The sequence below is a fragment of the Vanessa atalanta genome, chromosome 4, assembly GCF_905147765.1.
Source record: "Vanessa atalanta chromosome 4, ilVanAtal1.2, whole genome shotgun sequence".
Lineage (NCBI taxonomy): Eukaryota > Metazoa > Arthropoda > Insecta > Lepidoptera > Nymphalidae > Vanessa > Vanessa atalanta.
The window spans coordinates 8284347-8428525 of record NC_061874.1 but is presented as its reverse complement, the minus strand read 5'-3'; the positions used below and the strand labels follow the sequence as shown (position 1 = coordinate 8428525).

Below are 144179 nucleotides of genomic sequence, written 5' to 3'. Positions count from 1 at the left end.
AGTCAATGTTCTGTTTTTTTGGTGTTAATATTTTTACATTAATTGACAGCTATTTTGTATACTATAAAATTAATAGATATTATAGTCTTCTGTCATATTTGTATCATAAATACCAAAAAATATTGTTCAGACATTTGTTGTTTCGCTCATTAATTATTATTAGTGTTTTTTTAAGCCTTTCGAATTATTTAATGACGGGATAAATCAAGGAGCCCCCCTGAAAGTTATTCCAATAACAAGGCAAAGTTTGCAAATACGAATAGCATCCTATTTTTTATGAGGATGGTAAGTAAATCATACTATAAAACAGGGATGTTATGGAGCTTCGAAATCGTAACCGTAGCTATCGGATATCCGAAATAAAAATGTATCCGAAACCATAACTAACTATAAATAATTATATTTTTGCATTGTATATATACTTAAAAATTGTGGCATGTATTTTTTAAGCTATTTGTTTTTTTCAGGTATTACCTACACTTTATACCAAATAATAACCTACAATTAAAGTCAAAGGTCTTTTACCTTGTATTTTTTTAACTCTTCGACAATTTCTAAATAATCTAATATTCGTAATAAATTATCCGAATAAATCGAATAATCCGAAATAATTTCGTACCTGAAACCGTTAAAATATTATTCACTGATGTGAATATATATCCTCGCTATAAACTATTTATCATACTTTTTTTTTTATTTTTTAAATATTAAATAAATAATTACTGCAAATAAAAAATATATATTAATATTTCTAAAGCGTACGATACCGTAATTAACTGAAAACTTTTATAAATGATTTTGGAACCTAAGCAGAAACGTATTGAAGAAGACTTTTATTTTGTTCTATCCTCAAATCTAAGTAACAAAATAAATACTACGATATCTTTTATCATTGATACATTTTAATGTCAAGGACAAAGCATTTAAATTAATCACTTTTGATACGTAACGGTAATATTAAAAGTGCCATAAACCGCTAATGTTTATTCGTAAACACATTTTTCACGTCAAAAGTATCAACAACTGTTGTTAATTTTACCTAATGCCATACAACCTTAACGGGACTGTCATAATGGGTCCGATATGAGGATGATGGATATCCCTCGTACATATAAGTATAGGTATATTAATCGTATGTCAATGGGCTACCTTCTGTTGTAAAACGACATGAATTTTTGGGGTAATTTCAAAAGTATTTAATAAAATTATTGAAGTAACAACGTATAAATACTTCCTTTCTTTTTGAGACGAAGGATTTGGAGATTATTTCCCCATGCTGCTCCGTTGTGGGTCGGTGGATACACTCATAGCAAATTTTAATATGACATAGGCAACTTTCCTCACGATATTTCCCCACACCGTCATGTCCAAGATGAATTATAAATAGTAATTTAGCACATACAAGAAAGGTGGTGTTTGCGTGGGCTTAAGCCCGCAATTATCAGTTAAGATTCAAGTATCTTAACAAATGCAAAGTCTTGCCTTTTTAAATTGAAAAATAAAATAAATCAAATGAAAAAGATTTAAAAAAACTCAACAGTTGTAAACAAAATTATTAAAATGGAAACGATTGTTGGCGCTACGAGTATCAAAGCGATCAATCATGTGTATAATAGGCACGTCGCCTTACACACGTTCTTAAATAATTTGTCAAAACTCGCCCCCAGCCCAAACTGCGAACGTTTTCAACTACTTACCATTTTTCTTGGCACTTGTGCTGTATTTTTTATGAAAGAACGTCTTATGTAACACTTACTATATCAAACTGTTAAAGGTATTAGTGAATCGTACACGACATTGATCGATGTTTAGCTAACAATGAATAACCTTGAAAACATTAGATATTGATTGTATCTCAGACTAAAAGTTTCGTCTTTTTTTAACTCGTTTACTCTGAATAAAAATAAAGCAAAGTGCTTTAATTCTAATAACATGTAATATGAATCTTCATCAGTTTACTATCCTCAATATTTTTTTATCCTCAAGAATTTGAACAATAGTGACCAAAATGTAAATATAAATATAGATAAAAAAGGTTATTTGTGAAATTATTGTTTTTATTTGTAGTTGTGAAAGTAGTTTTATATATTCATTTTTTTTAAATGGTTGAGAATTAAAGAGTATTAGTAGCTTAGGCGTTTGCTTAATTTTAATATAATTGTTACGGAGATAGCAGTAAAACGAATATTATAAAAAAGTGATAAAATTTTTTATTAGGTTTACTGACAATCACACTCAAATATAAAGACATACTAGTTAATTTAAGTGATTATTTATAAGTAAATACAAACCGGACATAATACTAAATATGTATACGACTAATAATACATTAAATATTTATAGCATTTTTACATATTATTAAATTAATGGCAAAAAAATTAATATATATATGCACTATATCTTTATTCATTGTTGACACTAAAAATCCTTTTTTTTTTAAATATTCGTCCGGATCACACAATAATTGAGCCGTGAAATTGAAAATGGTTCCTATGACCAAAAATTTATTCCGTCCACGTTCTCAGCATATCGTCACTACAAGGGTGCTCTTGTTTCGTATGCCATTCCAAAGATTTTATTGCATCACACGTTCCTAAACTGATGAAAAAGTAAAGTTGAGTGGTTTGACATATGTCAAATATTGTTTTTTATTATTATTAATAAGAACACTAACAGTGATTTATCACAAAATGTAACAATATTGAAAATTGTACAAAAAAAATATTGAAAATTCGTAATGTTATATTTATTAGTTGTATTAGGAGAATAGCTGTGAAGTTGTCATAGAATATATATATTTTTTTTATTATAAATCGCCATAATTCAACACAGACAAACAGTCAGACGTGGTGGGGGTACTTAATTTCACAATACTTAATGTATCACTATTAACTAAGCTAATTCTGTTACGAATTATATTATACGTAGTCTAAGTCGTATCAGTTTATCTTAGTTGCTAGTTGACGCTCGGAGGGGCGGGCGGAGGCGCTCAAGCTGTTTACCCTGTAAGTATTGCGAAAAGATCGAACTTAATCCCTACGGGTTCGAGCGCGCTGGATGTGATAGATACTGAAAATTGCATAAAATCCATCAACACAACCACTTTGTGTTCCGTACTCGCTACATAATAAGCACCTTTTGCTTTTCTTACGTTAATATTTTACCGGAGATCGAGACATTTTTATATTACGTATCTTACTACTTGTCATAATCATCGACGAAACTTGCCATTCAAAATATTTATTTCTTAAAGCAGATCGTAATAAAAATATTTTAATATGGCATGAAGAAAAACATATTTTCCCGATGGCATTGCGGTTAACGAGATTCCGAAGCTGAGCATTTATAGAGGAGTCGGGTCATATTGCTCGTACCGTTATCAAAATTGATTTCATGCTATAACTTCAAATCAGTCATGTTGTATACATAAATAACAATATTAAAGTATTTATTTTATATATTTTAGTAAACTCTATTGGTTTATGAACTAGAATTGATTGATTTATTTAACGTAATATTACTGTTTGATAGCCCAATAAAAAAGATAAAAAAAACTTTAATTAATGGTAATGGGCTAATACCTTCTTTATTCTGAGGCTTCAGGAAGGTTTGGGACTTATTTCATCACGCTGCTCCACGATGGTAAGTATCCTTACAATGTTTACCTTCATCGCCTAATATATTTACTTCACGTACAAGTCTACAAATGTATTATAAGAAGATTAGTTATCATGAAAAGAATTACAATCTAGAAGGCTTAGAAAGTCCAGCTCATATTTTAAACGCCTATTGTGTATAAAACTAAAAGTCATTTCCACCATATAAACGTGAAATAAATTAGGTGACACGTATTCATCTCGGAAATATAAATTTGTGTTAATATAATTTACTAATTGATAGACAAAGAAATCTGAACTGATGGGTTTAAAAGATTTAAATAGAGTTTCTTTATCATCTAGGATGTAGGTAAAACATAATCTTTATATTTACAAGTAACCTCATCGCTAAGCAGCAGGTTACGCTCTCGATAATTGCCGTCCCATCGGATTATTAGAGTGAGGGAATAGAGAAGACACCTATTTTTGCACACTATAATATAAACTACGAATTTAGCTGGTATCCACTGGGACTAAACGCTGCGATCAAATATAATACAATATAATATAATATAATATAATATAATATAATATAATATAATATAATATAATATAATATAATATAATATAATATAATATAATATAATATAATATAATATAATATAATATAATATAATATAATATAATATAATATAATATAATATAATATAATATAATATAATATAATATAATATAATATAATATAATATAATATAATATAATATAATATAATATAATATAATATAATATAATATAATATAATATAATATAATATAAATATATTGTCGGTCCAACCCTATATTGAAATACAACATATCATGCAACTACATATTACAAATATGTTGGTGGCAACAAAATTGGTTAGATGCTGATACACTTACTAAGGCAACACGCAGCAAACATGCAGCCTAACATTTCAATCATTTGGGAATTTGTCAATATTTTAAAGAAACTATCAGATTAAATTTTTTTACTCTTTTTTATTTTTTTATTTTTATGTTCAAAGATCTACAAAACAAAATGAGAATCAAAAAATATATACATATTTTTTTATTCATATTTGATTACATTTCCTATGATGTAGACACGATACGATATTAGTTTAATATTAAGTACCAATTAGCGTCTAGTCTATGACAACAGCAGAGAGCAAGCATACAATTTATTTGTTTTTTTTTTGTTTAAGTTGTGTTATTATTTTAATCTATTGAATTTTTTTAAACATAATAATGAGGTATATGGAAAGGTCGGTATATATATCATAATTAGAACGAATACTATTGTAAGAAAAACACATACGGTATAAAGGCGTGTGGCTAAGAACATTTGTTGTAGAGGTAGGAAGACAAAAGGTCTTACAGTTGGGCAGGCGACTGTTTGAACGTGGGATGGAAAATTGTATACATTGCAAGATATCGGACGAGTCAGTAAGCCTATGAATTAACTTGTAAAGGAAGATAATAATATCGTTAATTTTTCTTCTAGTATAAAGTAAGCGTGCACTGTAAAAATTGAGCCTCCGTGTGTACGATTTCATTTCGTGACATTTATTATCAGTGTAAGAAAGATGATATCAAAATCTCTTTTGAACTCGTTCAAGTCTATTAATATATTTGTATAACCTGATAGCAAGCGCTCCGCACTACACTACAATATTCCAGATATTTCGAACTAAGGTATTAAATAAAAGAATACCAACACTCGGCAGCTTAAATATTTTTAACTGTCCAGTTATAAAACCAGATAGTTTAGATGCTTTTTTATTATATGATCATTATGTAGCCTATAATTTAATGAACTATCAAGTATAACGCAAGATCACGTACACTCGGATACGAATGGCTTTTTTTTTCAAATATTACTTGTGACTAGAAACTTAACTAAACACATCATATTGATTTATATTGTTATAATAACTGAAACGGACAGTTTTACATATACTAACAGCATTTCACCATTAAATCGCAATACCGAAACTCTGTCATCGTTAGAGAAAATACAACGGCAAAATCATTATTTGTAAAAAATCTGCACTATACATATGAGTGAATTTAAATATTCATTTGAATATTTACGTATGTATACGATACGTTTTGGTTATTTAATTAATTCCAATTTTAAGAAAAATACGTAACATATAATACATTTAGTTTTTATGTGATTCATTTAAAGGGTTTATTCATTTTTTCTTTTTCGTTTCGTTCGTTGTGATAAAGTATGCATTAAATTCAATAAACTTACGTTGCATAATGCTCTTTTTGGTTTCAAAATTTAAAAGGGTATAAAGTTTTTACAAGTTTGTAGCAACGGTGCTCCACTGGAGCGTGATAGGATGAAAGTTTACAGGACTGCAGATTTTGTAACACGCTAACCATTTTATTTGAACAAATAATAAGTTAATAACTTAGTTACGCTATATCTCAACGGTAGAGAGCGATTTGTACTAATCCATCTGGAAGGATACTTTGTATAACTGTGTTCGAAAAGTGAGTGAGCCAGTACAAAAATACGTTACACATTGATTCACAATAAAACTCTAAACTTTATTTACGTGATTATAAAATACAGTTACATTTTCGATAACGTTTAAAATAGCATCCTTGACGGATATAATTCGATAACTATACGGAGCGTTAATTGTACTCGATGAGCGATTCTTCATACAGACAGTTGCATTAGCTCCAGTTTGTGGTCAACAAAGAGCGCCATTATAACTACTAAAACAACAGCAACAGCAAAGTTAGACAAAGCCACATTGTGAATTTAACTCCACTTATTAAATGTTACTTGTGGGAATTTGAATTTCATTTGGGTAACTTGTAATTCATATATGATATTATTAACAAATTTCACTATGCACGTTCGTAGTATGCACTGGGCTACTTTTGAAGGCGCACAATTAAGTTATGAATGATCGATATCCCGAACTTCATATGTTGAGGTGCCTTTATTATGAGCTTTGACGTTTACGGTGATGGATAGCCGTATGAAACTGGGATTCAATTATTTACACTTTTTCAGTCAGCTATATGCGTCAGCAGAGCCCGAGGTCAAACTAAAATATATTACAGATAAGGAAGATAGTAATATATTCGACGTGGATATAAAATTCGTTTTTAGTTTTAAATTAATGTATTGATATCTATTTAATTTAAATTCGTGTTTTCATAAAGATTATTCAAAAACAATATGACCTAATATTTGCTGTATTTAATTTTAAATGTATAAATGAATTTGCAAAAATCTCATAATATCTATATGTTGTTAAAGCGCGTCGTTCGTTCAATTGGTCCGCGATTTATAGCCATCATACAAGCCGTCTCCTAACGTAAGATTCATATCACACAATCCCTTTAATATGAATACTTAATGAAACAAAAATTGCAAATGTCGCACGGTTTCTCAACCATTCTCATGAATACTAAAGACGCAATTCGTAGATCGTTCCCATTTACGGAATCGAGTCGTTCTTTCCTGGTAACGCTTATGATACTGATATGTCATGCGACTATGAAACCTCATTACTACACGTACACGATTTAGTCCATACGACGCCTACAAATCATGAAATATGATTTAAAAGAATGATACATGTCGTCAGAAAACAATTGGGCAGACGTGACCCGGGCGATAACGTCGCGGAGGCGATCGCTACACGTCGCAGCCGCCCAATGCATACTAAGTAATAACGCCAGTTTCAATTTCACCCCCTTCACCCAGTACATATTTCATATGAAGTACCTTTCCAGGGAATCATATTATGTTGCATACTAAGATGTCACTGTCAAAAATTTTGTTATTGATAAAATTTACATTTTGTATAGAAAGTAATTTTTTTATTACGGTATGTATAGGTAATGCTATGAATTGAATAAATACAAGTTTATGCAAAGCACAGCTACGATGCACGTACCGGTGTAGTCTGTTTGAAGGTGACTTCTTATAAATAAGAAATTACCCCTTTCCTTAGTTCAAATGTTGAGTAGTAGAAGCACGCTGACTCGTCTAACCAAGACTGACGTTAAGGAAACTACGCAAAAATAAAATAAAAGTTAAAAATAAAGTTTGAACATACATTTTCATATACATTAAATAAAATTAAACTAATAAACATAAATCGAACTATTCAATTAAAGTGGCTTCAAACCATGACGTTGTTGGTACTTAGTATTCAAACGTATGCAAATTACAGACGTGCTATGCAATAAATGCCGACACACGGATCACAATTCGACAATTGGCATTTACGTCGCAATCGCATCGTCTATACACATTAATATCATTGTAAATTATTTTATCAATTTTATTGAAAATACCTCATTAGCTATATTAGAGAATATTTAACTAAACGATAACACAAACGAAATAGAACATAGCTTTCAATTATACGAAACATTATATGTTACATAAGCAAACGTATTACAGGGTGTTTGCGAATATTGAAATCGAATATCGAAACATTCCCATATCTTTCCGTACTAATTATATCGAATACATGAATATCAATCAAAACAATAGAATCGTAACAAGCAGGTAAGTGTCCGGACTAAATTGCCAAACGGCGTACGTACACAATGGAAGGGATAACCGTAATGGTGTATTTGGGTAAAACAGTGGAAATTGTTTGAGCGTGTTCGGCTGCGATAGAGCGGATCTTGCAAATCGGGTGCAGGAAGACCGTCCGGCGCGCTCTGACGGGTCTTAAGCCGCCTGTTATGTGGGCCGGGACCGTCATGTTACTACTGCACTGCATATAGGTTCTTTGTACAATGTACGCTATTTCGTCACATTCGAATAGCTTAGTTTAACTAAACTTAATGTTGGCAATTTAAATTAACAATTTCTATACTATTGATGAACTCGGATCATGTTATATACATAATATAACGTATTTTATCTAATACGTTTTGTTTAAAAAAATACTTCCTTAATAAAATATTTAAATGATTGCATACCAAACAATATACACATACAACAAAGTTATTTAAACATAAAAACAAAATTTACAATAACAACACAAATTAATCGCGTTATTTATAAATGATAGAAAATACTCATCAAATAATATAAGAACTATGAATTAAATTGAAACTCTGAAAGGCAGTCTTAGAAACAGCGGTATAATCAGCTTTGCGTCGATTAATATCATCATGCCCGCCGGGCGCAGTCCGTCTCCTGCTCGATATTGCCAGGACAAAGAACTAAATTATTTCCTTCATTTCTTTAACATCTCTTTGTTTTAAATACAACCCTGTCTCCGTCCTCTTACAAATAATAGTAAGACATTATTGTTAAACGTCTGGGATTGGATACTTTAGTAATTAATAAAAGCCCTAATTACGTTCAAAACGTACATTTAAAACAAAAGTTATTTAAAGAGTGAATTAAATATCATTATTTAGAGTAACATATTTTTATACGAGTTTGCTGGATTCACAGTTCACGCTGTCCGTACATCACTTGGTGAGAGCAACAAAAGGCTTATCGATGTGTCACTACCTAAGGCAAGCTATAAACTGGAATTTACCATGGGAATAACTGTTGGAAATAGTCGAACGCGTTCAAAGAGTGCTAGTCAACATTGGTACTGTGCCAAACTGTGCATGCTGGGGTAATGTAATTGTTTGTTGCGACGTCTAATGCACTGGTAACGACGGGGCATCGCGACAACAGCCAAGCAATATTCACAAAAATATCACGTTTTTCTTAATATCCACGAGCTAGATAGTTTACCTCTTAGTGAGAAAATTACTTCAGTATAAAAGTAAGCTGTGATTTTTTTTTTAATTCCATTGAAACGTTTGTATCACGAAAGCCGGGACAAATTCAGTTTTTATTTTGGCCGTAACAATGCTTCTATAAGAGCAAACAATTGGATGGGAATCGCAAACACAGCGGAGGACCCACCTTATCCATAACTCATAAAAATGAACGAGCGAGCCGAACGGCGACTAGCAGAACAAACACGCAGGACAAACAAGTCCTACATATAAATTGTGCCGCGACATCATATTGCACCGCGTCGCCCGCGCCCTCTGTTACACAATATTCCTACTATCAAAGCCACGCTAAATCTAATTCTAATACAAACGTCACAATCATAATTCTTTTGCAAAGTCATTGCTATATAAATATGTAATTACAGATTTATTTTGTATCTTAATGTAAATAATTTAAACTATTATATTATTTACGGCCTATGTAATAATAATGTTTCGAAATATAAAATAATAAATTTTCATCGTTATCAATATTTATCATGAGCTTCTGAGAGTTTGTATTACGCCTCTTTGAAAGATTGACAGTCTCGACTCTCGAGTAAAGACTGACGTGGTATTTCATTAGGGTTCATTGTAGTTAGTAAAAACTTAATAAAGTTTTACTAAAGAATTTCTAATTACAAAATTTACCTCTTCACGACATAGCAATATTTCAGGCCCGTGAAGGTATTTCCAATAAAGGACTTTGCCAAGTCATAATTCTTCAAAGTAACGTGTAATAAGATGTAGATATTACAACATTCTTAAAAGATTTAATAACTAGATTTATTTTAGAACTAAAATATTTTATTAATATCATTTAACTTATTTACATTGGCCGTGAGATCATATTTCAAATCTATTTCATTTCTTCACTTAATGTACGAATAAAATATGATAACATAAGAAATGATAGAACATTAGTTTTAAGGATTTCTACTTTTTGGCGTGTGTAAAAATTTACAACATTGTACGTTTAAAGTTAGTCCTAACTCAAACAAAGAGAATTAGTGCTGGAAATAGCGCATAAATTTTCTCCGCGAACGAGTAAAGAACATTAAGAAACAAAGATTACAGTTCGTATATAAGTTTAAACAATAAAATCTATTATATAAAGAAAATTTATGTGACCAGAAAAAAATTGCGACCGCTAACGTTCAAGTACTCAATTAAATACAAAAAATTCTTTAAAATAATATTCATATGATCGATGCTCAAAAAGAGAATTAAGTTCTTAATTCTATAGATAACCATAACGCATACACATACACTTTCTTATCAACTCTCAAAAATCTACCAGCGGTTCCGAGAGAAAATCCTCGGACCAACCGGCGCAAGAAGCTCGTCAAGAATTACATTATTGTTCGACAATTTAGTAATCGCAAATTTTATAATAGCTAATAGGTTAGTAATATAGGTAATTTGTTCAAAAATCTTCGAAACACTAATCTTATTTATTTATTTATATAACAATTTGCAATCGTGTTGTTAAAGCACACAGATTGTCCCAAAAAGAACTACTAATTTTGGTACATTTTTAAGAACTCCTATGATTTTTTACGAACTAAAATTATACTATTATCAAATGCTTATTAGAAGGAAACAATCAATAATATTATTTATTGTAATTGTCATTTAATAATTGTCTTAGGATTTGTTTCCAATGTATACATATATTATTTTATAACAAGTTTCTAGTCGTTCACGTGCCAATGAAAACACAGTTTTTGTTCTATACAACTTACATGTATTTTATTTTATTTTTGCATTGTTAATAATTAATTTAAAAAATCAGCGCAGTATTATTTTATATTGGTTTGAGTTACCGACACTCCACATTGGATTATAAAAGTGCGGGCTTTATAGACAATATATTTTCTTATACTATTGATCCCTTGAGCTATATGGACATTAACCAACAATAATGACTAAACAATGAGTACATAAAACAACGCTCGCTATTTAATTTTCTCGAGATGAAATGTAGTATTAAGTCATTACGAAGGTCAGTCTGGTTCAATATTTACTGTGAACTACAAAACAATTCTACATTTGCTCTGAGCTTGGATTGTGAAGCTCTATTTTAATGTAAATACAAGTATCTATTTTTCTTCAAGTATCTTATCACTAATAGAGGAAATATGTTGCGCTGGAACTCACATAGAAGAGTAATTTTCCAGTTGTTTCGTACAGTTCAATAAGACCATCGAGGTAAGAGGATCAAAGCGACCGTAATAGTTTACCACATACGAGTACGAACACCACGGATTCCTTTTTGTTCTATCAAGTGAACTAATCAATTAATGTTTCATTTACGTTAGTATTTTATATTTATTTAATTCTATATTTATGGACAGTCTCAATCAAAGATTAAACACAATATGTTGGGGTTTCTTAGCGCAGAGCTTTAATGTAGGAAAGAATCCCATATAACATAGGCCAGTTCCTCTTCAAGGGGGACCGGGGACCTTCTAAGGGTTACGAAAGCAAAAAAATGGATAACTTGTAAGCCTGCGGATCTCGAGATCACCGGTTCGAATCATCGGGGTCGAAACTAAGACCATGCAAGTGCATTCTGTGTTTGTGCATACACTTATATGGCATATGGTAACTTCTGCGAGGTTGGCTAGTCTTTGAATCTGGAGGTTATATATTAATTTACCTTATTTCCCTTACACACTGCCCATGGTTATATTGACCTCATCTCATAATAATGAAACTACGGGAACGACGACAAAACATGAAGATAGGAATGAATACAAGTAATGAAATACGTGCGCCAATGCGTCTTACCTGTCATGAATTTGAGAGAGAAATTAAAATATATGTAATTTAAAACTAATTTGCCTTTAATTTCGGGGGAGCTTTTATTAAGAAACAACTACTAAATGTTGTTAGCATATTTATTACTATCACTTTATGTGCATGATTTGAACAATTTTGTTCCATTTTATTTTTAGAATCAATGATTCTCTCATTTGTTTTATTATTTATATTTTTTTTATGTAATAAAAAAAAACAAACGATTAACGAACCTAAAAAATCTCTAAGAACAAAATTATATGTAAAGCTATGACTTCCAATATTTACATAATTCGATTGCGTATAAACGATCTAGTCAGAAAGTTCGTATGCAATCGCGTCACGAAAAGAGACGTTTTGAAAGTGGTCACGTAAAATTTTACGTTTGAGCTCGGCATCGCACCGACAGCTCTTCGAACGTAATCCAATCAGAGGCAATGGCGCTGGACACGGTGTCAATTTAGCATCGCGACGATATCACGCATTTATTGTAAATAAAAAACTACTTCCAAATAAAACCAAGGCATTACCATGTTTTTAGGTTACTTTTGCTCCAATTAATTTCCCATATTTGTTTTATATATTTATTTGAATTATGTAATTCTGTGCATATTTACAGCAGAGAATCCACTTAATGTTTTATATCTAAAGTTTGAAGATTGTTTTTTTATTGATAACTTATAATTTTTTTTAAATTGTAGAAAATGACATAACATATTCAAATACACAGTAACTTTACAGATGTTTCGCTTTTAATATATTAATACTATTTCTTCTTTATACGCTTTTTTTTCACTTGAATGATATTCGTATGATTTCAATGGTCGCTTATATTGACATTTCATTTATATAACACCCCACGAGCATTCGTTTAGAATGCACGTGAGGTATTATTGACTTAATTTTAATGCAGTTTAAGGAACTGGGCAGCAATCATGCATGCATGTTTTCGAAAACGCTTATTTCTATTTCTGTAAATAGTAATAGCAGGGTAAGTAACAATTACGGTAGTTTTAAATGCGATTTATAAGAACAGGTCAAGTCAAACACGTAGACTGCAAATAAAACAAGACGCGCTTTTAATACTTATTATTTACGATCCCTAATAGCTGGGCGGTGAAACTACCTGAAGAAGTTCGAGCTGCCGCCTGTTATGGACTCGCCTAGAATATTTAACGCTTGTTGGCCAATAACTTTACTTGCCACATACCCCCTTTGGACTTATAAACAGATAATCACTCTTCCAATGTAATTAACAATACAAATTAACATAAACAAATTGTTGCGCTGCGTTGTCAGTTATTGTTTTTTCTAAAATTTATATTTACTTATAGGAGTCTTTTACTGCTGTAATAAGCAAACCATATATCACAGAATTCAAGAAAGCTTTAAAATCAATATAATATTTGCATTTTGCAATATCTTGTTGAAAACAAAATTATATGGCAAAAAATACAAACAAATGATCCGGTTAGAAAGGAAAGCAGTTAAGCGATTTGTGGCGTATTAATAAAACGATTAAACGAAGTTATCCGTGGTAATCTGAGAGCGACGCGGCGCGGCAGATGGCCACAATTCCCAAACTTTGATGACGAACGGCTGCATCTCTCCAACGGGAATCAAGCAACGATTAGGACTTTTGTTTCCAACTACTTGCACTCAGAAAATACATTTCTTTAAATACTTTTTTATCCTTGGATATCATTGTTTATTAACGCTAAAGCTTTGTTAGAACCTTTACTACAAAACGGAAACTAAATCTCTATCTAAATCATACAAGCATTCTGTTTTTCGTGACAAGACTAATGATAGGCATACGTCTACTGAACTTTGATGTCAATCGGTGTCCGTCGTTTGATGACTCGTCAAAATTACTTCCTATGTTGTTAAGTGCAGGAAATTGTGACTCCTCCATCGACACACCTATTAAACGGTAACTGCCTTCGCGTTTCAGCACGCCTCTTTATGTACGTCGATAACCAAATCATACAGATACTGTAAAATGTATATTTCAAACTTCTTTCAACATCAGCTTATGAAATGTATGTATAAAAATGTCCTATAGATGGATAAATCTACGTTAAAGCGGCAAACGGTGCTTGAGGCAATATCTCGGCAACAGCAGCTGTGAAGTAATGGCGCCGACACTTTACGCGATGCGATTACGACCACCTAAACATTCATTACAAGTAATGTCCGTCATTTATCTGTCCTAATCACTGAGTAATACCAGCATTAAAAAATGCAATCACAAACAAACTTAATTAATATTTAATATCTGACGTAATTGCGCGTATAAACTGTTAGACGAAATATTTGTGTGGAGTTCGGTATTATAGATTTGGCTATGTTAAATGTTTTACGATTTAATCAACCCCAAGCAATCAAGCAAGACAAATAGTTAGCTCATCTGCATCTATACGAGTCGGATCTACCGCTAACAACGAATCGATATTTCACCTTTACGTTCCTGAGAGGTATACAGCATACCTATTTATATATATATATACATATATTTTTGAATACTTATATAAAATTTGGTTCTCCTTGAATTTTTTAGAGAGTCGTTTATATTTCTCGAATTAAAACGATATTTATAACGTCACTCGGCTACAGGGAAAAAAATTAAACACTGGTGTTTTATAATATTTTATATAAGGTATAAAATACTCAAATGGAAATGTTTAAAGGTATTAACTTAAAGTAAATAATAATATAAAAATAAAAAAAAATAGTGACGACGTATATAGCATATGTGCCACATGCACACCGTGAGTAGAGATGGGAGGTGAAATGACAACGTAAGCACACCATGCCGTTTGCCGTCACGTCATTCGAGTCGGTCATACCCCCGGCGTGCCACTACATCACATCAAAAAGTGTAGTATCACATAAAAAGTCTTTATAAAAAACTTTAAATTTAGAAATTTCAAATTTTGCACAAACAACTAGGATATTTACCAAACAGTTAATATGTAGTACATTTAAAATAACTCGAGTTTTTAAGAACACACATTATTATTTACCAAAAAGTCAACAGAGTATGAAATAAAATCATTTCCTGCCATACGAATTTCGAAATATATTAATTTATACTTCACAATTTAAAATGTTACAAGTACACCACATTATAAAATGGCATAGTAATTATAAGTACAATAAAAGTACAACTTAGATGACGACATAAGCCAGTGGGTTATTAAAAAAATATGCTTTTATTCAATCTCCGTACTAAAACGAATACATTTTTTATACTTTTGAGTACAAAATGTGCACCGGTTGGATAAAAGTGGAAAAATTCAATTGCAAGAATTAAACCACACATTCTAATTAAGTTGAATTAAACTTGTAAAATTTATAATTAAGCCATGAATGGGGCAGTATTGACATAATAATTTTAATTAGAGTTACGGCTACCCTCTAAACCTCATAAAAGGTAATCGTTTAAGAGTAGGGCTATATAGGCGAGTGCTCAATCGTACTAATGGTAGGAACCACAAGCGCAGTCTCCGAGGAAATACTAACTAAATATGTAATGGTTATCGACTCTATACTCGACCCAATTTAACACTGACCAAATAATCCTAGTGAACGTACCTAACTAACAGCAGGTGGAATTTATTATAAATGCTTTATATAGATAGCTTATTTCAATATTAAATTAAAACTACTCCGCAGCAACAAATAAAAAAATCTAAAATAAAATATTATGAGAATTAAAATATAAATCTTATAAGCCGAGATGGCCCAGTGGTTAGAACGCGTGCATCTTAACCGATGATTTCGGGTTCAAACCCAGGCAGGCACCACTGAAATTTCATGTGCTTAATTTGTGTTTATAATTCATCTCGTGCTCGGCGGTGAAGGAAAACATCGTGAGGAAACCTGCATGTGTCTAATTTCAACGAAATTCAGCCACATGTGTATTCCGCCAACCCGCATTGGAGCAGCGTGGTGGAATATGCTCCAAACCTTCTCCTCAAAGGGAAAGGAGGCCTTTATCCCAGCAGTGGGACATTTACGGGCTGCTTATGTATGTATGTTATCTGTATTAGATTTAGTGTATCATTTTATCGATATCATTTGATATAATACGATTTCCCTTTTAATTTATAATGAAGCGCAAAGAATACGTTTCTTTTCGGTCCATTTTATTATAACTCGCCAACTCTTAATTTCAAAAGACTTTCCAGAAAGTGCGAGTGCAGTAAAACAACTTTTGAGCCTTATTTTCTCGTTCCGAAATTGCAGTGGTTTAAGCGAGATTTCATTTGTATGGAAGCCGGTATAATCTGGAATAATACCGCAGTAGCGGCGCAGGCCTTCAAAGACGCCACTCGTCCGCGCCGCAGTTGCCGCCTGTAATGAGTTTTTTTTTAAATGCGCAACACATTCACACACCATGTCGAGTTCCACTGGATTTAACATAGTGCAATTTAAAAATACCATGCCGTACCACAAACTTTGCCCACTCGATTTTTGCTTAATGATTATTATAAAATTAATGAAGATGCTAAAGTAAAAAAGTAATCTGCTTTTATGTTCGAGAAATATATTATTGAAGGAGTTTTCCAAGCCAGTGTAGGGAATGAAATCCAGTTGAAGCCGACTTGATTACTGCGACCCGTGCGCTACTCGTCGGTTCACAATTGGAAGGATTATGAGGAATTTAAAGTGCGATGACGATTTGAATACGAACATAAGGAGCGTTTTATTTTTTTAAATTAAACGAAATTGCCATAACATAAAACGTATTCAACATAATTTGCGATTTCTTTACAAATTTAACAACAATGTATATCTATTTGATGATACGCCTAACAGCGAAGACATTGTACCTCACATCATACAAATTATATTTTATTACTAAAATTCAAGAGGGGTTAATGAGCAAAATTCTGCGATGTGGTTTCTATTGAAAAACATTCCTTTGTTTGAAAAAAATATAGTACGGCGATATTTTTTGTACATAACGAAACGATGTCATATTATAAGAAGGCAAAGAGCGCGGAGCAGTTGTAAGGGCGGCGCGCAGTGACTGCGAGTCGGCGAGAACGGAAGGAAAGCGCTGCTAATTACTCGCAGCCCGAAGCAAAGCCTGCCTGCATCCTGCGCGGTAGGACAAGCCACTGCTGCTTTAAGGAAACTGCTATATGTGTGGTACGTATAATCTTAGTTTTAGATCTCTTCACGCTTCCCTGACATATCGTTGACACTGATATAGGAAGTTCATACGTAATTATTACATATGTACGTGCGAATTAAATTATATATATTTACAATAGGTACTATTTTTTTTATTTTACAGATATCTATATGTGTCCACATTTTCCTCAAATTTGAATAGAAACTATTGGAATGAAATTATAAAAAAAATATATTTTTTAATCTAAGCCAAGGTAAGAATGCTTAAACATATTATACTTCAAATTTTATATAAATTTGAGTTTTAAGGTTTTTGTCTGCTTTAAGTAAAATAAAATAGTTTTTTGATATTTTCATAAATATGTAAGTAAAAGTTATAATTTATTTTGCTTATTATTTATAATAACTAGAGTTCGCTCATTGGCAGGAATACATTGCTAACAGAAATATAAGATATATTGATTCTAAACATAGGGAAAGTTAGGCTCTCAAGGACAATATCTGGTCAGTATACGAGTACAATACATTGTCATTGGCAAAAGAATGAATAAATCTTTTATTTTAAATACTTCTGAAATGTGTGTGTGCGTGGGTCGAACCCATGTTAGTGTGAGTAATGTTTTATTAACAGTGCCAAATGTGATACTCCTTCGTCCGTTTGTAATTTTAGTAAAGATACAATATTTTGACTTCCGTTTTAATAAATAGATAACTAGCAGACCCGGCTTTATACGATATTATATAATATAATTCATATATTGTATGATAATGTTTAGCTAAAAGCGTTCTCTGAAACACGCTGAATATAATGGTACAAATGGTACAAAGTTTGATGCATTTAAAAAAATAAATTATATATGGACCCTTATCGGTCTACTAATATGTGTCTATGCTAATTTTATAAATATGAAAGCTCTGTCTGTATTTTTCTGACCTCATCATGGTTAAAGTATTTAACAGATCGTAATGAAATCTAACAACGGCAACCCGTGACCTGAATAAAGACGTATAAATTACGAGGTAAAAAATGACTTACCACCGCACTTACAATCTTTTTTCCGATTCAGACTTTTCTAAATAGTACACTTAGGATTCAAGAAACACCTACGACAGAATAATTTATATACATTAAAAACAAATCAGTAAATGTCGCCTAACGCAGTCTATGTTGCCTCAAATTTAAAAAATGTCTAAAATTTCTAAGACAAGTTGATCTTACAATAATTTATATAAAAATAGAATCTTATTACAATTTAAACCAATAAAATTAAAGTACCTGTATTCAAAATATCAATTTGTCTTATGTTCGCACGACTTCTCTCGACGATTACCACTGACGACTGACGTAGGAAACCTTATACACTGGTGGACGCGAGTTCAATTCCTTCTCGAAAATATACATGCATGACTCTCCCCTTACAACGTCACTTCGAAGTTGATCTTAGATCATAGGGTCCATTTTTTAAAGCAAATCGCGAATATAAACATTACTCATTTGTGTGAACGTGCCAAGACAAAGAAGATTAAGATCACTTCACAAATAAATGTTAAATCCATGTGTTATTTAGTAATTAGAAAGATTCCACACAGTACAAAACTTTGTAATGCACAAAGAACTCACAAAAGGGCGAAGAGCGAGACGCTCGCCCTACTACCAAGCGCCGCCGCCGCGAGGATAGCCATTCATAATATTGTAATAACGGCTCCCAGCAGCAGTTATTCCGTGCTTAAACGTTTTACTGCGGTCATTATCTACCCGCTGAAAGGATATGCAGGCGATAAATTGTAGAGCCTTACCTACATACATACAACAGCACTTATCTTGAAATCTAACCGCGCCACGCCGTCTTTATAGCGGAAATAATTTATTAATGTAATTGATATTTAAATGCAAATACTTACAATTATATTCAATGTGCCTTTATGGTATGAATGATAAATGTAACGTTCGTGAGTTAGGGAGTTTTTATTTATACATATGTATCTTAAATATCTGTATCGGTTTATCTAGCTGATATCTGAATGTGAACATAAAGGGAACGCGCCTTTCCTTTAGCAATAAAGAGACCATTTAATCGAAGCTTATCTGCCCGGAAGCATTCATTAGATGATTGCGCCATTACTACTGGACTCTTTTCTACCAACTCCACCCAGTTCGGAAAAATATAATTGAATGAAGATATAGAAATCGTTTCAAGTACATATCTTATAATAAAATAATCCTTTCCAACGTTAGATGTATTTTTACTTATGATCTAAATTATAAAATTATTTACTTATATGCTAGTGTTCCAGTGATTGAACAAATTTGAGCATCAAATATTATATAAGAACTAAGAAAACTGTACATGAATTTTCATATTTCGAACAATTTTTTTTTTTCATTTTTGCAATTTTTTTTTATTGGCCTCATTGAATCTTCTATGGTTACTAAAAAAATCGGTTGACAAATACAAGATAAAAAGGTACTGTTTTACAGTACTTATATAAATAGATATTTTATAGAATTATTATATTAACTAAAGATTTCACTATAATAGTGAAGTAAATTATTTATTGGATTATATTGAATTACTTCCATTATGACCCTCAAAGCAAACGCAAAAAAGAAGGCGCCCCTGATACCCATTCAGTAGTCCTAAATCAACACGCCGAAGTAGCATGTCTCTATAAATGTTTCTGTAAATAATCTCCTGCGAAGATAAATACAATTATTTGGTTAAAATTATTCTTTTGTCGAACTAACGCCACCGAAAAGCTTAGATACGAAATGATTATAGTTATATCGAGTTAATTAAAATAACAAGTAAATATTACTGTACTAATAAACGCTATTTTTAATTAAAAAATAACATTAAAAACTACTAACTCCTGTATCCTTAAATAATTATAGACACAGACCAAACACTTGCATATATATTTAAAGTTAAATAATCTCTAGATCGTGTCAAAATGAAAATATACAATACACAAATAGCCTTAAGAGTTATTTTGAATCGTCATTTTCTTAAGTGAAATGTAAAGTTACCAAAGACACTAAGTAGCCACTTTTTTAAATTATAAATGAATATTAATTGTTTATAATTATATTTATATAATTCATGAATATCTTGTATACTTACTCTATTGCATCAAAATAAACTTTAATTGAGTAGCGTTATTTATTAATTCTTTTTTTAACAGCAATACTAAAAGTATTTGCAAGATTTAATTAAAGAATCTAATGCCTTGCCAAAGGATGGATGTATTTAAGATAACTTTGCGGAGGGAAACTTGGTATTACAAGTTTATCTTTTACTTCTGGTGTTTAACAATGTTTTTCGGAGTTTGCTATCAATAAAATGTTGTATTTATAAATAAAAATTTTAAAAATTACTCAAAATTGCAACTCTACCAAATATTTTTGTATGATGAAATAAAAGTATGGTTTATTGAAATGAATTGAAATAAAAACTTTTATTACAAGTCTATTAAAGTTGGCAATGCCATTGTAGAATGTAGACTTTTATTTTTTATATCAAGGTATTCTTTTTATATATTTTATATGTGTATTATTATCATTTTCGGAAATTTTGTTTTTCTCAGCCTTTAAGCTGGTGTAAACTACATTCACGGATATAAATCAAGTGAATGCAGTATGTGGTGTGTGTTATTTATGTATGTAATATTTATGTGTAGTAATTATGTTGTGTCAGTCTCTTCTAATTGCATGAACTTTCTTACTATTCTACATGTGTTCAAGATAGCAGCCTTCTGTATTGGGATATAAAGGGACTCATTTAGATCTAATAATTTTAGACTATGGAGGAGATGGTTTGGGACGACACCAGTTATGGAGATAACTATAGGGATGATGTACACTTTTTCTTGTTTCCAGATTCTTGTAACTTCTTCCTTGAGCTCATTATATTTATTTATTTTTTCAGCGATAGTTTTCTGTAGATTGTGCGTATTGGGTACTGCTATGTCTATAAGGTAAGTGACTTTATTTATTTTGTCTTGTAGAGTTATATCTGGTCTGTTATAGTGAATGGTCTTATCGGTAAGAATGCCTCGATCGTAATACATTTTGTGTGTGGCATTTTCTAAGATTGTTTGTGGTGCGTATTTGTAATATGGCGTTTTTGTGTTTTGTACAAGTTTGTGTTTGAGTGCTAGTTTTTGATGAACGATATTGCTTACTTGGTTATGTCTATGAGTGTAGTCTGTCTGTGTAAGGGTTATGCACGCTCCTGTTATGTGTTGTATAGTCTCTGGTTGGATATGACATTTACGGCATTTATCATTTGTGATAGAGGGATCTTTGATAATATATTTTCTGTAGTTTTTCGTGTTAATGATTTGGTCTTGGATTGCTATAATGAAACCTTCGGTTTCTGGGAAAAGGTTTCCTATTTTGAGCCATTTGTTTGATGCTATTGTATTAATGTGGGGCTGTTCTAAGTCATGTGGGTGGCGTCCGTGTAGTACCTTCTTTTTCAAGTTTTCTAGTTTTTGCTTTTGAGGATCATCAATACAGTCATTCATATGATATCCTTGCTCATTTAAATTTAATGGGGTGTAGTTAATGTCATTTACAACTATTGCTTTATGTATATCACTAGTGCGAGATTTTAAATGAAAGAATGTTTTTAGTGTATTAATTTGTTTTTGCCAGAGATTATAAATATCTATCAATCCCCTTCTTCCATTTTGTCTTTTGAGTGTTAGGCGCTCTATTGCAGATTTAGGGTGGAGATTATTGTGTTTTGTTAGAATTGTGCGTGTATTTCGTTCTATTTGTTCTATGTCAGTTTTAGTCCATTTTATAATTTCAAATGAGTATGTCAGTATAGGTATAGCATATGTATTAATGGCTTTTATAAGATTTTTCCCAGAGAGTTGAGTTTTACATATAACGTTTATTCGTCTTTTATATTCTATTGTAAGTGTATGTTTGATTGATGTATGATCGAGTCCTTTAAGTTGATTATAGCCTAAGTATTTATATAAATCTGTGGGTTCCATAGCTGTTATTGTATCAGAAGAAGTTATTGCGTAGTTACCCGGTTTTATTTTGCCTTTTATTATATGTATTGTTTTGCACTTATCTAATCCAAATTGCATGTTGATATCGGTGCTAAACTCTTTTGTTACTTCTATTAGTTTTTTCATGTCTTTATCGCTCTTTGCATATAATTTTATGTCTTCCATATAAATCAGATGTGATATAATGGTTTCCTCTATACTTTTAAGAGGATATCCTACTCGACAACGGTGTAATAGATGCGATAAGGGGTTAAGGGCGAGGCAGAACCATAGGGGACTCAAGGAATCACCTTGATAGATCCCTTTCTTAATCTGTATATGTCGTGTAACGATAGTATTTTGGCCATAGTTAAGGTGTGTGTTGTTTTCCAGTATGACATTATTTTACGCAAGAAGTCTTTTTTTTTTGGGTTTATCTTATATATTTCTAATATTTGAATTAACCAAGAGTGTGGAATACTATCAAAAGCTTTCTGATAATCTATATAAGTGCAATGGAGATTTCTATTTTTTGTGGCAGCATGTTTGTGAATTGTGGAATCAATAACTAATTATTCCTTGCATCCCATATGGGCCCGCCTGCACCCCTTTTGTTCTTCTGCTATTATATTGTGTTGTTCTATGTGTGTGTTAATTTTGTTTGTAATGGCTGATGTTAAGATTTTGTATATTGTAGGTAGGCATGTGATTGGTCTGTATTGGGAAGGTTGTGGTGAGTGTTTGGTTTTTGGTAGCATGTAAGTTATTCCTATTGTCATGAATTCGGGTATTTTCTGTTGTCCTAATACGACATGTGTTAGATTTTTCGCTATGCATTTATGTAATGATGTTAATTTTTTATACCAGAAGTTGTGTATCTTGTCAATGCCTGGTGATTTCCAGTTGTGTAATTTTGCTGTTATGTTTTTTATATCTGTTTCGGTTACCTCTACAAATTCCATTTCTTTTATTATACTAAATTCTATTTTTTCGTCATTTATCCATAATGCTTTTGAATTATGGCTTACCTGTTCTTCCCATATACCAGACCAAAATACTTCTAGATCTTGTTTAGTAGGTACGTCTGTGTTCCTGTCAGTTACTGTGTTAGTGGGAGTATGTGGTTTTTGTAAATTTCTATAGAAGAGTTTTTCATTCGTTGTAAAGATGGCGTTATCATTTCTTCGCTGTTGTGCTTTTTTGTATCTTCGGAGTCTATTAACTTTAAGAGCGAGTTTTTGTTTTAACGTGTCCAAATATTCTTCTGGCTTTCTATTATTTTTGTCATGTTTAGTGTGTATAATACAATTTTGGAATATTTCTTCTACTCTTTTTACTACTTTATTTGATCTATTATTATTGCAAATATACTGAGTTAGTCTACCGCAGTCCGCTCTGAGTTTTTCGATATCTTTTTCGAGTCTTTGTTGCCACGGTGGTTTATTAGTTTGCTTAGTTTTTGTGCGTTGCATATTTTCTATTTGTTTAGGATTTACTTCTTCTGTTATTACTAATGCTGTACAGTATATGAGGGTATGTACGTCTATTAGCTGTGTATCTTCTGAAATAAATATATTTAATATGTTTTGGTTAAATATTTGAATTAAATTGTAGAGTTGTGGGCTATATTTTATTTTAGGAAGTCGAGGACGTATTAGTGGATCCGTTCCTGAGTATTGCAATAAAGTTGTACTAAATTTATCATATATTTCTTGTATGTACGTTTCAGTAATCGGATTTTGTGCGTTTAAAGTATTAACTTCGTTTTCTAATATTATTGAGCCGAGATGGCCCAGTGGTTAGAACGCGTGCATCTTAACCGATGATTTCGGGTTCAAACCCAGGCAGGCACCACTGAAATTTCATGTGCTTAATTTGTGTTTATAATTCATCTCGTGCTCGGCGGTGAAGAAAAACATCGTGAGGAAACCTGCATGTGTCTAATTTCAACGAAATTCTGCCACATGTGTATTCCGCCAACCCGCATTGGAGCAGCGTGGTGGAATATGCTCCAAACCTTCTCCTCAAAGGGAGAGGAGGCCTTTATCCCAGCAGTGGGACATTTACGGGCTGCTAATGCTTTCTAATATTATCGTTACAGATTCAGTTTGTGTTGACATATCTGATGTGTGTGTGTTTTGTGTGTTTGGTATTGTAAAAGATTCTGTTTGAGAGTGAAATTCTGAATGAGACGGATTTCGGGGTAATGGTGTAGTAACGTCGTGTTGTTGTAGCTGTATACGTGCTTCTTCTTTTAATCGGTTCAATTCGTCTTCGGTTAGTAGTTTGTTTTTTACTATAGTTCTTCTCTGATCGGAAATTCGCTGTTCTGTAACCGTAATCCCTGGGTATTCTTGTGTAAAAAGTTCATGCATCTTCTGTCTATATGTGGTCATGTCAGTCTCTAAATTGGTAATATAGTAATATGTTCGCATGATAAATGAGTTTACCTCTTTGCTCCATCTCATGCGAACTCTCGGTTTTCCAGCCTTGGTGGACGCGGGCAAAAAGGCATTCGCCTCCCGCGCAACATTCAAAGCTGGTAAGTGTGGTTCTGTATTTAAGCTAATAGTGGAAGGTGATGACTGGACGGAGGGTGTGTATGATGAAGTGTTAGGACAATTATAAGGCTCTATTGGGCTACTTGTTCTGTCTGTCAGTCTGTTAATTTCATCATCGGTAGCGGCTGTAGCATTAACGCCGTGAGCCCGCCTGTTCAACTCACGACGACCGGCTGTAGTGTGGAATTTATCGGGAGAAGCCCGCCTGCTCAACTCCTCACCGCTGACGGTCCGCATGCTGTCACACCCAGCGCCAGCTCCAGGTGTGCCCCGGCGATCGCCCCCGGGTAGCGGCCCTATACGTTTCTTCTTACTACGCGTCTCCATACTAAATGGGTTACCATTGCCACGTTTGCCACGCCAGTAATTTAATTATCGTGTGTCCGCCCCCCACGTGATTAGATGGTCAATCAGGACGTGTGGTTGGGTTTCGGGGGGCTTATTATCATTATTATTATTATTGTCTATTATCATACTATAGTGCCTCTATCAATTACCGTGTAAATTGACATAATAGCAAGATATTTCACAATATACCATATTTTTTTAAACCAATTTTTTACAATTCTATTGATTAACGCTACCAATAACCTTTACGAAATGATTATCAAGTTAATTAAAATAACAAATAAATATCACTGTACTAATAAAGGCTATTTTTAATTTATAAGTAACATTCAAAACTACTAAATCCTTAAATATCCTTAAATAATAATTATTAACAAAGTTTAAAATTATAAACACTTACTAATATAATAAATTTCAAGTTCAATAAACTCTAGAACGTTTCAAAATGAAAATATGCAATACTCAAATAATACTTCATAATTAATAATTCTAAATAATACAATATACGCATAATAAAATAATATAATATATGCAAAATAATTGATGTATCGAAAATATAAGGTGAATTCAAAAGCTGGTGCCGAGCCGGCACGAGGCGCGAGTCGCGGCCGCCGGCAGGTGGCTTAAATTACCGCATTTGTTACACGTTTACACGAAACTGTATCAATATTTCATGTGGATTTACACGAGTTATCGCACCGTGCATTTTGCTGTCCTAAAAATACTCAACTATAATTACTACTGACTTTAGTCTCAAAAGAGACAAGTAAACAATTATTTAACTATAATTTATCCATTGGATTATATCATGACAACATATATTATATTCTTCTTTATGTTTCAAAAAACATAATCAATTTAATAGGTATCGAACAATCTCTACATCTAATATGATAACGATCGGTTCACTTTCGTAGTTGCTATAAGGTAGCAAGCACGAGGTACATTCGGATATAAATTATTAGTATCTTCTATAAAGGGCAGTGCAGGGTAAACTTTTCCGGGAAAAAAGTAATCTATGCTCAATTTCAGACAATAATCTATTTCTGTGCCAAATTTCATTCACATCCATTCAGACGCTCTGGCGTAATCGAGTATCAAACATCCATCTATCCAAACTTTCACATTTATTATATTATTAAGATAAGTCTAATTACACTTTGGATCTTCTATTATATTGAATGTGAAATGAATTCGAGAGGTAATTTTTAAAAGTTATGTGAGTAGTTTGAAGCCGTTCTATGTATACTCCATTAGTAATATAAAGTGTTATTACAATGAGACTGCAGCGTTGAATCCTCACAATGACAACTCACTCAAACGTAAACGCGAACTATTTCCATAAGAAAGGCATTGCAAAAGTTTTTCAATTTTAAAGTGACGCAGGTATGATGGGAAACTTTGGCTCAGAACGCGCCATTTCTGCCGGTTTGTTCACTTTTACTTTAAAATATAATTACTTATTATAAAAACACATCTATTAAACTATGTCATTTAAGTTTTCATTACCCTCCAAATGCTTAAAAAATTAACAAATGAGTGAAAGTTTAATTGTTAATATAATAATACTTTAATGATTATGGTTTTATATAATTTAATTTTTTTGCATAAATTATAAAACAAAGTATTATTTCAGATTTTATTTTAAAATATCAATCGCCTATTTAGAAAAAAGTAATCTCTATGGTGAGGGAAAAAAATCTTAAATTGATAGATTTAGTGGCAGATCTAGGGGCACGGACGACATTATGCAGTATCACGCAGGGATCAGGGGGATTGTTTCCTAAAACAGGATCGAGTGGCAACAGTGCCTGAATTAAACGAGAATCACATCCGAGCACTTGCTCGTAATCACGTCAAATCGTGTCGCTTAGAACCGACACTGTTTTATTTCCGTCAAGCGAATCAACATCGATGCTATGAATTTAAATTGTCACTAAAATATTATTCACATTTAATGTTTCTAATTTAATATATTTACTTTTGTTAAGCTTATAAAACCTTCCTTTCCGATTATAGAAAATAAATTTTAATAATAAAGGCGACGACGATATAAAAAAAAACTAGCTACATTTAGTATCCGACTTGATTTGGCACAAGTATTGTTAAATTTTTTCATCCAAAACTTTTATACTATGAATATATGAATATTGAAAGCTATTGCATTTGTTAAAGTACTGAGATAAGACAAAAAAATCCCAATAATTTTGTGTAATAAAATAATTGATTTTATTTCGATCAATTTTCAAAGCTACTGATCAAAATGTAACTAAACTTTGATACTTTGTGTAAAACAATTTGATATGCGAAAAATATTTAAAATGTATACAGTAAATCGAGCTTAAAGTTGCTGTTCGTGTATTTCATTCATCATAACTATACTGGTGCAGACTTATCAGCTGTGTATTTCGCAAACAAGTTTTGTAGGTATTTTGAAGGTTTTGGCCAACTTTCTTCTGAACTGACGATTTTCTTTCCAACAACGCAACACATAATAAAAGTAAAACAAAATATTAGCCCGTAAATATACTATTTCGGGACAAGAGCCCTCTCTCCTAAGGAATAGGTTTGCAGCTTATTCCACCACTGTACTCTAATGTGGTTGCGAAACACGTATGTCAAAATGCAAATCCTTAAATGCAGGCTTCCTCACAACATTTTCCTTTACAAACACAACAAACACACAAAAAGTATCTCCTATCACGTTTTTGCTTGCTTTTGAACTCATGTTCGGTCCTATGTTAAAATCAACGTATCGCATTGTCGTGCCATCTCGAGTATGACATAATAAGTTGGCATATTATTTGACAAAATAAGATTTATATCTTAACTTTTATATTGCATTTATATTGCCTTAGTATATTTCAAAGTTTTTTCTTAATAAAGAAGCCGGTTGAAAATGGTTGAATATATTAAAAATTACTGGTTTTTATAAACGGAAATTTACTAGTAAAAGTATTGAAACGCAAGATTAGGCTAGTTTCGCCACACTCATCGCCACAATCATAACCTTAGGCTCATATCGTCAAGTTCAGAAAATAAATAGTAAGTATCTAAAAAGTGCCTGCACGCTATGTCCCGGGGGCAGCAGTTACCACTTCAATAAAAACTTGGATGGATACATTTCGTGACATCCAATAAGTCCTCATTGCCCTTTAGTCCCAGAATAAAACTGTATTTTCCCTTAACTATATTATAAGTAATGTAAAATGAACGTTATGTATAAAAAAGGATTTTCGTATATCTGTCTGGAATTTTATAGACTTTGAGACTGTTTAACATTTTTCCACAGATAATTTTATACTATTTGCTCATCTTTAACGCACCACTACATGGCACTGCTAATATATATCATGTATTCTTTTTAAACTGTCCATTATTTTAATCCGAATACTTTAATAAATTAAACTTTAAGAGGCGTATACATTTATGACATAAGGAATTACTAATTTACATATCATGCAATATATTCTAGACCTATAGAGATGATTATTTAATATTATAGTATTTAACATTATAAGTAAATTAGCAACAGTTTTTTATTATTTTTATTTGTCTAGTATTTACTACAAATTATAAAACAAAGTCTCTTCCGCAACGTATGTTTCTTTATCTGAGTGCCATAAACTCAAAAACTACCAAAAGGATTTTATTAAAGGACGGAGTTATTCATGAGGAAGTTTTAAGCGCACAATTAATTGGGGGTTTATTTCAGTTTAAATTATTTCAGGGTAAATTGTCTGAAATATCACTACGCTGAAGAAAAATCATGGTGACTGGAAGCATAAACCTTGTGTCAAAACCTATACTATAACCGTTTGAAGTACTATAACCGGAAGGCTACCTTTCCTATGGCTAGTATCCTATACAAAATAAAACTCAAAATAGCAACAAATTCAAGTACATACACATATATCGATGACGTTACTGTGTCCGCGTGTGCCCTTTAAAAGATTAATATCCTTCGGAAAATATTTGCAATAAATCGCATTCAGTTCATTAATATTAAAAGAAAAAAGTTGTCAACATATAACAAATTGATATATGCAAAACACTCTGTTGTAACGTGCAAGCCTGGAATAACCGCATTATTCATTCATAAAGACGACGCAAGAGCGATCCTGTGTTGCGGTAATATTAGTTTGTTTGTGCTGTCTGTCAACCGACAAATAATAAATAATATAAAACTAGTTCCACATTTAATCAAGTTTACCATATCTTACTGGGTACGGTTTACAAAAAAAATACAATATTAATAAAAACATTTATTTAAACTTTTCTGGAAGGTTTTTAGTTTAATATTTGAAAGACTGTATTAATTCTTTAACAAATTCAGTGTATAAAATAAGTGTACCTTAACATTTTTAATTGTAATTGCTTGATTATACTTTTAAAATGTGCTCTAAGCAAATTCCACATGCAAAAGTAGGCTATGGCGTAAAATATATGTTTTTTAGTTTCGTATACGATTTCATTTTTATTGTAAAGTTGTGAGGAAATGCTAAACTTTTTAAGCGGCTCTAGACGAAATTTTGCAACCGTACCCTCAGTTTACCTCTTATTTAAGGCGGGACGACAAGGCAGGTCAACAATGACAGTGATATGATATATGATTTACAAACAGACTCCGGAACGTTTTGTTTTCACTTCCACTTCAGCTATTTAATTTTATGAATCGTACGACCCTAATTAAACACCATAATTCACTTAACTTTATATTTAACATATCTTTATTTATATCATCATACACATAGTTAACAATTAAGCCATTAGTTAAGGATTGTAATAACGAAAGTGATCATTCATAATGAGTTGCGACTTCATCACTGGAGCGTATATTATTAACTAAATTACGGAAAGGTGCCAGATAATGATAACGTTAACTGGAATTCATAATAAAGTGGGGCTCAGCTGTATCTGGAGCACATCCGAGTTATGTCCCGCGTGAGACAGGCGTTTATTAAAAATGCAGAACTTCAAAACGAGGCAGATTCGGCATCGGCGTCTCTCGCGCACGCTGCTTTCAGTCCAGTCATAAACTTAGAACCGCGTGGTCCGTTGGACCGTACGCCACTATTAAATTATCATGTTCAATCGTTGTGTTTTGAATCAGGTGTTGTGTCATGAAATATTGATTTACGACAGTGTTTAAATAGACGATTTGACTGTTATCACAGAACACTCCCATAAACAAATCGAAACAGAAAATAACTTTGAAACTATCAGCTTCGAAATCCCTTTTTATAGATGGCAATGAAGTTATAATTAACTCTAATTCATCCCGCTTTTCGAATGCAATTCAATGAAAATGGGACACAGCCAATTTACCTACTTTCATTTGCACTGTTAACGTGGCATAGTCACTTATTTTTAAACATCGGCGTGAGATCGATCGATATACCCAAATTCGTAAAACAAAAACAGGAATATAAGCAAACGGCAGGAATGCAGCGAGTATCGGTATTTTATTTACGTGAAAAGCACAGCGATATCCGTTGTGGTTCTATTTTCGCACTTTATCGTTTATTACGGAGGCCAGAAGCGTGGCGCTGAGGGCGCCGCGCGCGAGAGTCGCCCGAGCCACTTTACCGCCTGATATTATATTCTAGAGCACGCCCGCCTTGCCTCGCTTCGCGCCAGATATTTTGAGTGTTGCTTCTAGCACCTATGAATTTATCTAGTCTCAGTCACATCACTCGCCCGGTGCAGCCGCCTGCATCGTTAACAAAGGCCTATCGCTGTCAATACTCGGCTTACAAAGCTTAAAGCTAGCTCATCTTATTAAGTCAGAATCCATTCGATATATATTTTTTGTTTGTTTTTTGTTGCAAATAGTTCTCAATTATGTTTAAATAGCAGTTTTTGAAATACCAAAACTAAAATATATGATACGTTTATGTATATATTTATTTTAATAAATGTGTGAATATTTGTGGAAGAGCAATTGAATTTAAATACCTATATATGAAATTATTGGTTCACGATATCAACGTCTATCATCTATGGTTATATTCACTTTTAAGCGCCGGCCATTGTATTGAGGTGAAAAGCTTTAACAACAAAGGCGACAGACCCCGCAGCAACTACCATATAGGTAACGTGCCTAGTTACATATCTGAATTAAATATACGTGAACATAAAAGGATTTGTACATCATCCTTAGATTCGAGCTATAAAATGTTTTATTACATTTCACTATTTATTTCAAAACATAAATTACATGCGTAATCACATACCTTCATAATATGTGAAATATCTAGTTTTAATATGGTTACATTAATAAATCAATAACAGTTAAATAATTTTATGTTAATAATTAATAATTTTATTTTTAACATGCCTGGGATGCATAAATACTGGCAACATGAATCCCAAAACTAAACTAAAATATAAATTTATTTCTTCTTAAAACAGCTGTCAACTGAAATAACAGCCTGAAAATAGCATCAGAGAGCAGACCGATTCAAAAGTGCATTTCGTGGTTTGAATAGATTGAACACTATCCGTACCTACTACAATGTCCAATCATGTAAAATAAATGTTGTTATTGACTACCAAAAAGTCGCCGTTAAAATATAACATATGAAATACTGGTTTAATGTCGCGAATCCGTACGGACAGAGTTAAGATTTGATTCTGTTTTATTTTAAATATATATGTAAATATCAATATTATAACGTAGTTTGGATCGATACAACAGAGCTATACTGCAAGCCTGAGTATTTTTACACCGCTCTAGACGACTATTCAGGAATCATATATGTATGTCCGTGAGTTTTGTTATTCTACTTGTGCCTGAACCGATTAGGATGTATTTTTATAATCCTACTCGGAATGGCTTCAATTAATTATTTAGTGGAGTCGTGTTTTTCATTTGAGATGATTAAGATAAAAGTTGTTTATTTCACTTTATTTGTAAACTGAAGTTGAATATAACTCAATAGAAGACTCGCATCCTAAAAGCATCCTAATAAAACGTATCGTAAATTATGACCTTATAGAAACGGCTCGTCATTCCTAAGAAACGAATGGTTTAGTAACCGTGTATTCGTATACTTTTAAATCTTTTCATATATTTTTTTAATATACAAATTATGCAAAAAAACTACACAAAAATGTATGGATTTTTTGTTAACAGAATACGTTTAATATCTTTTATAACCTTTTCTTTGAATATGAACAAGTTTACCGTGTTTAATTTAAGCATAAATTTATTTTTTAAAGATAGAATGACGCCGACGTGCACTTTTCTAGTGGCCTTCTTAAGAACTACAATTCATTCATGGATCAATTTGTATGTATTTCTTTATCAGCGACAAAGAAGTAAGCTTGCAAACATATACACACGGAAACCGAATGTGTTTTATACTATTGACAGACGAAAAAATTTTTAATTGTTATAGTTTTAGTTACATATTTTATTTATAGATTGTAAGTGAATAGATGAAAGAAAAAACTTACGTCAATAATATAAAAACAGTTTTAAATACAAAAATTAACTATAAAGTATTTAAATAGAAAAGCGGTTTCTCTTAAAAACTTAACGCTAGTTTGGTTTTATAATTTTATTAAGAAAGTATTTCTGTAAAAAAAGTATAAACAATTTTAATTGTTAATTAATAAAAAAATCTTTTAGTAACGAGAAAATATTAAAAAATAATAATAATAATTTTCACACATTTTTAATTACCATATATTACATAACTTAATACAAATTGATCGGCTATGCATTCCATCCATAATAAGTCATGTGTTATACGAAAAATTAACACACACAAGCATTTATATGCTTAAATCAAAATTACGTCACAAATCCGACTATAACCCTAGTTATAGATAACCGATTAAGATGTAAATTACGTACAGTCGTCACTAAACTCCGAGCTCTGTTGGCCGAATTCCAGTTAATTAAAAATAATGCTCTTTTCAGCTTATTTCGGAACACGCATGTGATATTTATGTATCAGTGATAGCATATTGAATAATGAAATAAAAGGGATCTAAAAGGGCTCTAGTCCTAATGAGTCCACCAACTGTATATTATAATGATTGGAAAGTATTTGTTAACAATCAATAACTCATAAGGAATTAGTAACTAACGAGCACATAATACTATTTCTACGAAAAGTCTCGCAGTGCCATGCTCTGTAAGGTCATAGACTATTTTTAAAGATTTATTTATATTTGACTGAAATAAAGGAATGTATTTATTAAATAATTTTATTGACGTTATTGACTTTCTTAATTCATTGATTACAAAAAAAGTTTGCGCTGTATCTTCTGGTATACGTTTTATATTAGTATTTTTTTTTGTCAGTTCGACGAAACAAAAAACTCGTCTTCTTAATTTTTCGTCTATTAATATAGATTAAGGAAACACATTACCACATCACAACAGTTCCCCAATACAAATAAAACAAATAAATATTTGCAGGGTAGGTACATATAGAAAACATATTTATTAATAATAGTTAAAAGAAGAATTATGTTATATGTTTGTTTAAAACTTTAAATAATTCATTTAAATTTTTGGGAAAATAAAATGTAATAGAGAAAACACTTAAAAATATTTTTATATGACAATAATAAAAACGATAAAGACAAGTTACATTTATTAATAATTTTAAATTAAAATTATAAACATATAATCTTCCTTTTATGAAATATGATCTAAATATATAATATCATAGAGGCTTCTAATTGTACCTACTTAGAATATTTTCATTTTGAAAAAATGTAAAAACGGTTTATATTTTCGAGTCCATTACCGGATTATGTGTATGATTCACAAGCGTCCATTAAATACTTTTTAATAAATAAATCCATTTGAAAACTACCTATATTATTTATATCACAGCAATAATTTCTGTTTCTAATCTAATTAGCTATTTAACGTCCATTGATTCTACTTCATGTTTATTAAAGTAATTAGCCGGTATAAGAAGGCTGATTGTTTGTGTGAGTAAATAGATAACTAAACATTGTTTTTAAATTAATGAATTTCTCACATAACATTTTTATTCATCGTCTATGTTTTATATTTTTAAAATATTTAATACCTTACCTTTTTCCTTTTTCGTAACCGCAGTTAAATACAACACTATTAGAAACCAAGCAACGTGCTTTAAACGCGAGCTAAAGAAAATTTTCCTCACAGCTACAATATTATTAACGCTACTCAGACCGTTTAAGAAGCGTTTTTCGAAAGGCCTGTGTTACAGGTATTCATTAGTCGCTGTTCGCTTGCTGCGGTGCTCATTAGTAGTGCACTGCACTGCGTTTTGTACAATTGTTTTATTCTTCGGTGTCATCTAGCTTGTTGGAGATGTATTCATTAAAAAAAACACTCAGTTTAAATATTGATTATATTTTACTTGATTAAGTATTTTTAGTACAAATATTTAAAAATAAATCTATTAAACATTTCTCTGACGAAATCTATTCAATCTCTTGAGTCTATTTAATTTACTTTAATTGGTTTCATATAAAATATATTAGTGATAGGTAAATTACATTTAAAAAAAAAAAAAACTCAAATTCATTATAAATACATACAAATCGCCATTACGCGCTCACGTTTTCCGACACCGGCCTCGAGCTATCGGTTTTACATAAGTTGCAATGTACGCTACTAATCTAGAAAAAGTCGTATATTTTCGATTAATGGCTTTGCATTGTTGTAAATATCATTTTTATTAAAGCTTTTTTGAAAACATTTATTCATTCAAAATTTTTCAGTAAAATTGTGCATAATGCTTTCCCTTTTTGCTACCATTAAACAATAATGGATACAAAACATATTATCAAAACATAAAACTGTGTGTGTACCAAAATAAGAAAGGAATAAATACAACAAATTATATTAGCCATATTTACAGGTTCATAGAGAAATAAGGAAGGCATCATATTAAATTTTAAATGGAAGAAAGTGAAGGCATACGAGGATGGGGATGTACCCCTACTGGTGATCCGCCACCAGCAGCTGTAGTATCAAACGTATCAAACCCACCAGTTGGTTGCTTGCCAAGATGGGTCACTAGTGGCTGGAGACGAAATACCTTATACGGAATCATTATATTTCTATTGATACTCGTGTTTTTAAATATAGCGTTAACGCTGTGGATTATAAGTTCCTTAAAATTGACCGCGGTAAGTTTAATTCGAGTTATAAAAGCTGTAGTATGTGTGAAACGTAGCTGCCTATAATTGTCTTTCTTCTGAGCTAAGACCTCGATCCATTAGGAAATAAATTTAGAAGCTTTTTCAACACTTCCATCTCTTAGGTGGATTCAAGTGTCAGAATTTCAGTCGAATCATAAAGGTTTCCTTTAAATCTACTAATCTAATCTTCACCAACTAAAATGAGATGAATTTTAGAAACAAATTTTAAAAACAAAACGTGAAAATTTAAAATGCTTGCTCGGAAAGTAATTTGCAATATACATTTACACTTACGAGTTATTTCTATTAGATTTTAAAAACAGAATTGCTAGCTCCTCTAAACAAATGTAAGAAATATTTATTTAATTCTTACAACATGTGTTTTTATAATATTCAAAAATGATCTGCTATTTCTTATTTTTTTACTGTATGTTGTTACAGAGAGGTATAGGTCCAATAACTATAGTGAAGGATGGCATCCGTCTAGATGGACAAGCGTGGGTGGTTGACAATCTCATCGCTTCGACTATATCGTCCCAACCCGCTCAGCCTATCTCTCTAAACTCACACCGCAACTTCACCATTCTGGTCTCTGAGCCCGACCATGTGGAACACTCCAAACTAATCATAAGTTAGGATTTATATTTAGCAGTAACATATAAGTATAATAATTTAGATTAAAAATATACTACAGTTTACACAAATTATAATTTTAAAATAATTAATTCCTTTATTATTCGAAGTCAAACGTACTTTTTCATTTATTTATATGAATCTCCGAAAAATATTTATATGAGTAAAATAAGAACGTAAAAACATTGAATAAATTCATACATTCCTCTGTAGTTCTGTTGCACGTAAATATAATTTGTACACATGTTTACAGAGAGAGATGGCGTAGAATGCAGCGGGAAAGTGTTCGACGTTCGTGACGGCAAGGGTGGTGACGTGTTCTTCGCATCTCGGGAGGAGGTCCGCGTATCCGCTGAAACTCTGTTAGTTGATGGCACAGGCGGTTTAGCCGTGCGGAGTGCTGTCCAAACGCCACTTGTGAGAGCGCCGCCTGGCTCGGATTTACAGTAAGTGTTTCTGAATAAATCTGTCTACGATACTGTACAATTATAATATATATGTATATGAAATATCTACTCATGCTGTGATCGGGAAAAAAAGAAATATTGAGTGGATTTCAAAATATGTTTAAAGAGCACGGATAATTAAAGACTAATTTGGCAACTGCAAGTTTTCCGTTCCTATATTATAGAATATATTTAAGAAATCGCGAGATATAATTTTTAAATAATAAGTACACAGAAAGTCAAAAACCATATATAAATATCCATGAATAGAAGAATAAAAATAAATCCTTTTTTATTTATAAAAGTAATATATACAAAGCTATATATTGTATACAATTTCCTTATTCATACTAGTAAAAAATATTTTATATTTTTAGATTAGAATCTTTAACTAGACGACTAGACATGAGGGCCCCGCAGTCAATATATCTCGAAAGTAGAGCAGGTAGCATTGATATAACATCCCATAGCAACATTAAACTGGATTCAGTCGTGGGAGCTGTAAGTAAATATACTAATAACTTATATAATTCGGCTAGTTAAAATTGTACTGTTAACGGTTACTTGAATTGGTATCCACTGTCAATTATACTCCGATAATATTCATAAACATGCATTTGCTATACAAAATATTTTAAATTCATACTCGGCCTTATTTATTAAACTATAATATTTTTAATAAACCTTTTTTTTGTGCCTGAGGACAAATGTCTGATGTTGTCAATTGTACAAAAATAGTATAATATTGGAACTAATATTAAATTTTTCAATGTAAGTTCTGCTTACAGATTAAAATCGATGCACCAAATATAATAATAAACAATTTAAAGGAAGCGAAAACAACTGAGACTTCACAGAAAAACTCAATTGAAAAGAAAGTTTACCAGCTCTGCGCTTGCGCATCTGGGAAATTATTTCTGGCAGCATCTGATGCTATATGTGCAGTGCAAGATAACGACACCGAGTTATGCCGATGAATATGATGCAATTTATTTAAAAATGGAAAACTGTATATAGGAACGTTATAAATAAAACATTTTTCTATAAAAAGAGGCGATTCTTCAACGAAATAAAGTTCTTTAAAATGTTTATAGAAAACAGCTGAGCGCTGTCAAAGCGCATGGATGTTACTGTCTAATTTCCATCACCGAATGATGGCCACACGATTTGTACTTGATAGCATACCTCACAAATTATTTATAAGGAATGATAGAAAAGGCACATGACGAAGAAAATTGAAAATATAACTTTATAAATTCTTAAGATAAGTAAATAATTAAATATTTTTTATTAGACAAAAATACACAATTCATTTTATTAATAAGATATTATGGACCTAATGGAAAAATATATAGTACTCGTATTTTGATGATTCGCACAAAGCACGAATAATGTATTTATTAGATTACAATGTATGTCCCGTTACTATATTTAACGAATCGTTTATATCTATATTTAACCAGCCAGTGTAACTACAAGCACATAGGAATTACCATCTCAATTCCCTAGATCAATGATGCAAGGAACGAAAGGAGGGATTTACATTAAGAACACTATTATAATATGTATTTAAAAAACAAAAAAACAAAATGTGTCTAATAAAAGTATAATAACTAAACAGTTAAAATTGGTAAGCATTTTCCATAGTCCACGTAATCGAACCAAACAACGACAGTCCCATCTACAGTGAAGTTATAATTATTATTTTAAATAACAATAGACAATAAGTTCTTGTTTTTGCAATTGAAAATAATTTGTAGGCACTTTTTATTCATATTTTCTTGTTCATCGTCGCTGGCACATCCCATGCGTAATCAATCTTAGCGGTTAGTCGCGTAACGTCAGCGAGCGGCTGCGCGACCGCTACTTGCCTCTACCCCAGTAATTACTATCTACAACCACCCTAATTGCAACCACAACGGGCTTTTTTAAACCATTTCCAACGAGGAAAAACATTAGGATTCATTCCTGAGGTTTTAATTGTTAATGATATATTAAATAGAAACACTCTACCTTCTAAATATGTAATTCATATATAAAGGATAAATACATATTTAAATCTATCGCATGGTTAACTTTCTTTATATTTGACTAAACTAAAAATATATTATTCAAAATAATAAAACATTTTACTTATATAATATGTCTATATATTGAGTATTTTGTTGAGATATTTTATTATGTCAGTCGATTCCCTTAACAGGGATTAGGTAATGAAAAGGTCCACAATAACATATAACTAGGTGCATAGTATGTTTATTGTATAAAAAAAGTTATAGTAACGATTATTATCTTTAATTTTAAGAAAACAACAAATAATATCTTAAATTCATCATATAGTATAAATCCCTATTAACATAAATAAATGACATTAATAGCACTTTATGTTAAAAGAAAACCGTTATTAATTTAAAATTTGGACCAGTACTATCAGTAAAACTTCAAGATATTTGTATAAATGCATGAGCAAAAAGGACGTGGAGCGTGCGGTAAAATGTATTTGTACAGTACGGGTGGAGATATCGCTTGGCGCGATACTGATTGTATTAAGATTTGTCTATATCTTGAGACATATAAAAGGTGGTCGTTACGGGACGCCCTGCAGGTGTGAAACATCGAAATAGTTGCTTATTTAAATAATTAAAGAAAACTAATCAATAAAATAAATCAGAGTTTTGTAAATAAAATAAATATTTTTTTCTTAATATCAACGCAATTGTAGGGAGTAGAAAGCGATACCGGAGAGGGGTCATGATATCATGAGAGAACGTCGTGCCGGTTGCCGTCACGGGTTAAGAGTCTGTTTGAGCCCCAAAGCGCGCCAATAAAAGTTTTACAACAAAAATCTTAATCATTGATTGGTCTTACCTCGCGTAAACACATTACAGGAGTATATATATATATAAATGTTTTAAATAATCAAAATTTTAAACAAACATTCTTCAGGAAAGCTCCTATACTTAAATCTGTATGTAAATCAATAATTTTTAAAAACAAAATTATATAAAGGAGGATGGCAAGCTCCGATATAGTTTCAGACCTACATACGTTAATACAATTTCTGATATTTATACTACTTAGCCAGAATAACAAATAAGTTTATCAAAGTCAATCAAATATCATACGGAAAAACTTATCCTTGGTAATTGTTAAAAGTGAGGTTAGGCTTCCATTTTATTGTTTTAATTTATCTTTAGGATATCTATACTCGTATATTACAAACAGCTAGTTAATTCTACGCGATTTCCACTTTGTTATCAACAACAGAAATATTAAACATTTATAACACGTCAAAGGCACTCTAGCTACAAAGAATGAATTTGACTCGTACTTGTGCGAATTTTTTAACAGTAAACCCGTCTTTAAAAGTATACGACATAAGGAAAACATACAATAAGTATTTTATTTGTTTGCGTTGCTCTTCCCCTTACATGAAGAAAAACTGTGAGCATTTATTTCAGCACACTTTTTTAGTAACGACTCCATAAACAAAGACAATCAAATCACAAATATTTGAACGATTTGATTCGTGTTTATCGAATAATTTTATTTCCTTTATATATAAGTTAAGCTAAATAACATTCTAAAAGACAGAGATAATATTTAATGAATTTAGAGACATTTTACGCTGAAGCTATTAGACATTTTTGCTAACTTTGTTATATTGTAGGATTTTACACGACTGAATGTCACTCATTTCAAATAAGTATAATATTTTAACCTTAATTAAAAAGTATGTCCGAAAATATGTATGTACTAATCAAATCGGTCGTGCTATTCAGTTGCACACTTCAGTAACAACTTGTGAAACCCAACTTACAGTACGCTTTTTTAAGGCGTGTATTCTTTAAACGTTACAATTATTATTAAAGTAAATATCGTATATGACGTACTGACAATTCACGTTCGTGTTCGTTGAGTTTCGGATTTGGTCTTACAGAATCACTCTCCATAAAATGTTTGTCACCTTTATTAGTACGTTCATTTAACTTTACAAGACCATCAGATAAATAATATGACGAGTTTCAATGTGTCAAACAATCTCAGGAAACTGAGCCCACAAATTGTCCAGTAGCCTTAAGTTCAACGACTTGTCCACATTATGTAGATGAAGGCGCAGGTGCTCGTTATGTGGCCCGTCGACGCACCTTGCAAAAACTTCGCCGAACCAAACGACCCTCACTATTTCAGATGATACTCCATCTGTTGTTTGCTTTTTTAGGAATCAATTTAAAATATATTCTATATCTTCCATAAAATCCTTTAACAATATTATTTTATTGCTGTTTACATTTTTTATAAACATATTCGTTTGCTCCAACAACACCTACTACCAGCAAGCATGAGATATGAGATACACAAATTAAATACGAGAGAACTTGTCCGGGTTTGAAACCGCAATATTCGGTGAAAACTCACGTGTTCTCACTACAAAGTCATCTCGGGAGCACTGCACATACGACTTCGAAAATTATTGTATTAATAACTAGTTTCACATAATATATTAAAACTAACAACTGAACTACTAAATTATAATTAAAAACAGTGAAATGTTAGCCTAGCATCAGTAATGTATGAAATTGTAAATACCTGCTTGACAAATGGAAACATTTCGGGGTACACGGATGACAAATATGTCTATTAGAGCCACCTGACTACAATACTCTTCTATAAGTAGAATAATCAGTGCAATGTTATAACAATGATTTGTTATAATTGTATTTACTGAATATATAATCGCGCTAATAATCAATAAGCAAATTTACGTCGGTTTATCGTTTGTATTTCATACAAAGTGAATTGATCATAAAAACTTAACCTTTTAATCTGTTGTTAATAACATTCAATATAAATAGGTGTAATATTACTTTTTTCTTGTAATAGATTTCTTTTTTCATTATTATATCACATGATGTTTACATAAAGGCTTTTAAATTTTTAAAAGTCTTTATGTAAACATTATTATTATATATCATTTGATATCTTTCATGACGGATCGTTTTGGTAACTTAATTTCGTCAGATACAGAAAAATATCGTCCTATCGTCTTTATCTTAAAAAATTGTTGGTACGTAATGAGAGCGTGCAAAATATAATTTTAATTTCGCTCCTACACCTTTTTTTCTCACCTGGCAGCGCTTAATCACAATCACGGCTGAGCGTGATAATCCCGCGGCTCGAGCTATGAATGAAGAGGAAACGACACACGTATTACTTTTTCTTGTTATTTCCTTTATGAAGGTTTTTCACACGTTTCTTGAACATTACAATATATTGTTGAATAGAGACGTCCTCATTAGTGTTACAATAAGAGAAATTACTTTGCATAAAGATTTCGTTGGCAAAATACATCGTTTAATTATTTTTTCTTAGTTGATTAGATTTATTCCGGCGGATATGCAAATACCAATCTTCTTCAAATTTTCGATTACGTTCTATAGGACTTTAAATAAATAATAATCGTATCATTACTTCAAATTGCATCTGTTCGACACTAATATCATTCATATAAAAGATAGTTGTGTTAATTGTTATACTTGCTTAAAATTAAATCCGAAAACAATTTCCATCAAAGGAAACTTTCGGCTTTAGCTTCAAAAAGTGTCTATCATTCTTTAGAAAGTTTTTCATTTTTCATTACATAAAATACGACCATGACACAGGTGACTTAATTGACAAAGATAAATGAAACATCTATTGAACTGAATTATTACGAAGTTAGTGATCTGTTTACTTGGGTATGATGTATAATACAATAAAATAAACTTTACTTTCTATATTTTATAGGAAAATTTAACAAAGGAAAATTGGCTTGGGAGTGTGTGAATAGTTTAAAAACAAAATCTATTAAGAAAATGAAATAAAAATCTTCACATGCCATGTACTTATAGAAATAATTATTATCCAACGTGGATTACGATCAGTCTCGTATAAAATTATTTCAATCAAGGAACCACGTCAATTCATTGAGGATTATTATTAAATAATAATACGTGTTATCAAAAAGCACCTATTGAAGTACAATCGGTAATGCGGAATGTTTCGCCTGCAACACTCACGTACTGTAATAACATTTACACAGGGGAAATTCGAACGTCGAACTATTTGCGCATTTGCCCCAAAATGGAATTTCTTTGTGATCTATACAAACGATAAATATTCGATGAACGAAGTGACAAAGACGAAAAAGTAGATATTTAACGTGATCATTAAATATTAAACCTTGTTTGTACATTTTATATTGCTTTTTGAATATACAGCTACCATTGTTCAGTTAATCCATCGCGATATATATTATTATCAATCTATATTGCATTCGGGCTTAATAGCGATCATATTTATTTTTTATATTTAGTCGTACGCAGTGAAAACGTACGATCGCGGTTATAAAATTTAAAATATTTTATTAATTACTAGTCCCAAATAGTTTGCTTCATAAAAAGTCTACATTAATTATACCTACAACCAAAAGTAGCCGAGCAGTACTAATAAATGTAACCAATATTATGTATAAAATGTATGTGACTACAGGGCAGACTAAAAATATGTAATATATATATATTTTACTTTTATGCATTTGTTTAAAAAACAAAGCAATAATAAATATAAATAATAAATATTGGACAACATCACATACATTACTCTGATCCCAATGTAAGTACCTAAAGCACTTGTGTTATGGAAAATCAGAAGTAACGACGGTACCATAAACACCCAGATCCAAGACAACATGGAAAACTAATTAACTTTTTCTACATAAACTCGGCCGGGAATCCAACCCGGGACCTCAGAGTGGCGTACCCATGAAAACCGGTGTACACACTACTCGACCACAGAGGTCATCAAATTACATAATAATCTGTCGATATACAACTTTTATTTTGTAATGCTAAAACAAGTTTAAACTGTTTTAATATCTATTATTATAATGTATACATGCGAATACTGCGATGAAAACGTAGGCCCAGCTCGTATAATGTTTTATCGTAACGGCTAAAACTCTTGTTAGAATTTTGTCACGGTCGTGTTACTTTGAACACTTATTGAAACTGTTCTTAAGTGTTGTCCTTTTATGTAGGTACTCCATAAATGTTTGATAGGGCCATCTCGGGAAATCTCTGTCTCCATTCGCAGAGGGTCTGCAGTCAAATAAAATGAGAATCTCAAATATTATTCCCCGACATTTTCCCTGTTCCTTCAATGCGAACTTTTATTTTTATGCCCTTACGTATTCTTATCAGAAGAGGAACACACTTGGAAAGATTCACCGACATACTGATACTACTTAATCCTTTAGCTGGAAATCGTTCTGACATTAACGACTTCAACCGAAATAAAACTTACACATAAGTAATAATTATACTGAATACTTATAATATAATTTTATTTAATGTTTAATTTTAAATAAATATTTTAGAAATATAACCCTAATTTACACTTAATTAAATCGGAGTTACATCAGTGTCTTCTGAGTGATTTTTGATCCATTTATCAAAGTCCCTTTAAAGTGTAAGAGTTATCGTAAACACTTTCATATAAAGTGTGAACTGGCAATACTAATAAATAATTAGACATCACAAAATCATCCGTACATTTGTGTGCTCCGAATTATTTATTTAAACAACATAATACACACGCAATTAATCCGAGTATGTGTATTAACGCAACTCGTGTGTTTGTCGTATCAACTACGCCATGGAGTCGACGTGCAGCACAAATTTATTTTACGTCTGAGTTCTCCTCTTTAGATAAACGGTAATTCAGAACTATATTAAAACGAAATAGTAATAACTTTAACAATAAAATAAAACTATTATTATAGCAATGGTGAAATCGATACTTCGGTTAACCGATTTTATTATTGTGCTGAATGTTACACGCGGTCTGCGGTTTATGCTCTTCAAATATTTCAGCAGCGTCACCTATGGGTAGATACCTCATATTAGTATTCCGTACCACAATAACCGAAGTTGAATCACAAAAGATTTCCGGAGCGCGACTTGCACAAGGGATGAAAGCCAACATTGTGTAATCAGAAGGGTCGCAATCTCACCCACCCCCGCCACAGTGTCGAACACGGCTTCATCAACAAGGGCCCCTTCTAGTCACTGTGACATTCATTCTTCAAAGCTTATTTTATTTCTGATTCCTGCTCCGGTGACCTTCATTACACTCGTAAAGCATACGTTCAACGAGCAACATTTTTTAAATTAAACTTTTTATTTTTTCGAATACAATTACTATAGGTATTAGTGCAGTGCAGTATTGGCTTATGAAAATTATTTTATTTAGGAATAGTAATACGTTAAAAAAAAGTCTTCTAATTAAAATCTCTAAACCTCTCGTACTGTTTGTAAAAATATAGATTATTTAAAATAATGTCACTAAACTCTTGAAGAACAGATTATCTTATATCATACGTGAAGTTTATAGAGTGAGTCATTACAGATTTATTTTCAGTATCTTACCGACTAGCTACGTCATTCCAACCAAATGAGGGTGCGAATCTCTACGGTCTCAAGACCTGAATTCGGTATATATGCAGATACGTGTATTTAGGAATGTTTCTTTTGTCTCACATATTTCAAACAAATACCGCTTTCAAAGTTATTAGTATGTTATTATAGATGTAATAGCAAGCTTAGATAATACATATGTGTGGACTAAATGTAGCGACTGAATAAAACCAGTTTCACTCAACTGATTAGCGCACTATTTGCTGATAACAATACAATCTAATATTTATTTATATCAATACATTATTACTACAGAATAAAATAGTAGGTTATTTTTTTTCTTATTAGTGCTGTATTATACTATTTCAGATGTATTGGTATCTGAAGACTCAGCACACTATCACTGTCGACATATGTATATACACCACCGCACTTCTCAACAGCAATAGTTTCACGTTTGAATTTCTTGAACAAACGTTATTACTCCTCCAATGGATGTACGTTTCACTGAAACAATTCACAATAGCGAGAACTCCAAAGTCAAAGGAAAGATTGGCACATTTCGATTTACCACTTTGAATGCAGCAAACCTGTTGAAAAAATATATTTCGTTACAAAATTGTTTTAATGTTACATCATTTTAATGAATTAAAACTACATTCTATTATTTTTAAAGTATAATTTAATGTAAAAAAATATATTTGATATGCAATTTCCTCCGTGGTCGAGGAGTGTTGTTTACACCGGTTTTCATGGGTACGCTACTCCGAGGTCCCGGGTTCGATTCCCGGCCTAGTCGATGTAGAAAAAGTTCATTAGTTTTCTACGTTGTCTTGGTTCTGGGTGTTTGTGGAACCGTCGTTACTTCTGATTTCCATAACACAAGTGCTTTAGCTACTTACATTGGGATCAGAGTAATGTATGTGATGTTGTCCAATATTTATTTATTTATTTATTTATTTATTTATATGTCATGTCTTGATCCGGAACATATATCACAGTTAAAAATAATCAAAGTAGATTATCTCTTTTTATGGCAATTTACTCCCACTCATAATATAAACAAACTTATCACACTAACAGTATTTAAAACATTCTACGAATACTTGAAACGAAGAACAAGACATTCGTAGATACATAATGTCGAAATATCGAGCTCCAACAAATAAAAATAAAAAACATGGTAAATATCCCGTTTTAAATACTGTTAGTAATAAAAATAAGCATGTTAATTTAAAATCTTAAACTTATTACACGGCGAAACAAAGAAGAAAAAAACAAAATTATGATAATAATAATTAAAGTAATAATTTATGCCCAGAAATATGTATATATTCAGAATAATAGACAACATAAAAAAATAAAAAATCCTCCAACTCCGGCTAAGATCTGCAGATGTAAGTAAATAAGAATATTATCACACGGCATCGGTGGTAGATTTTTGACTATCAATAAGCAAGTGTAAACACTTCTATTGAATAAAAATTTTTGACTTTGACTTTGACATCGCCCGCGTGATATTTTTATTTTCATATTCCATCCACTCATCCACTGACACATCCATTTCGCAATTTTTTCGGCTTGGTAAGCAATCAATCATTAAAAAAGCACGCAATATTAATTTAATTAGAAGTGAAGTATTAACTTAAATGAACACACGTAATGACTTGTTATTTATTTTATTAATTTATCAATATTCAATTTAAAATTAATTTACAGATAAGAAAATTATAGTTAGGATTTAATTTGCCATTATATCATAACATAAATGTTATATATAATATTTCAAGTAAAACTAATCGACAAATAAAGTATTTCTCGTTACATTAATCACTGAATTGATATCAGAAACCATTTTTTTAAATGTTTTATATTTTTTTTAGTACTTAATTTTAAAATGTCAATTTATATATATACATATGCAATTAGGTTAAAGTTTAAACAAAATACATAAGAAAATCCGCAGTTTATTATTTTTTTTCTTATTATATTTTAATCGTTGTCGTTTTTAAGTAGTCTAGAGGTTATCTATTTTATGCAAGGTGTACTATCTAACCTTCAGTTTTATTTTCAAACTTTTCTTTCTGAATGTATTATTTTTATTAATATTAGAACATTTACTTACAACAAAAATTCCTATTGTCATTCTTATAACATCTACTCTTCAATCTACTTCAAAATTCACTCTTAAGTCAACCTGAGCCCTAATTCTACTTATAAATTGACATCTTATCACAATTGAATCCAAAATGTCGCTGTTCAGTCGCGGTTCGGCCAAAGTTGGTTCGGAATTTAATCCAGATCGTATTGTAACTTATATAAAGTATAATTAGGCTGATTTATTGGGTGTAAGGCTCTGTGCAAGTAGGTATGAGTAGGTACCATCAGCTTTCGGCGGCGGTTTTTCCGAACCGATACGACTTGGGAACTTTCAAGAAAAGAGCGTACTCATTCCTTCAAGGCCGGCAACGCAGCTGCAAGGCCGGCAATGCATTTGCAGATGTCCATGGGCGGTGGTAATCACTTTCCATCAGGTGAGACTCCTGCTCGTTTGCCCCATAACATAAAAAAGGCACAAGGGACATAACATCTTAGTTCACAAGTTTGGTGGCACATTGGTGATGTAAGGAATGGTTAATATTTCTTACAGTGCCATTGTCTGTGGGTGATGGTGACCACTTACCATCATTTGCTCGACCACCAAACGATACCAATTTTTTTTTTTTTGAGAATTGTCGAAGGTGTATCGGATTAGAATTTGGAACGTATAATTACCCTTATAAATTAATAGAATTTGTCCCCTACTCATTACGTATTATAAACGCATTATCTTAAGATATCAACATAATACGCATTTACGTAGTGTTGAGATAAGAGTGTTAATCTGACATAAAGCCTTGCAGTTTTGTAATTAAATTCTCTGTTGCATATTCCAACTTGTTATTCATTTTTGAACTACATATCCATAATACAAAACTAACACCTGCATCAAAAAAAAAACATGGAAACAATACAGAATCACTTTTGAAGCAAAAGTTAGGAAACAGTAATTCCTCTGATAAAGAAGTTAACTTTATATTTATAGTTACATTTATTTTTTATTTTAAAGTTATATTTTTGTGTAGTTACTGTAATAAAATCGTCTCACGTCACTTTGAATCACCTTAAGTACAATAAGGGTGATTAAAAGTACGTTTGTCACGATTGCGAATACCTTATTACTAGCCGAAAAGTAAGTTGTAACAAAAAAATAAGTTATACTTATTTACTGTTATTTGTGAATAAAAATTAATTGCGGTCTAGAATTTGGAAGCTACGATGTGTTTGAGGTCCTGCGCCAAAAATACTAGTAGTTGTAGTAATTATATGCAGCTTTATTATTTGCTATAATACGAGATCTGTTAACAGTATAGGCGCAAGTTTAATAGGGCTATATCCATTTAAATGATCATAATGATCATGAAAATGATTTATAGTCTGAAGCCAAACTAAAGGTACAGAGTATCACTTTTTTAGGCAACATAGTTTATGGAAGTAACTACTACTACTACTACTATTTACTATAAATTATATTCTAAAATAAAAGTAACTATAAAATATTATTTAAAAGACAATAGTTATATTTAAAATCATTTTAATCAAAGGAATAAAATACGCTTAAATGTTCAATAAATTTTCTTAAATAGCGTTATTTCTTATGGGAAAAGTTTATTAATGGGAAGTTAAATTAAACATATTCGATTTTATTTAAAAAAAAATAATAGGTGACGAAACAAACATATACATATTAAGATATAAATTATAAAAGCATTATTTAAAAGGGTAAACTAGCGTAATGAGTACCCGTTCATACTGTATTCAGCCGCGGGCAGTAATTAGAATTTCAAAATTCTGCGACTGACTCGCGTCGGTAGACAAATCTTTCTCAATTTAGCTTATAATAACAACAATTTAAATGTCTGATCCCATAAAATACTTTTATTAACTTCACAGGTACTGAAACATATTTCAGATCCTAATGAAAAATATCTATGTGTGTATATACTTTACACTAATACACGGTTTAGTTGATATAAACTATAAAGTTATAATAAAACAACAGTCATCAGTGTCATTATTAAAAAAGTCATATGTTGTTAATAAATATATAATATACATAGATCTATAGATCTTAACCAATGAAAAATTTTTAAGTATACAACTTAATTAACCTTATTTAATATGACATTTAAGTCGTTATTAGTTTGACCAAATTACAACTTTTTTGAACTATTTTCATTCTTAAATACTTTTCTTATAGTAATATTGTCTTTAGTTTAATATTAATTATTTTTTTAAACAATAAATTTGGTGTTTGTGTATTGAATATGAATTGGGCTTCCAGGCGCCTTCCTCAAATGAGACTTTTTTTAAACAACACAATAGACTAGTCTCCTAGATTTTCATTCTTATGGCTTTTTTATTAAAAATAAATTAAAAACACATAAAGTAAAAAATTATCATTAAAATTAGCTTCAGCTGACGGCTAAATAATTATAAATAAAAGTTGTTTTTATTTTGTATCAACAATCGAAAGGCTGTCAACACACAGCCCATATAATTGGCATTGTAAGAAATATTAAATATACCTTAAACCGTGCTGCCACCGATGGGAGTTATGTTACGTCCCTAATGCCCAAAATGTAACTGGCTGAGGCTGACTCACCTTTCAAACTGGAACAAAAAAGAGCATCTAGTCATGCGGATTTAAGTATTGAGAGATATATCAATGTTATGTCAAATCTTACAAAGTTCTGATGAGACAAAATTGTAATTTTTGGTGCGTGATCGCGCACTCAAAATTACAATTTTGTAGCTAATGCGAAAAAAAGGCATCATTACATTGTGTTGACACCGACAAATGCCCTTTTACATATTCTCACAGAGATCCCGAAGATTGAGCCATGAAATTGAAAACGATCCCTTTGAAGAAATTTATTCCAGGCACGAACTGCTCCCACTCCAATGACGAGAAGATTTGCTCGTTTATTTTTATGAAATTATTGAAGACAGATTCCATTTTCATTGAGACGCGACATTAAAAATTTACCTTAAAAACATAGCAGATGTAGTTGACGTCGATTAAACATTCTACTTCTATACCTAAACCTACTACAGAACACTGTATTATCTAGTTATTCTTATATATTTACGAGCCAGTTACAAAATCATAAAGTAATTAGTATTATTTTATTATAACAACAGGATTTATACATAACATAGAATCGTTGTAAAATTAAAGTTATAAAATTAATTAATTTTAAACAAATGGAACTTGTATCATTTCGACTCGTCCGTAACTCTCTCATAGAAATATATGCTTTAAATTGTATGAAAAATATTAATTATATTATATCTTGTTATCTAAATCCAATAATTTTATTTTATCATAAAATTGAACAACTATTATTTACTTACTCCTTGGTAATATGTGTAAGAAATGAATAGCTATTGTAAATGCAAAAGATCGCATATACCAATTAGTCTTATTTTTTATGTATAATCCGAATTTTAATTTTTATTTTAAGATCAGTATAGATCCAAAATAGTCTCATTTCAATTTCAAATGTGTCCGACATTAATAAGTTTTGTATACATCATTTTTATCATTTTTATATTTAGTCCTTTGAAATCCACATTTATACACACCTTCCTTCCTACATAATACCTTCCTTTATAATTAAAAACATAAAACAGCAAAATAAAAAATAATAATCATATATGCTTATTGTACGCAGCTTAAAGATAGATATATGAATGCATGAATAACCACATAAATTAAATTATACTAAAAAATAATTACAATTACCTACGTTTCACGAAATGATTAGGTATTCAATCTGCTATAATATAAATAACTTAAATGCGATTTATAATATAATATAACTTATAATACGCATATATAAGTTTGTGAAATGATTTATTCTAATATTTACAATGTAATCCAGACCCTGATTACAAATAAATCGACACGACACTGTCAAATTCAGCGAGTAACTACGATTTATTTTATTATGTACTTATTATTATTTTATTATATAAATTCACTTTATTTTTAATTCACACGAGAAAAATTGACCGGAAATTAACCACTGCGACAGAAAAATCAAAAGGAATGCTAACTCGTTATTTAAACCTCTCAACTAGCATTTAAGTTGAAATGAGAATAAAATTATGAATCTGAATTAAATGGAAGTAGAAGTTTTCGAGGGGTTACCGTTTTCATAACTCAATTGAAATTTCTACCGTATATTACGATATTTTACTTATTCAGTATTATTGTTTCTATTCCTTCCAGAAATAACAATTTCAATAATTAAAAATAATATTTTTTGTTTCGAATTGCACCAGCTATTATCCCCTAAACAGATTTTTGTTTAAAATAACAGCGACATAAGTCCATCCTTTATTTTACGACATGCAATACAAGTTTTGTACTTTTTCACCCTAGCGTGCCAACCACACGTCCTCTATTACACGAAACTCGCGCTTTCCATTATCTCTCTGACCAGATTTGTTTTAAAATTTTTCGCTTTATTCGTTTTTTTTTATTTTGAACATTGAATTCGGCTATATTTTTTTTATAGAGTACAATAAAAAGGTTTTCTCGTTTTCACATTTCTGAAATTAAACGTATATCATTAATATATATGTTATCATATCCCTCATTCATTTAATATCATAACAGATGCGTAATGACCTCATCGTATAAAGAAGCACAAAAATATCGCGAACGCAATTCGTCATGTCATTATGCAAGGAAAGGGCGAACTTTATGACTATAATAACGCGAGATGTCTGACTCGGTGTGCTTCATGAATGGTGAAACGTTCTTTATTGTACCATGTTTTATGTGAACGATTAACCTTTTAATGCTAGCCGGCCGTGCAAAATGAAAACCCTATTGAAAATAAATTTGTTGTCCGGAAATACATACGATTTTTATTTAAGACTAAATTTTATTACTACATAAAGAACTATCATTTTAAAATTATTCGTTTTTATTGTGAAATATCAAATTTAGGATGCTATATTATATTTTACAATAATAAATTATGTTAACATAAGTAAACATAAATGACCAGTCCAGACGCTTTTCTTTGAAAGTCGGTGAGCGCTATGATTTCCGTAACTATATGCTTTTTATCAAATATTATATTGTTATTTGAAACAGATCACGTCACCGTTGATAATGAAATATATAAAGACTTGAGAAAACTGATTAAAAACTCAGCAAAAATATAGTGTAGGACGAATTTGGTGTGATTAATTAAACTTTACATAGCTGAGAAAATTGTTTACGAAACCAAAGCAGAATTAAAAAGTAATAATATATTCAATGATTCTATATTATTTCATTGATAAGGTTTATTTTGTATTATTGCATTACATTAAATTAAAAAAATATGATTTAATTACAAACAAATTATATATATGATTTAATAACAAAAACCGAATCCTATATTAAAATGACGACGTTTACGATACTTTTTGATTGAGGTTGTACAATTTCAAATCTGTACCAAATTGGTACACTATCTGATCAATGTATATTGTTTTTTTTATGGTATCCTAATGAAAAATTACCCTATTCAACGAAGAGAAAGAAGTTAATTTGTTTTTCATGAATAAAGACCGCCTGATCATGATACTCTTGTCAAATCATGCGCTTAATGAAGAGTTGTTTCCTGGGACTACGTTCTTCAATTTGCCAAGTACCTACAGTCTACACCTTTATTCCTTATATAATACCCATTCTTTAGAAAACAATATTTTCCTGATTTATATCAGAAAAAATATAAAAGTACAAATGAAGGAAAAAACGTGACTCGAAGAGAACATAAAATGGGTTTTCATCAAAGTGTGGTCGCGATTGCTATCATTGTGTTAGGACACAATGATAGCAATCGCGACCACACTCACATCTGACGTGATTCTAAAATTCTATAGAAACATTTCAAATTAAGATCTCTTTTAAAATATAGATGTAAAAGATACTGTTTGAAAATGCTTTAATTTAAAAAAAGACCTTTCATAAAGTATTTGACCTGTATTTTGATGCATATATAATAATATGGCGTGCCTTGTGAGGAGAAAATTTCATTAACGCTGCACATGTTCAATTATCGAATAGTAGATGGTATTGGATGGAGTTAACTGATATCGCGCTTCACTCTATTGATTGATAAATAGAGTCAGATAACTGGACACCATGATTTTAGCTGACATATTTAAATGCATGATACTGTACATGGAAGTATACACTTACAGATACAAGACACAAAAGAACGACGTTTAGTATCATTGAAGGAAAATGTTCACATTTAATAAATCATCATTTTTCATTCATTCATTTTCACTAAAAACATAAAAACCGTCTATAACTGTTGTTATACAAATCAAATATATCTATACATCAATATAGAGGACGTTCATGTACATTTACAATAAAAACTTTAACAAGAATATTTAAATAAATATTATAACTTTGAAATAGCGTATTCACTTATTTACAAATTTGATTTAATGTCAAAGTATAATCGAAATACTATCGGTGAATATGTCGCGTAAAATAAAGTTTGTTTGTATAGTTATAGTTATATATATGTATGGGATCGGGATCATTCCTTTTTTAGAGATGGCGTGAACCATGCTTTTAATCTATACCATTCCATCTAAAATAAATAATATCATTCAATAAAATGATGAGCAGCCATTACATAAGCCATACTAAAATAAACATTTATTTTTTAAGAAGAGCAATTTGTAATTCAGTTATTTAAGAAACTATACAGTTCTTACACGTTCAAGAGTTTAAATGTGTGGATGAAATTATACTACCTCATCATTTATCTCATTGCGGCAGCCGCTAAAGCAGATATATGTTGCTAAACCCGATTATCCTCCTGAAGTTTCCCTTGTGTTCAAAGTGAATGTATTGGAGCGGAATGTTCCACGTCAGGGGTAAAAGCAAGTATTCATGTTTAATTTCGCCCGCGTATGAGGGCCCGAAAAAATCTTTTACCTGGACCCGAATTCCAAAGAAAGAAATGTTACCTTATGCTTGGATCGATTCTTTATAAATAAATATAATCCAGCTATAATGTCAAAAAAAAAGATAAATGTTATCGATGTCACAAGTCTTTAATACATGTATTATTGTTAATTAATTTAATTATACTTTTCACATGAGTATTATTGATATAAGTAATATTTATTAAAAATAAACAAAATCGATAATGTTTATTTTACTTTTATTTATTAGAAAGTAAACGGTAAACATTAAACACATTTATAGACAATTAAAAATAAAATTATTATTATGAGTAAACAGCTGGTATTTCATCATGACTCGCTTTCCTCAGCTGCCGTTGCGATCTTACTCACTGCAAGTGTTTGCCAACTCTTCATATCTTGTGGGACTTCATCTTAAAGAAACCAACATAATCACATGAAATAGTAATTTACCCACTAAATCTAAACCTAAGGCCAGCAGGTTTCGAATGGGTTTTTAAAATATACATTTGAGTTTATTTACAATTCGTCTTGTAATCAGTTGAATATGAGCATATTTAAAGCTGTTGCATTTTTTTAAAACTTAGTTCTAGTGCTTATTAACTGATGAGTGATGACTTTAAAGGTCAATGTGTGATCAAAGTGTTTAGGGAACAATGTGTGTAATATACTCGTAATAGAACAATAAAATTGGCATAGAATTGACGATACCTAATTTTACATGGTGTCATTGCCTATGGTTGGATGTTACCAAAGCCCAATGGCACGTCTATTTTCCTCTTATTAATAGATATGTTCATACTTGAATGTCCTTACAATGCACAACGTCCAGGAAATAGTCGAGCTCGCGTTTATAAGCAACTTTGTAACGCGAGGGGAATGAATAGTAGATCGGATTGAGGTTGACGCCTGTTTGTTCCTTATATAACTCAATCGAATGAATCGGTCTCTCGTTTTCAACCTTGATCATACCTGAATGTAAAAAGTGAAGACAGATCTGAATATATATTTAAAAAAAAAACCATAAATACATTTTAAACGCTGCTATGTAGGTAATAAATACCTTTGTTTCCGAAAACTAACAACGTCTGGTCATATCCGAACGCACTGTAACGACTATTGTCACCGATAGGCACGATATGGCCCCAGAGGAAAATGTTAGCAGAAAAGCAATTGTATCAAAGTCATCGACAGTCTTCACTTCAGGAACAAGAGCAGTTGCCTGAACTCGAATTAGCAGCTCACCAAGCACCCAGCAGGACATATCAAAGTCATGTCAACAGTCGTGGAAGACGCCTCCTGTAAAATATAAGAAGCAGAATTGAGTATTTTATTAAATGTATACATCTCATTGAATTATTTAAGATTATTAAAACAATTACCTGAAGTCTTCAAGTAATCAATCGTAGTCAAATACAAACATCTTGCCGTTACCTTAATAATTTCATAACCCGAGTGAGACCATAACCAAGTTTTTATGTGCAGCTATCGTCCCATAAGAACTGGAACAAAAATATGTTTAAGGAATATAAGTGTTTACTATTTACGATATCCGAGAAGATAATATCTTTAGCAAGCCCTGTAAGCGGGTTCACTTGAGTTTTATTTAGATTACACGCCTGCTACATACAGTTGTATGTAGTTATGCAGTTGTTGTATGTATTCGTTGAAATTATTGTGCAATTGCTCTTATTTAGGCTTCTGGCTTAGTTATTCGGCATCTTATAAGCTAAACGAAAAGTTTCCTGCCATAGCAGGAAACTTATTAATTAATGAACTTATAAATTAATTTAAAAATATTAATTATTCTTCTTTATTTCTTGCATTACATATAATGCAAGAAATAAAGATCGAAAATTGATTTTTAGAGTATTATATTATATATGTGTCTGACTAAAGCGAAGCGGTGCGGTGTCATGAGACGTACTCGTCATATTATATACTAAAAGCAAAATATTCGGTTTTTCAACAAGAGATAAACTCGTAATTTATAGTATTCATCTCGCCTTCGCTTTTATTCCATAAATTTCCTTTATTTTAATGAACAAATTAGAAATCCTTTTACCTGTTTCAAATTTGTTCTTGCATTGTACATGCAATTTTGAAATACAAATTATTTTAATCTTTAAATTACAATTTTGACTAAAACATTTATTTTACTACATACCCGAAATATTTTAATAATAAGTACGTATTATATTATAAATAAATAAAATTACGGATTTATTCGATTTAAAAAAAAAAAAAATTTGAAAAGTAAGAATTATAAATAATTCACAAAACTGTTTATCCATCAATTACAATATTTTCTATAGATACATACACTGTACATAGGTCGTACGTATTAACTTATTGAAAGAAGTGCTAAATTATCTTAATCCAACAGGTGCGTGACAAAGTTCGAAATAAAAACTAATATCGGAAGAGCTTAGAGTTTGTTTCCTGCTTATAAGCTTAAACGTTGCAATGTGACATATACTGGATACATTTGTCGATAGAAACCACTTACTCTCGTAAATAATAATACGGAAACATTTGCAGCATCAGCTGGGCATTTAAATGAATTAACCAATTCCTAATTGATATCCATAAATCAAATCAAACTTAGTTTAGTTCCTAAAAATGTATCCGAAGACCTTTCAGACTGCGTTGTTCGTCTAATGTCTATTTTATAATACTATCGATCCTGAAGTTCTGGATTTAAGCCATGATTCGGTTAAAAAAAAAGTTATTGATTTTTTCTGTTGAGATATCCGCTAGCAGCTCGATGTTTGGAAATTAGCAGTATATATATTTCCTTTAGTATACTATAGTGAATATGTTTCCGCATATACATGTGCAATATAGTATGTCCTACTGCAGTTGTCTTTTCTCAATTTAGAACAGCCTCTAATGCGGCTCGGTCAGGTGGACACTATGTGAAGGTTGTTTGAATAATGGATTTAGCGGCGTTAAATTTGTATTATAACATGGAATTATTAATTATTATTTACCTAACTATAGGCTCTAACAGAAGCAAAACAACGCTTATCCCATCTCGAAGGAGTTATGTTATATCCTGCAATTTTTTTTTAATTATTATAATTATTTAGTCATATACTAAAATAAGTTGCATATTTTATTATCATGAAATCGATAGGCGGAAGATTAAATAGGCCAACTTTTGGTGAGTGGTCACCATTGCCTATAAGCATTGGTGGCCGTAAAAAATATTACACATTCCTTACAACACCAACGTACCACCAACCTTTGGAACAAATATATTATATCCCTAGTTACACTGGCTCATTTACTCTTCAAACCGGAATACAACAATACTGAGAATTGTTGTTTGGCGGTAGAATATGAGATGCGTGGGCATTACCTAACCACACAGGCTTGCACAAAACCCTACCACCATGTAAATAAAAAAATAATTACGACAAATGTAAGTTTTTACGATAGATTAGCTTTTAAATATAAATTAAATACGGACTAAATAGCACGCTATCAGAATAGGATCCGACTTTTTAAAAAAGAGACAACTACTGTCCGTCTGTGGTAGCATCGATGACTCGCAGGATTTTGTTACTGTAGGATTACTTGTTATTTGCTATTGCCTCACTTTAGAGATTTATAGTTGTACAATAATTTTCGTGGTGAATATTAATTAAAATAACCGCTTTTAACTAAATGCATAAGTATACACGGTACATTCCCCATAATAAAACGATTTTGACGGGACTTTCACTGGCAGATAAGGAGTAGGTAACCTAGGCTACAACAATTACTTTTTTGTTAAATTCAATCGCGCACGAAGTCGCGGGCACAGCTATTTATGTATAAAGGAATTTTAACTATAAATGACCCGAACAAACACAATGACAGACAAAAATAATATTCTTCATTGATTTTCGGCTTTGGTAAATTGCAAATAGGAACCATAGGCAGGCATTGGAAGTTATTTTGAAATTACTCACAGACACTTAAAATTCATTTACTTGTAAGTACCAATTATTAAATACACTTATCTACGATTTATGTGTTTATCTCAGATAATATTGTTTATTTTACTTATTGAAGTAAATAGGGATAAATATTGTAATCATAATCGTTATATTATTAATTTTCAATTGAATAAAACGTTAAATATGACAACTTTCTTTTTTCAACAAACTTTTTTCACTTTTTGGTTTTAGTTAGGTGTGGCGATTTGCAATTTTTCTTATTTACTAAACATCAGTAGATCGTCGCTGGAGTTACAGCTCGTCGTCCTTACATGGAGACTATTGTGTGCAAGTCATAAAAGTCTGTGTTAGTAGTAAACAGCTGTTATGTTAATTTAAACAATTAAATTACACTTATTACTGCACTACCCATATGAGTATTATTGTTATATATGATATTTATTAAAAGTAAACACAATTGATAATGTTTATTTTTATTTTATTAGAAAGCAAACGGTACACATTAAACACATTTATAGACAATGAAATTTATGATTATGCGTAAACAGCTGGTATTTTATCATCACTCCAGTCAATTTCGACAGTCTTTCCGGTGCGAGCACTTTCCTCGGCCGCCGTTGCGATCTTACTCACTGCAAGAGTCTGCCAACTGGTCACATCTTGTGGAACTCCATCTGGAAAACAAAATAAATGTTATAATAAATATGACACACATTAATCATAATAAGGCTAAGCTTAAATAAGCAACAATTTGCGCTATAAAATAAACGAGTCCTTGCAATTATGAAAAAGTATGTGTGCAAATAAATTTTAATTGAAAGGTTAATTTCCCATAGTTTCATTGTCCCGTGCTGAAGGTTAACAAGGGCCAATTGCACATCTACCGTTGTCTTATAGATAAATATGTTCATGTTTAATGTAGGATTTTCTTACATTGCACAACATCCAGGAAATGCTCGAGCTCGCGTTTATAAGCAACTTTGTAACGCGAGGGGAATGAATAGTAGATCGGATTGAGGTTGACGCCTGTTTGTTCCTTATATAACTCAATCGAATGAATCGGTCTCTCGTTTTCAACCTTGATCATACCTGAATGTAAAAAGTGAAGATAGATCTAAATATATAACAAAAAACCCTAATTTCCATTAATACATCGTGAACAATGTTAAGTAATAAGTACCCTTGTTTCCGAAAACTTCCAACCTCTGGTCATATCCGTATGCACTGTAACGACTATTGTCACCGATAGCTATGGCACCAGAGGGAAATGTTAGTAGAAAACCAATAGTATCAAAGTCATTAATAGCCTTCACTTCAGGGATAAGAGCTGTGGCAGTTGCTTGCACACGAATTGGCAGCTCACCAAGCACCCAGCAGGACATATCAAAGTCATGTACTAAACAGTCGTGGAAGACGCCTCCTGCAAAATATAAGAAGCAGAAATTAGTGCTTTATTAAATTTATATATCTCATTGAATTATTTAAGATCATTACAAAAATTACCTGAAGTCTTTAAGTAATCAATCGTAGGCAATGGCGAATCTCTAGCCGTTACCTTAAGAATTTGAACATGCCCTATTTCTCCTTGTCTAACCCTGTCTTTCAGTGACCTGTAAGCTGGATCGAAGCGACGGTTGAATGCGGCAAACAAAACACGGCCCTTGGCTTTAGCCGCTTCATAACACTTCTTAGTGTCTTCGATTCCCTCCGCGATAGGTTTTTCGCAAAAAACATCTTTATTGTTGGCAATGGAATTGACCACAATTTCGTGATGTGTATAGGTTGGAGATCCGATAAAAATCACGTTCACACTAAAAAGCAATAATATATAATACAAAATCTTCCCAGAAAATATTTTATGTTCTATAAACTTGTATTAAATTAAAAGCCCTTACGATTTATCCTTGTAAACAATATCCTTATCTTTCGAAGTTAAGAATTTAACGTCGTCGCTTAATTTCCAGTAAGCTTTAAGATTATCAAACTTTTCCTTGCGATCATCGACTACATATTTCATGACGACACGAGGATTATGTATTATGCTACTTAAATGAATTGATCCAGCACGACCTAAACCAAAAATAGCTCCAACAACTGGTTTAGCTCTAAGTTTGTCGCTTGCAGCCACGTTATTGAGATATCTAAAAAGATAAATAAGAAACAATTATTAAAATTGTAATTATATATCATTTTCATTAAATAATTTTATAGAATAGAATTTTATAAGATTTTAAAATAACATGGTTATTTTTATTACTATCAGTATTTAAAACGGGATATTTACCATGTTTTTTATGACGAATGTCTTGTTCACGAGACTCAATTATATTATTTATATTTATATTATATTAATTAGACTCAATTTATCGAATATATTTATGAATGATGAAGAAAAGAAACTTTGTCGAAATGAAATGTATATTTTTTAGGTGTTCTTTGTATATCTTCACTAGAAAATACTAACAAATTTTATTTAAATTTATATCTTGTAAATAGCAATAATTCTTACTCGGTATGCAAGTAATCAACTTCAGGGTAGGTATCCTTCAGCTTGTAAGGCGATGGACCAGCAAACTTCTTGGTTGCCATTACTATTATTATTATTTTTATTGTATACTAAAATAAGAAATACTTATTTAAATTTCGATCCGAATTAAATTTTATGTAATAAAAATCGTTACTCATAAAACGAGAAAACGAGTCTGAGCACGATCTTCAATGAAATGAAACTGATTCCATCAATCATCTTATATAGTCCTTAGAACCACCATGCTATTATTTTATTTACTAATAAAACGATATTTGTTATCTTATCCGATACATATAACAAAACTAAAAAGATTCCATGTCTGTAAATTAAAATATTTACAAATAATATTCGACAAGTATTAAATTTAAGGAACACGTTAAGCTACTTTTTAAAATTTGTCCGTCTGTCAGTCATCTTTTGGTTGGTCTGTCTGCAAATGTTTCGACGGTCATCCTATATATTTTACTTTACACCAGGGAAGTTACGAAGCACCGTAACCGTAATCGAAAATATTTTTAGTTTTTTTTATAGAATTTTGGTTTACATACTTAGTATTTAATTTTATTTTAAAGCTATTAGGTTTTGTTGTGATTATATGTACTTAATACTAAATAATAGCCTACAAATAAAATCAAATTAATATCTTGTAATTTTTTCTTTTACAATACCTAAGGAATGTTATATACGTAACCGAAATTATCCGAAACAATCGGACAAATAATATCGTATCCGTAACCGTATCTGACACCAAAACATTATTCACATATCCAGATCCATAATGACATGTCCATAACGTCCTGATCCTGATCTACACCGAATTTGTTAAAACATTTTCCTATTATATGATGGTAATCAACGCATAAATGTCCCACTGCTGAACAAAGACCTCCTCTCTATGGCTTTCGAGCTTAGCCTACAAAGCTGATCCAATATGGATTCGATACAGGATATTCATGTGGTAAAATGCAGTTACTTTAGGATCCTGTCCATCTGAAATACCCATTCGCAGCTTTCGCGTTCACGGTCCAATTTAGATTTATTTAACTTGTTTTTTTATATTTGGGTAGTTATTTTGTTGGTTAAGCTATAAATATAATTGATATTTTATACAATAATAAATATTTGATGCTTATTATGATTTACGATTATGGATTATGGATTTCACGTATGTTTAACAAGCTGTGCACCACGAATGCACTCGCGTTAAATTTATATTATACATAGGTATATATTTTTTCTCTAACGAAAGTGAAAATATTACTAAAGATAAAATAGAAATTATTAACCTAATTGAAGCGGTGATGAATCTTGAAATTTTTTACATAATACATACAAAATACCATAAATAAAAGATGTAATATATAGATAGGTTTCATATTATTTTTATCTCTATGAGCTGAACATTATGAGAAATAAATTAGCCCTATATCTTGGATCATGAATTTTCTTGGTTCATGAAAATGTACCCGAAGATCTATACCTAGAACTTTTTTGTTGGTCAAGTGATTAATTCATAAACCTACAAATCCCAAGATCCTGGGTCCAAAAGGTTGCTAGAGTTCATGGTCTTGATACAATACTGTAATATTCTTTCAGAAACCGGAACCATTTTTACCTCAAATGGGACTACATTTAATGAATCAGTTGGCCCTGTTAAAAAAGGTGGAGCCAACAATACAGGATTATATATGACACGTTTGTTATGAAATGTTTCCAGTTCCAGTCTATTCCAAGTTGTCATGAAACATATAATTTTTTTTTAAATCAGGTAGAAATAACATCATGTGTGTATGTTTGTGTGTGTATACATGATTTGTATCGGAGGTATATATGAACTATTGTTCCGGTTAATACTTATATACCTTCCTAAAATTTGGTTTACGTAATTATACAAATGCAAGTTATGTTAGATTATTATAGAACTGCGTTTATAATATTACTGTTTATGTTATTTTCATAATCTTATCACAATGATTTAATAAGTAAATTACTGTACTAAACTAATCTAAGATTTATGTGTTTATCTCAGGTAATATTGCTATAAGCAAGCCTCTGGACCAACAAGGTAGTCATATAAACAATTCCATATTTTTATTAATATGTGATGTGTACTATATTAACGAAATCTTTTGTTTTGTTATAATGAAAATGTACACCGGTACAAATTTTATTTATTAATTAAAAAATAAATTATATTTGATTTATCCCATTTGGGATAAGAAGGACAAAGCAGAAAGTCCATTTACCATATTACTCATGAATAAATAAGCGTCTTAAAAACTTCTAATTCAGAATTTAGGTACATATATTTCCATATTAGTTATATATATGTGATTTATATGATATAAATACTTAAAATAAAATTAGTCTATAAATAGTATAAAATAAAGTCAATCGCTCTGTCTGTATTTCCGCTTCCTTCTTCTAAACCGATTACCGTATTTTTATAAGGTTTTAACAAAAAGAAAGAAAATAAACGGTATAAATATATATAATTTACTTAGTGGTAGAGCCTTTTGCAACCCAGGAATACTTAGTATTATTGTGTTCTGGAACAAGGGACAGGTACAGGACAACTAAGGGCACAAGGACCTAACTTTGGGAACGATGAAGTTCCCAATGTTAAGTCAAGGAAGGTACGGAAGGTTAAGGAACGTTTAATTTTTCTAACAACGCTAATGTCTATGAGTGGTGGTGACCACTTTCATCGAGTGGTCCATTTGCCGGTTCTATTAAATAAAATAAATAATACATAAACTAAATAGAAAATAGCTGAACTATAACATTTTTATCAATAAAATTGTTGTTGTTCTCACGCTTACATGGCTAACGCTGCTTAAATTTTAAAATATACATTACAGCAACAGATATAATATCATGTAATAAAAAATTTAAGGTCTTAATAAAGGCTATAGAAAAGTAATTATCTTTTATTCTCTTATAATTGATCTCATGTTCGGCGGTAAAAGAGAACATTCTGAAGAAACCTGTATATGGTGGATGAGGATCTACCACGTGTGTCCATCAATACGGATTGAAGCAGCGTGGGGGAATATAAATTAATAAAATTCATTTAATAATAACCTAAAAACATACTTGTGACATTCAGGAACAAACCATAAATGTTTCACTACTTGAAAAAAACATACTGGATCACCTCATTCAAAAATTATCCATCACATGCAGATTTTCCCAGTTCAATCTCACTATTTGATCAAATTATGAGACCATCAACGTGAAAATCGTATTAAATAATATTTGATGTGATGACCCCATCTCCACGTTCTCACTCACCTGCCATAGTTACTTAAATAGCTCGCGCTTAGCCATGCATAAAGGGCGGTATTTAACTTGTAAATTTTTATTGATTGCGACTCGCTCTCTCAATACGAGACATGGTCATAAAATTAGGGAATGTTTAGCCTGAACCAACATGGAGAAAAAATAATTTTGAACCATAATTTCTTCAAATAAGTGGCCAGAAAAAGTGATGGTAAAGTCATCAAACACCACTTGGACTTGAGTAGAAAATGACACGGGAAGCAGTTTGAATCGGTTTTAAAATAAGGGTTCAGATAAATGATATTGATTCACTAATAAATTCTTGTTTTAGATACAAATTTATTGGATTTTGGAGCGGTGAAGGAAAACATCGTAAGTTAACGTGCCGAATTTCCCTGAAATTGCCACATTTGTAGTCTATTCCGCATTGAAGCAGTGGAGTGAAATAAACTTCAAACCTTCTCCTCAAGAGGATATGAGAACACAAGAGATGTTAAGGGTTTGAGGGAACATATACAGGGACTAGTTATGTCTTCATTCACTATGATATGACTTCACTTGAGCAACACTGTTTCCTTTTAAATTCCTTAAAAATTTAAAAAAAGGTCTAGAAAAGCTTTAAAAAAAGAAGATGCTATTATGATGCTTATATAGCATTTCACCGTATGCTCCAAAGAATTAAAGCTATTGTTTGCTTTTTTCCTAAATGGTCTATCACAAGGTTTTTTATTTACATTGGAGTATATACATAAAATACTAGTAACACAATACTAAGGGAGTCTTCTATCGTATAATAATTATAAATAAAAAATACAACATATGAACATATTAGCCTCTTCGATCCATCGATGGATGAAATTTTAATAATTCCAAATATTTCCACATACCAATATTAAATTCTTTTTAAATCGTAATTCCTTCTGTGAAGACATCAAAGATGGATCTTTGTTTATGGTAAATGAACCTGGACAGTGTGACCTGGTGGTGTGCTCTGCCTATAACGGCAGGGTTTGGTCCACGAGGTTAGACGAAACCTCTCCCTGTGAGCAATCGTGTCGAGGCTCCGCAGGAATTAGTTCCTCTGAAAGACCATAATGGCAGAATGAGACGGCAGAGCGAGAACGGAAAAGGGCTGCAGACTCATGAGATGGAACTATTATAGATGTATGTATATTATAGATTTTCGTCCCTGAGATGGATATATCTATATTAAATTTCATAATAAAGTGACAACCATATTCGGTGCTTGAAAATTTGATTTTACAATGTTAAATTTTATTCTTATATTCATTTAATTTTAAAATTACAAGTTCAGTATTTACTTCTACATTATAAGATTATTATGAATAAATTAATATATTAAAGTAGTTATTAATAATATTAACAAAAAACTCGACTTAGTATTTTTTAAATAAACATACTTAGTATTTTTTAAATAAAATTAATATAAATGCAACAAAAATGCCACTAGAATATAGCCAGTGCACATTGCTCCAGGTTTGAGTAGAAATTAATATAACACGGAGATATAAACTCCGAAACGGTCACTTACACGATTGTTCGACAAAAATTTCGCCGAGTTGTGCGAAAAATCGATCAAAGCAGAAAGTGGCAACAATGGGAATCACTAAAATAAATCATTGTTACATTTGTCAAATGTCATTCCTGAATATTTTGAGCCGGGAAAAACTTCAGAAGAAAGAAACAGGACGATTCAATCGTCAATGTGTTTACTTTATATGATTATCCGTTTCAAATATTACAACTGAATTAAATATTTTTTAAAAGTAGTGCTTGTTTGTACCTTTCACTATTTGGGCGCATAAATACAGGTTAGCATATGAAATACTTGTTTTCCAACTGTTAGCATTTCAACACCTTACGTGTACATTAAAAGTATGTTCATGCTATTTTTCAATTATAAGCTGACACTAATGGATAATATTTTTGCAGGTAATAAATATCAAAATGGCAAACCAATGGGGACAAAAGGCAGAGGAGTTGGAAATTTCCAACAAAGTTGCAGGACTTGGATTAGCAAAAAAGGGATCCAATCAAACTTCAGATACTCCTGAAGATTCTCCGGACGCAGCAAATCCTGCTGAAACTTCATTATTGATGAAGATAATTCGTCAAGGTTTAGTTGAATCCAAATTAGATATTGAAATACAAAGGAAAGATCCTAATTCTCCTCTTTATTCTGTTAAAACTTTCGAAGCTCTACATTTAAAACCGAATTTACTGAAAGGTGTTTATGCCATGGGTTTTAATGCTCCGTCAAAAATTCAAGAAACGGCTTTGCCTACACTATTAGCAGATCCTCCACAGAATATGATTGCACAATCACAGTCAGGGACTGGTAAAACTGCTGCATTTGTCTTAGCTATGTTAAGCAGAGTAGATTCTTCTAAAAATTATCCACAAGTCTTATGTCTCAGTCCTACTTATGAACTCGCTATACAAACTGGAGAAGTAGCAGCCAAGATGGCAAAATTTTGTCCTGAAATAAAATTAAAGTACGCTGTAAGAGGTGAAGAAGTTCCTAAGGGAACTAAAATTACTGACCATATACTTATTGGAACCCCAGGTAAGATGTTAGATTGGGGTGTTAAGTTTGGAATGTTTGATTTGAACAAAATCAGAGTATTTGTGTTAGATGAAGCAGATGTTATGATTGATCGTCAAGGGCATCAAGACCAATGTATCCGTATTCATAAATGCCTTCCTCCCACATGTCAAATGATGTTCTTCTCAGCTACATATGATAGTGCTGTTATGGTATTTGCTGAAATAATAGTACCGAATCCAATTATAATCAGATTATTGAGGGAAGAAGAATCTTTAGATAATATAAAACAATATTATGTTAAATGTAAAAGTTCAGAAGAGAAATACAGAGCTATTTGTAATATTTATGGTGTGATAACAATTGGTCAAGCAATTATTTTTTGTCACACAAGAAAAACAGCTAGTTGGCTTTCAGAAAAAATGTCGAAAGATGGTCATTCAGTAGCTGTATTATCTGGAGAGTTAACAGTTGAACAAAGAATAGCAGTACTTGACCGTTTCAGAGGAGGCCTAGAGAAAGTTTTAATAACAACCAATGTACTTTCACGTGGGATAGACGTTGAACAAGTTACACTCGTAGTGAACTTTGATATGCCAATGGACATGAACAAAAAAGCAGATTGTGAAACATACTTGCACAGAATTGGCCGCACTGGAAGATTTGGCAAAGCTGGTATAGCTATAAATCTTATTGATTCACCACAGACTATGGATATATGCCTTGATATTGAAGCACACTTTGGCAAAAAGATTCAGCTATTAGATATTGAAGATGCAGAAGAAATTGAAAAAATTGGTGCATAATCATTATTAGTAATTGAGCTATCTAAATAGCTAAATCTTAAGTTTGCTTTATTTGTGTAATCTTTCCTTGCACATTGCTTTATATCAAAATTATTTTTAAGGTTTATAATAAAACACATTGTTATTACAAGTTTTTATTTCACTACACTTATACCACATTCCAGTATATATTTTAATAAATAATTATATCAAATATCCACATTTTATTATTTACCTTGCAGCTTGGGCTGCAGGTTCTGGATTTGCTGCTCCAGATATCATGACAAAAATGGCAATAGGTACAATATACATCCACTGAAAAGAAAACATAATTCTTATTATGGTTGTGCAACAACTCAAAATTTGTTACATCCCATAAATACAAATTATAGCCAAATACACTTAACACAAACTACAAAAGAGTAGATAATCTTAATTAAATGATCAATCTAAGCTTGCTCATTTAGACAGATTTCTAATAATTTTTGACATAGTGTGCTGATGATTTCTCAAAATAAAGTTAGAAACTTCATATAAATATTTTTGTGACTGTTATATATAGTAAGCTACTTACATATTTGGCTAGGAATGATCTATTATCTTTTAAGTCACCCTTTTCTCTTGCCTCTTTTTCACGCTCTAACTTCTGAATATATGACGCTGTATCAGGTCTGTGGAAAAAGTTTAGTTTTATAAGATACATCTCAATAGATATAAATAGCTATGATGAAATGGTTATTTCTTACAAAGGAGCTGGATCTACATGACGAATATAAAATGTTGAATTGAGCTTGTATTCTGAGCTTTTATATTCTATATTCTTTGGTTGTGAAGTGTTTGCTACTTGAAGACTTAGTGCAATAACTTCACCATTTGGTAATACCCAAGCTCTTATTATATCAGACAATCCGCTTTCTAGAAATCTTTTTGCTCTAACAAATGAGATAATCTCCACATCTTTACTTTCAGCAGTAGAAACTAATGTTCGCAAAGCATAGATCCCATCGACTTTTGCTATCTCCTGAAATTTATTAACAGGAATGTTAGTAGTTGTAATAAGTATAATTAACATTCACACATATTTTTCAATGACTACTTAATAGATGCAAATAAGAAAAGATATACCTTTAGCTCATTTATATGTCCATCATTAAAATTAATTTGATCAATTACTGGTATGCCAGTTCTTATACTTTTTAAAGAGATGGAACCACGTGCGCAGTATTCTTCATATTTACAATTCAATGTATGTTCTATTTTAATATTTAACCAACCATCATAGTCCAGACAAATCTAAAACACCAATAAAGAAAATTAGATTAATAGTTTTAGATCATAACACATATTGAGATAGAAACCTTTTAAATAGAAATAACTGTTTCATTTAATATTTTGTTAAGTTTTATAATAAAATATTAACTATTACTGTACCGCGTTTTGTAACACATATATCGAGAAAAAAAAAATTGTAAACATCTTCATCCTTAAAGTATATTCTTTTCTTTCTTTTCTACCCTATTAGAGATAAGATTTTTTTTCCAAATTTTCATTAATTATTAGGTATATTTAATTAATTTAAATTGGTACTAAAGTGTTTAATAAATAATCCAGTACATAAAATAATCAGTCTAATCACATTTCACATTACAGGGGAAGTGTTGCCAGCACTTGACAGTTGACGTTTTTCCCCAAAGCGTTAACGAAAATATACAAAATTTATCTGGAAAACAGTTACTTATTAATAAATCCTATTCAAGGAAACTTGAATAGGACTTAAGGTGGTAACTATAACACATTTTTATATAATTCGTTAATTAGGTTTAAGACAACAGTTACAAAAAAAAATAAAAAATTTGGAAGATTGTCAACTTTCCTACAATTTCGTTTGTATAAAAATAAAAAAACAATAATTATACAATTATATTTGCCCCACGTCGCGCCGCGTCGTAAGTTCACATTGGCCCAACGTAGTCTACGGTAGCTTTATTATAAGTCAATTCTGAATTTTTTGTCGTTTTGACAACGACACTTCTCAGATCCTCAAATAAACTGTCAACTTGTTGTTATTATTACACCTACTTATCTTGCCTATTAAACGTTTATAGTATAAACATATTCATTTAAATTTACTTAACTAATAATTATAAATTCCTTCATCGATAATTTTGCATCTTGAATATATGTCAAAAAATTTAAACCAATTTACAGTACTTAATCAGATGTTATGATGAATTAGAATACCAATAAGAAAAAGATATTACTTATATGATACAATATCATTAAAATCAGTATAATAAAAATGGAAGAAGTGGATTCAATTATTCTACACTTTCTGCGACAGTTAAATATGTATGATTGATCTTATAGCAAATTAATTTATTAATTGACAAATGTTCTTAATAACATAGTTTTGTTACATTACCAAATGTCACTGGCAGTTAATGCAGTTCTTTTATCAAATTTCAGAGACATAAATGAAGATATTAAAAATATTAGTGAGTTACCAGTTGAGTTAATAGTAGAATCAGCTATTAAATGTATTACAGCAATAAATCCAGGTATAAAAGTACCAGCTAAACTTCCTTCTGGAGTATCACAAAGAATTGAAGTTGCAGCACAAGTTGCATCTATATGTAAGGTAAAAGTTATTCTATTACCTTGTATTTATGTTTGCAGTGTTGCAGAAAACTATCAAAAGTCTGGTACTTATATTGATAAATTTTTGTAAACATAAAAAAATAATAATGTGATAATATTAAATCACATTATTATTGTATAGGTACCAGAGAACTAACAGAGTAAGTAAATTTAACAAGGTTTAATAAAATCAATTACAAATTCATATTGAACCATTAGTTTTACCAATGGTATAAAAATCATCACCTATAATGAGAAATGATGGAAAAACAAATTTTTATAATATAATAATACTCTAAGTTCATTAAATTTTGAAAAGATTGTCTCATTTTAATGTTTTATATATGTATTTAAATTAATAAAAAAAAATTACCTAACATCATATTGTTAATACAACAAAGAGCAAACATTAATGAAATTAGGGTACTAGTAAAAAACCCTTTTTTAAGGAATTAAGACTTAACTGGCATTCTTTAGTTTTAATTAAGCCTACACTTCACCTGGCTTAGCTCAATCCTAGATTACATAATATATTATTTAGTTTATTTGAATATTGTGTATTTTTCTACAGGATCTGTCTTACCAGAATGATGTTGGTTATCAAACATTCCTCTATCATAATGAAACAGAATTAAGACAAGTCTTTATGTTTTTGATAGAAAAACTACCAAGTGAAGATAAGAAACTTACCACAAAAGTTAAACCTATAAATGAAAAACATCAGTTATTGCAGGGAATAAGTAACAAAATTACAGAGGATCTCAATGCTATCTGGATCCCACCATGTTGTGAGCCTTCTTTACGAAGCAATCTAGGAGATTTTTTATATGATCCAGGTAAAATTATACTTAATTTAAGGGAAATTAAATATAGTTATTCAAATTGAAAAATAGATCATATAATATATTTATTTGTTTTTAGCATATTTGAAAGATTCTAAAATATGTTTTGATGAAATTGCTGAAAAAATTATGAAAATCAATGAAATTAGAACACTACCAATGTCTAAAGTTACTGATGATTTAAATACTTTTGAAGATAATAATACACTTACTAAACATGAATCTGACAAGACTTTAAAAGAATTAAAAGAAATGTCAATTTTACTACGCCAAAAATTAGACACTCTAGAAAGTGAAAGAAATGTAATGGATGTTGAATTTTCCCAGGTATTTAATTTTTTTTATATAATTAATAATAAATTATTAAAGGTTTATTATTTATTTTGACAATTATTGACTGCTATAATTATACTTATAGGCACAAAAAAATTGTGAGCGCTCTGATGCTGATTTAAGAAATATGCAAAATATACTAACTTCAGTTGGTATAACTGATTTTGAACCTGATGGAATAGATAATATATTAGAGAAAGTACACAAAAACATACAGAAGCTGCACAGGAAAAGTGAAGATATAACTTCAGAAAATCTGGCTCTCAAAGTAGAAATTGATAAAGTAATAACTAAAAATAGTTTATCAGAAGTAAGTATAATAAAAAACCTGCAAATTTTATATATCTAGTGAACAATTACATGTTATTTGTAATTGAATGACACATTCTCATACTAAATCTTATAATAACGCATTTTCGCTTAGAATCAGGATATCTTATTGGCACACATGCCCAAAAGATATTAATAGTACCTAATATGTTATAATATAAAAAATAATAATACTGATGCCCTCAATAAAACATTTCTTTGTATTGCTCATAGTCTGCTCAAACTAAGTGTAGAAACACCCTAATGAACTTAAAGGAAGTCGCTAAAGGTATGAAAGAAGAATGTGAGCAAAAAGAAGAATTAAAAAATCATTTAAAACTAAAATACGAAAAACTAAAAGGGGGGAATAAAAGGTAATTTAAATGAATCCATACCATTCTATAAGTGAAAGAATATTACTAATCATTAATTTAAAAAAATTACTTTCCTTTTCAAGGCATATTTATACAAAACGAATTTTAGAAATAATCGGTAATGTAGATAAACAAAATTCTGAAATCAAAAAAATATTAGAGGATACTAGACAACTTCAAAAAGAAATAAATACTCTTGAAGGCCAACTTGATAGATGTTTCTCAATTGCCGATGAAACTTTGTTTAAAGTAAGTAATGACAATTATGTATTATATATGCCTCCACTAATTGTGTTATACCATAACTGCTTAGTTTCATTTATACCAACATTTGCACATTCTTTAATAAAAAAAATTATTTTCTTTTATACTATTTATCTTTTATACTTTAAGGCTACCAGATAGTAAGTGGTCACTTTGACCGAAAATTGGCAAGATGTATAAAGTTTTAACCTTTCCTTCAACAACATCTATAGGATATTATGTAATTATGTTCTGGCTAGTGCAAAGTAGATGACCAGTAAATGACCTAGTTGCTTTAGCAACAACCTATGATAGATCTATTCACTAACTGCCCCTTGACATTCAATTAAGAACTTGCATAAGTATGAGTGAGGCTTGTGCTTACAAGATGTCTTAGTGCGTGAGATGATTAACATAAGAGTAAAGACAGCAAAACATATGAATTATATATTGTTTGCCTGATTGAGTGAATAGAATTATATATTTATATCATTGAATGTGAAACAATATAAAATGGAGAAAATTTAAAAGGAATATTTTTTATAATTTTACAAATTAATGCCAGTTTAAACAAAAAATTTTTAAAAAATATATATATTTTAAGAAAATGGTATTGTATTTGAAATATTAGAAAAACATGTCAACATATCTATTATAATTTCAGGATGCTAAGAGAGATGATCAAGCCAAGAAAGCCTATAAACTATTAGCTTTGCTGCATTCCGAATGTAACACAATTGTGTCATTAGTTAATGAAACTGGCATTTTATCAAGAGATATAATAGACTTAGAAGACAATATCAAAGCAGAAAAATGTAAAAGAACTGAAGACATTCTCAAGAAAATTCAAATTGATCTTGCAAGACTGCAAAAAGAAACTTCTTAATTAATGAATATTATCTTATTATATTTACATTAAAAACAAGTTTAAAATACTATTTACGTCTTCTATAGCTTTATTTTATTTTCGCTTAGGTAAAATTACAGGTGGTATATAGTTTTCGTCAGTGATCTGTTGAGCTACTTTTTTGGATTTAGTAACAGTATCTTCCAGTTGTTCTTTTTCCTCAATTTGTAAATCAATATTTTCTTCATTTTCAAAGAACCATAATTTCTGTTCTTCTACCTGCAATTGTTTCTGCTTCTCTTCTATGAGTTTCATTCGTTTTGTTCTATCTAAACGTTTAGATTGTTCTTCAAGTTTCATCTCCCTTATTGACTCCCAGTTTTTGAATAACTAGAAAAAATATATATTTTCATTACTATAATTTACGGTGTATTTAAAGCACAGTCCACAATAGAGTTTAAAAAGAGAATCAATGATGTTATTTATTATAAGTATATATCCCAAAAGAATAGTCATTTGTAATATGTACACATAGTTTTAAGGCTAATTATTAGTAAAAATTTAAAGGTCAAAATATTTAAATGTCATTCTATGTTAATGAACTATTTTAGCAAGTTCATTGTTAATTATTTTATACTTTAATTGACAAGAAAAGTAGAATACAATGATAAATAAACTCTTCTATTTAATAAATGTATTCAGTAACCTATCAAATAAAATAATTTGAAGGAACAAATTACCTCTTTTTGTTCCATTATATCTTTGTTTTGTTTTTTATTAATAGCATTTTCTATAGCAATTTTAATAGACTCTTCTAATTTGATATCTGCAAAAGAAGCTTTATCCAGTATTTTAATAGATTTCAGTAAAAGTTCTTTAACATCATCTTCCACATTCTCAGATTCTCTTTTAATAAAGTCTATTACTTCTGTATATAATTTAAATGTTTTAATAGAAGCTAATTCTTCACACAAAGATAATAATTTTTCATATTTTTTATAGAATAACCAACCAATTAGTTGTAAATTACAGCTAACATTATCATTTGCTGTTTTTGATATCCAAGCTAAAGTTTTTCCAGACAAAATCTGTAAATCTGTTATATCAAAATGATCATCAAAATAAGGATTTCTTAAAAATTTTACTCTTATTTTTATTTCTTCTTTTTTCTTATTTTTTTCTTCTTGGGGTGGCGGTTCAATGGGTGTTACCTTATAATCTGTCAAATGTTTGAAGCATACATATTGACATAGAGTATTTGTTATTTCATTGGAGAAATCTTCTTGTAACATAATAAGGGAAGCAACATTCGCACCGAGTTCATAATTCTGTGTAGTTATTAGTTTATCTAACAATATGTTGGCTGAGTAAAAGTCTAAAAATAATCCAAAACTTAAGGGATCTTTTAGAATTTGTACTAAATCTTGTAAATTTCCAAATTCAATAAAATTTCGTATAGTAGCGTGATTTGTTGATTCCAAAGTATTTCCAGTTTCGGCCGAAAGTCGTAGCTTATGCAAGAGATCTTTAAGTTCATCGAGGTAAGCAGGATCTTTTACTGCATTTGCGAAAATGTCTACATCGATTGCACTTATTACGCCTTTAGAAGAGTAATTTTGGTCTAGTATATTGTAAAAATCATGAAGATTTACTTTAGTCAATAACGGAGAAGCCGTTTGCGTATTCCAAGCCTCTGTGCATTTATACTCATTGGTTAGAAAGGTTTGTTTAGATAAAACAAATTGAGATTGTGGGCTAAGAAATAAGCACCTTCTGAAATTACGTAACATTTCGATTTAAGCTTATTTTATATTCTATTTTTATAATATCACATCAAGCAATTAAAATTGTTTATACACTTTTTCAGGTTATGCTTATTTGACAAACTGACAATTTAAATATTATTTTATTCCAGCAAGTGCTGCTATCAATTTTAACTGTGTTGCCGTTTTAGATAGTTTAGATTGCTGTATTTATAAACACAGGTATGAAATTGCTGCATTACTTATTTTATCAAAAAAAAAATATAAGTAGTAACTATGTTATAAAGGAAACGTCGAAAAGCTGCATTAATCGCAGATCACTATCATATTGACTTAAAAATTATTGGGCGTTGTTTTTCATTTTCGCACACATATAATGAGATATCATTAAATGTTGCACATTTTACTTAATTTCTAATGGCACGTTACTCTAAAAGCGATCAATTACATTTGCAGTAACTTTTATTTTTCAACTTCGTTTGTACAATATTTGGAGCAGCGTAATTTGTTATTTCAATTATTTAGAGAAAACAAACTTATTTTATGGACTGACCCATCCTGCACTATCACATAATAATGTTTGGTTGTAATCGTAAACCAAAATTGGAGCGTTGTATACTGGTACTGTAAAACCTGCCGTAAGCTGTTTCATCTGAAAATATGTGCTCAAGACAAAGAGTCTAAAACCACGACATTGTATTTAACACCAAACAAAAAGTTAGGAAATGATGAGAATGGTTCCGGTAACACTGAATAACGAGATGACGTTTTGTAGATTCTCATCTCAGTGAAGGATTATAGGAGGTATTTCAAGCTATATACTATAAAGAATATATACTAGTAAAGAACTAACGGCTTTGTTTTCATCTATCTATTGAGAGGAATTAAAGAGGACTCGGCAAAACATTTTAAAAATCCTCTATTTAACTAAACTTTGCACACTAATATCTAAAATTCAATGGTAAGAAAATAAAAAGTTTGTATCGTGCATTCAAATTTAATTAGATTTAAAAAAATAAGAGAATTCAATAAAAGCAAAAAGTTGAAATAAGAACAGAAAAGAAATAAAAAATGGCAATCTGTGGTTTTCATATATTTTATATCAAACTCAAATGACATTAGTTAAATTTTGATCCCATGTCATAATGTCTCAATTGTCAATAACTGATAACTCAAGAACTTCCGTGTAGATTAATTTGTAGAAGAATATTTTATTAATAAAATAAAAGTAAAATAATTAACATTTTACCAATGTCTAAGCGATGAACCCATCACACAAATATATTTTTGCATTTGTAATGATTAAATAATTGGCTACGTCACAACTATTTAGAAAGACAGTAATTTTTCTGGTTTTTACAATGGGCGATTTATATATCGCAGTTGTTTGTTCATCAAATATGAATAGAAGTATGGAAGCTCATGCCTTCCTTGCAAAAAAAGGTTTCAAAGTTAAATCATTTGGAACAGGTGAAAAGGTTAAGTTACCAGGAGCTTCTGCAGATCGCCCCAATTGCTATGAATTTGGTGTACCATACGACGATATTTATAATGATTTACTAGAAAAAGATAAAGCATATTATACCCAAAATGGTCTGCTACACATGTTAGATAGAAATCGCAGAATAAAACCATGTCCTGAGAAATTTCAAGTGAGCACCGAACGTTTTGATGTTATTATAACATGTGAAGAAAGAGTGTATGACCAGGTTATAGAATGGTTTGGGTCAAAAAGATCAATATATAACCAACCAGTTCATGTGATTAACATAGATATTCAAGACAATCATGAAGAAGCTACAATTGGAGCTTTCCTTTTAAGTGACATGGTTACGAAAATGGCTCTAAGTGATGATTTAGATAATGATATTGACGAACTGTTACATGATTTTGAATCAAAGTGCCACAGACCAATCTTGAATTGTATCATGTTTTATTGACAAAACATTGAAATACATTGGCCTATAATAAGCCAATGCAATAAAATGCTTGCATCTGATAATAAATACTATATTGTAACAATATTTTCCATAGCATATTTAATAGGTTGTTTGATATTTTTATACTAAATATGAATTACAATAGCTTTGGAATATTATAACGAAATCAAAAGATTATTTGAAACATGAAAGTGCCGCTTTTTTAATTACTTAACCTTTACACAATTATCCTTGTTCCTACAAAAAGTTGGTACTATCATTATATCATCATCAGCTTTAAATTCAAATAATTAAAAAAAAAATGTTTTAATTCTTATCTTATTTGGTAAATGAGGTACTAATATAATATAAATGTATTAATACCTTAACACAGAATATTTCATAAAATAAATTAAAAATAACTCACATATTTAATCTTATGTAATACCAACATTTACAAAATATTGTATTATATTTTTCATACATTCAATGAAGTTAATGTAAATTTGTAAAAATGGAAATGAAAATAGTGCTTTTAATAATAAACAATAAACCTTATGGTTGTAATTGTTGTCGATTAATGACATGACCTGTTTTTTTTTTCATTAAAAATAAAGCCACCTACTCTGATCATTTTATACTTTGACAATGTAATAATTTTATAAGTTGGTGAGTGTAGAGACTAAAGAAAAGGAGAAGTGTCTCATAAATAGGTATTCACTGTATTCAACCGAAAAAAATGACTATCGAAATTATTAAATAATATTCCCACATTGGCGTTATTGCAGCTTTTTTTTTATGTTAGAAGTGGCAAACGAGCAGGAGGCTCACCTGATGGTAAGTGACTACCACCGCCTATGGACATCTGCAACACCAGGGGGTTTGCAGGTGCGTTGCCGGCCTTTCAGGAAGGAGTACGCTCATAAATCAAGAAATGTCGCTACACGACATTTCTTTAAATTAATATTTAAAAAGTTTATTTTATTCAATCCATTGATGATATTGATATTTTTTAAATCTTTCTAAATAAGAGAATGTACCTCGGGACAGGTAACAAAAGTAATAACTTAAATGTCCGAAATACGGCTTGCGCTGTGGGTTAAAGTGAGAGAGGAGAAGCTTGCCTGCCGCTGCCGTATGCTTAAAAAAAAGGGAAGTTAGACAAACTGGCGCCGTGACGCGTTACGTAACAAAGCGGTTTACTATGCCATAAAAAGGTATTACTTCAATATTATTATCATTTCTAATTCATAAACTTAATAAGCGCCCAGATGCAAGCAGTCTTGTGGCGATCTCCTCTCCCTTCCAAAAAATATTTTGGACAGTTATAGACAATACTATAACTGTCCAAAATACTTATGGCATAATATTAATACTTAGTGGTAAAACTACAAAATATATTGAATCTATATTTTTTTTACAAAATAATCTCCTTTTGGGTTGTTTTTAATAAAGAACTTGTAGTTGCGCCAAAATATATTTTCAACAATGTTATGTATTATCAAAATAGCATTGATTGACCACTTTGATAGAATAAATAGTAATAATCATTTTATGTTTTATGTTATGTTATGTTAAGTTCTGATCATTGTGGACAGTTGGCTTCATTTAATTCGCAAATAAATAATAATGCTAAGGATTTAAAACAGACATTTGTTCCAATCAATTTGTATCGAATTGAGAAGTTCAGAAGTAATATCATGGCAAAGCTCTCATATTTACAATTAAATGATAATTCTAATGAGCTTTATAACAATTTTTTTAAATTAATTAAAACAGAATTTAATGCCATATTTACTTCCAAGACAGTCTATTCTAGGAATTTTCTTAAATTTAATGATTGGGCGACTGTCGGAATTCACAAGAGTAGGCAGAGGTTGTATGAACTTTATAGTGAAAGATCATACAACCGGTCTTTTTCATTTATCAGTTATGTTAGTGCCTACTCTAAACTATTCAAACGTGTATGTCATACAGCTAAATCATTGCATATAAAAAAAAAAAATTATTGAGGCACCTGATAAAATTAAAATGACATGGAAAATTATTAATTGTGAAACTGGAAGAGTCAAAAATAACATCTCCGACTTTAGCTTATCTATTGACAACAATTTATTTTCCTCAGATCGGGATGTTGCAACTGTTTTTGAAAATTTTTTTGCTGACATTCCATTTTCGACAACTAACTCATTAAATTCCTCTCCTACCGTTGCTGAATCATTATTAAAAAACCATGTGGAAGAATGTAATATTAGCTTTAAATTTAATACAGTAAGTGTAAGTGATGTAATAAGTTCCTTCAGATCACTAGATATTAAGAAAACGGCCGATCTGTGGGGGATCTCTGTCAAGGTAGTCAATTCAATAATTGATGTAATCGCACCCTACCTTGTCACTATATTTAATAAATGTGTCCTTAGTGGCGTGTTTCCTGACCTCATGAAACATAGTAGAGTATTACCAATATTTAAATCAGGTAGTACATCAGACCCCAACAACTATAGGCCCATCTCTGTACTACCAACTCTTAGCAAGATCTTTGAAAAGTTATTACTAAATCAAATGCTAGTACATTTTAACAATAACAAGTTGCTACACAAGAAACAATTTGGATTTACAAGGGGTCGCTCGACAACTGACGCTGGTGTTGAGCTCGTTAAAAATATTTACAGGGCCTGGGAGGAGTCACAGGATGCCTTAGGGATATTTTGTGATTTATCTAAGGCCTTTGATTGTGTGCAACACGAAACTTTGGTCAGGAAGCTACGTCATTATGGAATTAGGGACACTGCACTCAGTCTTCTGATTTCGTATCTGAGCAATCGCATTCAGAGGGTTGATGTAAATGGAAAGAGATCTCCCGGGTCTCCAGTTACTGTGGGGGTCCCTCAAGGATCAATTCTTGGACCATTTCTCTTCCTTGTTTATATAAATGACCTGCCACATCTCCTAGGTGATAAACTCGAGATAGTATTGTTTGCTGATGATACTTCTTTAATTTTTAAAATAAAAAGACGTCTTTCAATATATGACGATGTGAACAATACTCTCTCTGAAATAGTAAATTGGTTTAGTGTTAATAATTTAATGTTAAATAGTAAAAAGACTAAATGTATTAAATTCACTACTCCCAATGTAAGATGTGTCAAAACGAGTGTACGTTTAAACGGGGAAGCATTAGATGTTTTAGAATCAACAGAGTTCCTTGGTATGACAATAGACTCTAAGCTCCAATGGGGCCCCCATATAAATAAATTGGCGAATAGACTTAGCTCTGCAGCCTATGCGGTAAAAAAAATTAGACTTTTGACTGATGTGGATACGGCACGCCTTGTGTACTTCAGTTATTTCCATAGTATAATGTCGTATGGCATCCTACTCTGGGGTAATGCAGCTGACATTAATACTATTTTTGTACTGCAGAAGAGGGCTATTCGTGCAATTTATAACCTGGTCCCAAAAGATTCGTTAAGAGGTAAATTTAAAGAAATTAAAATAATGACTGTCGCTTCTCAATTTGTTTTTGATAATGTTATGTATGTACGCAAAAACATAAATGATTTTCCCAGAAATTGTGACGTACATTCTATTAACACTAGGAACAAGAATAAACTTGTTACTCCAAGTACCCGATTACACAGGGTTAGTAACTCTTTTTTGGGGCAATGTATACGTTTTTACAACAGGATCCCAGAAAACGTTCAAAATTATTCAATTATAAAATTCAAAAGAGTCGTTAAAGAGCGTTTGTGTGCTAAAGGATATTACAACACTAATGACTTTTTAGTTGACTGCACACCTTGGGAATGAAATGATCGCCTCCAGGCTGTTTCAAACAACTAATATATACTTATCATTGTACCTACATGGAAAATGGTTAAAAAAAATGAAAAAAAATATATCCCGCTGAGTTTCTTTCGCCGGTTCTTCTCAGGTCCGAGGTGCTAAATTCCGAACCGGTGGTAGATTTTTGACAATCAATAAGCAAGTGCAAACACTTCTATATTGAATAAAGATTTTTGACTTTGACTTGACTATAAACACAAGGAGCAGTGGCGGACTTAGCCCGTCAGAGGCCCGGGGTGGCAAAGTTGAATGAGGCCCCCAAATTATAGTTTTACAAGTTTTTTATTCAGTTTACATTTGTTTATATAAATAAGTGTCTATGTTTATTTATTATATATATGTTTATATGTAAAAAGCCTAGATGGCTGTAGAGGGTAGCGTTTTGATCTTAAAGAAATAATATAAGCACTAAGCATATATTTATAGTCTTGTTTAGGATTTGATCACGGGAATGCGAATGCATTTGAGGGCCCCTGGAGACTGGAGGCCCGGGGAGAGCCGACCTTTCCGCTCCCCTGTTAGTCCGCCACTGACAAGAAGTAAAAAAAAAGCAAAATCTAGATGAAGATAAGAGGCGCTATAACGCCAAGTTTCCAACTCCGCAAAGTCAATAAATATATAAAATTTCAAACATATTTTTAACAGATAAATAAATCGTTTGTTAAAAAAATACTTATTTACTTTTAGGCAGGATAAATAATAATTTGTATACAAATGTAATTGAACTTTATATTTCAAATGATGGAAGAAAGTAAATACCGAGTTTCTTGCCGGTTCTTCTCGTTTAAATCTACATTTTTGGAATACTATTCTTTAAAATAACTATTATTAAGTCTACTTGAATAACATATATTTTGTTTTCATTGGATTTTCTGTCTTAGGAAGATACTCAAAAAGTATTTACGTTAATCCCACAAAATAATACATACGAATTGTATCGATGTTTTCCAATTTTTATTTAAATAACAAAAGTTCTGTTAATTATGATTAGTAGGAGTCAGAGGTAATAGTTAATTTAGTGTGAATTTAAATTTTGTATCTGTAGACAACTAGACACTAGATTGTCGTCTGTCACCCGAAGTTCAATTTGCTCGTTCTCCTCTCAATAATGTTATTTTAATTTTTTAAGCTTATCTTGAGAATTATCTTGAGAATCATGAATCGCATTTGTCCCAATTTTTGTAAGGTCGAATTGTTCTTTAACCTTCTTAAAAGTAACCTGCATACTACTGGACCACAACAAGCATGGGCTAAGTCAGACTTACCAAAAACATTTTTAACCTTCAATAAAAAAATATATCCTCCTCAAGAAATTGGAGAAGAACCTAGGCCTGCTGTAAGTTATATTTATGTAATTATAGTGTAATTAATAAAAGTCATGTTCGTTAAAATCAAAATTTTTAGTACATATTTTTATAGTAGCTTCAATTAAAATAATCCTACTGACATTGTTTAATAATATTTCTTAATCTATAAGTATAATAATCATTTACACCAAAAAGCATATTTTATTTTGTTACAGTTTGTATGTCATCAAAAAACGAATATTAAATACAGTCCAGAAAAACTGTGGTATGTTGCTTCTTTAGTCAGAGGAATGACAGTAGATGAAGCTGTAAAACAACTCAGTTTTGTAAACAAAAAAGGGGCAGTTTTTGTAAAAGAAGCTATTCTCGAAGCACAAAAATTGGCAGTGACTGAACATAATGTTGAATTTAAAAGCAATCTTTGGATAGGTAACATTTGTAGTAAATATTTTCTTTTCAATATTATTTGAATTATTTATTTATTAAATATTAATTTCAGCTGAATCATTTTCTGGAAAAGGTATGGTTATAAAAGGGATTAGAAGACATGCAAGAGGGAGAATTGGTGAGGTTAGGTATCAATATAGTCACTACTTTGTTCGTTTGGAAGAAGGAAAACCACCAGAAGATTATTATAAGAGGAACCCACTCACTCCTCAACAGCAATTGGATAAGTGGTTGGAATCAATGCGAAAAAGAAAAATAACAAATTCATACTAAGATTGCTCATAGGTTGTTTTCTACTTACAAAGTTCTTTTATGAAGACCCTTTTTCTTTTAGTCAATCAATGAAGAAACATTCTTAATATTCATTGTTAGATAGGGACATTCATGTTGCAATGCTTTCCTTTTTTAGTTGTAATATATTATATATAACATTAGTAACACTAATTACTGCAGGTATTATACAATAAAATAATACAAAATTCAAATATAGTATAAAATATGTTTATTAATTTTTTATCCTGTAATTGTATAATAAAATATTGTAAAAAGGCAAAAAATAAATTTAAGATCATATTGTGAATACAAGTTTCTTAGAGTATTTCACTTAAATCTATAAGTACTGGCAAACTGCTATTTACAGATAATTGCAAATAGCAGTAAAAATCATACACTTAATGAGGTTCGAGTTTCTGGTTTTTTAGGTACATAACCATACAAGAAAATTGATCCTATTACAAAAATAGTGCCTAAAGCAAATTGTATAGTCAACTGAAAGTCAAAAATATATATAGAAACTATACATGAAATAATAATTGCAACAGAGGTTGCAAAGCCTTTCAGAATATTGTCTGCATATTTGACTACCACAGCTACTATCAAGCCCCCAGCTGCCTGCAAAACTACCAAGTACCATACAAAGCCATCAAATCCTTTCAATAAATTTGTCATGCTACCATTGTTTATAACATGCGTGATAATGGCAAATGGTATTGATGCTAAACTTAGTTGCACATTCCTCATCCATACCTGCAAAATTAATATATTTTTTAAAAGAAACAACATACATATTGTACACTTAAAAATGAAAAGTAACATTAATTTACTTTTGAAATGATAATTTATCAATAAGTTATGATTTACTTACAGATATATCGGACTCCTTTAAAACTTTTTCAAAGTATATACCAGCAAAACCAGATATAAAACATGCTGCTAGTGCTGCCCCAAAACCAAGTATCTTTGATTGCTTTGGTAAATTGGAAGAGGCTTTTGCTTTTCCTGTCGAGGACAGTTGCACAAGAGCAATACCTGCCACTAACAAACCCAAGGCACACCATTGCCATTTTTTTAATCGCCTTTTTAATACTAGCACAGCAAAAATAGCTGTAGTCAATAACTTCAACTGATATGTTACCTAAAAATAAATTATACATGGGGTTTATAAAATTATCAAAAATTTAATAGATCATTATGTTCATCAAATATTATGTTAAAACTAGAATAATTTACAAAATTAGAAAATATTTTATTTTAACTTGACATTTCTGTGATTGTTAAAAAGATATATCCCTCCACCAATTATAGCAGATACAAACACAGGCAAGTAAAGTGCAATTAATTTTCATATGCTTAAATTGTGTTTATAATTAATTTCCTCAGCTCAGCAGTGAAAGACAATATTGAAGGAAATCTACACATTATGTTGGTTGAAAATCTGTTATATGGTGGATACCAGTTAGCTGAATAAACTGATGAACCATCTTAACAGTCCTGAGGGCCTTAGCCTACTAAAATATATAATATATCAATATTATTACCTGATATGTAGCAGCATCTAAATTAGATGCTGAGACATAGAGTAAGTTATTTTGAATTACATATAAAAATGATGGCACACAAACATGAAGAGTGTCTTTAAAATTTAATATGACTGTTGCATACATAGTTCGAGATCCTCTTATAATACTTCCAGATTCATTCATTACTAACACTAAGCATATTGCCAACTTTAAGATTTCTGCCATCAGCACAGCTGTAATTAATGTTTGATTAATATTTAAGCTTTAAGTCATTATTGTGTTTATTTTTTATATTAAATTTCATTTGTTACTACTTAGTGTAACTTTTGAACTTGGTTATACAAACAGATGTAACTGCCATAATTTTCAACATTCTACCTTGATATAGTAACATATTAAATTACTTATAAAAATACTAATATATTTATAAATATATTTATATTTTAAAGACAAAATAATGTAATGTGGATGTTTTATAGTTTATTTACCTGCTGATGAATAAAACATTTCAACATCTCGTGTTCGAGCATATCTCATACTTAAGCCGAGAGCTGCATTTTGAACTGTTAATACTGCTAGACTTACATATTTTATATAACCTGAATTAAAAGAAAACAGTATTAATTTTTTATCACTTAATGTGCAGTGAATTTTTTGTATCTTATCAAAATTCTAAGTAAATTAAATATTAAAAAAAAGATTAGTATCTAATATAATCATTTGATTAAAATCAGTAAAAAGATTTTGTATTAATCATCAAATAACACTATTTTTTGCAGATAAGGAAACTTTTATAGTTTTAGAAAGCAAGGCCATTCAATAAATATTTGCACAAAACATGTATAGAGATTCTCCATCCATTACTAACCATAATTGACTCGTTTGTTAGGAGAATAAGTTTGGGACTTTTTATCTTCATCCATGTTCTCAGGGTTCAATTGTGTTTCAACAGTCACAGTTGCCTCTTCTTGAATTTCTTCACTAGCTTCTTGTTTATCCTGTAGATTGATTTCATTTGTGGACTTCATAGAAAGGACAAACTTTTTCTAATACCGACAGCACTAGTAATTTTATTAAACGTATATTTATAAACGTAAGGTTAAAATTATAATTTAATTACATTTATTCATATGATATTGGCTGAAGAAATTTCATAGATAGGTAGCATTTACAATATAAACTTAAATAGTTATTAAAAAACGGGCAAACATTGATAATAATAATAATTACTTGTTTTTAAGAAGTTGTTGACGTAGCACTATACTGTATAGCGGTAAAATATAAACTACGAAACCAACAACTTCGAATTATAGCAAGTGAGTACCTACTGCTTACTGAGCACCTGAGCACTGTCAAAAAATATATCATAGAGTATAACGATACATATAAAATTGGTAGATTATAGAGTATAAACTCCTTACGGAAAAGATAAGGTCTATTTAAAGCACAAATATAAGAATGCTTTCACCTTGTGGTCTTATGATTTGACAAGGCCGTTCTTAGGCTTTCCTTGCTAAAATAAACTTAATTAAAAATCTATAAAACAAACAAATTGTATTGAAAAAAAATGACATGTCTCGGACTGGATTACTTTAATGAATACTAAAGTTTATTAATAAAATGAAAAAAAATATGTCTAATTATAAATTTAGTTCTCAGATTATGAAACAAAAGGCAGATGGAGAACCCGAAACAAACATTTTGCGATCCGCAATTAACCATATTTTGATGAACAAAAAAAAATTCCTACGTTATTTTTATTACAATCAATTTAAGAAAAAGAAATGTATTTAAACTAGTGTTCGACCGAAAGTTCGGTTTCGGTTTCGGCCGAGTCTCGGCCAAAAATCAAGTTTCGGCGGCAGTTTCGGTTTCGGCCAAAATTGGCCAAAACTTTTACCGAAACCGAAATTGAATTCGGAAGTTGTCGTGCACGCTCACCTAACTTCGTTTCTCGAAACCGAAACCGAAACTACGTTCGGGAGTTGCCACGCTGTGCTCAGTCATAATAGGAGCGGTAATTGTCTAATCATGTCGTGATTTGCTTGTGTTCGCAATGCGTTTTGTTTGTTGTGAGTTGGGACTGGGATATTATAAAGAATCTTACTGAGGTACTAAAGTTTTTTTATGAAGCTACACTTGATTTGTCATATGATAACGCATGCATTTTCCTTGCAATTCCTTTGATATCACTATTAAATAGGAAGCTGCAAACTAGAGACGAAAATGAAAGCGAAACATGAAAACATGGTTGCATGGATCAATGAATCGACGATTTGCATACATCAAAGGACAGCCTGAACTAATAACTGCAACATTACTGAATAAAAGTTTTAAAGGCACATATCTGAATTCTGATGAAGTTGACATTGCCACCTTAGAAATAAAAAACCAGTTGAGGATTTACACGGACGATGTTAGTTATACAATAAGTAAAAACTGTCATTCTGAAGAATCACAGCCATCTTGTTGATCTAGAATATCTTCTCCCGAAAAAGCGGAAGGGCTTTGGGACGCCCATAATAAATCCAATTGTAATTTAATAGGAACCTCTGGTGTGGAGAACAGTGATTGTTTATCCCAAATTAAGATAACCATTCAAGCATACTTGTCAGAACCTAGGTTACAGAGAAGTGCAGACATTTATTCTTACTGGAATTCTAGTCCATTTCTGTCTTTGAGAAAAGTAGCACTGAAATTCTTATCAGCTCTACCGACGAGTCGACGACCAATTTATTCAGACAGAAGGAGTAATCTGCGAGACGAAAATGTTAATAAACTATTGTTTCTTACCTATAATATAAGATTGTTTAACTAGGAATATTAATAAGCCATAAAAAATACAGATTGCTGCTTGAAATTATTAGAATCAAGTCTGGGCGTTTTGAAATATTACGATTAGTTTATAATTTAGTAGTTTAGCTATAGATATTTGTTGAAGTGTCATACAAAATGACGAATTAAGTTTAGAAGGAGTTAATTTGTTTTAAAGATAAATGTGATTTATATTATTTTATTTATTACTTTAATATTAAGTACCTACCATAATTATTGAGATATTAGGTAACAACTTAAAAATAAGTATTCAAGTTATTATTTAACGCATTTTTAAAACTGTGATTTTAAGAAAAAAAATAATAAAGACTGATTATTATCATTAGGTTTTTCTAATCATGATTCCTGTAAAAAAGTTTCAGTTTCAGTTTCGGCCGAAACTGAGACCGTTGCCGAAATTCGGTTTCGGTTTCGGTCGTAAAAACCAGTTTCGGTCGGACACTAATTTAAACACATGATAATTATTCCCAAAAATAATACAACATAATTATTTTTTGCTTTTGTAGTCAAGCCAAACGATTTAAAGCATATAAGTATTTATAGCAACGTGATGCTATTATATTATTTATTCCGTATATAATTTCTATGGGTTTTGCTTTTTTTAACAATACATTCCAGAGAATACAATTTGCTCGTTTATGTTTCATTTACAGAAATAACTTAAAACTCATTGTTATAGGTGCAATGATATTCTAATGAACATCTAATAAATTTACTAGAACATCATTGTATAGGTGATACAGAATAATTTAGGATTATATCGGATGACTAGATTTGAGGAGGTCTGTGGTATTGTTTACTACACGTGCGCGATTTCTAAATTAGGTTTTTTGTACTAATATTGCTTAGTTCCACTAATATTTGTGTTGTCCTGCGTTATTACTTGTTGTGAGGTAAGTGTTTTTTTTAATAATTTAGTAGTTGGTGATGGAATCTGAGGAGCCCCCGGATGGGGGCGGATGTGACTCCATAAGTCATGATTGTGTGATGTCTAGTGATTCTATAATCAGAGAAGACTCCAAAAAAGTCCTAAAGGCTGCCAAACGCTCTCAAACCGCTGCAGAGAGTATTCTAAACAAACGGGATGCTTCCTCTCCCCCTAGCGCTTCGATTCAACACACATTCACACTCCCCGAATTTAGCGGTACTAAATTGAAATATAACGACTCCGATCAAGGCCCTTTTATTGTCCACGCCTCACGAGTGGAACCCGACCCATCAGCTGGTTATACGATTAATTTACTTAAATTTGCTCAAATTATCTACAGAAGCAAGGTCTCTGGTGTTCTCAAGGGAGGAATTAAATCAGCAGGACGCAACCGTGTTGTTGTTGAATTTGAGAATGCTTCTTCTGCCAATAATTTCATTGACAGTCCATTGTTCCAGGAGCATAATTACAAAATAATTATCCCAGCTTTTCACATTACCCGAATGGGTATTGTGAAGCAAATTCCCATCGACTGGTCTATGGAGGAGTTTCTGAGTAGTATCGAATGCTACACCCCTGGTTGCCGGGCTATAAAAGCAAGACGGTTGAACCGAAAATCTGTTACTGACGGTAAAACTGAATGGTTACCTACTCAAACAGTCGTTGTGACATTTTTAGGTCAAACCTTACCTGAGAGAATCTTTTGTTGTTACACTTCACTTCCAGTATCCCTCTACTCCCTTCCCACTATCCAATGCAACAATTGCTGTCGCTTTGGGCACACTCAAGATAAATGCAGGTCCAAGCCAAGGTGCTTTGTGTGTGCTCAACCTCATCATTGACGTTCCTGTAAAGTACCCCATTGTGAGGCTACATGTCTGTCTTGCTCAGGTCCACATCTGGCTACTGACCCCAATTGCCCAGAACATATGAGACAGAAACAGATAAAAATTGTGATGTCAGAGGAAAATATCCCATACAATGAAGCCTCTCTCCGTTTTCGCCCTACCCGTCGCTCTTTTGCTGACTCCGCACGTTCTCCTCCCAACTCTATGTCCACTCCCACTCGCCCTACGATGAGCCCTCTCACTCCTATTTATGAAATCTCCAGCCCTCTAATCCCTCCTGTTTCATCCCAACGGAAAACTGTTCTTCTCAACCAACGACCTCGCCCTCCCCTTAGTAAGGGATTCGATAAAGAAGCTCACTCTGCCCTAGTTAGTTCTCCAAAATCTTCCCAGCCTAATGGCTGTGCTCTTATAACTTCAGATAATTCTAAACAAAATCCTGATTTATCCAATATCATCCAACTTTTGCTTTCTTTAATTGATATTATTACCAAGCATAATATCAGTTTACCGTACACTGTCACTGAAAAACTTAATCAGTTCACTCCTTATTCTTTTAATAAAAATGGCGACAATTCTCCAATGGAATTGCAAGAGCATTAGACATAAAAAACATGAAATCATCTCTCTAATTACCTCCTACCATCCTCATATTTTGGCCATCTCGGAGACATGGTTAAAGCCGGGTTCTCGTTTTCGGATTCCTGGATATTCATGTCTCCGCGATGATCATGTTAGTGGATGGGATGGAAGTGCCCTTCTTCTTAAACAATCCCTTATCTATTCATTGATTCCTCTCCCTCACCACTCTCCCTCTTTTAATATTGTAGCCGTCAGGGCTATAAATACAACCTTCGTGTCAATTTATATTCCTTCTCCTAATTCTTCCATTATTTCTGAATTAAGCTCTATCCTCTTAACTCTTCCTATCCCTTTAGTTGTTGTAGGTGACTTCAACTGCCATCATACTATGTGGGGTTCCCGTCAGTGTGAATACCCTTCTGCTCACCTCATTGATTTGTTTGATAATAATAACATTTGTTTATTAAATGATGGCTCGCCTACTAGAAGAACTCCTCCATCTCAGAATCCCAGTTGTGTTGACTTGTGCTTAACGTCTCCCAATCTGGCCTCTCAGTGTAACTGGAAGGTATTATCCTGCTCATATGGTAGTGATCATCTCCCCATTCTTATCTCCTTATCCCATACTGTTCCTGTCTCGCCTATGCCATTTCCTCCTCTCTTAAAGTTTCGTATCTCGAAGGCTAAGTGGGCAGAATTTCAGCAATGCGTTACAAGCCAGACAGATCAATTTCCGGTAATAACTGTTGAAAACTTTTTACAAACTTATAATGATTTTATTTCTGCTTTATTAAATTCGGCCAATCAATTCATCCCAATTAAAAAGTCTCCTAAAGATTTCATACCTTCCCCCCCTTGGTGGGATTATGAATGCACGGAAATCATCCGCAAACGGGATGAGATGGAAGAGGTCTTTATGGAATTTCCGTCTTTAGAAAACTACTTAAATTTTCAAAGTACAAATGCCAAATCAAAAAGGGAATTATCCTTGAAGAAACGTAACGGCTGGTTTCATTTCTGTGAGAGTCTTTCTCCCCGAACCCCTTTTTCACTTGTTTGGAAAAAAATTAATAACTTCCGGAGTTCTTTCAGTGATAGCAATCCTGTTTCTAACGACCCTTCTGTCTGGCTCTATGATTTTTTGGATAGACTGGCTCCACCTTTTGTTCCTCCTGAAAATTGTTTTCCTTCATCTTCCCCTTCTCCTCCTTCCTATGATCGAATGGATGATCCTTTTACACGTGATGAGCTCTGCTCTGTTTTAGACAATCTCCACGACTCCTCCCCTGGTATTGATGGTATTCCTTACTCCTTTCTAAAGAAATGTCCTGACTGTTCAAAATTAATTTTACTCTCTATTCTTAACAAAATTTATGAAACTGGGTTTGTTCCTGAGTCATGGAAACATCAAATCATCATTCCTATCCTTAAACCTCATAAAGATCCTAAAGATCCCTCCTCCTATCGTCCTATTGCCTTATCGTCAGTTCTGGCCAAAATTATGGAACACTTAATAAAAAATAGATTAGAATGGATTCTTGAAAGCAGGAATATCTTGCCAAAATCGCAGTTTGGGTTTAGAAAAGGTATGGGCACGATGGACAGCCTGAGCGTGTTCTCTTCGGAAATTCGCCTGGCCCTCTCAAGGGGACACCATCTTGTTGGTGTCTTTCTTGACGTCACTTCAGCCTATGATAATGTTCTCCTCCCGCTACTCTGGCAGAAAATGCTCCAGCTGAGTCTTCCCGCGAGGATAATTAATGTTATATGTAACCTTTTCATGCAACGTTATATCTCTGTTCGAGTCCAAGGTACTATGCATCCCCCAAGAATAGTATGGAAGGGGTTACCACAGGGATCAGTTTTAAGTCCCATTCTCTATAGTTTATATACTTCTGAACTTGACTCTTCTTGTTCATCCAATTGTAACATATTACAATATGCAGATGATATAGCCCTATATTACGCCTCAGAATCTATCGACGATTGCTCTGTTCGCCTTAATTCTGCTATACAAAATCTTTATATCTGGCTAGAGGATCATGGCTTATCTCTGTCTGGTCCCAAAAGCTCTGCAGTGGTGTTTTCCAGAAAAAGATTGATACCAGATGTTGATATTATTCTGGAAAATGAGACCATCCAAGTAAAAAATAACGTAAAATTTTTGGGGGTATATTTTGACTCTCGTATGACTGGCACGGTCCATCTCAATTACATTAAGGAAAAATGTGAGCTTGGTGTAAATGTTTTGAGGTCTCTTTCAGGTGTGTGGTGGGGTTCTCATCCCTACACTCAGAAACTCCTTTATAACGCCATTGTTCGGAGTCATTTTGATTACGGGTCATTCTTGCTTGAACCGTGTAATAAATCTGCTTTAGCCGATTGGGACAAAATTCAAGCTAAGTGTCTCCGCATCATTTGTGGTGCCATGAAGTCCTCCCCCATAAAAGCTCTCCAAGTAGAATGTCTCGATCCTCCCTTATTTCTTCGTAGACAATATCTTTGTGACAGATTCCTCTACAAAGCTGTTCAAAATTCTTGCCACCCATTACTTACTTCTCTTTGTCACCTTTCAAATTTTATTCCATCTTCAACTTATTGGACTCATAAAGAAGCTCCTTGCCTTTTCAAAAGTTATGAAAAATTTATTGCAGCATCTCCTCTTTTTCAATTTCCTGGTAATCCTTTGTTTGCTGTCCCTTTTGATGCACTTGTTTTTAGGCCCAATGTAATTACATATTTTGGTATTAATAAAGAAGATCCTGGAGCCAACGTTCGGTTTAAAAACCTCTTAAATGAACAGTTTCCCGGGTGGCGAACTATGTTTACAGACGCCTCTAAACTATCTGCAGATGACCCTGTGGGTTCAGCGGTGTGGGTTCCTGACATGAAGCTGACCCTTAGTTTTAAATGCTCTCCCAAGACATCTATTTTTTCTGGAGAAACAATAGCTATTTATGAAGCTGTATCCCTGGTAGAATCCCACAACCTTAATAAAACTATAATTTTCACTGATAGTCGCAGTTGTTTAGAAGATATTTTAAAATTTCCCTTACGTTCTAGAGATGTTCACCCAATTAACCTCAAAACTCGGGAACTTCTTTTTAAGTGTCACTCTGCTGGAATTGAGGTAGCCCTTGCTTGGATTCCTGGCCACTCCGGGATTTCTGGCAATGAACAGGCTGATATATGTGCTAAGTGGTCTATTCGCAATGGTACGGAGACTTATGCTAACTGTTTTGCCCAAGATTTACGTTCTCTCGCTAAAATTGATCTGAATAAGCGCTGGAATGATGTATGGAACTTTACCCGTCATGTTAAAGGTAAATTTTATGGCAGTTTGCAACCTAATATTCCATTAAAACCCTGGTTTTCTGAGTTCCGTAACTGCTCTAAATTTTCTACTTCGACAATAATTCGGTTGCGTCTTGGGCATAACTGCAGCCCTCATTTTCTATCGAAAATCAGGGTTCGGGATCACTCTTTGTGTGAATGTGGCCTTGATGAGGGTACCGTTGAACATATTTTCTTTGATTGCACCAGATTTCCTGTTTCACTGTATGATGTTCTTCCTCCTACTTTCCCTCGCCCTTTCAACATGTCCTGTATTTTGTCTTCTTCAGAAATCTCTATTATAACTATTTTATTTAAGTATATTGAAAGATATAACATTAAACTTTAAATAAGTTTAAGTATATATTATTTATAGAATAAGTATATTTATGTAGGTAGTTTTATTATTTTATATCTTGTTGTTGTGGTGTTGGTGTTAATATATTATATTGTGATGTCCTGTTTGTTTTAGATCGTGCTACTGGTCATTTGGCAGAACGAAAAAGTGCTGTTTTAAGCAACCACGTGTATTTTTCAACCCTGACACTGGCAGAATTGTCAACCTATTGACAGATGCCATAAACATAATAATAATAATAATAACCCCCCCATGGGACCACCTTGCCGTGGTGGGGGGGCTTAAGGGAAGGGACGAATGGTCATCAAGAACTAAACCATATATACCCTGTTAATAAACGAAACAGGAGATACATAAATTTAATAACCGCTAATACCTTGGCTATGCCCTTCACAACTAACGGTCCCAAACCCAAAACCCAAATGGAGATGAGTAAAAAAGAATACAATTTACGGCCGCTTCCCGGGGTTCGCCGGGGCGCATCTGGAGCCGATGCTGGATGCTACAGCATGCGAACCATCGGTGGTGAGGAGCTGAGCAGGCGGGCACTCATCAACAAAAATGTTACAGCCGGTCGCTGTGAGTTGAACAGGCGGACTCACAACGTAGAAGCTACAGCCGATCCCTTGGGCAACGAAACAAATACCCCTTCGACTCGCCCCCAGCATATGACCCAAGCAGAACACGAAAAGGATTCCGATATGCTTAACGATATAATTTCAGCTTCACCTTCACCCTTCAACTCATATGAATCACCTAGTTCATCTCAACTTTCATACCAGGTTTCATCAAGATCAAACACAATTTCACCTATGTCTGTGGATGTTGTGCAGGAGGCACATGCTATTGAACCTGCACCCGCCACAGGTACAAATCGTGCGCGTAAAAGATGGTCAGACGAAATGAATAAATTCATCTGGCGCACGTACCTCATTGCTACAAAATTGAACACCAGTAAAATATACCTTGCTCATCTACACCACGAATTTTCACTAAAATTTCCTCAGATGCAGGCATCTAGACAGAGACTAGGTGACCAATGCCGAGCTATAGTCAGAAATAAATTACTTTCTCAAGAAATATTAGAACAAATAAAAGAAGAAGTAACAGAGAGCCTACAACAAACCAACAACCAAGATAGAACACAAAATATTCAAACTAATTTAAGCATGCAAATACACAATAGCCACCAACAAGGTATAAAGCAGAGAAGAAGATGGACCACTGAGTATAATGAAACCATTATTAGAAACTACTACACAATTACAGAATTAGAAGCAAATAGATCAGCTTACCGTCAACCCCTTCATCAAGCGGTAATCGCAGAACACCCGGAATTATCAGAAGTAAGTGAACAGCGAATATCAGATCAGCTTAGAGTTATTTTAAATAACAAAATGATTAGTGATCAAAAACTTAAAGAAATCCGTGAAGAAATATCAAACGATCTTCGCTTGCGTCGTAACCATCTTGAAAATACTTCACAACACTTGACTATACCACAAAATACGGCATCCGCAGAAAACAACAACCACCCACATATATCACCACAAACACAACCAATACTAGACATTTCTACAATAGCTGAACAGGACCAAACCCCTAATTATCTAGATGTGGAAAAAATTAAAAAACAATACAACATTACATTAGAAAAATTTCAAAACACCAACCCAATTAGCCGTCCCTACATACCAAAACAAAACAGCTCAAGAAAACTAGCCCAAATTATTAATGTCATTAACACCAAAGTACTGTCTCAACATATTTCAGTCGAACAAGATTTTGTGACCACTCATACACTTATTTACTGTGCTGCCTACACAGCGGCTACCTGCAATGGAACTAACATTAAGGACATAACTAGCCAACCTTGCCAACTCCAGAAAAGAATACCCGCATGGCAGAAAAGGTTACAGAAAAAGATACAGAATCTCAGAAGAGACATCGGAAGACTCACAGAACATATTAACGGCAATAGGACAAATAGGCTTACCTTACTAGTAGAAACGATAAAAAATAAATACAAAATACACTCTCAACATGAAGAACCTAACTCTAGTAACGAACATTTTCTTGACACCCTCAAACAAAAACTAAATGCCGCATCTAGTAGGCTGAAAAGATATTTAAATTGCACTCTTAGAAAATCACAAAACACACAATTCTGTAATAATGAGAAAAAGTTTTATAGAATCTTATCTGCCACACAACGCAACACTAATACAAATACACAAGACATAACACCACCACCAGCCAATGCAATACATACTTTCTGGTCTAACATATGGAGTGATCCAGTATGTCACAATACAGACGCTGCGTGGCTAGATACAGACCACGAAGTAATTAATTCTATCGAACCTATGAATTTTGAACATATATCTGTAGAAGTTTTCATGCGAGTACTCAATAAGGCGAACAACTGGAAATCACCTGGTAGTGACCATATACACAACTATTGGTATAAAAAGTTCACATCAACCCATTCATTACTACACAAACACATGAACAATTTCATTCAAACACCAAACATAATGCCGCACTTTGTTACACAGGGCCTTACCTTCATGATACCAAAAGACACTGACCATCAAAATCCAGCTAAATATCGTCCAATTACTTGCCTGCAAACCATTTACAAAATACTTACAGGATGTATCACTGAACTCCTACACGAACATATTGCCGTTAACAATATTCTTGCTGAAGAACAAAAAGGATGCCGAAAAGGTAGACAAGGTTGCAAAGAACAGCTCGTAATAGACTCAGTAACAATGAAACATGCTATTTCTACGAAAAAAAATATTAATACCATGTATATAGACTACAGGAAAGCTTTTGACTCCATACCACATAGCTGGCTTCTTTATGTATTACATCACTATAAAGTTCACCCACAACTTATTTATTTCCTTGAAAACTCTATGCAAAACTGGAAAACAACTCTTAAAATCACGGGACATGCTAATACTGAAACACCTGACATCTTAATACGACGAGGAATCTTTCAAGGCGACGCCCTTAGCCCACTGTGGTTTTGCCTAGCGCTAAATCCTCTCTCAAATATGCTCCAAAAATCCAATCTCGGCTACATTATTACCACTCCACACAAAGACACCACTCTCACACACCTCATGTACATGGATGATATTAAGTTATACAGTAACACAATACAATCACTACATCACCTTGCAGATATCACCCAAACTTTCTCAAAGGACATACACATGGAATTTGGAATAGATAAGTGTAAAACATTTTCGGTCAAAAATGGAATAATCGTCCCAAATAGCTACATGTTAGAATCAGAAAATATTATTGAACCTTTAGAAGAAGAAACTACTTATAAATACTTAGGCTTTCAACAAGCTCGGAAGATTAACCAAAAAGAAACAAAAAATAGCCTTAAAACTAAATTCAAACACCGCCTAAATATCCTTTTCCGATCTCAACTCAACTCCCACAATTTATTTAAAGCAATCAATAGTTACGCAATCCCAGTACTTACATATTCTTTCGGCATAATTAACTGGTCCCAATGTGAGCTCCACAACCTTCAACGTATCATTAATACTACTCTAACTGCCCACCGAAAACACCATCCTTGATCTTGTGTCCAAAGAATGACTCTACCCAGAGGTGAAGGCGGACGAGGCTTAATAGATATAGTCAATCTGCATAACAAGCAAATTACATCCCTGAGACACTACTTCCATCAACGCTCAGAATACTCTCCACTTCATGAAACAGTAACGCTCGCAGACAAACGCTTCACCCCACTAAACCTTAAAGACCGACACCCGCAAAAAAACGAACGGATTACTGACATGAACGAAAAAACTGCTTTATGGAGACAGAAATCCCTTCATGGAAGACACCACCACGATTTACAGCAATCATATGTTGACAAAGCAGCGTCAAACGCTTGGCTGAGGCGTGGTGAACTGTTCCCAGAAACGGAAGCTTTTATGTTAGCGATCCAGGATTAAGTCATTGACACCCGGAACTACCAGAAGCACATAATACGCACCTCTAATCTTCAATCAGATGCATGCCGACACTGTCATTCTAGTCCTGAAACCATTCAACATATAACTTCTGCTTGCCGAGCCCTTGCGCAAACTGATTATAAACATCGACACGACCAAGTGAGCGCTATTATACACCAACATCTAGCACACAAGTATAATTTTATAGATAAGAAGATCCCATACTATAAATACAAACCCGACACCATACTAGAAAATAACAGATACAGGATATACTGGGATAGAACCATAATCACAGATAAAACAATACATTTCAATAGACCCGATATCACACTACATGACAAAATTAATAAAACTGTTTATCTTATTGACATAGCTATCCCTAACACTCACAACATACAGTTGACAATTTCGGAAAAGCTTAGTAAATATCAAGACTTAGCAATAGAACTGAAACGTCAGTGGCGTGCAGACACCATTCATATTGTTCCCATAGTCATCTCATCAACTGGGATCGTACCTAAAAGCCTACAACGCAGTCTCGATATATTACACATATCTCATCACACTAATCATTTACTCCAAAAGGCAGTAATCCTCAACACTTGCCGCCTCACCCGCAAGTTCCTTACGACCTCATCCATCTCAGCTGCCATTACCTAGCTCCTACTAGCGCTTGGCTACGGCCCGTGTGTGTAGGATTTAGTTACCTCATAAGAGAGAAAAATTAAAATAACAATATAATAATAATAATAATAATAGGTGATACAGCATTCATTTTACAGTCGAATGTAGACATTTTTGAAAACATGCATTTTTAACAAATAATTTGTCGAGAAGCAGATGATTTGTTCAATAGATTATTTTATAAAGAGATTATTATTTTGTACAGTTTTGTTTAAGTAACTGATAAATATTAGGCACACAATCCCTTTAAAAAGTCTCGAGAAAACGGCTAACGGGCCCCGGTGCATTGGAAAAGAATCGGACACTCACCTTTCCACACCCCCAACTTGTATTGCCCTTCAAAATTATAGATTGTTAAAAAACTTCTATCTTCTTCTTTAATCCGGAGCTGGCGAGCTGGCTGTCTCGCTCTTTTCAAAGCTTAGGTTAGAGGGCCCCTGAGCTCAGGGGCCTTGGTGCACTGCACTACATGGCCCTACGATAGCTACGCTATCGTATAGTTCTACACCACTTCGTTATAGCGGCTAGATATAAAGCCGCAGCTGGGATCCTGGGGTCCAGGGTACAAAATACAAATCGGACCGATACAAAATTATTATTTTTTAATTGAATTTTAAGAAAATGAGAAATTTAGCAGTAGTAAGTAAGTAGCAGCCTTGACTCTGGAAGTGTGTAATATCATGCCTAGAAAAGCACATAAAGCCGTTTTTATAACGCCTCAAGTCTTTCCGGTAGTGTCGGATATGCCTCCCGCAGCCATCTGATTATGAGGGTGAGGGTATAGTTGAGTTAACTCACAACTGTTTACTTCATTTGGCCTATACATAAGATTGGCAGCCCTGGTCGAATTGGTCACGTCACCTGATCATCTACCCCTAAACAGCAATACTTTCTGTATGAATTCAGTTCTAGCAGACAATTTTTCAAAAGTTCTTAGCAAAGCCACTTTTCTATAAATTAAAAATATCTTAATTATAATTTTATTTTGTCTATATACAATTTAAATTTAAAATTGCAGATTGTTTGTCTGGATACAATACCCCTATGGACATGGTACCCTCCATCTATTCTTCAGCTGTTTTACAACTTACAACAAAATACACTCATTCAATTTGAATGTTGAGTGGACCTATGGTATTACTAGAACTATGATCACAAAACCCCAAAATTACTTGTAATTGCATTTTAAAAATAGTTTGAACGCTTGTATGACAAATGGAATGGGATTCTTGAAGTTTATGATGCATCAATGATTAACCTCACCTTAAGTATCCCATTTGCTCTTGGTCATTGACAATAACTTACAATAATATTTTACAATTTAAAATGGCATTGTTATAAACACATAACTAGATGTTAATAAAATTGGTTACTTTAAAAATTGATACATAAAATCTATCTTATTGCTGTAATTTAACTTTTAAATAACATTTCCTTTTGTTTTTCTTTTTATAAATGAAAGTTAGAAATAAAAAAAATAATTGATAATAATAATAATTTTATTAAATTAAATATACTACAGTCATCTTATTTGATTTATTGATCATTTTCAAAATCAGCAGGATTTTTACGGCCAAGTCTAGCGTGTTCCCTTTCTACTCCTTCATATACTAGGTATGCAATTATGAAGGCTGCAACAAAAAACATAATTGTTAAAAATTATGTTAATTTAACTTTGTATAATCTAAATAAAATAAATGTTATGCAAAAGGTAAAATAGTATTCCAACAAAAACATGTTTTTAATAAAGTTAGAGGGTATCAATTTAAGGAAACACAACATGTGTTCAAAATTTAGTTAATGACCCGCAATGATGTAAAATATTTGTAGGATAAATGAATTATTAGATACTTTTTGTCGATACAGATTAAAAGGTCATCTAATAACTAAAAACTTACGTGGGGCGACTCTGAATACGCTTTCACGGAATCTACGGAAAATATTTGGTATGCCATTAGAAATAGCTCCTGCGTAAGCACGTTGCTCATGATGCGATAATTTATAGGTAATTAAGCCTCTAATCTTTGCTAGTTCCCCAAAGTGCTTTCCCATTTTGATTCCAAATTTAAATTCACTTATGTAATCTACAGTTTTCAGATTTTTGTTTCGATCGACAAATGACAGTCTTGACAGTCTTAAACTGAGTGAGTGAGCGCGAGTGCCTTGAGTGAGGTGATTCAGGACTAGTGTTGTGTAGTTCGCGAACGAACTAGTTCGAAAGAGCGCTCCCACAGATGAACTACACGAACTAGATCCCCGATTTTTCGTTCCATAGTTCGTTAGTTCGTTACTGAACGAGGAAAGGTAGCGTCAATAAACTAATGTCGTCTCGCTCGCTCGCGCGGCGATTTCCATGGCAATTTTTGTATGCACTTGTAGGGGTACTATATATTCTCTTCATTGACCTGCTTGTCAAGAAAGAGAATATGTATAAGTTATCGTTGATTATTTTAAAATTTATTTTATATAGTTATAATTTTTGAAACTTAATAAAAATATAAAAGCAAAAATACTAAAAGAGTATTTTAATTATTACCTAAATAATTAACCTATTTGTTTGCAATAAATAAAATCTATTTTATGAATATTCATTTCATTTATCTTTTATTTAAAGTCCAAATATTTTTATTATTCTTGTCGCAATAAGTGCAGTATAAAAACGAGCGAACGATCTGCCCTATTTTTGAATCAATAAAAGTCAAATCGCTGTTTTAGTTCATCTGTTCGCCAGCTCGCAGATGCTCGGTAGTTGGTAAGCAGCTCCCAGAGCTGAAGAACTAAAAGAGCGAACTAGTTCGTTTAGGTTCGGCGAACTAAACCGAGCGATCTCGGTTGCTAACTATTATTCCCAACTCTATTCAGGACTCGACTTGTCAGTGTAGTCTGTAGTCTATAGGCACTTATTGATCTGACAAGTAATTACTGAATGCTACCAGATAAAAAAAAATTAAAGACGTCTCTGTATTTGGTGCTAATAACAAACCAGAAAGCTCTATAAGTAATACTTTTTGTAGTCCAGTGAATTCGGAAAAAATAGGGGAAAGCTGGTGTTTTGGATGAACCTTCTTTTTGTGGTTTTAAACAAAATCCCAGAAATCCCCATTTGCTCCACGAGCCATTATGTTTTGACAAGCGACTCGAATGCGATGGTTGCTTGCATACCCATTTGCTCTTAATCGAAATTAATTATTGTATACCTTTGATATTTTTGTGGTATACGATTATTGAATCAATTAATACAGTTGTTAGACGATATTAAATACGTTGTATTTTGTGAATATCTCCATTTCACGCTCACATAGTCTTCCAAATGGCGGACCAATCCTCGAACTCAACTGTTCGGCATCCTGCTCCTCCGACATATATATAATAGGCAAAAACTGTAATTTTAAGATGATCTGGCACTTCGATTAATAACTTTTCTGTAGTTTTAATGCTATTATTTGCACATTACACTATAACGATAATGATTGTAATTCACCGCTGTGCTCCAACCGAAGGAGGTGGACTCTTTCGGTTTACATGGTCTCTCTTGCCCAAAGATTTCAGGCAGGCTTTTCCGCCACGGTTCTCTTAATGACACAATAAAAAGGGCTCCATGCCACCATCGACGTTTCTGCTCTTACTGAGCCTCGTGGAATTAGTCGTGATGATGGTAAGAGACCTGATGGATTAACATAGCGTTCCCTGGGAACGCATGAACGCATGAACTGGGATCCCATTTGCTGTCGAAGCACTTGGCCCTTGGAGTAATGGTGCAAAAACTTCATCAAAAGTATAACACCTCGCCTTATTGCCTTCACAAAAACACCAAATCTTTATAGTCGTTAACGTTGAATGAGTGAAAGTCGTACATAAACAACTGTTGTTTTTATCAGTGTGACGTCACCAATATGACTGACAGCGTTTACGCGGTACTAAAAAAAGGTTTTAAATTTAATTTAAATTTATGGCAACAAACATGTTTATTTTGCCGAAATATATTTTTTCAAATATTCAACATTATTGAGAGCTATCGATAGTACTATCGATACCCTGATTAGTTTCCGAGGTCAACTATCGATAGTTCGCAACACTGAGTACAATAAATGCTAAATTTCGACACCATGGGCGCTAGTGTCAATAATCAAGGTCACGTTGATTCTCTATAAACGAAATACGCAGTACGCACTATTCGACATGCGTCATGCGTATGCACGCATTGACTTGAAATGACAATTGACAATTTGACATATTATTATGGTTCAATCATTCAAATTTCATTTGATAAATTTTATTGCTTTACAGATTAGTGGTTCGTTGACGTCTTCAATATGTAAATTATGCCGTAGTTGGTTCGTTCTTTAACTCGAGTTACTTAACACGGTGCATACATATGAAATGTTTAAGAGGTGAAAGAAATTTCGCGTTTAAAATATAGTGCCGTAAAGATTTTAAGAAACAGAACATGTCTCATATTTGCAATCCAGTTGGTCATAAATTTATCCCGGTTGAAATTCAAGAGAATGATATTTTTACTGGAATATTGAAAATTCTTTCTATTTTAAGACCAGAATGGACTCCGGAAAACATTAAATTCAAGGTTGAAAACAATTTTTCAATTAACGTTAATTATTTTAGTTTTCATGAATGATTTTACGTATTAACGAAGAATATTTTGTGATTATAGGTTTTTACTGACGGGATTACGAATAAGCTTGTCGCTTGCCAGTTTAATGCTGAACAAGTCGGCGAAAACAATATAGTGCTTGTAAGAATTTATGGAAACAAAACAGATTTGCTAATAGATAGAAATGCTGAAGTCCGGTAAGTATAATATGAAGTGCATTATCTTATAAAATTAAAAAATTAGACATAAGATTTAAGAAAATGATGATGATAATTTTTATTTTTGATTGTTTATGATGATATAAATTATTATTTAAAATTACATGTTGCTTGTACATTGAGTATAATGTATTTTTCAGAAATATTACAGTTCTTAATAAAAGTGGGTTGGCTCCGCAAATTTATGGTGTTTTCAAAAATGGTTTAGCATATGAATACTATCCTGGAGTTACTTTAAGCCCAAATACAGTGATTGATTCAAAAATATCAGGTCTTGTTGCAAAGCAAATGGCAAAAATGCACAAAATTGAACTTGGAAAGGAAGTGAGTATTAGAATAGAAAATAGTGTAAGATCTAGACTTTACCTTTAAAATTTGTATGTCAAAGTGAAACTTCTAACAGATCCTTGTTTTCTACCAGTTCAAAATGTTAATTTTATCAAACATAATAAAAACTACTTATTCATCCATTCATTCATATAAAATGTAACAAATACTAACTCCCCTGTTTTATTCACAGGTTAAAAAAGCACACCTTTTTTCATGTTTAATATAATAATTATCACTTGATATGTTGAATAACCATAACATTATCTCAGAAAAAATATCCAATAATTAATTTATAATTATGCATTAGTTATATTATAATGAATGCAATGTCAGTTAGTTAATTCTTGTAAGTACTTAAAACTGTGGCACTAATAAATGAGGAATTTACTCAAAGATGAGTATAAAATTGACCCGATATTAAACTATGTTAAAAAAAATCATTAATAAAAATTTAAGCATTATATGATAGAGCAATAATGTATAGTGTTAGTTAAATTTAATGACAAAGGTCTAAATAAAAAAAAACATTATGTTTTGCTTTAAAAAACTTATAATTGCATATACTTTGTTCACTCTATATGAAATAATCAATATTAAACCAAAATATGAAGCTTATATTTTATGTTATCTAAAGGCTATTAGTTTATCTGAAAATTAACATTTTAACTTCTTGGTTAGATATTACATTTTATAAATCTTATCACATCACTAGTTTTGTTTTTTTTCCGTATTATCATTTAAGTATAGACTAGCAACTAGATTAAAGGCTTAGAATTGTTAAATCTAATTTACTAATCTTTTTATAACTGATATAGTGACCCTACAAAAAATTGTGCATGTAAAGTTGTATAAGATATCTCAAATATTTTATCTGTGTAAAGTTTTACACAATATGATATATGGACTACTTGCAGCTTACTTTCAGGCTTGTCTTGTAGTACATTATCGGCTATATTTTTTAATTACAAGTACTTTTGATTTTTCAAGCATTATCATTTTGGATCATCGCATATCTCCCAATAAAATAATAAACATATATATTAATTTTATAAACTACTTAATTTTTCATCACACTTGATTTAGATTTTTTTTTAATTCCATATATTTTTCAGACCTAGTTTTTTAAAATAGAATGAAAGGATTTATAGGATTATTTTCAATAAAAAAAAAATATTTAGATATTATAAATATGATTATTAGAGATGAGACGGATATCCGTTAACTATCCGGTATCCGGCCTATCCGGCCACCATAATACTATCCGGCCGAATACCAGATAGCTACTATTCGAATACCGGATAGACATCCGGCCGAATAAAAAAAAACTGGATAAAAGAAACATATTTTTGAGTAATTCTTTAGTTAGTCTTAGTATCACTTAACTTAAATATAACTAGTTTTAGTTGTAAAATTTTAATCACACAATGGTAAATTAATGTAATACAAAGAAAATGAATGAATTAGTACTGATACTGCACCAAGGGCAAATTATGGTGAATAAATACTAATTTTTCTTCAGAAAAAAAGTCTTTCGCTATACACCCTGCTGCAAGGTGCAGAAAGGTAGATTTTGGCAAACTTTGTTAAATTTAGGTATTGTTTGGCATTAGCTGCCCACAAAGAATAAGGGTCGCAATTGAAATCGGCTAAGTTTCGCCGGATATCCGGCGGCCGGATACCCGGCTATCCGGCCACATGGTCGGCCGAATATCCGGTATCCGGCCAAACTGTTATCCGTTTCATCTCTAATTATTATATAGATTTCTTTTAAATTGCATTGAACATAGCCCCAAAACTGAATTAAATATTAACAAAGCGAAAACTAAAGTTTTTGATAATTCATATTTTTAAGTGTATAGGATACTAAAATTTACTGTGATGCAAAAAAATCCTGGAGGTCTCGGTCATTATTATTATAAAAGATGGCATGGCTCTAACTATGGAGCTAAATCTACCTACTGGATATGATAAATTGACTGATTAAAGATACTATTAAATTTTATAGTTTAACTATAATTTAAAAATCAGGAGAAAATCATAAACATATATTTTTTAACAATTACAGATAAAAAAAGAACCTATGGTATGGGATAAAACAGAACAATTCTTAAGTTTAATTCCAGAGAAGTTTACAGATGCCAATAAACACGAAAGGTAATCATTATATTATTTCACAGATAATGCATTAATATATTGAGCATTTAAATATTTATTTTATAGTTTTATTATGGATTATAAAATTATACATATTTGTTAACTGCTATGTTATTAAAATTACATTAAAATAGAGAACCAATTACTCTTGTTTTGTAAAAACATCAACCTTAAATATTAAACTCAAATTTTACTAATATAACATATTTTATACAATTTTATATGTTTAACTTCACAACATAAAAAAAACTCATTAAAAATTTAAATTAATATAATGAATAATGTTTTATAACATTATTATATTAATTTTATATATATGTGCCTAGTTTTAGATGAAACATCTAAAGATATACTAGAAAAATGCAATAAAATAGGAATCACTTGATTCGCAAAAAGTTGGCAAGTGAGTAAATTTATAGCAAGCCAAAATGAGTTTGAGTTTTTTTACTTTAATCATTTTACTGTAAATAGCCATGATAATTTGTTTGAATGATGAAGATTGTTGGGATTAAGTTAACTTTAAATTTACTCTTACTATTTTTTCATATAGCATGATCATTTGTGTTTTTAGCATTATGCCATTCTAGTAGTGTTTTGTTAACTATAAATAATTTTACCAACTGTTGTAGATTTGCAAGTAGCTTTGGATCACTAACAAGATTGAGGATAGAATATGAGCGGTTAAAGTCGCTCTTAATAAAAACTGAGAGCCCAATAGTGTTTGCTCACAATGATTTGCTTCTAGGAAACGTGATCTACAATGAATCTAAAGGGAAGATTTCATTTATAGATTATGAATATGCTTCATATAATTATCAAGCATTTGATATAGCAAATCATTTCAACGAATTTGTTGGTAAGAATTTTTTGTGATTATTTTTTTTAATATAACAACTGACCAAAACAGGGAAGTAAGCACCTCATAAGTGTGGTCCCCATCAATATGTCCCTAACTATGGAATTTTTAATGTTCATTGTGGCTGTTAATTGCCCTACGAAATCACCCGTCACTTGCTGTTTAGTTATAAATATTCGCGTAGAGTTCCCTACAGCATACATTTTCAATTTAAAAAGACCTCTCTGTTCTTATAAATGAATGAACCCACTTAGTACAATAGAGAGATCAAGACGATTTTGTTTCAGATGAGACAAACCGATTTTTTCAGGTATATCTATTGATGATATCGATTATAATCGGCACCCCAGCAAAGATTTTCAGATGAACTGGATCGAAAAATATCTTGTAGAATATTTGGAAAACGAATCGCCGCCTTATTCAGATATTGAAAAACTGTATAAGGAAGTGCAACAACTTTCGATAGCTTCCCATTTCATGTGGGGTGTGTGGTCTCTGGTGCAGTGCGAATTATCGGATATTAATTTTGATTTTTGCAGGTTAGTAATATTTTTCATTTGAATTGGTATATTTATAAATTGCAAGCTTATTTTAAAAGTATTGCATATGATATTTAATTAGGCTCATATAATCACTTCAGAAGTGACAGGATTTAATTTAATTTATAAAATTTTTCGTCCATGTCCAATTGCCGCTTCTCAGTTTGTCATTTTTAAGCTTGCACGCATGTATTTGCATATGCGTTTAACAACTACCAAGCCAATCGATATAAAGCATCGCCATGCTATTGAATTATTTATTCCATATACGTTTTCTATAGGTTTTATTTAAATTTTGTAGAAAATAATATATCGGATAAACAAATAGTTTAAACTTTGAGTAAAATATTGAAATAGATTGTCACTCATAGTAACCATAAATTTTACGATGCTTACGATTTACGATAGTAGGTAATCAAGGACTTAATATTTATAATAGACTATTTGACAATGCAAAAAATAAAGTGTCAATTTTTGTAACCGTTATACATTATGAGTTTAAAAATGGTTATTTAATAACAAAAGTTGAAATTAATAATTAATTTATTCAAAAATCCCTAAATAAAAATGCATTTTTTTAAACGTTTGTCACTTGACACAAAACGCCCCTGATTAGTCAAGCTTATGATGATGTCACTTGCTTGTTAACCTCGTTTGCTTACTGTCTGTGGATTATATGTGCCACAGATTACAATACAGGCAAGTGACGTCACCGACCCCATTGCAGCGCCATATCGTCAAAGTAGCGTTGTCGCGCGCTATTTAAATATTTAAATTTAAATTTGATATTTTTCAGCAAATATGTACTAGAATTAAAAAAAAAAAACAACTTTAATTGGGTTCCTTAACCTCTACTAAATAATATAAAATGGATTTTAAAAACCAGTATTTGACTGGTATATGGTATGGCCTATAGCATATGTATTTATTCGGTTAACGATGTAGTTTAGTAAAAATAACATTAAGATTGAATCTTAATATTGTGCATTTAGCCTGGTTTTTATTCCCTTTTAACACGCTTATATTAGCTTCACTTGTAACTATATATGTAAGAAAATCTTGGAATGTTAATTTGACCCACTTCCTCAGCGGAGGCCTTACCAATTGCGAGGCTCCGGGCGGTAGGTCTTTGCGAGGCCCTCTGTCCTGAGTGAAAAGTATGTATGTGATTCAAAAGTAGGTCAGGTTGTTTGGTTTAGGTATTAGTTATGTTTGACGAGAGATGATAAAGATATACACATAAATAAAATTCGTGTACTTTTAAAATATTTTACATTTAAATAATTACAAAGTTAACAAATAAAGAAATTATATTTTTTTAAATGGATATAGTTGGCGTCTTCCTTAGATTAAAATCTTTTATTAAAGCACTAGCTGTGACCCGCGGCTTCGCTCGCGTATAATAAATAAATAAATAATAAATATTGAACAACATCACATACATTACTCTGATCTCAATGTAAATGTGTAGCTAAAGCACTTGTGTTATGGAAAATCAGTAGTAACGACGGTACCACATACACCCAGACCCAAGATAACATAGAAAACTAATGATTTTTTTCTACATCGACTCGGCCAGGAATCGAACCCGGGACCTCGGAGTGGCGTACCCATGAAAATCGGTGTACACATTACTCGACCACGGAGGTCGCCATCGTAGAATATGAATATATTTACAAATGAACTTAAAATATTACGTTAATGTAAGACGTTTATGTATACCACATTGGTGTGTATTTCAGCCCTTAGAGTAGAATATCCAGAAACGATTCAATTCGAATCAAGTCATTTTTAATCGGTAGCCCAAAAATAAAATTTCGAGATTCTAACTTCAAAATGACGGACTTCCAGACTATCCTATATACGAAATGTCACCCCTATTTCCTTAGGCGTAAAATATCCAGAAAAAAAGTTTCATGATTTCAATTTAAAAAATGACGGCCTTCCATAAAAACTTTCATCCCTTATTTCCAGACCCACCCTCAGAGGTAGAATATCAAGAAACGCTTAAATACGTATCTACTCAATTTTAATCGGTAGCCGAAAAATAAAACTTCACGCTTCTAACTTTAAAAATGACAGACTTTCAGACTAACCTGTATATGAAATGTCAATCCCTATTTCTCCCCTTAGGCGTAAAATATCAACAAACGCATAAATACGTATTTACTAATTTCTAATCAGTATCCCAATAATAAAGTTTCATGTTTTTAACTTAAAAAATGACTGACACTCATAAAAACTTTCTACCCTTATTTCACCCCCTTAGTGGTAGAATATCAAAAAACACTTAAATACGTATTTACTCATTTTTAATCAGTATCTCAATAATAAAGTTTCATGTTTTTAACGTTAAAAATGACTAACTTCCATAAAAACTTTCAACCCGTATTTCACCCCCTTCGTGGTAGATTATCTAGAAACGCTTAAATAAGTATCTACTCATTTTTGATTTGTATCCCAAAAAATAAAGTTTCACGTTTCTAACTTAAAAAAATACGGATTTCCATACAAACGTTCAACTCCTATTTCACCCCTTTAGGGGTAGAATTTCCAAAATTCCTTCCTTAGTGGGTGTCATGATATGTTAGTTTATAAGTGTACAGCCTAAAATATATAAGTTTTGTGCTTCTAGTTCTAAAAAAACAATACTTTCAATAACTAACAACCTTTCATCCCACTTTTCAACCCTTTACAGCACTTTTTTCCAAATAAAAAGTAGCCTATGCCTAGCGAGACAGACAGACAGAGATACTTCCGCATTTATAATATTAATAATATGGATGGGCCGAGTACTATGCGATTAAAAAACCGATCTTCAAGTGTTTCGGGGCGTGATATATTATGTTCTGAATTAATGAATTAGTTAACTAAATTTATTTTAATTGACTGTTATTTTATAACCTTATTAAATAATTAGGGATCAAAAACAAAAGTTTTATTTAAAAAATCTATTATTTTTTCTTTAATTTTGCTTGGGTTTTTATGCGAGGCCCCTGCAAGAGCGAGGCCATTGCACCATTCGCCACCCCCTAAGGCCGCAGCGGCACTTCCCGGTCTTCCTTTTTTTAACGATACATTCTATAGAAGGCTATCGGCTCGTTAATGTAGTGTTTATCGAAATATCTAACACTAAAAAGTAGAAATGTTTATTTAGGACTTTTTCAATCTTGTTGTCTTGACATATATTTTGTTCACAAACCCAAAAAGTATCGTGAAAGCGGCTAATTCGGCATAAGAGCTCTTAAAATACATAAGCCGGATTTGGCATTTTGAGTGCCATTGCGTTGAGTTTACATAAATATCAAGTACCACAGACTAGTTAATCCTGACAAATAAATTTTATCTATATTTAGGTATTAAAAAAAATTGTGAAATATGTATTGTTTATAAAATTTCGTACTTATAAAAATACTATATATAACTGCTGTGTTTCCTGTATTTTTCACACATCGCTGTTTATTGCACGTTTTTAAACGATATCTCGTGGGAGTCCCCATTCTCGCTTTATACACCACTTAAATTACTCTAAATTACCGACATAATAAATCATAGAAATATACGTTAAATTATTCCGTATAACAATAATATCCACAACTTTTTAAATATTCCATTTCCAATATATCTTATAGATTATTTATTATGTGGATTCTGAACCTTTCTTAGGATTTTAGTTAAGTAACATTTATTTGTATAATTCCAGATATGCCGAAATACGACTTAACAGGTATTACGAACAAAAGGACGCCATCTACAAAGAATTACTGTGATGAAGGCTCAGAAGTTTAATTGATTATTAATATATGAGAATATTATATTATAAGAAAATAACATAATATATTAAGTGACGTAGTAAATAAATCTTTGATTATATATCGTCGAGATAATATTAAGAGATATTAAGAGTCCGTGAAAGCCAGATCTACGTCCAAACTTCATAGTTGCCAGTCGTTTCTATATCGGTATCGTGAACATTGCGCAGTAAAACGTTCATCTATCATATTATGACGTAGGTCTGGCGTTTAATGACTTCTGCTCTGTAAAGTTTCATCTTGAGACAAGTGACGTGTTGCAGCTTTGATAATATGTTTTTATTTTTTTATCGTTGTGCATTGGTGTAGGCTGTATTTATGTACTATACAAATATTATGGTATACAAATGTGTAACATTTTACCTTGAAAATTGAGAAATTTGTATGTGCATGTTGAATTGTAATATATCTTAAACGTTAAGAGAGAGAAAATAAATAAATTGTAAATAGCTCATATTCGATCTTGTAACTATTATATTGAAATATTAATAAAAGGAATATAATGTACAAGATATAATAAAAAGTACTGTGTATATATTCGGGGGTTCTGTATATATGATCAGATTAAAACAGCGATTGAAATCGACGAACCGAAATAGCCCCACTTGTCTTCATGCGAAATTCAGTGGGACAGAACAATATTTTGCTGATTTTTGCTATAATATTAATTATGAGCACATAATCGCAATGAAGTTGTTGATTTGTGACTTGCGCATATTTTTTGTTGACTAAATTTATAAACAAAAATATTTGTTTTATGCAATTTATTAATCTCATTTAGATATTAAGTATCGTTAAAAAAGTTTCTCATTGTTAAAGAAAATTTAAAAATAAATGAAAAAATATATTGATATTTATTTAAAGCTCTTTTGCAGCCACAGAAAAAAAATGTGTTTATTAATATGTAATTATTACAAACTATAACATAGCTCTAATGTATATTACAAAAAATTACAATGTGCCCACCCCAAACCCAACCATTAGTGATGTATTCACATTCATAAACATATAGATTCAAATGAATTTAAATGAACCGTGACTATTATTTATACTATATTTTCCAAGATTTCATTTCAAGATTTGACAGCGAAATTAGATGTATACTCTGTAAGCACCCGCCAGAAGTTCACTTATCATACTGACATTTTAGCAACTGAAACAGTGTCCCTTTGACGTCCTAGATTGAAAGTCTAGTCTTTAGACGTGTATATATTCAAAGATTATTATATCATAATATTATACATACATATTATATAATTATTCATTAAATTTGTTTTAACAAATTAATAAAAATATACTAGGAATAATACAGGTATAAGAACAAGTATTTAGGTTTTAATTTAATGTTTTTTTTTTCAATTACCAAATATGAGATTTACCATATCATAAACATTTTTAAACGTCAAATGCAATACGGGAATCGCAAGGACTGATTGTAACCTCTCCGGAATATCTCCAACTTTTGGCAACTTGAATTTTATGCATATTTTGTTGTTTAAATATAGTGTTTTATATACTTTGTTATTATATTTTTGTTTCAAATAAACAATTACTTTTATGATGCTTCGTTTTATTTGTTTTTCCAGAATTGTAACAATGCTGTCAAATTAGATAGGATCTTGATTTACAATAATGACACAAATCAAATGTCAATATATTTATATATTTTGTTAATTTAAAAAAATTTACATTAATTAATAGTAAAACCTCAATAATGAATACCTAAATAAATAGTTACTATTGAAGCATTACTGAAATAAGACCATTATAACAATAATTATTATTTTAAATCAGGGAAGTACATACCTATACACTTTTTACAATTTACAGTATAGACTAAATAATAAAAAAAAATATTTCTTAATTTGGATTGAACATATAAATCGACAGTTATCTTGTGTGGTTTTTTTTCTGACGTCAATAGTTTTGGAAAACAATTTTAAAAATAAATACTTATGTCAAACAATACAAAGTAACAAATAAAAATCGAATAAAATTACCTTATATATTTAAACAAAAAACAAAGTTCTATTGAAATGGGAAAGGTGTTCGGCAATTTGGCCTTTATTAGAGGAATAATATACTACCAGATATCACCCCATGAACAGAAACCATTTGCTCGTGCCATTAAATATGGAATTCCTAATTTCATTCCGCGCACAAGAGCGACTATATTAACATGGTTACCTCGTAAGTGTTTTTTTTTATTGTTTCGTAGTAAATTTTCGGTATTCTAATGAGTTGGTGGTTCCTACCTACGCTACATATATCTGTCCAGATCTTAGGGATCGTTTATCAGTTGATACTTTGTATTTCAATTATTTTTTATTTAATTCAATTTAACATTTTTAAACGTCAAATGCAATACGGGAATCGCAAGGACTGATTGTAACCTCTCCGGAATATCTCCAACTTTTGGCAACTTGAATTTTATGCATATTTTGTTGTTTAAATATAGTGTTTTATATACTTTGTTATTATATTTTTGTTTCAAATAAACAATTACTTTTATGATGCTTCGTTTTATTTGTTTTTCCAGAATTGTAACAATGCTGTCAAATTAGATAGGATCTTGATTTACAATAATGACACAAATCAAATGTCAATATATTTATATATTTTGTTAATTTAAAAAAATTTACATTAATTAATAGTAAAACCTCAATAATGAATACCTAAATAAATAGTTACTATTGAAGCATTACTGAAATAAGACCATTATAACAATAATTATTATTTTAAATCAGGGAAGTACATACCTATACACTTTTTACAATTTACAGTATAGACTAAATAATAAAAAAAAATATTTCTTAATTTGGATTGAACATATAAATCGACAGTTATCTTGTGTGGTTTTTTTTCTGACGTCAATAGTTTTGGAAAACAATTTTAAAAATAAATACTTATGTCAAACAATACAAAGTAACAAATAAAAATCGAATAAAATTACCTTATATATTTAAACAAAAAACAAAGTTCTATTGAAATGGGAAAGGTGTTCGGCAATTTGGCCTTTATTAGAGGAATAATATACTACCAGATATCACCCCATGAACAGAAACCATTTGCTCGTGCCATTAAATATGGAATTCCTAATTTCATTCCGCGCACAAGAGCGACTATATTAACATGGTTACCTCGTAAGTGTTTTTTTTTATTGTTTCGTAGTAAATTTTCGGTATTCTAATGAGTTGGTGGTTCCTACCTACGCTACATATATCTGTCCAGATCTTAGGGATCGTTTATCAGTTGATACTTTGTATTTCAATTATTTTTTATTTAATTCAATTTACCTAACCCCAGTTAAATTTGCATAGCAGGCAGCATCTTACTTTTAAATCTCACCGTGTAGAGGTAAGTAAGATACTTAGAGGGAGACGACCTTTACTTAACTATAATATCTAGTTTTCTCGATGCTTCATGAAAAGATTAACAATGAATTATGTTTTAGCCTTCGTAGGTGCCGCAGTAATTTATGTAAGCGTAGAAGAAAATCATCGACAAAAACTGAGAAAAAAACCAGAAGACTATATCAATGATACATGATTTTCTTTTTTAAAAGCAAATTACAGTACAAATGTAATAGTTATGTCATTTGTATAATTATTATTTAAAATAATTGATTTCTGTAATTTAAAATAAAATCTTTTTCCGAAATGTAATGATTTTGAATGATAGTTTTAAAAGATTATTTTATGAGGTGTTTCATATATCATACATATACATTATACATACATCGTATCAAAGTAAAAAACACAGTTCCATTCTGCTGTTTGTTTCGAGGCTTATTTCAATAATTTACGCCCTCGAATTTAATGCTGTTTTTACTTTGTATTTTATCCGTTTTAATGCATTAATATGAAATGTATATATAGTAGAAAAATGAATATTCGAATTTACGATAAATATTAAGTAAGTTAAAGAAAAAACGAGAATCGGGCACGTTGACAGAGTAGCCTACAACAACGGAACTCTATGATTAAGTACCTACTTCCAATTAATTCACTACTTATTAGTTGGTCTTTAATATTAAATATGTACTGAGTTTTCGAACGCCTAATTAAATTCAGTTATTTACATTTGTCGAAAAGCTCCCAATTGTTTCCTTTTCCGAACCGATGGTAATTTTTAATTTGACAATTAATACGTGAGTGTAATGCTTCTATTCTGCATATTGAATAAAAGATTTTGGTTTGGTTCAATTATTTTACTTTACGAATCTATAGTGAACGACGCCTCACTGGTGTGGTCGTGATGCCATTTACAATACATGAACAAGTCTATAAATAAAAATTTATTTTACCATATTTTGCGAAGAGGATATTAAATCTAATAATAAAACATAATATGTTAAGTCATCCTTTTACTAAGCTTTAACATTATTAATGCACAAGTAATGTTACAATGGTTCAACCATAAAATTTACAATGTATGCCAGTGCTATCTTACATATTTTTTGTTACTAACAAACAGCTGCAAATATAAATGCTATTTGCAACAGTTTTTCTCAATTATTTGTATGTATTGCAATATAATTGTAGTTGTCTATGAAACAAACTCCAGAGTATTTTTATCTATCATATGAATTAATTTGCTGTATATAGCTATAAAGATACCAATAAAAAGAAAAGGAAAATCGACTTAACAGAATCGATATTACAACTGTACTGTTTTTATTAACATGTAATAAATCCATTTATTTATAATGGCTGAGGATTTTATGAGTCTAATCTAATCTTATTAATCAGTTTATATTATAAAGGTAAACAAAATTTAATTGCTGTTAGTAGATGTTAGAGTAGATTTTCCTATACCTTCATTTCACGTGAAATCAGTGTACAATTTAAATTAGCTGTCAATTCTGTTAATAATTTGAATGTGGCGTTAACAAATGTAACATCAGTCTATACGTGGAAGGATATTTAATATATCGTTTTTTTAATTGGAGTATGAATCGTAGTGCCGAAAAATAAAAAAAAAAACTTCAGATACAATATAAGTTATATTAATTTTAATAATTAGCTATAATGACCAAAACAGAATTATGCTATAGTATCGACTGAAGCAGTAAGCAAAATTTCAAATTACATATAATTGCTTACATCGATTCAGCAAATAATTTATTCGGTTTTTATCACAATGAAAACATTTAGCAACAGTACAAAAAATACATAAACCAAAAAAAAAGGTAAACAATTAATACTATCCAGTGTACTATATTAGAAATGCGCTATTTTAAAGTAATAGGTATTTGTCTCAACAAATATATATATTTTTTTTTAAATCACAATATGTATTTAGCATGTGTTAAGTTTAAAACAATAATTTAGTAAAATTTTATGTACCTATGAGATGTGTATATTGGTAAGCTAGTAATGACGGCTCCAGTTAACTAAATAACAACTTCAGGCCTGACTTATCTATCTTGATGATTATCTGATTTATAATGATTACCAAAGGGGCATTATAGGAAAAATTAATAAATATGAATCATCTCTTTTTTTATATTAAATCATTACTTTTACCTACTTGGAGATTCAATTAAAATGCTATTTAAGTTGGAATCGAGTTTAATTAATTGTTCATCCTGTTTATTTAAACTCATTAACTCAACTATAATGCCACTTTATGTAAGTTGTGATAACATTCGGCAACATGTTTCTTTAGCTTTGACGCGGAGTTGAGGCTTTTGTCTAAAGTTTTGCTGTTATTCAGTTTTAGCTGTGGGTGTCTGTATGTAAATGAGTGAGACAGTGTTCATTCGACATCCATTTGTTCCTGCGATGGTGCGTCGGTTGTCTGGCCGTCGCCCGCGGTGGGATTAGCTGGTGGTGGAGTCTTCTCCTTAGGCTTAAGTTTGTTCAAAATAGGGTTTACCGTATTTTCGAAAGTCTGTAATGAAAATATTACTTTAATTTGTTTATATTTTAAACATTGAATCCTGTACACATTAGTATGATGTTGCATGTGACCTGTCTCTCCTGCCGTATCTGGTGGGTGGTGTGTGGCGGAGGCAGGTGTCGGGGCGCGTGGGCCAGTGCCTGTCGGGCGTTCTCCAGCCACGCCAGCGCGTTCTTAGCAGCATCCACGACCTTCTGAATGTCGGCTTCGGTTAAGTGCGCGTACTTCGCATCGCCCGATCTTATGAAGGAATTGAACATAGAAAAGCCATTTTTATTAATGCTAATTTCTACTAATCCTTTTAAAAAAGGTAATAATTGTAAAATCATTTTATTTATTTAAATATTGGGCTATGCCATTACCTGTACAAATCAACCGCCTTGTTAGTTAATTGAATAGCGAGAGCATAATCGTCAAGAGCTCCGGGACGAAGTTCAAATTCAAGTCGCCGTTGTTTTATGGGCTCCCCTTCCGTTCGCAATTCCCCCAATTTGTCACTGTATACCTATACAAAGTGAAAAAAATTAATATGTTTAATATTGAAACAGATATTTAATATAAAAACAAACTGTTGTCATATTATTTTTTTTATAATAATATACAAACCTGTCGGTTTTGATCCTCTCCTTCATCATACAGCCACTGTTCCAGTGCATCAAGTTGGTTGACAAGTCGTTGACGTTGATCTTCAGCAACAAAATCATGAAGAACTTCACCCTCCGACAGTTTTCCACGAAGCTCATAAACATACTCTTCAAGTGCGTTACGGGCGTCCGCACGTTCTTTTTCTTGACGATCTTGGGCTTGCATTTTACCCTAGATATAAGTATATTTATTAACATTAAGTTGTATGGGTGGAGTTAATACAAAATGAAACATATTCTGATTTTACCTCTTGTTCCATGTAACTGTTCAGGTCATGTTGAGCATATCCATGTGTTCGTGCATCGATAGGCAATTCAATCGTTTTCACAAGAACCTTCTTGGATTTATCTTTCGATTTATCCTTTTTGTCATCATTGTTTTCCTAAAAATAAAAATGTCCATTCAATAAATTACAATAACAATCTCCCCACCACCACATCAACTTGGATTTATTAACAACTTAAATGTTAAATTAGATTTAATATCCTTGCGAGAAGTTAATATAACCAAGTATTGTGATGACCCATTTGCACCTATAAAATCAACACAAGCAGTATAAAAAAAAATTACATTACCAAAATTATCCTGGTTGCTGCTAAAATAAATTATAATATATATATATCAATAAATGCAGGGCAAACAAAAACATGCGTGGACACAGAGACTATTTACTCATAAATGCTTCAAGAGAACGAAAATTTGTTATGTATCTTCAAAAGATTATATCAAAACCTAATGAAAATACTGTGCAAATGGGGCCTCAAATGAGGGTGGGGAAGCTGCAAACGATGTGATGCCTGCTGCATTTCACTTAGGAAAGAAATAGAATTATGAGAAAATCGATTTAATGAAAAAAATTATCTAGATTCGAAGATGTTGTAACCATTGAGAAATCAGTAGTGAGGCAACAAACATCACAGATTCACTCCACAAACGCGCTACCGACACATACCCCGCTGAACCACTGTCCTACTCTCTGTGTCCACGATTGTTTTTGTTGCGGCTCTCCTTTCATTTCGTCCTCTCTCACCTCTTGGTTATCAGGCCCGTTTTGTTGTTGTTGTTGTTGTTGTTCCTGGGAACCACCATTTGTCTCCATTGGGGCATCTTGGGTGCCCTGTGCGTTTTCATTGGAATTTTCCATCTCAACATTTTCATTTTGAGAAGAATCTTGTTTTTTCTCCACTAAAGATGCAGAAGCAACCGTGACAATACCGTGAATGTTTACTCGTACTTTGAGTTTCACTTTTTGTGACTCTCCTTCAGCTGTTGCTTGAACATCTCTAATGTTCCATTGTCCTATTTTTCAAAAACAAAAATCTTTTATAAAGTTTAATTTGTTTTTATGCATGGATTACATAAAAAAACCTTCAGATACATACCAATAAAAGAATCAGGATAGGGCACTTGATCGGAGTAGTAAGCACTAACTGAAAATGGCTCTTTTCTATAGAAAGTAAGCATCTTTGAAAACGGTGCAGCATGGAATGCTGGAAAAACCTGTAAAACAAATAATTTAATTATTTATTGAACTGAAACATTAACAACTTGGAAATTTTTTGTAATTTTTATATATATTTTTTTTTAATTTGTGTAATTAAACTAATAGCACAAATTTTCATTTCTTGTATGTTTTCTAGTAATAAAATTATATTCTGAAAACCAAAGAAGCCCTAAAGTTTTAAGACTTTGCTTGCGCAAAAATGTCTACTTAGGTTTAGACAAACTTCACAAACTTGGAATGGTTGAACAATATGCTCTATAATAAGATAAACATTCGAAGAAAGAAAAATGAAACCAATGATTACAAAAATAATTGGAAGTATCATGACCATTGTGAATAAAATTTTAGAGCATAGATAGCCTTATTCTACAGGAGAAGTAAAGGTAATTAAAAACAATTGAGAATTTTTGCTTGAATAATCTATGATATTCATTATGGATTAGCAAAAAATGGCGTTTTGAATATGTAAGAAGTAATTATCGGAACTTTGGAAGTAAAATTAAATTGGATATAAACACTGTTGTATAATAGACATATTAATTTAAACAGTTTTTCATATTAATATAACAAAGCTTTGTTTATCTTCACCCCTTTGATGGAAATAGACTCTAAGCATGTGAAGATTTTGTTGAGAATTTGTGTAAAATTTTCATTTTATGAAAAAGTATGAAGATGAACTAAATTGTGACTCACAATGAATCTTGGGTTTATTACTTTGAAACATAGTAAGGAATCTATTTCGTGGCAATCAATTTATTGATTAATGAACATTGCCTCCTCTAATAATTATATTGTTAAATCTACTAACTCTTTCTTCAAATCTGTTACGCTTTTATGGCTATAGCATTGAACCAAACTCATTCAAATAAACATTTTATTAATAGTTTTCACAAAATGTTTTTAGTAGATATTTTTTGTAATAAACGAAAATTCATACTTCCATGTCGCCATCTTCCCCTCGTGCAGCGTCCCAAGCGAGACGCACGGCGTAGGGTTGAGCGTCAGTGACGTTGAACTCACGCACCCGAACCGCGGGGCTCAACATCGCGCATTGTAATGCGCAACCACGTGATACAGCTTCATCCTGAAAGGTTTTGAGTAGACATTATATTTGAATCATCATTTTAAGCATCATATGTAAAAAGTCTATAATATTAAAAACATAAAAAATCCCTAATTTAAACCTAACATTATATTAGTAGTTGAATCAATTTTAAAATATCTTTCATACTTGGTTCAGTGTTGTTGATGCTTGCTTGCCAAATACTTGTTCAATCAAATTTTTAACTGCAGGAATCCTTGTAGAACCTCCTACTATTTCTACTGAGTTTATATCTTCAGGTCTCAATTCTAAAAAGAAAAATAAGATAATTTTATTGATGTTTTTATGAAACATATACAATGTATATATGCCTTATAATAATAATACTTACTAGCATTATGCAATATGCCTCTCAATGTCCTTTCCACTCTATTAAAAGTCTCAGTACATATTTGTTCCATTTGAGGACGCTGCATTTCTCCAGTAACATCACGTTCCTCCATAAAGCATTCAATGTTCAAAGGCAAACGAGTGCTATTTGCAGACATTTGTTTCTTTATTTTTTCTACTTCTTGCAACAACCGAAGGAAAGCTCTAGAAACAGTAAGTAATATAGCAATAATTATTTTTAAAAATATGTCTATTTCTGCAAGTAGTTAAAAGATTTTAATGTTACAGAAAAATAATTTTAGGTCAAATATCCAACTAACCCACACAGTTGAATTAAAAATGTACACAATAAAAGTAATATTTGAAATTAGTCTGGTTTTGAAAATCAAGTTTACCTTTGATTTTTCCTGGCATCAAGTTTATATCTAGTCATAAAATCTTGGCAGAAATATTCAGCTAATGCCATGTCAATATCTCTACCACCACAGAAGGGGTCTGTTGAGGTGGCCAGCACCCTTAATTTACCCTTATTAAAAGCACAGGCTGCAACCTATGCAACAAAACATACATGTGAATGATTTAATAATTCATGATTATAATTCAAGTTCAGTACTATATTATCATAATATATACCTGAAGGGAACTGTGACCAAAGTCAACAAAAACAACATTTCGAGGTTTTTCTTCAGGTGCAGGTAAATCTTGTTTGTAAATACCATAGGCAAGTGCAGTTGCTGATGTCTCATTCATAAGACGTAATACATTGAGACCTAAAATATTTAGTTATTGAAGTAAAACACTAAATCAATAGTTTTAGACTTGAATAGGTTGAAATGAAGGTCAAGGCTATAATCAATAAAAACCTTAGTTGTGCATTAAAGGCAAGGCTGCCAACATTATGAATCAGATAGAATAAAAATAATTATATTTGTATTTATTTAAGTAGTTATATTGGTAAAAAGTACCCATTTCTTTGTTTATTACTAATAATTATAACACATTATATGACTTCTGATTCAATTTGATTGTGTGTAAGAATTCAAACAAATGGTTTTAATGTCACTCTCAGTGATGATTCAGTAGATTATTGAATTTATTAAAAATATGATTAAGCATAGAATAATTGAAAATTATTGATGATAGGATCAATTGTAATGTAACTTATCCTTGATTGATTATCATTTCATATCAGAAAAATATATTTTCCACATATAAGAATAATTAAATATAACAGAAATTTCCTTTAATGTAAACCACAGTAAACTACATACACAGTAATTGAAAACAATATTGAAGATGCTTCTCACTATAAACCAATCTCTTCAGAGCAACCTTGGGGCAGAGGATAATATGGTCTATATAGGTTATATACATTTATATAACATATATAAAATTGTATAATAATTATGTATATATATGGCATACCTGCAATTGTAGCGGCATCTAATAGAGCATTCCTTTCTGCATTAGTAAAGTAACTAGGTACTGATATGACACAATCATTAACCTGAGTTTGTAGTGCAGTAGCAGCTACGTCTTTCAATTTTGTGAACAGCATTGCTGTAATCTACAAAATATATTTTTGTATTAGAGGTTATGACAAGCAAATATAAAAGCATATTGATTATTTGTGTTTACTTAACTTATACCTCAAATAAATGACTGATTACATTACATTTTATACATTTTCTACATAAAAGTTTCAACAAACCTGCTCTGGGCTAAATACATTATCTTCCCCAAGATAGTTGACCCTAATACCAATTCCACCATCAGTTCGCTGTTCAACCTTGAATGGGAAGTGTTTAAGCTCTTTTTGCACATGTGGATCCGAATATTTCCTACCTAAGAGTCTTTTAAAACCAAACACAGTATTTTTCATGTTTGTTACCATTTGGTTTTTGGCTGCTACACCTAATATTCGGTTCTTTGGTGAAAACGCCACACATGATCTGTAAATTGATTAACTGGAAGTATGTACTATGAACATAACTAACCTCATAGAAATATCATTAAAATCGTTGGATATGAAAATGTTTACTATGATAATATCACAGATAGATAATATCATCTGCACATAATCAATAAAATATCTTAGTAAATTATTACTATTATGAATGATAAATCGATTAAATTTTTTTCTAATAATTAGCATGAAACTGTAAAATTATAAAATTTACAATAGCACTTACTTCAATGGTTATATAGTGAAACAATTTATATGTATTGAGATTTAATTAAGTTAAATAGAAAAAATTTAGGAAAGTATAAATTACTACTTACGGTGTACCCCTTAGACTGTAATCGTTAGTTATTGTCTCAATGCCACCTGCTTTTGCAACAGCAATATAACACGATTCATTTCCGAAATCAATACCTATGACTGACATTGCGGCCATACTGGTTTAAAATTGTAATAATAGACACAAAACCTTTGAAATATCACCCTTTTTCGATCACACAAAACACGTTGCTATAAACTGACAATCAGTCAGTCGATCTTAGTGGAACGCCGGTCTGCAATACAGTACTTACATACAGAGTCTAGATATTATTTCCTTTGAAGGTATGTACCCGAATTTTCTAGAAGCACAGACTAAATATGGAATTAGATTGGAATAAATAAATGCATTAAATTCATAGATGACAAGGACTTTTGTTAGGTTTCATTCATATAATCTATAACATTTTATCAATTATAAAATTATCAGATTTCAAATTATCATTATTTGTGAATTAATTTGAGTACCCAATGGAAACTGGATAATAACTTAAATTTATAAATAATAAAAAACTAATAAATTTTAAAATGGTCTTGTAATAATTAGACTTAGTTGCTTTTAACTTAATTTTTCACTTAATTTTCTGTGAGTTCTGAAACCATATATTAAATCAAAAATAGGGCCGCGAGGGAAAGTTAAACAGATCTGAAACATCTAATATGTGTTATGTACGCGTATAAGAAGTTTTACTTCTTCGGAGTAATTAAAAATATTTTTAAGTACTGTATGTATTAACTAAAAACTAATTTAAATCAGATTATAATAACCTAGTTATTAATTATTCAATAATAATTGATACTATAATAAATATATATATTTATCTTTATCACAACTACTATAATACTCACTCAAAAATTAAAATATTTACAATTAAAATTTGTAATAAAACAAATATTTCAAAATACTATAAGTTGTATATTTCGAAGGATTTGACACCTAATTGGCGGCTTAGTGAGCGTAATCATGATGTTAAATATCACAGTATGAAAATATCACATTGATGAGAGAGAATTTTTGATATGCGCGTGGCATTTCAAAAATTCACTCTCTTCATTTTTTCAGCACGCGCCTAATAATCAAATAAATGTATGTAGTAGGTGTAGTTATTGTCCGCGGTTTCCTATTGAAGGAGTTGGTCGTCAGAAGTTATCCATAAAAATGTTAGTCTCTAAGAAAAATACTTGGAGTTTAAATTGGCTTCATACCAAATTTTATCAAATTCACCTTAGATTTACGTATTTTATGCGAATAGCTAATAAAAATAACTCAAAACATATATTTCATTACATGTAAGACTCATGCCATTTGCCGCCACGGCAAACTTTAGTCCCAAACTCTTTTGACCCCTAAATTGTGCCAATAAATGTTTTATATCAAATTTAAATAATTTAAATCATTATCAATAAAAAAAAACAGTTTTCATTTACCAATACACTAATTCATAGATATACATTTTAAAATGAACATATATTTTCTGACGTTGGTATTATGTTCTTGACGTTGACTTCACTTTAAAAATATTAGTAATTTTAAGAAGTTTTAACTTTCTAGGATAAAAATGAAAATATTTAAAATGAATACAACAGTAAATATATTCTAATTTTTTATAAGAAATTATAATATTTGTGGTCATTTTATAATTAAAATTAGTCGGAGTATGATATTATGATAAGTATTTATGTATATTCGCGCTTTCCAAGTTTCAGTTACGTCGATAAGGGCGCGGTATATTTGGCTACGTGGTTCTTTCTTATTTTTATTTATTTTATCCATTAATATTTTGTCCAATAATAATAAATATAAAGGCTTACTAGGATGTTGTATTTTTCATTAAACCCTTACTTCTAGACATTTGACTGGATTTGAGAGATCTGGGATTATCTCTGAATGACGTGTTCAACCGAGGATTTGTATTGGATGTAGGAATAATTTAATATATTGTAAATAGAAACAATGATTTTTTAGAATCTTATTTCAAAATTTTTGACCAACCTAGCAGCCCTTTTTAAAATCGTACCTTTCGTGACCCTCAAACGAAATTAATTCTGGCTATTTTCATTTACAAGTAGGGTTTGTATTATTTTAACACATTATAAGGACAACCACATAAATCCTGCCCATATGTCACCTTTAAGGGCTCCGTACCTTACCATAACTTTGTTGAAATACCTTTACATGAACGACATATCCATATATACAGACAGATCAATTAGAATTATGCTAGATAAGTTTGCGGATGACATAGCACATATCACGTCATGTCACTTTATATTATGAAACACCTTTCGACTGGTAACACTAGGTTGGCAGAAGGCGGGAGCTCAGAGTTTGGATAAAAATCTGACTTCTCTGATTGGGCTAAATAATTTTACAATTACAAGTATGTACAACTATTTTTTTTGTTACTTATCATTACTTATGACTTACAAGTTACAACTTTTCGAATAAGTTTAACCTATTGTTTTTCTATCTACATATTATTATTTATATTTTTTTGGTAAATATTGCACTATGTTCTGTTAAAACATACCAGCATATACATATAGCTTATTTAACGTTAAACCTTCGTTATAAAGGTTATCGGTGAACAAGGATGACGATTGGATTACGTTTTATTATTATACGTTGATTTACGGGGTCACCTTCAAAACTTAACCGGTCCCGCGTAAATAGTTTTCCGCTCTACTTGTTGTCATTCAATTTACTTTTCAGGCAATTGTTACAAGAAAGCAGTCAGTATGAGTAGTGAACCTCAAGCAAAACGTACCAAAATGAGTGCATTAGATCAACTTAAACAATTTTCGACTGTTGTGGCTGATACAGGCGATTTTGAAGGTTAGAAACTTATGCAAGTATATAAAACTTGTTACATATTAAGCAAAATGTCGGTTATGTGCATTGCGGTAGTTAAACTTCAATGTGACAACCTTGGCAGTGCATTAAATTTAGTTTTACATGTAAGAGTATATCGAATTGCTACAATTATTTTCGCAATCATTTCCTTACTACTCAAGTACCATAGTATACAATGTTATCACACTATGTATATAAGTTACTTTAAACTTTCGCATTTGTACTTCTAGAAAACAATATAATATATTCATCATTCATTCATATTATCTGAATGTTTTTGCAGCTATGAAAGCCTATAAGCCCACTGATGCTACCACAAACCCAAGTCTCATTTTGTCTGCTGCTGGTATGGAACAATATCAGCATTTGCTTGATAAAGCTATTAAATATGGCAAGGACTGTGGAGGGTGAGTATTTTAAATGTTTGTCATTTGGTGTATACTGCACCATGTATAGCCAATTGTATAAAATTTAAATTACTGTGTTGATCTAGTGGCAAGATATTCCCCTGGTAATGGTTCAAACCCTAGGTCAGGTCGAAAAATTATTATTGAGTTGGAATTGTGTGCCTCAGAAATCTTGTCCCACCATGTTATGAGTCTGCTTAGGTTATATTCCTTCACTTTGTATTATATTTAAGTTTGAACATAAATAGGCACAACAGACATCTTAGATCTCATGTTTGGCACCAAAGCTGACTACCACAGTTATAGAGTAGGTAGACTAGATACAGCATGTTAGTACCTAATATAGTATTAAACCCCAGCTATACTTCAACAACATAATAAACAATTTTAATAAGAATTACAGCTATTTGAGCAACATAATTACTAACCTCTAAATGAAGTGCTGCAGTAATTTTTAATTTAATTATATATTGCTTTTACATTTTATAAACTTTTCATTCTAGATCAATCGATGAACAGCTAGGTGAAACATTAGATATGTTAAGTGTTTTATTTGGATGTGAAATACTTAAAATTATTCCTGGAAGAGTATCAGTTGAGGTTGATGCCAGGTAATAAAAAACTTATTATATGTTAATTTTATAATATATGAAATAAATCTTAATTATGTGTCATCTCTGTTTTCAGGTTGTCCTTTGATAAGGATGCTAGCATGGCCAAAGCGATCAAGTTAATTACAATGTTTGCAGAACATGGCATAAAAAAGGAAAGAATTCTGATCAAGCTGGCATCAACTTGGGAAGGAATTCAGGCTGCCAAGTAAGATTATATTTTTATGATTTGAAAATTGACATAGAAAATATATTATATATTGTCCTTACTTTTTTTCGTGTTTCAGAGAACTTGAGAAAAAACATGGAATTCATTGTAATTTGACCTTGCTGTTTTCTTTATACCAAGCAATTGCCTGTGCTGAGGCTAATGTGACATTGATATCGCCATTTGTTGGAAGAATCTTGGATTGGTATGTGAATAAGTACTTGTACTTATCAAATTTACTAATATGGAGTATGCTCCAAACCTATTCCTTAAAGAAGAAGAGCAGCCCAGCAGTGATACATTTATTGCTGCTACTTTACATTATTGTAATCATTATAGTAATCATATAATTAACAATATAATAGAATATTAATAAATTATGACAATGTTTTAGGTATGTTGAACATACAAAGAACACATATGAGGCAAAGGATGATCCAGGTGTAGTATCTGTTACTCGTGTCTTTAATTACTACAAGAAGTTTGGTTACAAGACTCAAGTAATGGGTGCTTCTTTCCGTAACACTGGTGAAATAAGGGAACTGGCTGGTTGCGACTTACTTACAATTAGTCCTAAACTTTTACAAGAGCTAGCCAATAGTGAACAACCTCTTAAAAAGGTATCTATGCACTACATTATACAACTAATTTGGTAATTTACAGTAAAAACCTGGAATACTGAGGTGACATTGAATATATTAATTTTTTACAAAAGGTTTACAATTACTTAGTTTTCTATCAGCTGGGTTTAAAATAAAAGTTATCCCATTTACACCAGTCCGTTCAGATAAGTGGGAAATATTTTTTATTTAATTTTCAGTTTTTTAAGTTTAATCAGTACTTCATGACATAAATAGAAATCTACTGCTTATCTTAATTTATTTAGTATTTTAAAACTTGCCTAATTTTTCAAAAGCTTAGAAATGATCAAATATTAATATTTGACATTTCAAGACACATACATAAAGTTTGAATTCTCTTTTGTTTATAATGAGTTAAATTCTTAAATATCCCTGCTAACAATTTGTATAGTATATGCTCTGATAAGTCGTCATAGTCTCAGCAGATATAATATATCTGCTGAGACTACGACCTTTTCACCAAATCATCAAATATCATATTTTTAACTTTTTTTTTTTATGGTTTTGTACCTTAATTTTGTCTTTGTTTCTTCTTGGTGAATAAAGTTACTTATTATTATTATTATTATTATATATTTGATTCAATAGGCTTAACTAAATTTTACAGAGAAAAGAGTGTAAAAATCTAAAAAAAATATTGTAATAGGGAAAATTGAATGTCTATAACTCGCAATAAATAAAAATTTATAGCAATTCATAGACAATCAAATATTACTAAGAATAAGTAGTAGAGTCTTATTAATAATATAAAATTTAAATGAATATTAAATATTGTTATGCCTTAATTAAGATTGCCTTGTGCCTCAGTTTTCTTTTAGTAAAGTTGTATGCAACTGGCCAGTATTTGAACAGATCATGAGGTTAAGATTCAAATTGCTACTTTTACATATAATTTTTGGCCACTGCTGACTTTGAACTGCTTTATATAACAAATTTTAGTTCAAATTATATGCTTATAATAGCTAAGCCTAGTCTAGATACATAAAAAAATGACCATGTAAATCTTAAATAAAGAATGCAGGTTTGATCTTGCTGTTGCTGTTGTTGGTGCTGAATTTTGGTCACAGCAATGAAGTTTATATTCTGACAAAAAATTGCGTGAATGTAACTCAGCCATTAATGTTAATAAGTTCCTAAATTCCTTAAAAAGAAAGATTGTCTTTGTCTAGCAGAAGATCGTTTACTGGCTATTTTGTTGTTATCACTTAAAATATTAATCTTATGTAAAATAGACTATACAATGTCTCTTATTCACGGTGTAATCCATTAGGCAGGATGAAACTATTAATGTCTTGGACTGATTGTGAGTAGTATACTTGTAAAATAGAGCTGTAAGAACCAAAAAAAGTGATTGTTGTGCGAGAAACATTGTCATGTATGTATATGAGGTAGTGTGCATTATGTGTTATATACTGTTTCATATGGCCATGGCCTCATTTCCTGAAAGCTTCCCTTCTCTGAATAACACAAATGACTGTATTCCAAAAGACTGTTTTATTTTTAAGAGTTATGTATAAAATTTTCTTACAGTGAAGTTCTATGTTTATGACTACTGTGTTTTGTTCAATTTTTGTGAATATTTTGTTAATTGAAAAATATTATATTTAATTTATTTAAAATACTTCTCTTTATCAACAGGCTCTAGACGCCAAAGTCGCTGCTCAATGCGACATTGAAAAGATATCTTTGACTGAATCTCAATTCCGTTGGCATCTGAACGAAGATCAAATGGCTACTGATAAACTGTCCGAAGGTATCAGGAAGTTTGCTGCAGATACCAGAAAGTTGGAGTCACTCATTAAATCATTGCTGGCAAAGAAGTGAAAAGATGAAACTGAATAGTCACGTTTACAGTTAAAACAGCTTAAAAATTATTTTAGTTTATTGCAAAAATTTGAGTGACAATGTACAACTTGTTGTCTTCCAACATATTATTATGCCGTTATACAAGTTTATACAAATTTTATTACAATTTAAGTAAAATGTGTATTTTAAGGGTATTTAATATTTTTATACATTCCCGGTTTTGTTATGTACACTTTTTCAGGTGATGTTATTTTAAAATAAAAAAAAATAGTAGAAAATTGTGTTTAATTTTTGAGAGATATCAATTTACACAAACACTGGAACACTTGGACTTTATCATTTAATTGAGGAATACTAATAATATAATCTGTTTAATCAAATCGAATCAAATCAAAATAGACTTTATTGAATTAGGTTTTTACATGTAGGTACTGTTGAATGATCATTTTACAAAACTATGGAAAGTGAAGCTATCACCGGTTCAGAATGTAGATTCTACCAAAAACAATCGACAAGAAATAAAAATACTATATGAATTATGAATGCAACCACACACAAACTACGCCTGTTACGGGACTGCATTCAGTAGTAATTCTTTTGTGAGTTGATGTATACAGCTTTACATCAGTTTCCGGAAAAAGTTAGCTAGCTACTAGCTACGGCCTAATTACAAAAAAAAAATCCAAGACAGTTGTATGGAAAACATACATATAGTCAAAATAAAACAAAAACGGTATTCGATAAGCTTAAAATAGTTTGTCTAGGAATGCTTCCTAACGTAATGACGTCTAGCATCAAACTCTAACTTTATGCTTTATTATGAAATGTGCTAGCGCTATATTCTCTCACTATATTTTGATGGGAACGCAAATTCGACTCGACCTAAGATATTTCAGGCAAAGAATCTACGGTTTAACAGGTTTTTTGGAACACAGGATTTTCTACAATCCATCTAGCTTCCGAGATTTATCGGCAGAAATTCCTATATTTTTTTATAGGCTCAATAAGGGTTTTATTCCAGAATCTTGATCTCCGATTTTAGCTCCCTACAATAATGGTATTGATATAACGCATCCTCTGCCCCCTGTCGTGTGTGCTCCTCTCGTGGCTGGACAGTACTCTTCTCGGGGAGCGAAGGTGATCTAGTCTTGTACCATGAAAAAACGTATATAACAAGTAAATGGCAATAATAAAAGTGGGGATAACAGAGTTTGGTCAGAACTTTATTCGGAAATCACAGTACAGCACGCCTTGTCTCGTAACATTCATTACCTAATTTAATGACGACATTATAAAGTCTGATTTTAAATAGGTCTAATTTTTTGTCTACGTTTCATAGAGAGTACCAGAGAACAAGATAAAGACAACAACCAAAAAAAACCCTTCGATTTAAAACCTTAAAATATTATTTTTCAAAGAAAATTAATCAAAGAATGTTTGAAATAAATAATACTATCGTTTGCATACCTACTTTTAGTAATAACTTATAAATTACCTAACAGTAAAGACTCAATTAGTAATTTGATTTACCTATTAAACCTATTAGGTATTATTTATTTAACTTCACCTAAGATTCACATAAGAATAATACTAATAGGGAAGACCACTTACTCAGGTGGGAGAGTTGGACCATATTTCAAATATCACTTAAATTTTCCCACTAGTAAAATATCGATACTGTCATAAATCATACATAGTACGTATGTTGTGCGTGCCGGAGATATCCCCAGTGGTTCATGTTTCCCTCGGTGGTTTTGTATGTAAAAGCTTATTTAATTAATTATATTTGTAGGAGACAATGCTATTCCCATAAAAACCCTCAGAAACATTCTAAAAAGAAGAAATTATACTAAAAGAGAATATGAAAATGCCATGTCAATGAAATTTTATTAATATAAACCTTAAAGATTTAAAAGGTAAATTAAGGAAATTCAATCCAAGAATTGTGCGATAAATAAGTTAAAGATGAATATTATAAAGAAGAGCTTATTTGAGAAAAGTGACAGTGAATCCTAAAATGTAGATCAAATAAATAAAGCACCTAGGTAGTAAAGAGAAACTAAAGGACACAAAAAGAAACTAAAGGACACAAAATAATGAAAGATTCAAAACAAAAAGGCGAGAAAAGGGAGTACACCAATGGAAAGAAAACGTGAGAACCAAACAAGATTCAAAGGAAAAAGATGAGCGAAATAAATCTGGATAAGGAATAAAGCATACGAATTTTTAATGACAGTATGAAGAATGATGAATGTATTAAGTAGACTATAAATACATTTCCATTGTTGTTATTTCCACTAATCTTGATTTGAAGAACATCTTTACATAATTAATGGTAATAAAATCATATCGTATCATAAAATTTCCCAATGTGTACGATCAACTTTCCCAGACCCTGGTTGCAGTGTCCCTGGCGGTGGAGACTTGACTCTTAACCCAATTTTCATTGAAATCCCTATTGTTATCCCTATATTTTAATAGTATTGTTAATTTTTCATTTTATTGAATATATATATATTAAGAGTATTGCTAATTACCTAGGCTATGAAATTAAATCATACCTCTATATTCTTTTTACTTTAATAAATAGCGGTTCAAGTCTCTAGGACTTCCCCTAACTGATTTAGATTTAGTTCGATTTTTTTACCGCAGTAAATTATCTGCAAGGTGTGTTGGTTTAAATATACGTTTCTTTCTATTTTTCTTTCTATCAGTAGTCATAATTTACGACTAAATTTCAAGTCACACGTTGTCTAAATTATTGCTCTGAATTTAAATAGTATGCTAGTGACAAACTAGCATACTATTTAAATAAGATTTTTTAAATAAAAAGTGTCATACAAAAATACTTTCTCGGTGGAGTTAGCAGTTACGATAGCGACTTTATAATTATTTATTACAGCAATTAAAATTAAGAAGCATTTTTCGAGTTATCTAGAAGCTCTATGCATTTAATCCATGGATTGATGGAGTTAATACTTTAAGCCATTCTGTAATGATTTTAGCTAAAGTCTGACCTTTAAGATGCAGGTTTTACCTACAAAGTTGTTTATACTGTATTATCTTAGATCAATAGCAATATTTGTTTTAAGGTTGTAATATATAGATATCGATTCATAAACTTACAGTTTGAAGATATGTATGTAATTATATTTCATGTATCAATAACGTCTTGTTTTTCCTTCTTAATGTTAGCTAGAATTTGAATCGATTAATAATTCTGTAACCTCATAAATCCTTATATTTCTTTCATGACAAAAAAATAAAAACTTTTATTGCACTGACTCAATTTGAAACCAAAACTTGGAATCGACAGTATTATATGATAGGTATATCTTCGCTACTAGCCCAACGGTAATAGTGTAAGTAAAAACATGACATTTTATTAATGAAATAAAATTAATAAATATTAAAGAATTCAATATGGAACATTATAATAAATTAATAAGTACATTGCCAAAAAAGTTACAATGTTAATATTACTAATAAATGTTAAGTGACGAACTGTAACATTAGTAGTTACTAAATACTGTAATGAATTCTAATGACATGGATTAAAATTAAGAAAAATGTACAAATAAAAACAAATTTCAATGTTTTATCAAATTTAGATTTAGTACCTAATTTAAAGTAGTGTTTTTAATATTTATTGCAATGTTAATGGAAATACAACAAGGAAACGGTCCCTTGTATGACCTAGGACGCAGATATGTCAGTGTGGGCATCAGGGCAAGAAGGCGCGCACGGCGCTGTAATCAATACGCCGCTCTACTTTCAGCGACCTTCCTTATCGTAGCGGCCGCCCGCCTATGCCGGCGCTCTGCTACCGCCTATCCTTTCGTGCAAATTAATTCAATTAATTAATCATGTGTTTTACAAGTACTTGTGTAATATTGGTGTAAAGTGATCTATATATTTATTTTTATTATTTTACGAAAAAAATGCAGTAAAGTTTTATAGAATTTTAAACGAAATTGTCAGCATTAATAGATATTTTCAAATTTATATCGTGTTTATTTTATAAATTAATGCCGACCTTGTGGCATTGTGATGCAAGCGCAGGACATTTCCATATGATTTTCGTCTGGGAGAGAACCGACCCACGGGGGCGGTGAAGAGGGTGCGGTGGTAGCGGAGACTTGATATTGACCTAGATGTTCATTCAGAGTTCGGTCGATGCGAAACTTGACAACTGCGCGTTCCTGCGTTTCATGTTTTTCGATTTAATGTGCTTTTAATTCGGCAATGGGTTTATTTGTTTTTCTTTGTTGAATATAAATGGAGTCATTTACAGGACTCATGAGTTTATGTTCTAAATTTCACCATAGAAGTATCTCATTATCCGTCAATCGTTAAACTCGGGGGTGTAATGTGATGTTAAGTGCTCATTGGTGGCAGTGCGATCAGCGCTCAAGTGTCTCTCGATAAAATGATACTGCGATTTTTTTTAAATAGTTCCTGAATAAAAGCAACATGAAGCCGGAAAAGCAGACACCTATACCTGCGGTCACCGAAAACATACCCACAATGGAAATAAAGTACTCAGTGAGTATTGATCAATGTGGTATCGAACTTAACGACTTAGTTCAAATTTTATACAAAGCCATTAATTTGTTTTTATAGCTATTAATCGTTTAATTCATATCTATAAAAACTAAGTTATGTAATATTTGTCTCAGTTAAGTAACTGACTGTATAATATATAGAACAAATTAATAATTGTTATATTGTAACAGTGCAAGGAAGAAATTATAACGGAAACGGTGACTGAGGAAACGGAACCAGAACGCGGGAATTGGACGGGACGCTTTGACTTCCTATTATCACTTCTAGGATATAGTGTTGGATTAGGCAACGTTTGGCGATTCCCATATCTATGCTACAATAACGGAGGAGGTAAGTGAAATAGTATTTACAGTGATTTCTTCAGGGTATATGCTTGTATCTCATCTACTTTATTTTTTTGTAAATTGTAGAGTACTAATAATTCACTCCACGTTACTTATAACAAAAACATTAAAACGTGGAAGTATATGTATATATCTGTTATTAATACTTATTGAGTGTAAAAAAATCTTATGTAATTACAGTTGTAATGAGATAAATCTTATATTGAGGTTTTATTCGTCATCTATTATGTAGGTGTAAAGTAGCGTTCAGGTGACACTGTAGAAATAATGAGCGGTTGTATCGTGTTATTGCTAATGAGTTTGACCACTAATTTGCTTCCTTACCATAAATGCATTAAGTAAATGTTTTGTATTGAAAAAAAATGATTAATAGTTTTTAAAACTGTGGTACCTGATTTAATAAGAACTGTTTTGATATTTGAAAAGTAAAAAATAAGTCGTACAACGAGTATTCAAAATAAGTTAAAATATAATTTTGAACTATTATATAGATATGTATATTCATTTATAACAGTATATAGATCGTATAAGAGCATCATATCATACATTTGGGACAGGCTTATATTTAATTTGTTTGCAGGTGCATTTTTAATTCCATTCACGATTATGCTTGTGATTGCTGGCCTTCCACTCATGTTTATGGAGTTATCATTCGGCCAATATGCTGCTCTTGGACCTGTCGCAGTGTATAATCGATTCTGCCCCCTTTTCCGAGGGTTAGGTTACGGAATGGTCATAGTATCCAGTATAGTAATGCTGTATTATAATCTTATTATCGCATGGACCATTTACTACATGGTGGTATCATTCGCGAGCATCTTTTATCAACTTCCATGGCAAAACTGTGACGCTGATTGGAGTACTAAATGTAAGTTAACGTAATCAATTTCGTCCGTTCGAAATCAAGTTTAACAATCATATTTAATGACGTTGATTGTTGTTAATTCAAATTCACGCACTATCAAACTATTATTTTCTATTAATGTACAATAAATTATTTTAGTTTGTTACTCGTACGAAGAGGCGAATCGATGTCAGGAGCAAAATGGTACATATTACTTACGACAATGCTTAAACCAAAGTTATGCTACACTTCACGATATCGTCGCTCTTGCTGAAGTGGCTCTACGTCGACCGCCTGCTGAGGAATATTTTACGTAAGCTTAAATAGTTTCTACTGTAATATGTGGATAATAATTGTTTTTGATATGGGTTAATATTATCATTTTCTATTAAAATTTTAAATGTTTATCGATTGTTTTTACAGTAATCAAGTGCTAGGCCTGTCATCAGGAATCGAAGAGACAGGTCACATTCGTGTGGGCATGGCTGCGTGTTTATTTGCCGCTTGGCTTATCGTCTTTCTTTGCTTATGCAAAGGAGTACAGTCATCAGGAAAGGTATGCAGAATTAATATAAGTTTTTTTTTATATATTTTTTTTTATGATTGAAGCTTAAAGGGTTTCTGTGGCACCTTCACAGTGTAAAGATGCGGTAACAGATCGGTTATATGAATTACTACGTAACTGGCAAACTGACCTTGATCACTCTTTTTTTTTCGTTACATATACACCGGTCGATTTATTTATCAATCTGTAAACGTCAAAATATCGATAAGGAAATTCAGATTAGCAGTTATTCATGTGATTATTATATATAGTTTGTTTTTAAAAAATGCTTTTTAAATATTACGAATTTTCGGTAAACCGAAAAAACTTATGGTAGTAATTGTAGAAATTTAATTATTTTACAATTATATGCCTTGGAGGCCGTCTCTGGACCCTGCAGTCATACTCATCGGAGCCGCCCGCTAAGCTAGCCTGAATAAAATACTATACAAATCATTTTCACAAGTACGTGCGCACAAGGGGCATTATTTAATTCCTTACTTTCATAGATCAATGTTGAAAGTCATCATTGGGCTATAAGGTCTTATGCTGTATGAGTAGTGAGTTACTCGCGTATAACAATTAATGTAGTAAATAGAAATAAATGAAATATTTAATTAATTTGTTCTTTAATTTATATTGCGCAGCTGTGAAGAATAAGAAAAATAGCTGCGATAGCCTGTAGGCACTAAAATATTAGATAAAGATATTCTCTCTGTTTCTCTCAGTCGAAGGACGTCCAATGCTGGACATGGCCTCCCCCAAAGATCGCCACAACGAACGGTCTTGTACAGCCCGCAACCAGTGGCTTACCGTGATCTTCACCAGGTCGTCGGACCACCTTGTGGGGGGCTACCTACATTTACATCTTTTTATTAGCCTGACCTACAGTAGAACCTGTCTCCCTTCTCTCGTTGTTAGTTAGGTTCGGGATATCTAGTCAATAGTCCAATGAGATAGTGGTAGCCTTAAAGGAAAACTATAATACAAATATAAATTTTTAACGTGTCCATAAAATGAAAATTAAATTGTTTCAATAAGCGCTGGAATTAAAAGTTAAAATGTTTTGTAATTTTTTCGTTACTTTTTATAAATTGTAAATAATTACAAGAAATTTCTCAGTATTAATGTAAGTCAGTAGGAGATTGCGGAAGGTTCCAAGGACTGTTCCAAGCAACGCTAATAAGAGATTATAATTAAACATAGGCATCGCGGTTTTAGTGCATCTGTCTCAGTATTTAGGGGGGTAGCACACATTGTTGGCGGAGTTCATGGCTCTTTATATTACAAACTATTTTTTTTATGAAAATCATCAGCGTTACGAAAACATATCTAAAAGTATAAGTAATACAGCCAATGACTGATTTTTTACAAAATAAATAATAAGATCACAGTAGGCACATAAGTTCAATTCATATAACACAAAAAGACTCGGACGTTGTCAGCATTTCAAATTCATCATAATTTATTGGAGAAATTGTACCTTGTGTACATCACATCATTCGAACTAGAAAATGAATACTTTTTTTCTTGCTGCTGTGGCTTAAAAAGTGATTACGGTTTACTTCACTTACTTATAAGCTTTTTTAATTCATGTATTAATATAAACAAACAAAAAATGCGTTGTATTAAAATTATGTGAGTATGTAAATTTTTCACTATTGGGCACCTCCTCTCCTTTTAAGGAATGAGACTTAAGGGTTCGTTTCAAATCACTATTCCAGTGCATTTTGGTGGACATATGCAGTTTTCTAATGATATTTTCCTCCATCGCTGAATTTGACTTGAGACATTATAGATTACCATATTAAGCTAGTGAAACCAAGTAATTGTCAGCATTGTATTTTGAATTTTAGACTTTTCAAAAGCTGAGCCTTCTGGACCTGAAAAACATCTAAATTTGTAATGGCTAAAGTAGTATTTAGAAGTTCATCTTTTTGTTAATGTATTATTATAGAAGAATAAATTAGAAATGACAAAAATATAAATGATTACAAATAGAGTAGAACTAATGACATTATAGGAATCAATAGTAATTATTTATTATATTATTACATTATATTTGTTGACATTTGATATATTAAATTATATATTTTACATTGTTTTTTCCCCATTTTAATCTATGAAGTAACATACTACCATCGATAATGTAAAAAAGTTTTATAACATCATTAACATCCTTTTCACATTGTTTAAAAATATCGTATAGCGTTGTTTTCGTTGTTTTTCTCATTCCAGTGTTATAAAAAAGTGAAAAAGGATAGGGAGCCAGCTCATAGTTAAAATATTGACGAATTTCATCATTACTCTTTCTCAAAAAGCATAAGCGTTGGAAAATTAGATTTGGATCTACAAATAAGATTTGGAGCTACTTCAGTATTATTAATTTTTATTATGATTTTTTTATATAAATAATAATTACAATAGACTTTTGACGAAAAAGCTTAATTGACGCGTCTATAAGTCTAACATGCGCAAGTCGCAATTTAGCAAATCATATTGTTTTCATAAGATTCCTCTTAGAAATATGCCATTGTTTGTGTTTGTTATCTGAAAGAGTGTCTGAAAGATACAAAATGGTAGCAAGTTGTTTATTGTTCACAGGTGGTGTACTTCACGGCGCTCTTTCCTTATGTAGTACTGGTGATTCTGTTTGTTCGCGGAGTAAGTTTACCGGGAGCTTCTACGGGAATTCTGTTTTATCTTACACCGGATTTTAGTCAGCTTGCCAACGCTCAGGTATATATCGTCGTTATGTTACAGATTTACCTATTGTTGTAATAAACATGCGTATGGTTTTTAATATAATTCTTTATTTCAGGTGTGGGGTGATGCTGCAGTTCAAATATTTTTTGCGTTAAGTCCAGCTTGGGGAGGTCTCATCACACTTTCATCTTACAACAAATTTACCAACAATTGCTATATGTATGTACTGTTTATCATAAGTAGATTTTTAAAAATAATTTTATATATTCAAAGCAATGATTGTTGTTTTCAGAGATTCATTAATCGTGGCGGTGTCAAATATTGGTACATCATTTTTTGCCGGTTTGGTTATATTTTCCGTAATAGGGTTTCTGGCACATGAACTGAACGTAGGCGTGGATCGCGTAGTAGATCAAGGAGCAGGTCTAGCTTTCATAGTATATCCTGAAGTAGTAACTAGACTACCAGTCTCGCCTCTTTGGTCAATACTGTTCTTCGTTATGCTTTTAACTTTAGGACTGGATTCGCAGGTATGCTGATAATACATAATTTTTAAATATATTTAACTAAAAAAACTCTTTTAATTGCGTATTTTTCTGTTATTAGTTCGCTCTAATGGAGACGGTAACTACAGCAATATTGGATCGATTTCCAAATTTCCGTCAGAAGAAAGTTTGGGTTGTGTTAACGGTAGCCATTTTTGGCTACATGGGTGGTTTGATTTTTACAACTAATGTAAGTTTATGTTAAATATGTCGCTATTTTAGTTTGCTTGTAAATAAAGGAATTTTTACTAACTTCGAGCTTACTTATTACTTTCTGTTTCAGAGTGGAATGTATTGGTTGCAACTCATGGATAAATACGCAGCGAATTGGTCAGTTCTTATAATAGCTATTGGTGAATGCATTATTATTGCCTGGATTTACGGAGCAGAAAAGTTTTGTCGAGATATACAAAGCATGATCGGCCGGCAGTCAAAGCTCTGGGTTGTTTTTTGGAGTGCGATGTGGCGAATCATCACTCCAGCCGCATTAGTTGTAAGTAAAACAAAAACGATTACATCTTTAAATTTCATTCAGAGCTAAAAATTGTCACAATTGTAACAAAATAATTTATAATTTTATACTATGTACCGTCTTTTCAGTTTATTTTAGTGTTTAATTGGATCGAATATAAGCCGGCATCATATGGCCACTATGTGTATCCGATGTGGGCTGATGCTGTTGGCTGGATACTTGGAGTATTACCGATTGTTGTAGTAGTTATTATGGCTGTTAACCAGATTTGCAGTGGACCTGATGATCTTACAATAATGGAGGTGAGTAATAAATGGTAAGCTTTAAACCTGAAAACAAGTCTCAAGGAAACAGAGCTGTTATCAAGTTATCACGTTATCGTTATATAAATACTGGTCGTTGATTATCTCCTACTCATTAAAGTTAAGCTAAATAGCCAAGAACCAGTTAAGTACGTCTCTGACATAATTTTCACGCTAAATAGATTCTAGCGCCTTATCATTAACAATACCCAAAAAATATATATTTTGAGTGCTTAAAAATACATCGATGTATATTACTTTACTATATAAATTACTTTAGAAAGCACGTGTTCTCGCACGGCCAACTGATGAATGGGGCCCGGCGTCCGGGTCCGTCTGCAGTAGCGCACTGCGGACGGAGACGGAGCTGTCGCCGCCAGTGCTGCTACTGCACGGCCGCCACGTGCTGCGCGAACGGGGCGCATGACCCATGCACGCCCATCCGCTCATTGCTATGCGGAAGGTAAGTTAGAAAACTATTGACCTGCAACATAGGAAAAGCAAAAATACCATAGCATTCATACACCATTTCAATTTTTGCATAACACAATCTGTGTTTTGTTTACAAATTACATTAAATGATGTAATATTCAACTTCCATAGTTAATATAGCTTTAAAAAATATGACCTTATTATTATTATTAATTGAATTTATGCCTATTCAAAAATTAATAACACTTAAAACGGGTTGATAATAAAGTGTGCGCAGCACAAAATCCTTAGTATTAGGTTTATTATAAACTTTGCGTTAACAATACAGAGCTAGTCAAAATTTATTCACTTTCCGTATTCGAAAGACGAATGAAATTTTATTTTTTGTAATATGTAAATGTATTTATTCGAAGATATTTACTCTAAGTTGTACTCAAGGCAAATAAAAATAATTCGGGTAGAAACAAATTGCTATCCACGCGTTACGAAATAGAAAGTTGCCAGGAATCAGTCTCTGAAAACTCAATGATCCCACTAATCATTACACAATGCTTTTTACAAACTATTTTGAGTGCTTCTTAATATTTATCCGTATTTTAATAGAAAAATTCACATTGTAATATTTTTTGTTAAACCTTTCAAATGTGGAATGTTTATAAAATATTATATATTTCGAATCAATTCTAGAGAGTGAGTAATAGAGTGTTAGGAATCAAAAGAGACTTTTAAATCAGTGGCGTAGCTACGCATGCATGTATTAAATGGAGCCCAGCGAATCAGAAATGGATTTTTCATTTCGTTGCCTCATTGATGTATAAAAAAATCGCAAGAATAAAGTGTCCTAAATTTCTAGACACGTGATTTAAGCTACATAAGTTATTAAGAGGGCCACAAAGACTACTTATAATTGTGTTCTACAAAACCATAAATGGTTCGTGTAGCTCAGTTTTTCTATCACTACCACATGCTCTGTATAATTGTTGCTGTGTTATTGTATATAAACAATTAGTTGAGATTAATGTAATTTCAATTTTTGTTTTAAATCACTTATAATGCGTACCATTATCCCAGTTTTCTGGTGTATGCTGCCGAATAGCCGAATTCTCGTCTAACGCTCGGCTGTCCATGTTCGTTTTCATTATATAGAAGGGTTTTTTTGCATTAGTGCCCGAAAAGGCTAGTTATGGTACTGTTTTAAGCTAACTAAATATTCAATAATTTAAAGCCAATATTTTTTAAATAATAAATTGCCTATAATTAAAGCTTGATATTCATTATATATATATTCCTTACAGACATCTCATGATGGAATAGACGTAACATCTATAACTAGTGGCATAGAAAATGAAATAAAGAAAGCAGGCACAAAAATTAAAAAATCATCTAAGAAAAGAAAAGTCCAAAATTTTAGTCTGGAATTCGAGGAAAACATAATAGAACCTTTACTACAAATAGACAATGAAAATGTTGAAATCTCCAGTAGAAGTGCCAAATATTTATTAAACAAAACAAAGACTGATTCTTCGTTTGAGCCGACTAATAAGAGTTCAGAAAATTCTGCATTGTCAGCAAATTCCATATCAACGCCTGTCAGCTCAACAAGTAAAATCAATAATACTCCATATATAAGCGGGACGGCACCTTTACATAATCATATGAATACAAACATCTTTGGTATGTATGATGTATCAAAAGATATAGCTACAACTAAAAATTCCATTCTCGTAGAAATAGATGGAAGTAAATCAGGAGGATACAACCCTAGTCCATTGATTTTTACAACTGCAAAAATTCACACTGATAGTAAATCTAAATTAATGGAACCCGTACAAGTTACACCTGTTCCGATCCTTTCTACTATAGAAGGAAATATTGTGAGAACATTTCCTGATAATAGTGAACACCTTATGAGTAGCTTATCAACAAGACCTATTGATTTGAATATAAATAAATGTGGTATATCTGTCATGAGTGAGTCAAATGAAAGTGAAAAAAAATATATTAAAGAATTACAGAAAATTCATTCACTTAAGGAATCTACCAGTTCACACATTAAAAATCAAAACATAAGTAAATTATCAAATAAATCAATTAAGACTGGAAATTTACCAACATCTACTAATTCTGTATACTCTACAACTAAAACTATAACAGATGAAATTTGTATTGATAGTTCCACTATTCTTATGTCCAGTATTGATTCAGCACCAATTACTAATAAAGTAACAAAAGAAACGTCAGAGGAATCTATTAAAGATACACTTTTGGCACAAAATTCAATGACTACAGCCAACAGTATAAATAATGGAATTAGTGGTGAAAATAAGGCCTTAAAACCAAATATGCAATTTCCTCTTGATATACATGTAACAGATAATAAATCTAAAAAATTGAAATCACCGAACGCTTTAAGTGATATGAAAGAAAATGTTACATCAGCTCGTAAATATAGTCCTCTCTGTATTGTTATAGAAAAACATGAACAGATGTCTAAAAGATTGAAATTACTAGAGTCTTCTAATGATGTTGCCAACACATCCAAAGTTTCGTCCAGTGGTAGCAAAAGATTACAACGTCAGAAAAATGCTTCAATAGAAGACATAAATGAGACAGTAACGATTTCCAATACATTAACAAACAAAAGTAATAAATCACAAGAATTGGACAAAAATAATATTATTAAAACTGAAAAAGCGTCATTTAACAAAGGCGATAGTAAAAATGAAGATATTTCACCTAATGAGAAAACGTCAATTTCTTCAAAGTCTACTACCATAGCTGAAACATCAACAGCTGTGTCATCACCGCTGTCAATAGTATCTAAGCCTTTAGTTGGCCCAATCACTAAACAGGAAAAAAATTCTCCTACAGATGTGGAGAAATTGAGACCTTTAACTGGAAGTAGTGTTGAAGATTGTTCTAAGATTTTAAATAAATCATCAAGTGTGATTCCTGTAACCAAAGCTAAAGATGATATTAAACCACTTTCCATAACGACAGAAAAACCGCTAACTAATGTGACAGCATCATCTGTAATGGCAACATTCAGTAAATCGGATTCTCTCAATCTGGTTCCTACATCTAGCAAAGACGATGTATTAGTAAAATATGAATCTTCCGTTGAAACTACAACTCTTCCATCATATATAGTTTCAACGTCTAGAACTAAAATAGGCTCGACATTGACTTTTAATACAATAACAACCACATCAAAATCTTTGACGCAAAAGCCCCTTGATGAAGTCGTTTATACTTCAAATGGAAAGGAAAAAAAATCTACGGCGTCGGAACAAAGTAACAAAACCATGGTAGGTATGCCTTCAAACTTAACTAGGAGTAATAATGGTTCAAAACAAACAAAAACAAAAATTGATTCATCAGTGAAAGATGGTAGAGCTTAACATAAAATGTAACTATTTGCATAGTCTTTAGTTCTATTATTTTATTGTAACCGTCATTTACTATGTATTTAAAATACATAATTCGTATTTTAAGATATTTCTAAGATAAAATTCAATTCTTTTAAAACAACTCAATTACTCTTAAGAAAAGGCTTAGCAATCCTTTAAGCCGCTACTTATTCATAGATTGTTATACGTAGTTGTCTAATAGTATATTAAAACTTGTTTATAAATTAGCCGTTTTGTTATCAAAAAGAAAGAGTATCAGAAGTTGTTTTAGGTATTTTAAATGAATAAGCAGGAATGCTACTGTTGATACCCGCGAACATACGTTTATACATTGGCACTAGAAGCAATAAGAGTCTTTGGAAACTTTCAATCGTAAGACCTTAAATCTGCTGTCGTGTTAATAAATTGAAGTATCAACATATGTAGACACTCATCAATGAAGCAATTTTTTAACCATTCTCACATAAAGTAAAAAATAAATATTTAGTTGCATTGTCTGAAACAAAAATTTGCTTATGTATAGAATAAATGGAGGACTTTGCTCATTTAATAAATGTATGGAATTGAATAGATTGACAGCACGTTTGGGAAATGAATATAGACAAAAATTAAAACAATCGTTTGCTTTTTTATCTTGGTTCTATATTTTTAACCCTTAATAAGGTTTAGTGGTGCTAAGATATAAAGTAATATTTTTCATAGACAATATTATATTTTAAAATTTTTCGATACAATTTAGAGATGAATGATGTTGTCTCATATAAAGTCAATTTACACATATTGTTTAATAAATTTGATAAAATCGATTGATTTCTTTGATTCAAAAGAACCTATTCTGTGCCAAATTGTTTATCAATGAATATAAAGAAATTCAAAATCACAGGGTAGTACAAGATTATACGATGAATCTTCAATATATGACGACTGTAAAGTTTTTTAGAAATAAGAGATTTTTTCTGTAAAATATTATTGTTACAAACATTCGATTTGACTTAATTTTTGTAATGTTTACTTTTGCTAGCCCGGTACATATGTTTTATTAATGAACATTATCGAGAAAACAAAATTTAACTTTAAGCGCTTAATATAAATAAAATTGGTTCCTAGAAGTTCTCTTTCCTATCATGCGATTACAAATTTATATTGGTTACTAAGAACTTAAATTGATCTGAATTAGTTTAATGTTAAAAAAAAGTGTTAAATAACTTAATAAAATAATTTAGAACAACAGATTCAACATTAAACTAAATATCGCTATTTGTCGGTAATAGCATTTGGTTTTCTTTTGAACTTGGCACTCAATCGAGGGCCATATTATGGAATTTGTTATTGTCTTGCTGTTACTTTTGAGAAAGTGGTCGCGAGACATGATAACGTCCGCTTTGAACTTCTTGGCTTTATGATAGTTATTAACAGTTCCTTATCAGAACTATTCTTACCAGTAGAGGTAAATTTGAACCTCACCACAGAACATGAGCATGAAATATCAGAATCGAACGTAAGTCGGTTTTCAAGATTTGACGAGTGAATGAATTCTTACAGAATCGAACTGCAGTTCAATTTAGAGAATATGTCTAACTAAACAAAATTTGGATCCGGTGTTTGTTTGCAAAATTCAATACAATTTAGCAAAAATTATATATCAGAAACCAATGTTGTAAAAAGATGAGATATTATTATATTAATATTATCAACGGTGACGTCCTTTTGAATTCCTCCACATTCTGAAACGGCAATGCCAAGAGAACTTTGTGATTGTTGTAAGTCGAGTTTCTGTCCTAACGGGTATTTACTGAAGCTTGCCTGCCAAGCTTATGATCAAATTCCATGTCAAATTAATTGTTGCTGAACACAATA

The 144179-nt window shown here is 31.5% G+C and overlaps 16 protein-coding genes and 1 pseudogene across 24 annotated transcripts; 10 read left to right on the top strand and 7 right to left on the bottom strand.

Moving 5' to 3' along the window:
• Positions 1 to 21022: 21022 nt before the first annotated feature.
• On the bottom strand, positions 21023 to 25236 carry LOC125077986 (annotated as a pseudogene).
• A 5052-nt stretch (positions 25237 to 30288) lies between these two features.
• LOC125077714 (delta-sarcoglycan-like) lies at positions 30289 to 37932 on the top strand. Its single transcript, XM_047689719.1, has 6 exons — positions 30289 to 31351; positions 35136 to 35406; positions 35860 to 36049; positions 36305 to 36497; positions 36875 to 36998; positions 37286 to 37932. Exons 2-6 carry the CDS (start codon positions 35176 to 35178, stop codon positions 37472 to 37474), a joined length of 927 nt encoding a protein of 308 aa, XP_047545675.1. The 5' UTR covers positions 30289 to 31351; positions 35136 to 35175; the 3' UTR covers positions 37475 to 37932.
• Positions 37933 to 58415: 20483 nt separating this feature from the next.
• LOC125077753 (uncharacterized oxidoreductase YrbE-like) lies at positions 58416 to 60672 on the bottom strand. The gene is made up of 6 exons (XM_047689795.1): positions 60464 to 60672; positions 59850 to 60095; positions 59458 to 59765; positions 59135 to 59374; positions 58888 to 59043; positions 58416 to 58628 (listed from the first exon to the last, which is right to left on the bottom strand). Exons 1-6 carry the CDS (start codon positions 60541 to 60543, stop codon positions 58489 to 58491), a joined length of 1170 nt encoding a protein of 389 aa, XP_047545751.1. The 5' UTR covers positions 60544 to 60672; the 3' UTR covers positions 58416 to 58488.
• Positions 60673 to 65423: 4751 nt separating this feature from the next.
• On the top strand, positions 65424 to 67268 carry LOC125077844 (DEAD-box helicase Dbp80). Its single transcript, XM_047689931.1, has 2 exons — positions 65424 to 65598; positions 65720 to 67268. Exon 2 carries the CDS (start codon positions 65735 to 65737, stop codon positions 67136 to 67138), a length of 1404 nt encoding a protein of 467 aa, XP_047545887.1. The 5' UTR covers positions 65424 to 65598; positions 65720 to 65734; the 3' UTR covers positions 67139 to 67268.
• A 15-nt stretch (positions 67269 to 67283) lies between these two features.
• LOC125077846 (ER membrane protein complex subunit 10) lies at positions 67284 to 68769 on the bottom strand. Its single transcript, XM_047689932.1, has 5 exons — positions 68549 to 68769; positions 68243 to 68410; positions 67864 to 68138; positions 67692 to 67788; positions 67284 to 67432 (listed from the first exon to the last, which is right to left on the bottom strand). The coding sequence occupies exons 1-5, from the start codon at positions 68597 to 68599 to the stop codon at positions 67349 to 67351; spliced, it is 675 nt and encodes a 224-aa protein (XP_047545888.1). The 5' UTR covers positions 68600 to 68769; the 3' UTR covers positions 67284 to 67348.
• Positions 68770 to 69182: 413 nt separating this feature from the next.
• On the top strand, positions 69183 to 72741 carry LOC125077854 (coiled-coil domain-containing protein 22). The gene is made up of 8 exons (XM_047689945.1): positions 69183 to 69466; positions 69584 to 69755; positions 70326 to 70590; positions 70676 to 70923; positions 71015 to 71239; positions 71473 to 71612; positions 71696 to 71861; positions 72520 to 72741. Exons 1-8 carry the CDS (start codon positions 69417 to 69419, stop codon positions 72739 to 72741), a joined length of 1488 nt encoding a protein of 495 aa, XP_047545901.1. The 5' UTR covers positions 69183 to 69416.
• Positions 72742 to 72793: 52 nt separating this feature from the next.
• LOC125077855 lies at positions 72794 to 74633 on the bottom strand. Its single transcript, XM_047689947.1, has 2 exons — positions 73443 to 74633; positions 72794 to 73092 (listed from the first exon to the last, which is right to left on the bottom strand). The coding sequence occupies exons 1-2, from the start codon at positions 74490 to 74492 to the stop codon at positions 72817 to 72819; spliced, it is 1326 nt and encodes a 441-aa protein (XP_047545903.1). The 5' UTR covers positions 74493 to 74633; the 3' UTR covers positions 72794 to 72816.
• Positions 74634 to 75620: 987 nt separating this feature from the next.
• Positions 75621 to 76706, top strand: LOC125077693 (RNA polymerase II subunit A C-terminal domain phosphatase SSU72). The gene has a single exon (XM_047689696.1). The coding sequence runs from the start codon at positions 75827 to 75829 to the stop codon at positions 76403 to 76405; it is 579 nt and encodes a 192-aa protein (XP_047545652.1). The 5' UTR covers positions 75621 to 75826; the 3' UTR covers positions 76406 to 76706.
• Positions 76707 to 81286: 4580 nt separating this feature from the next.
• Positions 81287 to 82415, top strand: LOC125077851 (39S ribosomal protein L22, mitochondrial). Its single transcript, XM_047689942.1, has 3 exons — positions 81287 to 81566; positions 81753 to 81966; positions 82037 to 82415. The coding sequence occupies exons 1-3, from the start codon at positions 81387 to 81389 to the stop codon at positions 82255 to 82257; spliced, it is 615 nt and encodes a 204-aa protein (XP_047545898.1). The 5' UTR covers positions 81287 to 81386; the 3' UTR covers positions 82258 to 82415.
• A 94-nt stretch (positions 82416 to 82509) lies between these two features.
• On the bottom strand, positions 82510 to 85117 carry LOC125077850 (UDP-N-acetylglucosamine transporter). 4 transcript variants are annotated; one of them, XM_047689941.1, is made up of 6 exons: positions 84904 to 85117; positions 84652 to 84781; positions 84272 to 84382; positions 83802 to 84016; positions 83129 to 83398; positions 82510 to 83010 (listed from the first exon to the last, which is right to left on the bottom strand). In XM_047689941.1, exons 2-6 carry the CDS (start codon positions 84704 to 84706, stop codon positions 82648 to 82650), a joined length of 1014 nt encoding a protein of 337 aa, XP_047545897.1. In that variant the 5' UTR covers positions 84707 to 84781; positions 84904 to 85117; the 3' UTR covers positions 82510 to 82647. The 4 variants fall into 4 exon arrangements, with proteins under 4 accessions (XP_047545897.1, XP_047545894.1, XP_047545895.1 ...); XM_047689938.1 differs by having other exon boundaries at positions 84652 to 84923; positions 85014 to 85117; XM_047689939.1 differs by having other exon boundaries at positions 84652 to 84844; positions 85014 to 85117.
• A 2428-nt stretch (positions 85118 to 87545) lies between these two features.
• Positions 87546 to 92906, top strand: LOC125077985. Its single transcript, XM_047690119.1, has 2 exons — positions 87546 to 88176; positions 92782 to 92906. The coding sequence occupies exons 1-2, from the start codon at positions 87546 to 87548 to the stop codon at positions 92877 to 92879; spliced, it is 729 nt and encodes a 242-aa protein (XP_047546075.1). The 3' UTR covers positions 92880 to 92906.
• A 144-nt stretch (positions 92907 to 93050) lies between these two features.
• LOC125077984 lies at positions 93051 to 96278 on the top strand. Its single transcript, XM_047690118.1, has 3 exons — positions 93051 to 93699; positions 93937 to 94779; positions 94984 to 96278. Exons 1-3 carry the CDS (start codon positions 93051 to 93053, stop codon positions 96276 to 96278), a joined length of 2787 nt encoding a protein of 928 aa, XP_047546074.1.
• A 2554-nt stretch (positions 96279 to 98832) lies between these two features.
• On the bottom strand, positions 98833 to 99522 carry LOC125077784 (cytochrome b-c1 complex subunit 8). The gene is made up of 2 exons (XM_047689840.1): positions 99245 to 99522; positions 98833 to 98977 (listed from the first exon to the last, which is right to left on the bottom strand). Exons 1-2 carry the CDS (start codon positions 99396 to 99398, stop codon positions 98883 to 98885), a joined length of 249 nt encoding a protein of 82 aa, XP_047545796.1. The 5' UTR covers positions 99399 to 99522; the 3' UTR covers positions 98833 to 98882.
• A 2018-nt stretch (positions 99523 to 101540) lies between these two features.
• On the top strand, positions 101541 to 111422 carry LOC125077870 (ethanolamine kinase). Its single transcript, XM_047689965.1, has 7 exons — positions 101541 to 101928; positions 102016 to 102152; positions 102314 to 102497; positions 104569 to 104657; positions 105287 to 105513; positions 105824 to 106052; positions 109756 to 111422. Exons 1-7 carry the CDS (start codon positions 101794 to 101796, stop codon positions 109820 to 109822), a joined length of 1068 nt encoding a protein of 355 aa, XP_047545921.1. The 5' UTR covers positions 101541 to 101793; the 3' UTR covers positions 109823 to 111422.
• A 2795-nt stretch (positions 111423 to 114217) lies between these two features.
• On the bottom strand, positions 114218 to 121927 carry LOC125077592 (97 kDa heat shock protein). Of its 4 annotated transcripts, none has more exons than XM_047689546.1 (15): positions 121633 to 121927; positions 121061 to 121301; positions 120775 to 120916; positions 119983 to 120119; positions 119745 to 119899; positions 119351 to 119553; positions 119149 to 119267; positions 118855 to 119001; positions 117796 to 117913; positions 117366 to 117712; positions 116661 to 116795; positions 116375 to 116584; positions 116131 to 116273; positions 115840 to 116008; positions 114218 to 115759 (listed from the first exon to the last, which is right to left on the bottom strand). In XM_047689546.1, the coding sequence occupies exons 1-15, from the start codon at positions 121746 to 121748 to the stop codon at positions 115625 to 115627; spliced, it is 2517 nt and encodes an 838-aa protein (XP_047545502.1). In that variant the 5' UTR covers positions 121749 to 121927; the 3' UTR covers positions 114218 to 115624. The 4 variants fall into 4 exon arrangements, with proteins under 4 accessions (XP_047545502.1, XP_047545503.1, XP_047545505.1 ...); XM_047689547.1 differs by having other exon boundaries at positions 116661 to 116774; XM_047689549.1 differs by having other exon boundaries at positions 116661 to 116774; positions 117444 to 117712; positions 121633 to 121926.
• A 1985-nt stretch (positions 121928 to 123912) lies between these two features.
• LOC125077886 (probable transaldolase) lies at positions 123913 to 128435 on the top strand. Of its 2 annotated transcripts, none has more exons than XM_047689997.1 (8): positions 123913 to 124011; positions 124344 to 124466; positions 124768 to 124891; positions 125395 to 125502; positions 125579 to 125710; positions 125790 to 125915; positions 126105 to 126330; positions 127990 to 128435. In XM_047689997.1, the coding sequence occupies exons 2-8, from the start codon at positions 124370 to 124372 to the stop codon at positions 128173 to 128175; spliced, it is 999 nt and encodes a 332-aa protein (XP_047545953.1). In that variant the 5' UTR covers positions 123913 to 124011; positions 124344 to 124369; the 3' UTR covers positions 128176 to 128435. The 2 variants fall into 2 exon arrangements, with proteins under 2 accessions (XP_047545953.1, XP_047545954.1); XM_047689998.1 differs by lacking the exon at positions 123913 to 124011 and adding an exon at positions 124017 to 124128.
• Positions 128436 to 132209: 3774 nt separating this feature from the next.
• On the top strand, positions 132210 to 142345 carry LOC125077677 (sodium- and chloride-dependent glycine transporter 1-like). 2 transcript variants are annotated; one of them, XM_047689679.1, is made up of 13 exons: positions 132210 to 132702; positions 132894 to 133053; positions 133648 to 133935; positions 134071 to 134224; positions 134335 to 134467; positions 137060 to 137194; positions 137277 to 137380; positions 137454 to 137691; positions 137768 to 137896; positions 137990 to 138199; positions 138307 to 138480; positions 138761 to 138943; positions 140208 to 140266. In XM_047689679.1, the coding sequence occupies exons 1-12, from the start codon at positions 132631 to 132633 to the stop codon at positions 138905 to 138907; spliced, it is 1944 nt and encodes a 647-aa protein (XP_047545635.1). In that variant the 5' UTR covers positions 132210 to 132630; the 3' UTR covers positions 138908 to 138943; positions 140208 to 140266. The 2 variants fall into 2 exon arrangements, with proteins under 2 accessions (XP_047545635.1, XP_047545634.1); XM_047689678.1 differs by lacking the exons at positions 132210 to 132702; positions 132894 to 133053; positions 133648 to 133935; ... (6 more) ...; positions 137990 to 138199; positions 138307 to 138480 and having other exon boundaries at positions 138814 to 138943; positions 140208 to 142345.
• The last annotated feature ends 1834 nt before the right edge of the window (positions 142346 to 144179 follow it).

Bases quoted from the DNA above. Each gene is read 5' to 3' on its own strand.
- LOC125077753 (XM_047689795.1), bottom strand. From the start codon at position 60,543: ATGGCAACCAAGAAGTTTGCTGGTCCATCGCCTTACAAGCTGAAGGAT. The intron at 60,096-60,463 runs GTAAGAATTATT...TTATCTTTTTAG, and splicing joins GTTGATTACTTGCATACCGA to ATATCTCAATAACGTGGCTG. The intron at 59,375-59,457 runs GTAATTTTTGTA...TATATTTTGCAG, and splicing joins TGATTACTTAAAGACTTCAG to GAGGCGTCTTCCACGACTGT.
- LOC125077851 (XM_047689942.1), top strand. From the start codon at position 81,387: ATGAATCGCATTTGTCCCAATTTTTGTAAGGTCGAATTGTTCTTTAAC. The intron at 81,567-81,752 runs GTAAGTTATATT...ATTTTGTTACAG, and splicing joins GAGAAGAACCTAGGCCTGCT to TTTGTATGTCATCAAAAAAC. The intron at 81,967-82,036 runs GTAACATTTGTA...TATTAATTTCAG, and splicing joins TAAAAGCAATCTTTGGATAG to CTGAATCATTTTCTGGAAAA.
- LOC125077592 (XM_047689546.1), bottom strand. From the start codon at position 121,748: ATGGCCGCAATGTCAGTCATAGGTATTGATTTCGGAAATGAATCGTGT. The intron at 119,002-119,148 runs GTATGAAAGATA...AAAACCTTTCAG, and splicing joins CATCAACAACACTGAACCAA to GATGAAGCTGTATCACGTGG. The intron at 115,760-115,839 runs GTCACATGCAAC...TTTTCATTACAG, and splicing joins AGATACGGCAGGAGAGACAG to ACTTTCGAAAATACGGTAAA.
- LOC125077850 (XM_047689938.1), bottom strand. From the start codon at position 84,811: ATGAAGTCCACAAATGAAATCAATCTACAGGATAAACAAGAAGCTAGT. The intron at 83,399-83,801 runs GTAATAATATTG...ATTTATTTTTAG, and splicing joins TAGATGCTGCTACATATCAG to GTAACATATCAGTTGAAGTT. The intron at 83,011-83,128 runs GTAAGTAAATCA...TTAATTTTGCAG, and splicing joins TAAAGGAGTCCGATATATCT to GTATGGATGAGGAATGTGCA.
- LOC125077985 (XM_047690119.1), top strand. From the start codon at position 87,546: ATGGAATCTGAGGAGCCCCCGGATGGGGGCGGATGTGACTCCATAAGT. The intron at 88,177-92,781 runs GTAAAACTGAAT...TGTTTGTTTTAG, and splicing joins CCGAAAATCTGTTACTGACG to ATCGTGCTACTGGTCATTTG.
- LOC125077854 (XM_047689945.1), top strand. From the start codon at position 69,417: ATGGAAGAAGTGGATTCAATTATTCTACACTTTCTGCGACAGTTAAAT. The intron at 70,591-70,675 runs GTAAAATTATAC...ATTTGTTTTTAG, and splicing joins AGATTTTTTATATGATCCAG to CATATTTGAAAGATTCTAAA. The intron at 71,240-71,472 runs GTAAGTATAATA...TATTGCTCATAG, and splicing joins CTAAAAATAGTTTATCAGAA to TCTGCTCAAACTAAGTGTAG.
- LOC125077846 (XM_047689932.1), bottom strand. From the start codon at position 68,599: ATGAAGATGTTTACAATTTTTTTTTTCTCGATATATGTGTTACAAAAC. The intron at 67,789-67,863 runs GTAAGAAATAAC...CTTTTTCCACAG, and splicing joins CATGTAGATCCAGCTCCTTT to ACCTGATACAGCGTCATATA. The intron at 67,433-67,691 runs GTAAGTAGCTTA...TTTTCTTTTCAG, and splicing joins GATCATTCCTAGCCAAATAT to TGGATGTATATTGTACCTAT.
- LOC125077870 (XM_047689965.1), top strand. From the start codon at position 101,794: ATGTCTCATATTTGCAATCCAGTTGGTCATAAATTTATCCCGGTTGAA. The intron at 102,153-102,313 runs GTAAGTATAATA...TGTATTTTTCAG, and splicing joins GATAGAAATGCTGAAGTCCG to AAATATTACAGTTCTTAATA. The intron at 106,053-109,755 runs GTTAGTAATATT...GTATAATTCCAG, and splicing joins ATTAATTTTGATTTTTGCAG to ATATGCCGAAATACGACTTA.
- LOC125077984 (XM_047690118.1), top strand. From the start codon at position 93,051: ATGCCCTTCACAACTAACGGTCCCAAACCCAAAACCCAAATGGAGATG. The intron at 93,700-93,936 runs GTGACCAATGCC...ACACAATTACAG, and splicing joins GGCATCTAGACAGAGACTAG to AATTAGAAGCAAATAGATCA. The intron at 94,780-94,983 runs GTAGGCTGAAAA...GTCACAATACAG, and splicing joins AAAACTAAATGCCGCATCTA to ACGCTGCGTGGCTAGATACA.
- LOC125077693 (XM_047689696.1), top strand. From the start codon at position 75,827: ATGGGCGATTTATATATCGCAGTTGTTTGTTCATCAAATATGAATAGA.
- LOC125077714 (XM_047689719.1), top strand. From the start codon at position 35,176: ATGGAAGAAAGTGAAGGCATACGAGGATGGGGATGTACCCCTACTGGT. The intron at 36,498-36,874 runs GTAAGTGTTTCT...TTATATTTTTAG, and splicing joins CCGCCTGGCTCGGATTTACA to ATTAGAATCTTTAACTAGAC. The intron at 36,999-37,285 runs GTAAGTAAATAT...TTCTGCTTACAG, and splicing joins TGGATTCAGTCGTGGGAGCT to ATTAAAATCGATGCACCAAA.
- LOC125077844 (XM_047689931.1), top strand. From the start codon at position 65,735: ATGGCAAACCAATGGGGACAAAAGGCAGAGGAGTTGGAAATTTCCAAC.
- LOC125077855 (XM_047689947.1), bottom strand. From the start codon at position 74,492: ATGTTACGTAATTTCAGAAGGTGCTTATTTCTTAGCCCACAATCTCAA. The intron at 73,093-73,442 runs GTAATTTGTTCC...TATTTTTTCTAG, and splicing joins ATATAATGGAACAAAAAGAG to TTATTCAAAAACTGGGAGTC.
- LOC125077784 (XM_047689840.1), bottom strand. From the start codon at position 99,398: ATGGGAAAGCACTTTGGGGAACTAGCAAAGATTAGAGGCTTAATTACC. The intron at 98,978-99,244 runs GTAAGTTTTTAG...TTTTTGTTGCAG, and splicing joins CGTATTCAGAGTCGCCCCAC to CCTTCATAATTGCATACCTA.
- LOC125077677 (XM_047689678.1), top strand. From the start codon at position 138,911: ATGCACGCCCATCCGCTCATTGCTATGCGGAAG. The intron at 138,944-140,207 runs GTAAGTTAGAAA...TATTCCTTACAG, and splicing joins CGCTCATTGCTATGCGGAAG to ACATCTCATGATGGAATAGA.
- LOC125077886 (XM_047689997.1), top strand. From the start codon at position 124,370: ATGAGTAGTGAACCTCAAGCAAAACGTACCAAAATGAGTGCATTAGAT. The intron at 124,892-125,394 runs GTGAGTATTTTA...TTTTCATTCTAG, and splicing joins TATGGCAAGGACTGTGGAGG to ATCAATCGATGAACAGCTAG. The intron at 125,503-125,578 runs GTAATAAAAAAC...CTCTGTTTTCAG, and splicing joins TCAGTTGAGGTTGATGCCAG to GTTGTCCTTTGATAAGGATG.